This window comes from Amblyraja radiata, chromosome 9 (genome assembly GCF_010909765.2).
Source record: "Amblyraja radiata isolate CabotCenter1 chromosome 9, sAmbRad1.1.pri, whole genome shotgun sequence".
Taxonomy (NCBI): domain Eukaryota; kingdom Metazoa; phylum Chordata; class Chondrichthyes; order Rajiformes; family Rajidae; genus Amblyraja; species Amblyraja radiata.
The window spans coordinates 46,980,471-47,102,366 of record NC_045964.1 but is presented as its reverse complement, the minus strand read 5'-3'; the positions used below and the strand labels follow the sequence as shown (position 1 = coordinate 47,102,366).

General features: G+C 41.8%; 1 protein-coding gene across 2 annotated transcripts; it reads right to left on the bottom strand.

Moving 5' to 3' along the window:
- Window positions 1–4,393: 4,393 nt before the first annotated feature.
- Window positions 4,394–77,380, bottom strand: trim9 (tripartite motif containing 9). 2 transcript variants are annotated; one of them, XM_033027333.1, is made up of 11 exons: window positions 75,940–77,380; window positions 42,687–42,782; window positions 38,453–38,575; window positions 37,624–37,734; window positions 30,451–30,604; window positions 22,359–22,516; window positions 16,628–16,766; window positions 16,124–16,147; window positions 10,042–10,345; window positions 8,762–8,924; window positions 5,790–7,049 (listed from the first exon to the last, which is right to left on the bottom strand). In XM_033027333.1, exons 1-11 carry the CDS (start codon window positions 76,708–76,710, stop codon window positions 6,966–6,968), a joined length of 2,127 nt encoding a protein of 708 aa, XP_032883224.1. In that variant the 5' UTR covers window positions 76,711–77,380; the 3' UTR covers window positions 5,790–6,965. The 2 variants fall into 2 exon arrangements, with proteins under 2 accessions (XP_032883225.1, XP_032883224.1); XM_033027334.1 differs by lacking the exon at window positions 16,124–16,147 and having other exon boundaries at window positions 4,394–7,049.
- Between the last annotated feature and the right edge of the window lie 44,516 nt (window positions 77,381–121,896).

Here is a 121,896-nt window from a genome sequence, read left to right as displayed (position 1 = left end):
GCCCTTCAGGAGCTCTACCTGGATGCACTTCTCGCATTTGTAGCAGCCAGAGGCACCAGCGGTGTCCTTGACCTCCCACATACTGCAAGCATCGCACTGAATCAGCTTGCCTGACATCTCCTTCTTTCGTCTCTACCTCTCAAGCATATTGCGTGGTCTCCTCTCCGAAGACTCTCGAGCCAAAGACTCACACTTCCCTCACAAGGCCGCTCACTCACTGCCGCTCGCTAAGAGCCGTCTTGCTTAAATTGACTGATAAATTGCCTGATTTACCAATTTACAAACCAAATTCCTCAGTTTTCAACTGTTTTCCCGGCACGACTCACTTCTCTCCTCCCACTTGGGCTAGAGCCAATCAGTCGTATCTCTTGCTAAACTCCTGCTGCTGTTGCTCCCAAAACTACAGCAGTTCTGAGTAAAGTTTGCCTGTCCTTGGCCTCTACTTTAACTGTAAATGCTGTCTGTGGGCTGTACTTTGTGAGGGGCATAGTCATTCAATACAGTAGCAATCAAATTAAAGCATAAAAAGAAGTTTTATTTGACACCTAATTCACTTTCATATCTTCAGTATTAAAACAGTTATGGCCATTTTCATAATCGGAAATTAGCATCTTGTTCCCTATTGCTTTTCCATTGACTTAGTTAACACAAAAGCTGTGATTGAGGACAGTCAAAAGCCCATAACTTTCTTAAAAATTAAAAGAACTGAATGACATTTTCAGTTATTATAGATTGAAGCATTCTGAAACAAATATAAAACATCTTACTTGGATGACATGAAATTAAAGCATATAATTAGTTAATTACCTAATTGTAGCTAATTACAAAATTGACCGTTGTGACGGAAATAGTAATAAACACCCAGACTGCCTTGAAAATTCAAAAATGTGATATTCTCAAGATCAGAACTTTAATATTATTGTATTATATGCTGTAAGTCCGTAACAGATAGGTAAATAAATTACAATTTCAAGCAATAGACCAAGTCTTTATGGAGATAATCAGTTGCTAGCTGGTACATTTGCATATCATAATCAGAAGCATCATCATACTCCTCAGATTGTAACCAATAAGCAACTCTGTACACCTTGTTTTTCCTCAACGTTTCAATTTTGGCATTGTAAACTACGAGTTTTTGCTCTTCAAACCATACATGACATGCCTTTCTGCCCACTACTTTCCCATTTACAATGTCCTGTAGATTCCATTTCTTAAGAGAAGGATTTATTTTTTAAATAGCCTAAGTATCCAAATAACAAACTAATCCCATTCACACAAGAATTTACAATATAACATGATTTCTAAATCTCACTGTCATTAATTTATATCCCAGATGGAAGGAATTTAATGTTTAATTTCCATAAATTAATCTAGAAACATCCACCCAAAATATAATCAAATTATTGTTTTTTGCACAATACATGTGACTCAAACTATTGTGAATATTTAGTTTAAAAATAATGATCATGGAGAGAGAAGAACACAAAATATAGACAATTTAGACGGCTTATCTCCCAAAAAAATGGGCATTTTAATCATCTTGCTTCTGGAACGCGATCGATTGGAACGTTGCATTTGCGGTGAATTTGAACCCCATATCGGCAGGAAAAACACTGCCGGTTCGTATGGGCCCATCCCAAGAAGCAAGATTATATGTAAAATACACAACTTACACTTTGTTTCGTCCCGTTCTTGCGATCCGTCACGTTGTAGGCGTTGAGGGCGTTAGAAGTCACTTTTTATTTTAATCCAAATATTAAATTGTCCAGCGATTTTTTTTTTTTAAATATAGCGCGAATAGGAGGCGGATCGATTTTTCTGCAGCAGCTAGCAGCCCGAGGAGGTGCGCCTCCGATAGGCAGTACAAAACGCCATTTTAATCCCGCCCCCCCCCTCAAAGGCGCCAAAGTCACGCACATGGCCAGTGGCAGAACTGCAGCGCCGCTGAAGGTAAGTTTTGTAACATCGCTAAATACAGAATCGCCCTTCGACACCGCTCGCACGCCGACTAAGATACCCCATTTAAGCTGCTCCCAGATACGTAGCACCTATTTCTATAAACCTTTCCTATCCATGTAACAGACAAAATGTCATGTCTGTTTACCGCCTTTCAAAAAGGAATTTTGGTGGTCATTTTGGTTTTTCCTCTCCAATTACAATACTGAATACGCTATATTGGGATGAATACGGGAGTTGGTACATAAAATGAAGCACGGCTTGAGATTGAAGTAAAGAACAGGGTTCTTTAAAAACACGACGGTGCGAGGCATCGGATATGGCAGAATCATATGCGTGCTGGGGAGATACGAGTGAAGTCAGTTATTAGTCCGATAGAATACATTGGAAATGCCTCTGAAGGCAAATGGCAATATATCCAAAATACCATGGCCTAGTGGAAGATGAGGTAAATAATCTTGTTGTTGATGGGACTAGACATGAGATCATGGTGAATCTACGAGTGTGACAAAGTATGGGTGAGATTTCATCAAAGAATATAAAAAATCTTCAGGGCCATTTTAATCAGGTGCTATCAGGGATGGTTTGATGTAGTCAATCAGAGACCAGAGGAAACAGTTGATACATGCATGAACAGACTGAAGATACTCCCCAAAAGGTGTGTTTTCCATTCCTTTATGAATTAGGTACTGCAAGATCACTTGTTATGAGATGTGCTTTGGGTTTGAGTTTAATTTAAAACGGTACTGTAATGTAGATACTGCGTATTGAATAGCTGCTATTATGGAGATAATATTTAAAAATAAATAATTTTCATTCAGAGCATTCTGAAGTGCAAGCCATGGAAATGGTCCACAGAAATAGTAATGGCAGCATGCCATTAGCTTCACTGCAATGCACAGATGCTACAAGAGTGTTCAGCAAAAACTAGTGATCTAGTGGAAAAGGCAGAAAGTAGGAAGTCTTTCCAGAGATATTGTAAATCCTGCCTAACCAAATACTATTCAAAATGGCCCTTTGTTATCGTTATCACAGGTTGGGTATGTTGCATGTGAGTACATGTACCTGAAGAAATTAACTGTTGATGAAAACTGCCTAACCTATTGATGAACTGCCTAACCTGTTTCCCACAGATATCAAGGAGCAAGTGTCATGTAATTCCTGTTTCCCTCAGATATCAAGGAGCAAGAATTGGATAAGATGCTGGGTGTGGGAATATTGAACAATATTTGAACCTTGCATTCTATGCACTTTTATGTCTTCTCCAGTTATCACTTCCAGCCTTGCCTACTATCTCCACCCTCCCCTTCTCCCACCTGATTTATCTGCCAATTAATCTCTCCTTACTCGGATCCACCTATCAGTCACCAACTCTTGTCTCACCTCTTCCCCTCATCTCTTTCGAGAGTTAAATTTCCTCTATGTAGTTTTGCCTTAAAGAATATTCAAAGACTCTGACCCTAGAAGAAGAGACAAAGACTCATGATCCCCTTATAGTCCCTGCCAATGTGTAAATTCAGTGAAGTGGAACTTCTAAAGAATGTCCAAACAATGAGGCACAGCAGGCCATGCTGCCATGTCCCTCTTGCATGAAGGTTTCGTGCAAGGGCAGATCCCTATTTAGTTTCAGATTATGGAATATGCATAGACAATGACAAAGATTACAAGATGGACAAAATATTTCAACCTGATTGTTCAGAAAAATAAATTTTTGGACATGAACATTTTTTTAATTCAATCAAACATTCATAATTATTTTATATGTTTACGAAGGAACTGCAGATGCTGGAAAAATCGAAAGTAGACAAAAAATGCTGGAGAAACTCGGCGGGTGAGGCAGTATCTATGGAGAAAACGAGTAGGCAACGTTTTGGGTCGAGACCTTTCTTCAGACTGATGGGTCGAGACCCTTCTTCAGACTGAAGAAAGGTCTCGACCTGAAACGTTGCCTACTCCTTTTCTCTATAGATACTGCCTCACCCGCTGACTTTCTCCAGCATTTTTTGTCTACTTACAATTCTTTTATATAATCTTTTATGTTTATCTTATCAGCAAAAAACAAGCAGTTTTTCCAAAAGAGGTAAATTGAGAAGCAGTGTTATAATTTATAAAAGTTTATTGGAACAGCAAACAGGAGCAATTTCATCATCCATAACAGTAAGCAATGTAGCCAGTTTGCTGTATGGTCATGGGCTCATATTACAATATGCTACAAGTCTAGTAAGCTTGATAAAGTACTGATCAACTGTGAAAAATGAGAAATTTGTGGTCCAGCCAAAATACAGATTGTTGTTGACCAGCAACGGTATTAATGAATTATGAACTTTGACAAACCAGAAAAATATACTGGGAAGATAAATAATGAGATTATACAATTATGACATTAAGAATGAACAAATTGTTACATTCAAATAAGACCAAAACATTAGAGTTTCATGTTTTCTTTTTCCTTTTAATTACTGCTCTTTTTGAAGCTACAACCCCTTCATCTAAATTCCTGTTTGACGCGATTGGCACAAAAGGATTTTAGCAACTGAACTTTTCACGCCGTTGTTGCGATGGTCTGGAAATCCTTCTAAATGGATAACTAGCTGTTTACAATTCTAACATGCAGCATGCATATGTTATCAGCACTTCGATACAAGACCTTATTTAGAATCAAAATTAAGGTTCTGAAGGTTAAACAGTGTTGCATTGTCCTTTTAAAATAATGCCTGGTTGTTTGGATTACCAATCAGTTTTATATTCATGTTTGAATTGCTTAATAATTTTAAGAATTTGTACTTTCCTGAGCAGATGAGTTGCTAAACAGTTTGTTTTCTGAAAACAATTTGAGTGCCAATCAGCCAGCACTTTTAATACGTAACAATTTTTATGCTTTGTTGTACTAAGTACATGCTGGAGGAGCTGCACAATTTAGTCAGCTTTGAAAGTTCTGTTCCACTGTAGCCAAAATAGGTGTTTTAATACTGTAAACTTAAGTAGGAGAATGACCATGCTGAAGCTTGACCTGACCTGAGATTTAAATTATTTGAATGAATGAAAATCGAAATACATTAAATTTCTGTACATGAGGGTACGGTAATGGGAAGAAATGTCAAGTAATCTAACACTACAATGTGTATAAATCAGTCAACTTCCAAAATTCCGTTCCAATGGAACCTAAAAACTACATGTCCTCCCGTATGTCTGTAATTGGAACCAAATTTTGGAAATGGAGTGGGGGCCATGTGCTCTGTTATAGCACTACCAGTGAAAAATACATTTCTAGGCTTGTACTTTTAAATAATTAATGTATACATACTTAGATATCTATTAAATCATTTTAAAAGGTAGAAAATCCCAGTGATAAATAACTTCCAGAATAGGATTGAAAACTTGATTAACGAAGCTGAGAGAACTTAAGAAAAGCAGAACATGTTTCTGCGATGGTGAAATTTAAAATTTAATGCAGAGTCATGGAAAGTAAAAACGTTTGGATTGTAGAATTAGAGGCAAACTTAACTCTCACAATGTTAAATATAATCCAGGAACAATGAGTCTTGGCCGTTTATACATACGTCTATAAAGGCACCAGAATAAGATGATAAAATATCAAAACAAGCAGTATTGCTTGCCTTATAACAAAGGTACAGAATAATAAAAGCAGTTTACTACTCTTATCAACCACTTTTTTGGCTTCAGCTATGGCATTTGTGAAGAAGCCCTTGAAGGTGACAAGAAAGGTATATAAAAAAAAGCAATAGCATGCGACTTGAATCATGTTCATATTGTAAGGAAGTACCAATGTTCTATTTAAAACATGGAAAGATAAGGAGAAATACTTCCAAAAATAGTAGTGATTTTCAAAAATGTATTGGGTACATACTTGGGAAAAGTGTGGGAAAATACCAGTGGATTGGGAAAACTGGATCTCTTTCAAAGCCAGCATAAACCAATAAGACCGACAGTGTGATAATGATTCTATGATCATGCTTATCGCCTTGCATAATAATAAATGTATCCCATTTGTAATGGATATGTATTTTGTTAATCAAGACTTATCCTCATTCACTAGCCAAAGACCATATTCAGGCTACAGCACAATAGAAATTATGGGAGAAAAACTACACGTTTCACCCACTAGCCAAAGCATTTTAGTTTATTAAAAAAACAGATTTTTGAAGAATTGTACTTCCTAAAAACACCTTAAACCAATTCTGATTTTCTTTTATCTGCCCAGCCTAATAATGCGATTGTCAATGTTCCCATTTACTTGAGAACGTGTGTACTAAAATTTGAAGTTCATTCACGGAATAATCCAAATATAAACCAATTATTGGCCAATGTTTTACAAACTGTATATTCACATTCATTGATGTAATGATCCCACTAGGTTTGATATTGGAATATATAAGACTATTTTTAAAAGTTAGTGCTCAATATCCAATATAATAAAATCTGTGAGAATTTCCTGATAATTGGGCACCTGAAGCACTTAACATTGCAATCTGAGCAGGAATTTGAATGGCAGTAGACAGATTGCCCATTGATAATTCAAACAACTGTTTTGGAATGGTGTTATATATCTATTCAAAGGCAACAGGGCAGGATAAATCCTGAAGGTTAATAGCAACTGTGAATACCTTGCAACGTAACTGCTTGCAAATACAGCACTTTCAACAATTGCATTGCACGGCATTGTTCTTTTTCATTCTAATTAATGATAGTAGCTAAATTTGTGCACAGCAATTAAAGCAGCACAAAAAAAAAGACATTATATTACTTTAGGCTTCATCAAAGCTTTTACAATTTTAGTTAGCACACAAAGCGTCAAAGTAACCACATGTTCTGGTAATAATCATGTACGTCACAACTGTAGTGTAGTTAACTATTTTTGGTTTTCCTCCAGTCATTAAGCACCAACTAACAAACTTGTATCAAGAGATGTTGAATCCTTTAAGAATCTTAGCAGTGTACAGTATTGCTGTCACTTGGGTCCCAAGCAAGTTTTTGCATAATGGCCAGAATTAGGATGTGCATTGGTCTCTTGTTGCATTATTAGCAACAGCAGCACCATAGTGAGGAATTTTCAAACCAGTGTGGAGTGTTACCTAAGAGAGAATGACAACATGACTAATGAAGTACAATTTGTATTATTTTTGCTTGTCATTTAACAACCAGTACTAATAGTAAAAATTGCCATTAAGCAGTAGATGAGACACTTAGAACATACTTGTCCATAGCCAGGGACTATATCTAGAATTGGACAGCACAGGTACTGGCCCTTTGACCAACATTATGTCTGTACTAAACATGATGTCAAGTTAAATTAATCTCCTCTGTCTGCACATGATCCATACTTCCTCCACTCCCTGCCTATGTGTCTATCTAAAAGCCTCTTAATCGCTACTATCATATTCACCACCAACCCAGGCAGCATGTACCACGCACCCATCAGTCTGTCTCTGTCTCTGTCTGTCTTGGCCTGCACATCTGTAAACTCTGTCCCTCTTGATCTGTAAAGTGGAGGAGGAGGCAGTGATGCTATTATTTTCTGATCCATGCATTTACAGGTTTTTTTTTTCTCTTGGGCATAATACATAAAGCATAATGTGTCAAAAACATCATGGAATTTATAGAAATAACATTTTACATGAAATGCAACAACTAACTGGGACTGATAGTTCAAAACCACTCTAATTTAACACAACACTGGCAATGGAAATCAAAGAGATGGATGACTTACATCCCTACTGAATTGCCAGATTTGTGACTGTATTGTCCAGATTTGCATAGATTTAGAAACTTCAATAAACGGCAAATAAATTTAAAATGATAACTTATGCAGGTGTATGGTGGAGAGCATACTGATTGGTTGCATCAGGCCTGACACAGAAGCCCAGGACCGAAGGCTGCAGAAAGTAGGAAAACACTGCCCTGTCCATCATGAGTATTGAACTCCCCATCATCAAAGAGATCTACAGGAGGTCCTGCCTTAAAAAGGCAGTTAACATAATCAATGACCCACACCACCCCGGCCATGCTCTCATCCCGCTGCTACCATTCAGAAGGTACAAGAGCAAGAGCTGAGATCAAGTACAGCTTTTTCCCAGCAGCCGTTATTTTCATCTTACAGACCGATATATACCCTGCCACAAACCTGAGTGAAATAACAATGCTGTGACTGTAAAATTTATATATTCCAGCCATTCTTTTTCTTTGATTTGTTTAAAGATGCATATGTGCATGGACAACTTCCTCATTTTTTAAATATTTATTTTTAATGCATCCTGGATGGCTCACACAAGGCTGAAAATCATTGCACATCACTTAACAGCCTCGAGAAGCTGTAGTGATTGGCCTGCCTGGACCACTGTGATCTTTTTAGTGACAGCATTCCAACAGTCTCATTCTAGAGAGAGTTCCATGGTTTAGATCAAATGTTAATTGGCTGATTGAAAGATACAGCATGGAAACAGAATATTCGACCAAGTCCATGCAGACCATCGATCTCCTGTTCATACTGGTACTATGCTATCTTACTTTTGCACCCATTCTCTACACACCAGGGGCAATTTATCGCGGCCAACTAACCTACAAACCTGCCGTTCTTGGAATGTGGGAGAAAACCAGAGCACTCAGATGAAGCCCATGTGGTCACCCCACACAGACAGCACCTGACGTCAGGATTGAACCCGGGTCTCTGGCATTGTGAGGCAGCTGTTCTACTAGCTGTGTCACTGTAATGTCCGAATGGCCATACAATGAAGGAATGATATTTCCAAGTCAGGAAAACATTCATGAATGACACTAAGGAACACACCTGCACGTTTCTATTCAGGCTTACTGCTGGGAAAAAGAGGCCTTCCAAGCCTTCAAAGGCAACCGGTCCCTGTAGTTCATCGTTAATGGAAAAGGTAAGTGTTCGTTTGTTGAAGTCCAGCAACACTCCAACTGTGACTCCTTTGGCAATGCCTCCCTCAGTTCTGGGGGGGGGGGGAGGAGAGAAAAATACTTATTTTTCGGTGCAAAAAATTGATTTGCGCAATTCCACCTGTTTTGTACATTTTGGATTATACTGCATAGAATAAACAAGATCAAATTATTCAGTGTAAATCAAAAGCTGCTTCCCATTCTTATTAATTTCTTCCAGACTATCTCATTGTACCAAATACTTTAACATTTTTAACATTTAACATTTAAATCAATTCTCCTGCCCAAGTTGAACCATCTCCACTAGCTTGAAATCTTGTGCAGACATTACATGGATACTTATATAGCTGGTCAGGATAATTTTGAATTTTCAGTTAAAAAGAAAATAAACAAACATGTATCTCTGCTGCCTTTGATTCAAAATATTGTTGAAGGCAGGGATGAAGCAGTTTGGATGGTGCCTGTCAGTTAAAGGAAGTTCAAGTATTCTCTTTAAATTAGATAGCAGCAGCCCAAAACAATGTTCTATGTCCCCAATCTAGTTGCAGATTCTTATCTCAGTACATAATTCATTAATTCAGAGACTTTGAGATACCCACTGCAATATTGAGACTCTTTAGCAATGTATTTTCTTTCTGTAATGAATTCTGTAACTAACAAAATCTGTTGGGTTGAACACAATATACACAATTTTCAAGGAATTAACTGCAATGAGCTCACTGGTCTTTTCTAAACCTTTTACATTTTTATTTTATAGACAATAAACTCAATGTGATTTAAAAAAAAAAACCTGTGTGGAACTTCTTACTGAGTGCATTGAACTAATTAACCCTTTAATGCTGATTAAAATGAAAGTTCATGTATGTCATTAAAGAGGAAGCCTCATCCTTAGTGACTTACAAAGGACAGCCACAATGAATCAGGAGCCTCTTTTTGCTTAAAACAAGAAATTAAGTTAATTTATGCTGTTTTTTTCTATATAAATGAAATTGAATTAGCAGGATTAGAGAAATTCAATCTTGGTTAATACTGACTGATTCAGCAATCTCTGCATTTTAACTCTTGAAGGTTGAACTGAGTTGCTAACTGTTAGCTCAATAAATCTTCTACGAAACTTCTGAAATTAAGGCCAGCATTTACTGGTTTAATGATAATTGTTTTTTACTTTACCTGTTAGTGTGAGAGTTGTAATGCATAAACCAGCTTCGGTTATTATCAACATACATTGCCCAGGCCTTATCATCCTTTCCTAACATGACATCTTTCAAGACATCTAAACGAGCCACACCAAAAGCAGGGTCAGGATGATTGTCGTAGCGGTCAATATTCAGCTCCCAATAATGGATACCTCTGGAAAATCCGGTGTTTCCTAGTACTACCCTGTCATCATAGCTGTTGCAGGTAACAGTGAGGTTGCCATTAGAGAACAGAATGTCAGGGTGAGCTGAACCTGAATCAAAAGCAAACCAGGCAACTGAAAGAGAAAATAAAAACATGCTTACTATGAATATAACATAATTCAGAATCAGATCAGAAATCGTGATTCAAGATCCATAAAATTTTAAGAAGACTTGCAATCTCACATTTTTGAAAGGAAGTTAAAATTCACTGAGACTGTAGAACTCTACTAATGCTCTTTGACTTGTAGAAACAGGCAGATTACTAATGCCCATGAACATAGTATTGAAAGTACTTAGGGTAAATTATAGGCCATTTACAATTAATGATTTTTATCATGAATCGAAACAAACTGTTAGAAATATTCACCAGATCAGGCAAACCCACAATGAAAATGAACACCTGCCTAACCAAAGTATTTCTGAAATGTTAACTTTTCATTCAGATTTTCACCATCTGCAGTAATATTATTTTAAGGGTTTTTTTTTTTGTTCTAATGCCAATTTCTAATTTGCATTGAAGTTTAACCACAAATAATTTATCTTCCTGAAAGTTTAAAAATAAAATGACAAATATAACTTTATATACTGAGCAAAGTCAAGTAACTTTCTATTCATCGTTACTCAAAGATTATAAACCAGCTTTGCAGTTTTATGTCTCGGCTGAATAATTCCAACTGTTACTATCCCAAGTGTCGTGATCTCTTTTGGACTGACATCACAGGAAACTCGGGAAGATTCTATAATCTTCAAAATGGTTAGCAGTTAAAAAAACATATTTTAGATTTCTGGTAATTGAAAAATAAAGAAAACATGCATATACACGAAGAGTCACAACAATAATGTACTGTAACACTTGGTACACTTGAAGAACTGATTTCTTGGTATGGATAAAATATAATGGACACTACAAATTATAGAATCAAGCTTCATTGATCAACAGATTATAGTGCATTACAATAAAAGTCCAGTTTGAAAATACTTCAAAGTTCTTGTTTCCACCTTTTATGGTGGAGCTGGGCAAGTCTTGAACATTTAAATGCCTTGGTGTTTGCACTCAATGTTAGCAATCTTTCCATATATACCAGATCACTCAATGGAGGCTGTGGAATATCCTCCCCAAGTGTAGTTTGCAGCAGAAATTTGGCTGCATCTTACCTTTGCACCAGAAAGGAATAGACACCACAATAGTAACCAGTGGCTCTACAACTCAACCAATATCTATAAAGACCTGTGTCATTGCCCCAATGCTATTCTTAATCTTTCTTGCTGCAAAGTTGTAGTTTAACTCAACAAAACTCCCATGGAAGCAGAGCTAATTGGAAAATGTTCAACCTACAGTGACTACATTCCAGAACCACGGTCAACCGAAAATCAGCAGTTGAGCTGCATTATACAAATGACGCCAATCCTGTATATTGCTCAAGACTGAGCTCCAAAATATTGCGTACTGTTTTGCCAAAATATATGGCACGTTCAATACCCACGGGACCAAAGTCTCCACTGCACCGTGCAGTCTTTCAAAGAAACAAGTTTCGCAACAAAAATATTCCTGGAAAATATGCACCCATTGCCATTTATCAGGTATCCCTGGATCCATGTAGATGGATCAGGTCTAGCAGGTTCCCTTGCTGCTTGGATAAATGATGATCACTGGGACATAGTTGTGGCTTTATTTTCGATAAACAGCCCAAATGATTAAATTTAGTTCTAAAACTTGCTGTGGTAGGATCTATAGTCTTCTTACTCTGTTTTTTGCCCTAATACCTTATTGAGGAAATGTTCTTCCACTAATCAAAGGCAAACTTTTCTCGAATGTAACTTGCTGTGTAGCATTGATGATTTTAGAACACTGGGTACCAGGAATAAAAAAATCTGACATTCGCATGCTGAAATAATTTCCCACTTGGCAAAATAAGGGAATACCAAAAGGAAGACTGTTTTTTGAATAATTTTAATATGTCCTATCTTGACAGCAACAGAATGTCTGGCTGAAACACGATAGGATGTAATAATGTAAACCAAATAATTTCTGCAAGAGAAGAGAAACAAGGCAAAAATAGTTCAATTAAAGCATGGATATTCCTCTATTTTATCAATAATTTCAATAATTCCTTCAAAATACCTATAGTACTGAGAACATGCACTGCGGATGATCTCCGCAGAGGCACAGATGTGGCACTGGCTGTGGCAAAGCGATGGCAGAACGTCGTCTGACACGAGCGAACGAGCTGAGAACGATTTCCCTTACAGAATGAAACTTCTTTATTCCTGAAAGAATATCCTTTCTAGTTCTTCAATCAAATATCCACAATACTATCTCAGGCAGATATATCTATCATTACCCTTCCATATTTCATTCAAACCCTTCCATCCCTATCCTTTGACATTTCTCAAACAGGAAGGTATGAAGGAAAGGCTATCCTGACATTTGTAATCATAAATCTGAGGCATCACAACACGCTGTATACTGACTTACCTAAGGAACTGGATTCATGGTAGCATAACTGAGCTATTATTGGAATTCTGAGATAACCTTTTAAACTTTTGAATGATTTGTATTAGTTAAATATTGTTATAATTTCTAACTTTAAATCCTTTAGTAGTAAGGGAATAAGACTCGCTGGCAGTACTAATTTCTCTATTGCCAGCCTTCATAGGATAGTCTGGGAAACTGCATTTGACGTTGTGACCTGGCTCCCCAAATTACACTTGCAGCCGGACACAACATGCTTTCCTTTGAATGAATCTTATTGCCAAATGGACAAGCATCATTCAAGTATGGGCCTTTTATACTCAAAGCTGCATCTATTTACATAGGCCTTCATCTTGCACCTTGCAATGCCAAGTTCAGTCACCCGAGTCACCCTGGTTAAATGTAAGGAATTGAGGGATGAAAAACGTGAACAATAGAAGTCGGTAAAATTAAATAACTTGAGTCAGCATAAGCTGTAAAAATAGGATAGAAACTATTTTAATGGAATAAAATATTTTGATGACAAGAAAACTTAAGTTTTGTTTCATTGTTTTGTTCACTTTGAGTGTCATTGCAACAGCATGCTTCTTCTTTGGCTGTTGTCATAGTCTCCACAACCTTGTCATGCCGAGGAAATTAACCTGGATACACTCTTCTTCGTGATAGTTATGCCAAGATTTTGCATCAGCAATCCATAGAAATCATCCTGCTACTGGTTCAGAAAACCAGAGCTCTGAGGAATTGAAACAGTGCCTCAACAGAGTCAAAAAGTGGACTCCTCCTTACATGGATGTGAGATGAATAATGAGATGAGGGATGACGTGTAATGTTAATGCATGAGTCATTGGTATTGGGTAATGTGTGTGGTTGAGATGGAATAAGAACTAAGGTGGACACAAAACAGCAAGAATGCCAGAGAAAGAGCAGATGACAGAGACAGGGATGAGAGAGTTTTTCACTGAAAGTTTGATGAATGATATAGGTTTTAGGGGTATGAAGTTACCCTTTGTCTCTGTGGGAAACTTTCTGATTCCTAAGCCCTTCACAATCCTTCCTTACCAATGGCAGTTCTTCACAACCAACCAAACTCACTATCTCAGTAGGCAGAAGAAGACACTCAACAACAATGAAGATTTTTTTTTAATTTATTAATTTTTCATGATAGGCACATAACTGTCAAATCCAGCATTTATTGCCCATTCCTAATTGAGATTATGGCGAGCCAACTTCTTGATTTGCTGTAATCCTTCTGGTGAAAGTACATCATGCCATTAAGATGGGAGTTCCAGGATTTTGACTCATTGAAAATATTTCCAAGTCAGAAAGATTGTGAATTTTCTTAGTATCTGCTGCCCTTGCCCTTCTTAGTGGTAGGCGTCTTGTTTTGGTCAATACTGTAGGAGTGGACGTTGTGAGTAATTGTAATGCCATTTTGTAAGTGGTACTCGATGCATGGTTGGTACAAGGAATCAATATTTGGGGTGGTAGATGACAATCCAGTCAATAGCCTTGTCCTGGATGGCATCTGTTGTATTATTGGAGCTGCACTCATCTAAGTAAGTAGGGAGTATTCTGTTATACTTCTGCTTTGTGTCTTAGAGTTGGTGGGAAAACTGAGGTGTAAGGAAATGAGTTACTTACTGCATGGAATCCAGGCCCTGACCCACTATTTAAGTGGCTGGTGAGATTATGCCTCTGGCTAATGGTGAGCCATGATGTTAATATTTGCAATGGTAATGCAATTTCAATGTAGTGTGGTGGTTAGACTCCCTTGTCAAAGAAAGTAATTGACTGGTACTTATCTGACCATGTTCAAATGTTCTCTAGGTTGTGTGACATCATAAGATCATAAATGTTTGGAACATAATTAGGTCATTTGGTCCATCAAGTCTACTCTGCCATTCAATCATGGCTGATCAATCTCTCCCTCCTTACCCCATTCTCCTGCCTTCTCCCCATAACCTTTGACACCCCTACTAAGTTCCTTGAAAGTGGCAACACAGTAGTCAGGGGATGAAGTAGGTGTCTGAAACGCTTGCCTTCACCAGTCAGGGCTTGGGTCGTCATGTTACAACTGTACTAGTTGTTGGTGAGAACACATTCTGAGTATTTTGGGCAGTTCTGGCCACCCACTTTGAAGAAGTGATTAAGCTGGAAAGGGTGCTGGGGAGGGGGAACATTTATTTTTATGAACAGAGTAATGAGTGCTTGGAATGCACTGTCAAGAATGGTGGTGTGGTGGTGGAGGCAGATTCGATAATGGCATTTAAGAGACTTTTGAATAGGTATGTGGATATGGAGGGATAAAGATTTTGTGCAGGCAGATAAGAGTTGGCTTGGCATCATGTTCAGCACAGGTATCTTGTGTCGAAGGACCTGTTCTTGTGCTGTACTGTACTAAATTTTAAAAATTCATGAGTTGTAACCAGGACTGAAGGGCTTGAGTTAAACAGAAAGGCTGGACTTGCTGAGACCTTCCTCACTGGAGGTTCTAGTGTGATATATGGGCAAAACATTATCCATAACCTTTACAGTATTTCAGTATGTCAGAGAAAGTCAAGGTACTTGTGATGCATTGATAAATACAAAGATAGTAACGTAACAATATACAATTTATTGAAAAAGTTTGTGAAAGGTGATTTTTCTTAATTTTGTTCGGCATACAGCATCCTTTGTCATATTAACCCCACACCAACCTTAAACACAATTTCAAGGAATGTTGTCTACAATAACCCAAGAGGCTGCTGATGGCAAACTCGCTTATGAGAATATTCATATGTATTATTCACTGAATTATTCATGGAGTTGAACTTTTAGGTAGCTACACTTTCAAAGACTGGGTAGAACAATGGCAACTAAAATCACTGCTGAGCTTTCCATAAAAATCAATGCTGTTTATAAAGTACCCAGTGAATCATCAAGAGAACTCTCACTGGAAACATTCTCACTCTATTTTGTTTATATTATGACAAATCAACTATTCCCTCAATTTTAATCAGGAGGAAACTTTACTGTATGCCTACTACATAAACTGGATATTCTTTGTCTTCTATTTGCTGTGATATTAAATTATGGTGATATTGTAAGCCATCTGGCAATTGGGCTTGTGATGGTGAAGAAAAGTGTTTAGTGTAATCTGGGAAATTATTGAAAAATGCTGTTTTATGTTGCTAAGCACGTTGGAATGCCAGAAACGATAGTCTTTTAATTACACAGGTAGTTTATTTTTCTATACCACCAAAAATGACGAATTAACAATATTACCATGTCCTTTTGATATTTCATAGCTGCAAATATTACAAGTAGATAGCAGACAAACAAATAAGCAAGCAGTGACCAGGCCACTGAAGCAAGACAGTCATAATAGTAACTAACTTACACTGATTGTATGGACAGCTGATATCTGCAAAATACAATAAAGATTTCTTTTGAAAAAAGCCTTCCAGTGCTTGGCAAACAAATGCACCACTACACTTCATTTAGTTTCACAGAGTCTTTAAAACAATGCTGCAGTATTAAATGTCAATGGCACAATACAATAATTGTACAAAAATGTTTTGCCATACACTTGGTTTAGCTTGAAAGGTATTTAACATTTGTTTGTATATATATATATAATCTAAACAAAAGCTTTTTATAAATGACCAAAAGGCCAACTTTTCTTAAGGCCAAGGCATTAGCTTCTACAGTTAACAATCAATGAATGCGGGATGCTGCATATGACATTATTATCACACCCATACTTAGCACTAATTTGCTCCTTGTAGTGCTGCCTGAATATGTGACCTTTCTTTAAAAAATCAGCTATTTATATTTATTGATAGAAATCCAATAACTGGTAAATGTTTAAAATGTGTTTAAAGCATCTCTGTTGAATCCTCACCCTCTGAAGTCTGCAGTACAAGTGTCTTGCTGTATGGACCAACTCCTGCCTTGTTGAAAGCTTTCACTCGGGAGCTGTATGTACTGTTGAAATGTAGACCATCAACAGTGCACATTGTTTCTTTTCCAACATAGACCTCCTGTACGAGAAAAGCAGAAACAAAGTTAAAAAGATTAGCTTTGGTTGCACATCAATTTTTTGCCAGTGATGTTTAGTAAGTGGTCCAACTGAAAAATACTTTACAACTGCACTTTGATGTCCTGACTGAATTTTCCATCAATAGCTTCAACACTTGCAATTGACTTTTTTCCTCATGACTTAGCTATATTTGCTATATTCTAATATCCCCATTATTGCCAGCAGACTAATAAGATTATTTTTCAAATTCTGAAACAGACATGCTTTAATTAAAATTTTATATTTCCAATATACTGTAAGAAAAACCATTTGTTTGCAAGCATAATATACAATTTCCTTTGTCATTATGAGTTAAGCACAAACTTCATTGTACAAGTCATTAGGTTTTGTTTTATATGTATAAAACCCCAGTTAAAATCACATCCAATGAGTTCAAGATAGAAATCAAGATACACTTTATAGAAAGGAACACGGAACATTAGTTTTATGTTCTTATGTCCTTATGTTTTAAACCAATGTAGGAACAGAAATTACATAGGAATGGGGAGGGTAAAAGAATATAAATGCTCCTATCATGTAATTGTTATCTAATATAGATTCTACATTCAGATAGTTATGCTTTTTTTTGCCTTGCAAAGCAAAACTCTATATTCTACCTACAGAACTCTAATTCCTTTCTTATATTGATTTCTGTTGATTGATAAAATGAGCTGAAGGCTCTGAATGTGCACTGTTTCTTCAACCTGAGGATAATTTCACGATGGTACATGTGCACCAACAGCCAACTATTGTGTGCCGAGAGACCAACTTTGTGAAAAAATTTCAGAACAAATCAGTACTTGGTAAAAAGAAAATGTAATCACGTGATTTTGAATTATGTTTAATTTACATGATTTTGTAGAATGCTGATAGAATAAAATGGATTTTCAGCATATTCCTTTTGCCTAGGAATTTAAAAAAAAAAGGTAATTTAAATTCATTTTCAGTACTATATATTTATTTGCTGGAGTGGGCTCAGTGGGACAGGCAGCAGAGAAGGAATGGGTGACGTTTTGGGTCAAGACCCCTCTTCATACTGAGAGTCAGGGGAGAGAGAGTAGAGATATGGATGGGTAAGGTATGAAAACTACAAATGAAAGCAGATTATAGTAAGGAGATGTAGAATGGTTCATTGTTGGCCGAGGGGAAGATGATAATGATGCGAAATATGCGTTGGGCCTCACCCTGGCTGTGGAGGCCCAGGACAGAAAGGTCAGTATGGGAATGGGAGGGGGAGTTAAAGTGTTTAGCAACCCACAGATCACGTAGGCCTCGGCGGACTGAGCGGAGGTGTTCAGCTAAACAGTCGCCAAGCTTGCGCTTGGTCGCGGCGATATATATCACACTTGGAAAGCGGATATAGTAGATGAGGTTGGAGGAGGTGCAAGTGAACCTGTCTCACTTAAAAGGACTGTCGGGATCCTTGGATGGAGTAGATGAAGGAGGTATAGGGACAAGCGTTGCATCTCATGTGGTTGCAGGGGAAGGCACCTGGGGAGGGGATAAATTAGGTAGGAAGGGATGAGTTAACCATTAGGTGGGAAGGGATGAGTTAACCAGGGAGTTGCAGAGAAAACGGTCTGCGGAAAGGGGTGGGGATGGGAAGATGTGGCTAGTGGAGGTGGCGAAAATGTCAGCGGATTACGTGATGACAATGGGGACTCTGTCCCTGTTGCAACTTGGGGGAAGGAGAGCAAGAGCAGAGTTCATGAACCGAGGATATCCCCCAGCTCCACTCTTGCTCCCCCTTCCCCCCCATTTGAAAATATGCTTTTTTCCCCATTAGTATACTTAAATGGTACTACTAAATCAGCCTTCATGTTCATAGGATATCTTTCGTGTTTTTTGGAGAAATTGCAGAAATTAGTTGGCATCGGCAGTAAAAAAAGACATTCTAGCTAAGCCATGTTGTGCAACATGCATGTTACTTGTTTACACAAATCAAATTTACACCAATTGGTTATTTGCTAGTTTCATTAGAAAGTACAGGTCCACCATTGAATTTCCGGCAATTTGCTGCATGTGGCTGGAACTATAGAACTCTGGCCTGACCAGAGCTTGCAGTTCTGTTCCCATAGCCAACTTCCGCGGCCAATTGGCGGGTCGAATTCGCCCCCTCCGGCCCGGGCTCTGGAACTCCAGCCTGTCCAGTCAGCAGATCGGTTCCCATAGTTGACTTCCAAGGCCAACTTAGCGGGCCAGTATTCCATTCCTTCAGCGGCCTAGGAGGACCGTTCTGGTAGTGATTTCAAGGTAGTGATTGTGGGAGATTTCAATTTTCCACACATAGACTGGGAAACACATTCTGTAAATGGGCTGGATGGGTTGGAGTTTGTAAAATGTGTGCAGGATAGTTTTTTGCAGCAATACATAGAAGTACCTACTAGAGAAGGGGCGGTGCTGGACCTCCTGTTAGGAAATGAGACGGGTCAGGTGGCAGAGGTATGCGTTGGGGAACAGTTCGGGACCAGTGATCACAATACCATTAGTTTCAATATAATTATGGAGAGGGTCAGAACTGGACCTAGGGTTGAGATTTTTGATTGGAGAAAGGCTAACTTTGAGGAGATGCGAAAGGATTTATAAGGAGTAAATTGGGACATTTTGTTTTATGGGAAAGATGTGGAAGAGAAATGGAGTACATTTAAAGGTGAAATTTTAAGAGTACAGAATCTTTATGTCCCTGTTCGGTTGAAAGGAAATAGTAAAAATCGGAAAGAGCCATGGTTTTCAAGGGAAATTGGACACTTGGTACGGAAAAAGAGGGAGATCTACAATAATTATAGGCAGCATGGAGTAAATGAGGTGCTTGAGTATAAAGAATGTAAAAAGAATCTTAAGAAATAAATTAGAAAAGCTAAAAGAAGATATGAGGTTGCTTTGGCAAGTAAGGTGAAAGTAAACCCAAAGGGTTTCTACAGCTATATTAATAGCAAAAGGATAACGAGGGATAAAATTGGTCCATTAGAGAGTCAGAGTGGACAGCTATCTGCAGAGCCAAAAGAGATGGGGGAGATATTGAACAATTTATTTTCATCGGTATTCACCAAGGAGAAGGATATTGAATTATGTGAGGTAAGGGAAACAAGTAGAGTAGCTATGGAAACTATGAGATTCAAAGAAGAGGAAGTACTGACACTTTTGGGAAATATAAAAATGGATAAGTCTCCAGGTCCGGACAGGATATTCCCTAGGACATTGAGGGAAGTTAGTGTAGAAATAGCATGGGCTATGACAGAAATATTTCAAATGTCATTAGAAACGGGAATAGTGCCGGAGGATTGGCGTACTGCGCATGTTGTTCCATTGTTTAAAAAGGGATCTAAGAGTAGACCTGTTAGTTTGACGTCAGTGGTGGGCAAATTAATGGAAAGGATACTTAGAGATAATATATATAAGCATCTGGATAAACAGGGTCTGATTAGGAACAGTCAACATGGATTTGTGCCTGGAAGGTCATGTTTGACTAATCTTCTTGAATTTTTTGAAGAGGTTACTCGGGAAATTGATGAGGGTAAAGCAGTGGATGTTGTATATATGGACTTCAGTAAGGCCTTTGACAAGGTTCCTCATGGAAGGTTGGTTAAGAAGGTTCAATGGTTGGGTATTAATGGTGGAGTAGCAAGATGGATTCAACAGTGGCTGAATGGGAGATGCCAGAGAGTAATGGTGGATGGTTGTTTGTCAGGTTGGAGGCCAGTGACTAGTGGGGTGCCACAGGGATCTGTGTTGGGTCCACTGTTGTTTGTCATGTACATCAATGATCTGGATGATGGTGTGGTAAATTGGATTAGTAAGTATGCAGATGATACTAAGATAGGTGGGGTTGTGGATAATGAAGTAGATTTTCAAAGTCTACAGAGAGATTTATGCCAGTTGGAAGAGTGGACTGAAAGATGGCAGATGGAGTTTAATGCTGATAAGTGTGAGGTGCTACATCTTGGCAGGACAAATCAAAATAGGACGTACATGGTAAATAGTAGGGAATTGAAGAATGCAGGTGAACAGAGGGATCTGGGAATAACTGTGCACAGTTCCCTGAAAGTGGAATCTCATGTAGATAGGGTGGTAAAGAAAGCTTTTGGTGTGCTGGCCTTTATAAATCAGAGCATTGAGTATAGAAGTTGGGATGTAATGTTAAAATTGTACAAGGCATTGGTGAGGCCAATTCTGGAGTATGGGGTACAATTTTGGTCGCCTAATTATAGGAAGGATGTCAACAAAATAGAGAGAGTACAGTGGAGATTTGCTAGAATGTTGCCTGGGTTTCAGCAACTAAGTTACAGAGAAAGGTTGAACAAGTTAGGGCTTTATTCTTTGGAGCGCAGGAGGTTAAGGGGGGACTTGATAGAGGTCTTTAAAATGATGAGAGGGATAGACAGAGTTGACGTGGATAAGCTTTTCCCACTGAGAGTAGGGAAGATTCAAACAAGGGGACATGACTTGAGAATTAAGGGACACAAGTTTAGGGATAACATGAGGGGGAACTTCTTTACTCAGAGAGTGGTGGCTGTGTGGAATGAGCTTCCAGTGAAGGTGGTGGAGGCAGGTTCGTTTTTATCATTTAAAAATAAATTGGATAGTTATATGGACGGGAAAGGAATGGGGGGTTATGGTCTGAGCGCAGGTATATGTGACTAGGGGAGAATACGTGTTCGGCACGGGCTAGAAGGGTCGAGATGGCCTGTTTCCGTGCTGTAACTGTTATATGGTTATATGGTTACCTTTGGACTCCTCTCGGAGGCCGTGACCTCTGTTCGTCCAACAAAATGTTTAATCCAGAAAGGCTCTGGAACGAAGGTTGCCAGAAAATCGGTGGTGACTAACTAAATTTTGTCCGAATAATTTAGTAAATTTTAGCTCAACAATCTTAAACTTCATATAAATCTTAATGATGATGAAGAGAATACAATGAAATAAGTAACATAGGTAGTTCTGCTATAACATGATAGTTGTATTCCTAAAAAAAAAATGGTGTTCTAAAAAAACATAGTAAAGCCTTGTCAGTAGAGGAAAAGGGGTTAAAAATGAAGTTGTTTCTGATAGCAATATGTTTATATTTGTTACTGCAAACTAAAGGTCATATATTACATTGTTAAATAGAGTATCATTGTACGTCAGATGTGGTGGCCTTATCAATTTCAATGTCCACCCATGGTTAAAATGACAACTGTCTGCATGGAAACTTTTTTTTGTCCCATATAGTGTTTAAATCCAAGACAGCTTTTTTTCCTATATGTCAATTTCCAAAAGTAACTTTTGAGTGGTTCTCTGGTTCAATCAAAATCACCTTATAACCATTCAGCCCACGTAATACAAATAATGTTCCCTAATTTATCATGTGCATTATATTCAATTTGTATTATAACAGAACTACCCTGTGCAGCCATCATTCATTGCAAAAACTACTTGATCATTGGTTTCCGATCAAACATAATGCTTCTGTCATGTACTGAGATCTGATTTGTTAGGCACTTCTGTTTCCAACTAATCATATCACACACTTCCTTTTTCATATCTATTTCCTACCATATTTATTTTTCACAATACTCACTCTAAATTGGCCACCAATTCCATCATCCAGCTCCAGAATGTAGCCCTCCACTTGAACTAATGAAAGTGATGGTTGTTTCCAGGACAATGTAGCACTGTTGTTGCGCGTACCACATTCCTCCAATTGCAGGATTGGGGCTGATGGCACTGGAGAGGGAACTAAGCAGAAATTGTGTAATCTAGGAGACTACAGAAAATTATTCTCAACATGTCATCTCATGAAGTATCTGGATTTAGCCAGAGGGCCATTTGGCCTTCATTTAAGCCCACTTAGAATTTCAAAAACTAACTGCAAATCGGCTTTATTGTGATTGTTTCAATACATTTTGCAGGCTCAGTAATACCTATGCCATCCTAAATTTGTTTTGTGGAATGTGTGTATTTGGAAGTCATAATGACCTAATTATGACTGGTCTATGGCTCTCTGGTTAAGCCTTAAGTTTTCATTGTACAGTGCCCTCCATAATGTTTGGGACAAAGACCCATCATTTATTTATTTGCCTCTGTACTCCACAATTTGAGATTTGTAATAAAAAATCAAAAAAAATCACATGTGGTTAAAGTGCACATTGTCAGATTTTATTAAAGGCCATTTTTATACATTTTGGTTTCACCATGTAGAAATTACAGCTGTGTTTATAAATACTCCCCCCCCCCCCATTTCAGGGCACCATAATGTTTGGCTTCACAAGTCTTTGTAATTGCTCAGGTGTGTTTAATTGCCTCATTAATGCAGGTATAAGAGAGCGCTCAGCACAGAGTCTTTCCTCCAGTCTTTCCATCACCTTTGGAAACTTATTGTTGTTTATCAACATGAGGACCAAAGTTGTGCCAATGAAAGTCAAAGAAGCCATGATGAAACTAGGAAACAAGAATAAAACTGTTAGAGACATTAGCCAAACCTTAGGCTTACCAAAATCAACTGTTTGGAACATCATTAGGAAGAAAGAGAGCACTGGTGAGCTTGCTAATTGCAAAGGGACTGGCAGGCCAAGGACGATCTCCACAGCTGATGACAGAATAATTCTCTCTATAATAAAGAAAAATCCCCAAACACCTGTCCAACAGATCAGAAACACTTTTCAGGAGTCAGGTGTGGATTTCTCAATGACCACTGTCCGCAGAAGACTTCATAAACAGAAATACAGAGGCTACACTGCAAGATGCAAACCACTGGTTAGCCGCAAAAATAGGATGGCCAGGTTACAGTTTGCCAAGAAGTACTTAAAAATCAACCACAGTTCTGGAAAAGATCTTTTGGACAGATGAGACAAAGATTAATTTATATCAGAGTGATGGCAAGAGCAAAGTATGGAGGCGAAAAGGAACTGCTCAAGATCCAAAGCATACCACCTCATCTGTGAAACACAGTGGTGGGGGTGTTATGGCCTGGGCAAGTATGGCTGCTGAAGGTACTGGCTCACTTATCTTCATTGATGATACAACTGCTGATTGTAGTAGCATAATGAAATCTGAAGTGTATAGACACATCCTATCTGCTCAAGTTCAAACAAGTGCTTCAAAACTCATTGGCCGGCGGTCCATTCTCCAGCAAGACCATGATCCTAAACATACTGCTAAAGCAACAAAGGAGTTTTTCAAAGCTAATAAATGGTCAATTATTGAGTGGCCAAGTCAATCATACGATCTGAACCCAATATAGCATGCCTTTTATATGCTGAAGGGAAAACTGAAGGGGACTAGTCCCCAAAACACGCATAAACTAAAGATGGCTGCAATACAAGCCTGGCAGAGCATCACCAGAGAAGACACCCAGCAACTGGTGATGTCCATGAATCACAGAATTCAAGCAGTTATTGCATAGAAAGGATATGCAATAAAATACTAAACATGACTACTTTCATTTACATGACATTGCTGTGTCCCAAACATTACCGTTTGGGACACAATTTCAGTCCCCTGAAATTGGGGACTATGTATAAACACTGCTATAATTTCTACATGGTGAAACCAAAATGTATAAAAATGGCCTTTAATAAAATCTGACAGTGTGCACTTTAACCACATGCGATTTTTTTTCAATTTTTTATTACAAATCTCAAATTGTGGGGTACAGAGGCAAATAATTAAATGATGGGTCTTTGTCCCAAACATCATGGAGGGCACTGTATTATGTTGAAACAATTATAAATAGTTAAGAGGTTACCAATGCTATAAAATCCATACCATTTTATCTTTAAAACCTCTGTACTTAGTTGCAAGGTATAAATCAAACTGTTGCAATTAATTTATTTAAATGGAAATTATCATCATTTGTTTTTGAGATTACAACGAAGGAAAAAATAAGCATTTTAGTTGGAAAAGAAAGGTTTTTATTTAGCATTATTGGAAACTTCTAGACATTGAACATCAAAAGTGAAAACTGCAAAAGATGGCACAACATTCAAAATTATTTTGTTACTTCTCAGCAAGACACCTGCAGTCTGGCACTAATATATTAGGGGCCTTACACTCTATAAAATGAAGAGAAAATGGTTACCAACATAACGGGCATTAAAAACAAAGTCCACAAAGGAACCACGAATTCCAAAGTTGAACAGTTTATTTTAAAACAATGGTCTGAATTTAATTATTTATTTGGTCTCGTACAAGATGATGCTGACATCCAGAACATATTTTTCATACAATTTGGCTAAATGGTCACCTGTCAAAATTTCCAATACAGTATTTATTCCACCATGCACATATCATCGACTAATACAGGGGTCGGCAACCTTGTTCTGCATAGAGGCTGGGACGCATGTCTGTGATCAGATGGCGGGCCACAACTAACACGTGTACACATGGGTCCCGCTCCCATCCCGCCCCGGATGGCAGGTGTCAAATCACGTGTTCACAGAAGATAGACAAAAATGCTGATGAAACTTACTCAGCGGGTGAGGCAACCTCATGCAATCCTTGTATGTCTCACCCGCTGAGTTTCTCCAGCATTTTTGCCTACCTTTGATTTTTCCAGCATCTGCAGTTTTTTCTTAAACATGTTCACAGAAGGTGCGCGGCCGTGCCGGCGGATTTGCGCAGGATGCGGTACAGCCAGAGCTCGGCTGTGCTCGGGGCGGACGCTCGGCTGCACTCGGGGCGGGCGCTCGGAGGGCCGAATGATTACGGGGGGAAAATCCGCCTGCGGGCCGGATTATTTCGGGTTACGGACTGCATTCGGCCCGGGGGGCATAGGTTGCCAACCCCTGGACTAATACATTGATTCAGAGTCTTTAAATATAAATGCTATTTTCTAGATATTATTTTAAAAATTTTCATGGGAGAACAAGTGTATTGAAGATGAATGCCCTCAGAACAATTAAACTAATTTGTGTGACACTTTACATTTTAGTGGAGATTTTCTGAAAGAACTATTGGATAAAAGTAGTTCAACAATCATCAAAAAACCTCAATTCTGTGAATTGGGATACATCAGTTTTAAGAGTTGAATGGGTTGCACCCAGAGTTGTAAATTATATATTTAATATGTTAGAAAAGCCATTTGTCTTTGGTGAAAATGCAGGGAAAGGGTTTTATTTATTAAATTAGATCAATTTCCTTCAACAGAGAAATCAAAAAGTAATCTTTTCCACATAAATGATAAAGGGATTGTGAATCTGGATCAAATATTCTCCTGAATGCAGAACGTTCAATTTTTAGGTTTAAAGTCCATAACATAGATATGTCGCAATACTTACCTTCAGCGGCGCTGCAGTTCTGCCGCTGCCCATGTGCGCGACTTTGGCGCCTTTGAGAGGGGGACGGGTTTAAAACGCGATTTTTTCTAGGCTGTTGAAATCGATGTTGTTCAGCCTACTTAGTTGCTGACGAAAAATCGCTGCGAAATTCGTTCGCCGCAGGTATTTTTCAACTAAATTGGGTTATTTAATTGTTAGAGTAGATTAAAAATCATCCTCTAAAGCCGCGAACCCCGACAACGGGACGGATCTCATGTCGAGGACAATGCAAGGTAGGCTGTTTATTTTTACATTAAAAAGCGCTTCTTAAGATCCCTTTATACAGAATTTTATGTTGCGAGTAGCTGACTTGGGGGCCTATCTGAACCGGCAGTATCTTTCATGCTGACATGGGGTACAAATTCACCGCAATGGCAGCGTTCTAAACCAGCGTGTTCCACATAATCCCATTTAATGGCTGATTTAAATGGCCATTAATTTACAGCAATTGAACACTAAATCCCTTCCATTTGGCCTATAAATTAATGTCAATGAGATTTAAAAATCATATTTTATTGTGAATTCTTGTGTGAATGTTCTTTGGACACTTAGGCTATTTAAAAATGTTAATCTTTCGTTAAGCAATGGATAAATGTTTAGATCTAGTAATTGAATTTTGGAATTAGCTACAATTGGGTAACTAACTAATTATATGCTTTAATTTCAGGTCATCCAAGTAAGATTGTTTAATATTTGTTTCAGAATGCTTCAATCTATAATAACTGAACATTTCTTTCAGTTCTCTTAATTTTTAATAAAGTTATGGGCTTTAGACTGTCTTCGATCGCAGCTTTTGTGTTAAGTCAATGGAAAATCAATAGATGCTAATTTCCGAGTATGAAAATGGCCATAACTGTTTTAATACTGAAGATATGAAAGTGAATTAGGTGCCAAATTAAACTTCTTTTTATGCTTTATCTGATGGGATAAATTGCAGTCTTGATTTTTTAAATTTCAAAATTTTGTAACATTGCTACATAACACAGACTAAAAATCCTAAAATAATTATCAGCAAAAAGTGCAGTGCTTATCAATAGACTCTGATTGGATTTCAATTTTGGTGTAATATATATTAGCAAGCACATACTGGCCACATTTTCTTTATTACTCTTTACAATGTTAACTTAAAGTATACAAAAAATTGTACAATCTTCTAAATGGGCATGCAAAATTACAAACCTAAATATAGCTGTTCAGTTCACACCTATACATGTTAAATTCCTCCTGTAGGACAGGCGACTAGAATCATCATGATTATTGAAATAGTCATGCACATTGTTGCCATGCAGAAGGCATCTAAAGGGCCTGTCCCACTATGGCGACCTTATTGGCGAGTTTAGGAGAGTCTGCGCTCACCACAAGTTCGCAGCATGGTCGACACATGGTCGTAGATGGTCACTGGTAAGTCTCCTTCACGGCCGACAGGAGTTCACGCATAGTGATTACTACTCGTTGCCTCAGTTTGGTGGCGGAAAAATTTTCAACATGTTGAACATTTTTCTGCCAGCAAAAATTGGTCGGCATGGAGAAAATTGATACTTTTGAACTCGTAGTGCAGTGGTAGTGGGGTCGCCATGTCGTTGTAGGTAATCTCCTTTGCTGACCGGACATTTTAATTGGCTCATTAGGGGAAAAAAAACATAGGCACGAGTTTTCAGAACCAAGGAAAACCGACCGGTAATGTTAAATGCCCACTAAACGTCACAGCTGTGTATCTCCGGCTTATTAAAAGTTGTCTGTCTTCTCCCGTCTTCTCCCCCCTTCTCCCTCCTTCTCCCCCCCTTCTTTTAAAGGACTTACCGTACACTGTGCTATCCCTCTTTAACCTTCCTGTTCATCACGGTTATCACCTTGGCTTTGCACCGTGTGAATTTCAGACAGCGCTCCCCCGCTTTCCCTGGCCCCCGCCATTGCGATGTGTTTGTGTGTGTGTGTGTTCCGCGCTGACGGTTGATCGCTCGCGGTTTTTCAGGCGAGTGCCCCCGAGCTTGAAGGTCGCAGACAGTTTGCCGAAAAGTCGCATAAGTGGGACAGGCCCTTAACTGCAACCTTCACTCTTTCCCCCAAATCACAGCCTATCACCCCAGCTTAATCTTGCAAGTCTGATTTCTCTATCCAAGACCAAATCTACTTTATATCGACTAAAGCAGCTTTCTATGATCTATTGTTCTCTGAATGTTCATCTCATGCACCTGATGGCAGCTCGAGTGGAAATTTTCAGTATTTGCAAGTACTATCAAAGTACTTTTTGCAAGTAAAATCAAAATTGATGCAACAGCTGATTTTTGATCTGGTTAGCTCCTTTTAATTGAGGACACAGCAACAAGTTAGGTAAAGAGTGCATTAGACAAGATAAAAGACAAGGGTGTTTAATTGTCATACTGTATGTACTGACAATGAAACAATAAAATAGAACAATGAAACAAAGTAAGGAAGAATCAGATAAACAAAATGGTGATCTTGGTGACTGTTTCGAGTAAATCTACCAAATTTACACAGGGTTTGCGGCAGATGCACAATGTTGGAGTTCAACTTTCAAGGGAACTAATACTCATGTGTACATGCTAATTCATGGTGGGTTTCTTTAAACCCCATTAGTATTTGGGTTATTAATTCAATTTTTATTTATTATATATTGTTTGTGTATTGTGTTTATATGCTGCTGCAAGTAAGAATTGTATTGTTCCATTGTCAGTACATACAGTATGACAATTAAACTGGCACGGGTGACAATTAAACACCATTGTCTTTTATCTTGTCTAATGCACTCTGTATCTAACGTGTTGCTGTGTCCTCAATTAAAAGGAGCATATCAAAAATCAGCTTTTGCATCAACTTTTGATAGTACTTGCAAAAACCTATGAATTTTCATTGCTGGCGAAATACTAACCTTGAGAATAACATTTATTCCCAGTTGCCTTTGATAATTCCAACACACAGTATTGGAAAAAAAGACACAAAAAGTAAATCTGTAGGTCAGTCAACATCTCTGGAGAAAAATGGAAAGGTGACGTTTAGGGTCGGTACCCTTCTTCGAGTATTGCAAATGTTTTTCCTTAAGATTGCGTAATGATGTAGATTTTTTTTTAAATGGTGGGAATTTTCAAAATGGTCTCCATGATGGCAAAAACAAAGGGATAATTTATAGAAATTGACATAAAAAAAATTTAAATGGGAACTTTTACTATCTGATTATATAATAATTTGGATTGCTATAAAACCTATTTTAGCACCAAAAAGCCATAAAAAGGGTTTGAAAATAAAATTTCTAAAACTACATGCTATATCAAAATTATTCATTGTTACGCATTTGATTATTTTATATACTATTTCTAATAATTAGTGCACTCTTGTACAGTAGAAACCCCCATCCTGAAACGTATTATAACATCATAAAAACGTATTGCCAAATTCTGTTTAAAAAAAATGTTTAAAAACAATTGATGTTATGTTAGTGTTAACCATATTTCATTCATGATAATTTTTGACATATAGTTTGAGTTTTCCCATTCAAACAGTAATATTATCCTGCTCCTCTGCCAAGAAACGATAGTGATATTTAAGAGACTTTGGATAGGCAAATCGTAATGCAGGGCATGGTGGGATGCGGATTATATGCAGGCAAATAAGAGTTGGTTTTTGCATCATGTACGTCCCAGACACAGTGGGCAAAAGGGCCTATTCTTGTGCGGTGCTGTTCTAAGTAAGAAATTTCAAGTAATTGCTTTTAAGTCCGAGTTTTTATACAGCACGGAAACAGATCCAACAGCCTAACATATCCAACATGCCCCATCTAAGCTACTCCCATTTGCCAGCAGTTTGCCCATATCCCTCTAAATCCTTCCTAACCACGTACCTGTCCAAATGTGTTTTAAATGTTGTTATTGCACCTGCCTCAACTACTTCCTCTGGCACCTCGTTCCATATACCCATCACCCCCTGACTGAAAAAGTTGACCCTCAGCTTCCTATTAAATCTTCCTTTTTCAGCTTAAACTTTCTCCTCTGCTTCGTTGATATCTAAACCATATAGATTATTTTTATCATGTTGTTATTTTAAAGACTATTACTGACAACTGTTGCTATAACACTTAAATGGCAGAATATATCTCGAATATGTGAAAATTCAGAAACACACAAGATAGGCGATGGCTAATGCATATATTCTGGAGGTTTCTGACCAGAAACGTCACCTATTCCTTTCCTCCAGAGATGCTGCCTGACCCGCTGAATTACTCGAGCATTCTGTGTCTAGTTTCGGTATAAACCAGCATATGCAGTTTCTTCGTACACAAATATATTCTTAACTCTTTTTATACTCAATATTCAGGATATATTTCTGTACACTGTTTGTTACCTTTCATCTGCACAAAGTCCAGCTGTAAGATGGATTGCAAGAGTGGTGTGTTGTCCAGGGTTAAATCAAAGTCAGTGTTCAGGCGTGGTTGAAGTATGCCTTTTCCCCATTGTTCATCGATAAAGAGCACACGCCTTATCAAAGCATCTGAAATCTGAAAGTGATGCACGTTCAATTACACAAACAATCCTGGATTTCAAAATAACAACCCATGTAATTGCCTATGTCCTCATGAAATTGCCTTCAAGATGAACATTTTAGATATGGACAGCTTTTTGTCAATCTTTGGTTACTGAAGCCAATCTATTTACATTAGTCCAAAATTAAACACGTTAAAATATGAATCATGTTTAAAAAGAGATTTTTATTTTAATGGGAATACATCAATATATTTTAAATATCAATAAACATGTTATTTTCTTAGAAGACAATATCAAAGACAATAAGGCTCATTATGAAATCCGTAGTCATTACTAATGCATAGATAATTGAGCAAATGTCCAGCATATCCCCAATCTTGTTACATAGAAACATAGAAAAAGGTAGAATAATAGTTACGAGATCTTGCAAGGGGTGACATTGAAATAGGAGATGTGGAGTCAGTATGAATAGAACTAAGGAATTGTAAGGGTAAAAAGACCCTGATGGGACAAATCTACAGGTCCACAAACAGTAGCCTGGACATAGGGCGCAAGTTGAATCAGGAGTTAAAATTGGCGTGGCAAAAGTAATGCCGTGGTTGTTATGGGGGATTTCAACATGCAGGTAGACTGGGAAAATCAGGTTGGTACTGGAGCCCAAGAGAGGGACTTTGTAGAGTTCCTTCGTGATGGATTCTTAGAACAGCTTGTATTGGAGCCTACCAGGGAGAAGGCTATTCTGGATTTAGTGTTATGCAATGAACCGGATTTGATAAAGGACCTCGAGGTTAATGAGCCATTAAGAGGCAGTGACCATAACATGGTCAGGTTTAATCTACAATTGGAGAGGGAGAAGAGTAGATCGGAGGTGTCAGTGTTGCAGTTGAATAAAGGGGACTATGGGTGCTATGAGGGAGGAGCTGGCCAATGTTGACTGGAAAGATACACTAGCAGGGATGACAGTGGAACAAAAATGGCAGGTGTTTCTAGGAATAATACAGAAGGTGCAGGATCAGGTCATTCCTAGGAGGAAGAAAGATTCCAAGGGGAGAAAGGGACGACCATGGCTGACAAGGGACGTCAGGGACAGTATAAAAATTAAAGCGAAGAAGTATAACGTAGCAAAGATGAGCGGGAAGCAAGAGGATTGGGTAATGTTTAAAGAACAACGGAAGATAGCCAAAAAGATAATACAGGGAGAAAAGATGAGGTACGAAGGTAGGCTAGCCAAGGTAGGCTGGCCAGTCGCAGAGGCTGACGTCAGGAAATCCTTCAGAGAGGTGAACCCTCGAAAGCGCCTGGACCTGATGGTATACCCGGTCGTGTTCTAAAAACCTGTGCGGAACAACTGGCTGGAGTTTTTACGGACATTTTCAACCTCTCACTTCTGAGGTCTGAGGTCCCCCACCTGCTTTAAAAGGGAATCTTCCACTGGACCCATGGTGCTTCTGAGCCCGGAGGGAGGGCTTCAGAAGGAGGGATACCCATGTCAGTAGGAGGGGTCATCCTCAAGCCTTTTTGTCCATAGTTGGAGTCTGGTTTCTTCCCGTGATGTTATTAGGGGCTGGACATGGCTGAGAAAGCTTCTCCTGGACTTCAGCCGTTGGGCCGGGGGTACACGTCCGTAGAGGAGGTGGCGTTCATCACTGGTGGCCTTGGTCATCTCTACTCGGCTGGCGACTTCCCGTCTCACATCAGCAGGGGCAATGCCAGCGAGGAGGTGCAGGTTGTTTATGTTGGTGGGCTTCAAGCAGCCAGTGATTGAGCGGCAGGTGTTATTCAACGCTGGGTCTAATTTCTTGGCATGGGATGATCTCTCCCAAACAGGACACGCATACTCCGCAGAGGAGTAGCACAGGGCCAGAGCAGATCTTAATGTGTGTGCTGTGGCTCCCCATTTGGAGTTGGTCAGCTTCCGGAGGATGTTATTTCGGGAGTTAACTTTCAGTTTGGTGTTTTTGATGTGTTCCTTATAGGAGAGAGTGCGATCCAGTGTTACACCGAGTTATGCAGGGTTGGTGCAGTGCTCAAGAGGTGTTCCAGACCATGTGATGTTAAGGGGTCTGTTTGCTTCCCGGTCCCTGAGATGGAACGAGCAGGCTTGGGTCTTCGCAGGGTTTGCATGTAGGTGGTTGCGCTCGTAGTAGAGGTGTAGCTCATCTAGGGCTGAGGTGAGATTCGCTTCTACAGCTTCAAACATACTCTCTTGGGATGTTACACAGAGGTCGTCGGCGTAGATGAACCGCTCAGTGTTCTGGTCCATTGGCTGGTCATTGGTGTAGATGTTATATAGTAGTGGAGCCAGCACACTACCTTGAGGCAAGCCATTCCGTTGTCGTCGCCAGCGACTTTGCTTGTTGTTAAGGACAACATAGAAGCGCCTATCTTTCAGGAGGGCTCCGATGAGGTCCGTGAGTGCCAGGTCATTGGTATTCTCCAAGATCTTTTTTAGGAGGAGGCGGTGGTTCAGTGTCATACGCGGCAGACAGATCAACAAAGACGGCTCCTGTCACCAGTCCTTTCTGGAACCCGTCTTCAATGTGCTGTGTGAGATTCAGAAGTTGACTTGTTGTGGATTTGCCAGGTCGGAATCCAGCTTGTTGAGGGATGATGGCTGGTTCAGCGACTGGGGCAAGCCTGTTGAGGATCAGGCGCTCAAACAGCTTGTACGGGTGGCATAGCAGGGAGATTGGGCGGAAGCTCTTTGCATATGCTGGATCTTTACCGGGTTTTAGAAGAGCGATGATTTTGGTTTTCCTCCAGATCTTTGGGATGTTTCTTGTCAGCATGCAGTTGTTCATCAGCTCAAGGACCCACTTCCGTGTCAGAGGTCCAAACTGCTTGATCTCCTCTGTGAAAATATTGTCCAGGCCGATGGCTTTGCCAGTCTTGAGGGCTTTGATGCTGATATTGAGCTCTTCAAGGGAGAACGGCTCAGTAGGTCCGGTGTTTTGGGAGTGCTGAAGTCGGTCTGCCTTTGGTCTTGGCTGTTTGGTGGTGGATTTCCCGTTGAGCAGCAACTGATGCGCAACTTGGTTGGCCGTGGTGGTATACTGTTGATGTGTTGGTGTTGATGGGTCATTGCTGATTTTTCGGATGAGGCTCCATGCCTTTTTGTTGTTTTTTGCCATATCAGTTGTCTCCAGTAGAGTTTGCCATTTCCGTTGGCGGCATTCTGATAGGGAGGTCATGAGTCTCTCACCTACTTCCATGGTGCTTTCAGCAAAGGGGTCAGATTCGTAGAGCTGTTGGTATTGCTCATATCGTTCGCTGCTTGGAGTGTCAAGGTCGGGGATGTATTGAGTGCGGCAGCCTCTCGGGATGTTCTTCCGGGCTGCCTGGTGCACTAACTTGGTGAAGATTTGATAGTTTTTGGGGTCCGCTGGAAGGTGGGCGATCTTCCCTTCAAGATCTTCTTGGAAACCAGGCCAGTTCGCTTTCCCAAAGTTGAATCTTCTCTGGAAAGGAACTGTGGCTGGGGTAACTGCAGCATTGACTGTAAGGCCAATGGGGCGGTGTTGGGTTTTTGGCAGTGGCTTCAGTACCAGCTTCTTGCCCAATCCAGAGATGCTATGGCTGACAAACGCGATATCAGGGTTGTAGCCGGCTTTCCATTGCCTGCTATTAAAGGACTTTGGTTGTTTGGCATCATGGATCAGGTAGAGCTGGTTGGTTTCGGCCCATGCTTCCACTGCATCTCCATCAGCGTTGTTTCCGGCGTAACCCCATTGTGAGCTGTGGCTGTTGAAGTCTCCAATCACTACCCTTGGTTTCCCAGATGATGGTATTTCTGGCATCAGGAAAGGTGTGGGAGGTGGCTTGTAGACAGAGGTGATGGTAATTCCTCTGAGCTCAGCGGTTAGGAACTCAATGTTGTTTTCATCGCTCTTTGATGTTGATTCGATGGTTGTCCCGTTTTTTGCAAGCATGACGCTTCCATGTTTCTCATGTGGTCTTTCAATGAGGGTGGTCATGCCTTCCGCTCGAGAGCGGGGATGTTTGGGTCCGCGGTGAGTTTCTTGGAGGCAGAGAATATCACACTGATGCACTCTGCAGAGTTGGGCAACAAGTTCTTCTTTAGTTGCAGACAGTCTTTCAACATTTAGAGATATGATGGTCAAAGCCGGCCTTGGGGGCGGGTGTTGGCCTCTCTTTCTGTTCCGGGCTGATGGGCTACTGCCATTTGTTGGGCTTCTGGACATCATTTGTCTTTCGGCTTGGCTTCAAAGTGAAGCTTTGAAGTCCATATGGTGCCAGCACAATAACCTGGCCCTCAACACCAGCAAAACCAAGGAACTGATTGTGGACTTCGGAAGGAGTAGGATGCGGACCCACAGTCCCGTGTATACCGTGTATGGTTGAAAGGGTCAAGAGCTTCAAATTCCCGGGGGCGTGCACATTTCTGAAGATCTTTCCTGGTCCGAGAACACTAATGCAATTATCAAGAAAGCTCATCAGCGCCTCTACTTCCTGAGAAGATTACGGAGAGTCGGTTTATCAAGGAGGACTCTCTCTAACTTCTACAGGTGCACAGTAGAGAGCATGCTGACCGGTTGCATTGTGGCTTGGTTCGGCAACTTGAGCGCTCTGGAGAGGAAAAGACTACAAAAAGTAGTAAACACTGCCCAGTCCATCATCGGCTCTGACCTTCCTTCCATCGAGGGGATTTATCGCAGTCGCTGCCTCAAAAATGCGGCAGTATCATCAGAGACTCACACCATCCTGGCCACACACTCATCTCCCTGCTACCTTCAGGTAGAAGGTACAGGAGCCTGAAGACTGCAACAACCAGGTTCAGGAATAGCTACTTCCCCACAGCCATCAGGCTATTAAACCTGGCTCAGACAAAACTCTGATTATTGGTGTTATCTGCTATTTGCACTTTATCAGTTTATTTGTTCATGTGTGTATATATTTATATTGTGGTATATGGACACACTGATCTGTTTTGTAGTAAATGCCTACTATGTTCTGTGTGCTAAGCAAAGCAAGAATTTCATTGTCCTATCAGGGACACATGACAATAAACTCACTTGAACTTGAATATAAAGCAGGATAGTAAAATCTTCTTTAGGTATGTGAAGAGGAAAAAATTAGTTAAGACCAAAGTTGGACCCTTGAAGACCGAAAAAGGTGAATTTATTATGGGGAACAAGGAAATGGTAGATGAGTTGAACAGGTACTTTGGATCCGTCTTCACTAAGGAGGGCACAAACAATCTTCCTGATATAGTAGTGACCAGAGGATCTGGGGTGACGGAGGAACTGAAGGAAATCCACACTAGGCAGAAAATGGTGTTGGATGATACTGATGGGGCTGAAGTCTGATAAATCCCCAGGGCCTGATGGTCTGCATCCCAGGGTACTCAAGGAAGTGGCTCTAGAAATCATGGATGCATTGGTGATAATTTTCCAATGTTCTATCGACTCAGGATCAGTTCCTGTGGATTGGAGGATAGCTAATGTTATCCCACTTTTTAAGAAAGGCGGGAAGAGAGAAAACTGAATTATAGACCAGTTAGCCTAACATCGGTGGTGGGGAAGATGCTGGAGTCAATTATAAAAGATGAGATAGCCGAACATTTGGATAGCAGTAACAGGATCAGTCCGAGTCAGCATGGATTTACGAAGGGGAAATCATGCTTGACTAATCTTCTGGAATTCTTTGAAGATGTAACTCGGAAAATGGACAAGGGAGAGCCAGTGGATGTAGTGTACCTGGACTTTCAGAAAGCATTTCCCACATAGTTCCCGCATATGTTCCCACATAGGGGATTAATGGGCAAAGTTAGGGCACATGGTATTGGGGATAGAGTGCTGACATGGATAGAGAAGTGGTTGGCAGACAGGAAACAAAGAGTAGGGATTAACGGGTCCCTTTCAGAATGGCAGGCAGTGACTAGTGGGGTACCGCAAGGTTCGGTGCAGGGACCGCAGCTATTTATAATATACATCAATGATTTGGATGAAGGGATTCAAAGTAACATTAGCAAATTTGTAAATGACACAAAGCTGTGTGGCAGTGTGAACTGTGAGGAGGATGCTATGAGAATGCAGGGTGACTTGGACAGATTGGGGGAGTGGGCGGATGCATGGCAGATGAAGTTTAATGCGGATAAATGTGAGATTATCCACTTTGGTAGCAAAAACAGAAAGGCAGATTACTATCTAAATGCCGTCAAGTTGGGAAAAGGGGAAGTACAACGGGATCTGGGGGTCCTTGTTCATCAGTCTATGAAAGTAAGCATGCAGGTACAGCAGGCAGAGAAGAAAGCGAATGGCATGTTGGCCTATATAACAAGAGGAGTCGAGTATAGGAGCAAAGAGGTCCTTCTGCAGTTGTACAGGACCCTAGTGAGACCACACCTGGAGTATTGTGTGCAGTTTTGGTCCCCTAATTTGAGGAAGGACATTCTTGCTACTGAGGGAGTGCAGCGTAGGTTTACAAGGTTAATTCCCGGGATGGTGGGACTGTCATATGCTGAGAGAATGGAGCAGCTGGGCTTGTACACTCTGGAGTTTAGAAGGATGAGAGGGTATCTCATTGAAACATATAAGATTGTTAAGGGATTGGACACGCTAGAGGCAGGAAACATGTTCCCGATGTTGGGGGAGTCTAGAACCAGGGGCCACAGTTTAAGAATAAGGAGTAAGCCATTTAGAACGGAGACGAGGAAACACTTTTTCTCACAGAGAGTGGTGAGTCTGTGGAATTCTCTGCCTCAGAGGGCGGTGGAGGCCGGTTCTCTGGATGCTTTTGAGAGAGCTAGATAGGGCTCTTAAAAATAGCAGAGTCAGGGGATATGGGGAGAAGGCAGGAACGGGGTACGGATTCGGGATGATCAACCATGATCACATTGAATGGCGGTGCTGGCTCGAAGGGCCGAATGGCCTACTCCTGCACCTATTGCCTATTGCCTATTGAGATAAGATCTGAATCTTTGGTTGTTCCTCCAAGAAAATAACAGACAATTACGAACAATCATTTGCCAATTCAATCAAAAATACGTAAGTATGAACAGTTGCACACCAACCTGTAAGAAACCACTGGGATCATTCTCTTTAATTACTTCCAGGCAGTATTCCATCAGACCAGTTGTTTGGCGCAGCTTGACGGTGCAATGGCTGATTTGATCTCTGACCACCTGGAAGGAAAACAAGCAGAATACGAGGCTTTAAAAAAAAAAGTGTGAAGTGGCACTTGAAGGAATAATGCAACTTTCTAGGACTTTAGTTCGTCCACATTTGGAATATGGCATGCAATTCTCACTCAATGTCAGGAAGGATGTGAAGACTTTGGGACTGGTGCAGATGAGGTTTACCAAAATGATGCCTGGATTATGCGGTATTAGTTACAGGGATTAGTTCCAGTTACAAGTTTATTTTTACACAGAGGTGTGATGAGTGCCTGGAACATGCTCGTTATACAATGAGAAGGCACAACCTCCAACATTGATGCTAATAGAATCGGGAACCAGGAACTGCAATGGAGATGACAGATGGAAAGTGACAAGACCGCAGAGTAATTTGAAAACTAGGGTGAGAATTTTCAAAGAGGTGTCCATTAGCCAAGGATATTGAATTTACTTAATCTGCCAATCTATGATTAGAGGGCACAGTCTCGAGATAAGGATCTTCCATTTAAGAATGAGTAATCATTGCCTAGGTTGTGCTGGTGTATAACAAGCAGAATAAAATTTAGGTAGTAAAATGACACAGCAGTAAAAGTAACAAGATCACAAATTACATGATCCTACAAACTACATTGATGCAACAAAGTACAGCATGGTACTGCACACTGTAATGGTATAATAGGACGATGTATGAATGAAAAAGTTGGAATACCATATAAACCAGGCAAACCTTCAGTTTGTGCTCATGTTCTTTGGTCACTCGTGAAAGCAACTGTCCCTTCCTTCTGTTCAGAGCTTCGATGAGAGCATCACACTGAGCAACAAGGCAGGCTTCAAACTCTACGCTGTTCTCCTGGACATAGCAAATAAAGTAAATCATTCAGACAGTCAAATGGACTCAAATATAATAAGGCACCCAAAGATCAAATGATAAATAGATTGAAACAAGAGTTATGACATACCTAAGAAAATCATTACTGCCTAAAATATAAGAATCTCCTTAAGGCCCAAGCGTCATCATCCGACTATAATGGAAAAAGTGGCAAGATATAAGAGTACAACAAGTTGACAGATGGCCAAATAGTGAAAGATGCGAAGAGGCAACTGCAGGAGAAATAGTATTTAGACATGGAGAGAAGCCAACAGGGGAAGAAAGAATTAAACTAAAGAAACAGAGAAGAGACTGCACATGCCAGAACTTGGGGCAAAGAACATACTGCTGGAGGACTTCAGCAAGTTGAGCAGCATCTGTGGGTGGAGGTGGGAGAGTCTATATTTCTGTCTATATTTCTGATTGAGATCCTGCATCAGGACTGAGTGAAAAGAAAGATAATTAGTATAAAGAGGTGAAGCAGAGGGGTGAGACAGGGTCCAGGAGTTGATAAGTGGACCATAAGGAATGATGGGCTGAAGGAGTCAGATGTGAGGGTAAAAGTAGAGACAGAGGGTGGAGGGAAAGAAGCAGGGAAACTATGGCTACATGTGCTTGAATCTAATAGGCAAGGAAGATAATGAAGACAACTAAGAGAAAGATTATGGGTAGGTAGAAGATAGACACAAAAAGCTGGAGTAACTCAGCGGTACAGGCAGCATATCTGGAGAGAAGGTATGGGTGACGTTTCAGGTCGAGACCCTTCTAGATATGACAGGGAATCCAGTGGTTAAAGTGTCTGGAACTCAGAGGGGGAACGGGAACGAAATGGGTGATGGGAGTCCGTGGGAGACAGATAAGGAAACGAGAGTAAAAATGGGAAGACCAGAAATGATTCAGGAAAGAGTGAGCAAGGGGTAACATGAGATAAAGATTACTTGCAATTAGAAAATTCTATGTTAATACCATTAGGTTGTAGGTTAAGAGGAATATGAGGTGCTCTTCTAGTTTGCGTTGGGTCTCACACTGGCAGTGAAGTAGACTGAGTACAGAAAGTCTGTGCAGGAATGGGAAGGGGATTGAAATGGCATGCAACTGGGAGCTTGAAATGGTCACTATGGACAGAGTGCAGGTGCTCTGCAAATCACATTCCAGGTCTGTGCTTGATCTCACCGATGTAAAGGAGGCCACGACAAGAGCACTGAATACAGTTGACAAGGTTAGAGGATGTGCGGATAAATCTTTGCCTCATCTAGAAGGGTTGTTTAGGTCCCTAGATTGTGTTGTGGGCGGAGGTGTAGGGACAGGTGATGGACCCACTGTGGTTGGGGATGAAGTTCAGGGATGAGCAGACCACAGAGTCACACAGAGAGTGGTCCCTGGAGAAGGCAAAAAAAGGTTGTGGGATATCGCTGCAGGTTGTGGAAATGACAAAGGATGACATGCTGGATGCAGAGGACTTCAGAGAGAAAAGTGAGTACTCAGTGAACCCTATCTTTGTTGGGTTTGGCAGGGGGAGGTTTGAGACCGGAAGTTTGAGTAATGGGGAAAATGCAAGGGAGGGCTCCATCAACCACAGGAAAGGGTAAGTTACATGTCAAGTCAAGTCAAGTCACATTTATTTATATAGCACATTTAAAAAACAACTCTCGTTGACCAAAGTGCTTTACATTTGTTATAAGAATAGTATACACAAACAAGCTACATACATATATACAAATAGCCCTCGCTCAGAGGACGTCAGGAAAGGCTACGTTTTTAGTCTAGACTTAAAGGAATCGATGGAGGGGGCAGTTCTGATGGGGAGGGGGATGCTGTTCCACAGCCTAGGAGCTGCAACCGCAAAGGCGCGGTCGCCGCTGAGCTTATGCCTAGACCGCAGGACATTCAGCAACCTAAAGTCGGCCGATCTGAGGGACCTGGAGGTGGTGTAGTGAGAAGACTTTTAATGTAGATGGGTGCAAGCCCATTGAGGGCTTTGTAGACAAAGAGGAGGGTCTTGAAATTTATTCGGAACCGCACGGAGCCAGTGGAGAGAGGCCAGGATCGGGGTGATGTGGTCCCTTTTTCGGGTGCCCGTCAGGAGTCTCGCTGCGGCGTTTTGGACCAGTTGCAGGAGGGACAGGGAAGATTGGCTGATGCCAGTGTAAAGGGAGTTGCAGTAATCTAGGTGGGAGGAGATAAATGTATGGATGATCTTTTCGAGGTCATCAAACTGGAGGAATTGTTTTATTTTAGCTATCATCCGAAGCTGAAAGAAGCTAGCTTTTACCACGGCATTGACTTGTTTGTCAAATTTCAGTGCTGAGTCAAATATCACACCGAGGTTTTTGACTTGAGGTTTGAGTAGTGGGGTAAGGCTTCCAAGGCTATCTGCTATCATTTTGATTGAGTCCGAGGGGCCGAGAAGGATGACCTCAGACTTACTCTCATTTAGTTGGAGGAAGTTCTGGGCCATCCAGCACTTTATATCCTCGAGGCAGCGGGTAAGGTTAAGCAGATTTGATTGGTTTTTGGACATGTCTTGAAAAAGGAGGACATTTCAAGCGTTCTGGAATGGAAGGCTCATCTTCACAGCAGATGTATTGGAAACGGAGAATTTGGGGAAAGGGGTGACTTCCTTACATGAGACAAGGTGACCAGTGGTGAACCGTGGGATCACTGGGTTTTGTAGCAAATGTCCGAGGATAATTTGTCTTCTGAAATGGAGACCGAGATATCCAGAAACGGAGAGAAGCGTCAGAAATGGTCCAAGTGAATTTGAGAGCGGTGGAAGTTAGTAGCATAGGTGATAAATTAGACACGTTCTGCATGGGTGGAGTGGGCAGCACCAATACAGCCATCGAGATAATGGTGTAAGAGTTGGGTGTTATACAAGAGAGGTTTGGAACAAGGACTGTTCTACACAGCCAATGCTGGGACCCATGTGAATGCCCATGGGTACACCTTTCATTTGTAGTAAGAAAAAGGACATTAAAAGAGAAGTTGTTAAAGATAAGAACAAATTCTGCCTGATAACCATTCTACAATAACATGAAAAAAATGTGCACGTAAATAGAACTATAGTTCAATAATTTTGTGCTGTGTTTCAAAGTGGAATTACAATTATTAATTTGGTACAATGTGGAGTGGCGATTAGGAATGATTTTATAAATTGGTTCAAACGGTACAGGACTATTAAAAATGAAACAGATTCTACATTAAAATCAATATGAAATAATAGGTGAAATTAAATTTCAGGGACAGCACAGTTCAATCCTGACTATGTGTGCTCTCTATACGGAGTTTGTACATTCTCCATATGACTGCATGGGTTTCTCCGGGTGCTCTGGTTTCCTCCCACATTCCAAACAGGAGCAGATTTGTAGGTTAATTGACTTCTGTATATTGTCCCTAGTGTGTGGTGTGTACGGGTGATCACTGGTCGGCGCGAACGCGGCAGGCCAAAGGGCCTATTTCCACGCTTTAAACTAAACTTAAATCAAGGCGAAGTCTGTGTCTGCAAACATTGGAAGCTGTTTAGAACTTGTCAATCTCTCAGCAATGTCTTTGTAATATGCACTTGATTTCCCAAGGGCTTTAAAATGTGTTTTAAAATTAGTAGGATCCAACAAATGGGTCAGTATATAAATTGGAATGAAATCATACAGATACAGCATCGCAGAATTTATTTTGGACCAAAATTAAGTAACAATACATTTGGAATATTTGAAAAGTATATGTCACCCTAGGGATTAATTTGTTTGCCTTTTAAATTGAAGTGATATGTTTCCTAAAACTGAGTGGGTAATTTACCTGCTGTAGTGAAAAGCCTGGGAACAGAGGAATATATTTCATGCTGATCATCAACTATATTTAGCTTCGCATTCATATTTATCCTACCAGGAAAAGGACAACTTTGACCGATAGACAAAGCCACATCAAAACTAAAGCATATTTCCCTTCATTTACTTCCAAGAGCACTTTATATGGTAGTCGTATATTAATCAGCATTCCAAGGGGAGATAAAATGAACTAATAAACACGTAATCCACATTAGACAACAAACTTAACCGCAGCAGATAAGATTTTAATTAAACGGTAAAATTCATACCTGGATTTGCTGCACCATGTTCCTTAGTAGTGCCAAGAATTCTTTAGCTTCTTTTGCCTTCTCTGACAATCCATTCAATGCTTGAGAGAGCTGATTCTAAAAACACAAATGTACATGTTAAAAATACTTAATATTCAGCAGGATAGACTGATGCTAGTGCACATCTCGGACAACCAAGTTCAAGAGTAGCTGTACATGATCACAAATTCAAACTTAAATTGTCAAAATATTTTTCACTTTCTTAGCTGACATCTTATTCAATGGAAAACATCAGTGATTTAATTCTTCCAAAAAGACCAGTATTTTTTTTAATGTATTTAGACACTTTTATACCATCAAAGTCAAAATAATGCAAGATGTGTACTCCTGACTGTTATTCTAGAAAATTCATGCATGGTTGATTAATGGTGTGAGGTAGATTTTTTACCCCTATATCACCCAGTTCACACTTGTTCTTCAGGTGGGAAACGTGCTCACAATGCCTCACCTATCTGATACACTAATGCAGTCGTCTCAGAACTTCCTCTGAAATGGTCGAACAAGCTTTTCAAGGCCAATTATAGATGGAATACAAATGGCAGCCTATCCAGTTACATTCTGATCCCAAGAAAAAAAGGATTATGATTTTATGATTTTACTTTCATTCTGGTCAGAAAACAGAATGATACTGGTCTAGAGTATTGAAAAATAATTTTTGTTTCCAGAAACTATGGAAATTTAGATGACAAATGTAGTTAGTTAGCATTAATAAATTAAATGCTTTCATTTCATGCAGACACTGCATTCTTTATTACAAATGCCTACAGAATCTAGAATACAGTGCATTCAGAAAGTATTCAGACCCCTTCATTTTTTCCACATTTTGTAACGTTAGAGCCTTATTCTAAAATGAATTAAATTCATTTTTTTTATCATCAATCTACACACAATACCCCATAATAAAAAGCGAAAAACAGGTGTTTAGAAATGTTTGCAAAGTAATTAAAAAGAAATAACTGAAATATCACATTTACATAAGTATTCTGACCCTTTACTCAGTACTTTGTTGAGGCACCTTTGGCAGCAGTTACAGCCTCAAGTCTTCTTGGGTATGACGCTACAGCCTTGACACATCTGCATATGGGTAATTTCTCCCATTCTTCTCTGCAGATCCTCTCAAGCTCTGTCAGGTTAGAGTGTCGATGCGCAGCTATTTTCAGGTCCCTCCAGAGATGTTCGATCGGGTTCAAGTCCAGGCTCTGGCTGGGCCACTCAAGGACATTTACAGACTTGTCACAAAGCCACTCGTGCGTTGTCTTGGTTGTGTGCTTCGGGTCGTTGTCTTGTTGGAAGGTGAACCTCCGCCCCAGTCTGAGATCCAGAACACTTTGGAGCAGGTTTCATCAAGGATCTCTCTGTACTTTGCTCCATTCATCTTTTCCTCGATCCTGACTAGTCTCCCAGTTCCTGCCGCTGAAAAACATCCCCACGGCATGATGCTGCCACCACCATGCTTCATCGTAGGTATGGGTATTGGCCAGGTGATGAGCGGTGCCTGATTCCTCCAGGCATGACACTTGGCATTCAGGCCAAATAGTTAAATCTTGGTTTCATCAGACCAGAGAATCTTGTTTCACATGGTCTGAGAGTATTTTATGTGCCTTTTATCAAACTCCAAGCGGGCTGTCATGTACCTTTTACTGAGGAGTGGCTTCCGGCTGGCCACTCTACCATAAAGGCCTGATTGGTGGAGTGCTGCAGAGATAGTTGTCCTTCTGGAAGGTTTTCCCATCTCCACCGAGGAACTCTGGAGCTCTGTCAGAGTGACCATCGAGTTCTTGGTCGCCTCCCTGACCAAGGCCATTCTTCCCTGATTGCTGTTTCGCCGGGCGGCCAGCTCTATGAAGAGTCCTGGTGGTTCCAAAGCTCTTCCATTTAGGAATGACGGAGGTACTGTGCTGTTCGGGACCTGCAATGTCGCAGAAATTGTTTTTTACTGTTCCCCAGGTGTGTGTCTCGACACAATCCTGTCTCGGATGTCTGCGGACAATTCCTTCGTCTTCATGGCTCAATTTTCAGTGACATAGCAAAGGGTCTGAATACTAATGTAAATGTGATATTTCAGTTATTTATTTTTAATTACTTGGCAAAAATTTCTAAACACCTGTTTTCGCTTCTTCATTCGGGGGTATTGTGTGTAGATTGATGATTAAAAAATGTTTTAATCAATTTTAAAATAAGGCTGGAACGTAACAAAATGTGGAAAAAGTGAAGGTGTCTGGATATTTTCTGAATGCACTGTATGTCTTGGCCCAGGCCCCCAGGGTTCAAGCACCAAATTTAATTTTGCATCAGGGAGCCAATTTGAAAATTGTACTTCCCTTTCATAATACAATAGATACAATATTTTAAATTTCTCTTTTTAAGCTTATCAATTTTCTGATCACTTCAAAGTTTGTGCTCATTTCTGTTGTTCTGGTGTCTATGAATTAGTCATGCAAGAATACACCAAGTCAATATGGTTGATTACAACCAGAAGTATGAATTTAACAGGTCAAACAGCTAACAAAAACAACTGGAATTGATTGAACTCTCAATCTCATTGCATCTGTTCATTAGAGCATACGATCATGGTCAATAATGTTTTAGAAACTATTTATTGACAGATGTGGGCAACATTGGCAAAGCAGCATTTATAACCTATTTCAAATTGCCTTCAAGATTATGGTGAATGCTTTCAAGAACTACTGCAGTCAGTATTGTGAAAGAGCTTTAGTAGTACTGTTAGTGGAATTTTTTCAGGATTCAAACTCATTGTTATCAATTAAGGTCAAATATCTCCAATTAAAGGTGACGCTTTCCTGACTTTAATAGAGTAAAAGTGAAACACAATATTCTAATCGGGCTTGACAGGATAGATTTGGATGATGGTATTTCTCCTGATTTGTGTGTCTTGAAGCAGGGGTCACAGTTTCAAAGTCATGTGTTGGGCATTCAGGACTGAGTTAAGGAAGACCTTCTTTATTCACAGGCTTTGGAAGCCTCTTCCAAGTGGCTGTGGCTCAGTGAATAGATCCATACATTTTTGGATAGCAAGGGATTCTGGTGTTATTGCAGGAAAATGGCACAAAGGCAAATGATCAGTCATGATCCCACGAATTGATGGAGCAGGGTCGAAGGGCTGCTCCTGCTACTTACGTTAATAAGTCTTGACGGGGGAAGGGGGCACTGAAGAGCACAATCTCAGTAATGAGGACCGCACAGAGCTGATCAGGGCGAATGGCACTGCAATTGCTTTGACTTGGTTGAATGGAAGATGTAGAAGAACTCAGCAACGGATCTGAATGAATATGCAATGTTACCGACTTCATAAGGAAATAGAACATAGAGCAATGCAATACAGAAACAAGCCCCTTTCCCCGCAATGTCTGGGCTGAACATGATGCCAAGACCACTCTTATCTGCATGCACATAATCCATATCCAATCATTCCCTGCATATACATATGTTCATCCAAAAGTCTCTTAAATGCCACTATCGTGCCTGCCTCCACCACCACCATCAGCAGCCTCCACTCACAACCCTCTTTGTAAAAAACTTGCCCCACACATCTCCTTTAAATATTTCACCTCTCACCTCAAATCTATGCCTTTTATTTGATTTTTCCATTCTGAGAAAAAGGTTCTGTCTACGCTGTCTCCCCACAACCTCTGATGTTTCAGAGAAAGCAACTCAAGTGTAAATTGATGATAAAAAAAAATGAATTTAATCAATTTTGGAAAAGACTAACGTAACAAAATGTGAAAAAAGTGAAGAGATCTGAATACTTTCTGAATGCACTGTATGCTTCACATTCTAATGTCTTCCAATGATTTGGTGCCCAAAACTGGACTCAATATTCCAAATGCAGCCTAACCAAAGTCCCATAAAGCTGAATTATACTCAATGCCCCAACCAAGCATATGACTTTTTTTACCACTACTTGTGTTGCCACTTTCAGGGAGTTTTGGACTTGGACTCCTGTATCACTCTGTACATCAATGCTGTTAAGGTTCATTCTATTAATTGTACATTTTCCCCTTACATTTGACTTCCCAAAGTGCAACACTTCACACTTGCTCAGAATAAACTCCATTTGCCATTTTTCGACCCATTCTGTAGCTGATCCATATCCCACTGTATACTTTGACAACCTTCTTCAGTCCTGACCTCAACAATCTTGGTGTCATCTGTCATCTTAATCACATGCATCTTAATCTTCTGGATTAGCCTATCATGGGGGACTTTATCAAATGCCTTTCTAAAATCCACATGTTCAACATCCACCATCCAACCCTCATTGATCACCTTCGTCACCTCCTCAAAAAACAATAATGATTGTATCTCTGGTCTATTCACAATCATTTGTCTAATGATGAACAGGGTCATGCTATCTAATGCCACATGTTTATCAATAACCTGTTCACTAATAAGGCCAGGTGACCTATTTCTGTTCTACAAACTCCTTGTTTTGTGAATCCTGTTTTGGTTCTACCAAGGGAGCCAATAGTGTTTAATTGTCATATGTACCAACAACAGAACAATGACATTCTTACTTGCAACAGAACAAGACTGCAAACACAATGCACATAGATAAACAAAATAAACAAAATTTCAATAAACAAATAACCTATACTATTCTAGTGCAAAATAAATTGAAATATTTGGTGCAACCCAAAGATAATTCATAGTTGAAGTTAGTGTTGTGTCATGCAATGGCCAGGAAGTGAATGGGTAAGATCATCTCTGATCCCTCTCACCCTGGCCACAAACTCTTTGAATCACTTCCCTCTGGACTGTCAAAGCTGCCACAGGCAGTCATAAAAACAGCTTTTTTCCACGAGTAGTAGCTCTACTCAATAACCAAAAATCTGTAGCCATATTTTGCTCAGGTATTTTATTTAATTCACAGGTTTAATCGATAATGTTTTATTATTAATGTTTAATGTTTTATGTGTCATTCCTAACTGTCACTGTATGTCATGTTGTCACTTGCGGGCGGAGCACCAAGGCAATTTGTTTGTATGTGAATACTTGGCCGATAATTCATTCATTCATTCATTCACGTTCGAGAGCCTGATAATTGTTGGAAAGAAGCTATTATTGAACCTGGTGGTCATGGTGTTCAGATTCCTCAGTTTCAGTTCAGTTTATTATCATGTGTACCGAGGTACAGTGAAAAGCTTTTTGTTGCTTGCTAACCAGTCAGCAGAAAGACAATACATGATTACAATCGATCCATTTACAGTGTATATGTTGGCTAGAACTAGTGTGAATGCATGATCGATGATTTTGACTCAGTGAGCCCAAATACAGTGAAGTACATTTGCTCAAGGTTGTCTGTGATGACAGTGTCCTCAGTATGAGGCTGTGCTGGATCATCCGCTCTGCACACGTGAAAATGGCTGTGATACTTTGTTTCTGTCATTACCCACTGCATTTTTGCCATCATTGTAAGAGATGTGTATCCAGAATCTCATCCTCTATAGTTATAGTTATATCTCTCGACCAGATGTTGTAAATCTACCAAACTCTTACTGTCTCATTATGGGATAGTTTAATATTATCCATCAGACTGCTTCCACAGGCACAAGAAACTGCAAACGCTGGAATCTTGTTCAACACACAGTGCTGCAGGAACTCAGGAGGGACTGGACAGATGACGTTTCGGGTTGGGACTCTTCTTCAGATTCTTGCTTCCACAGTTTATCTTGCAGCTATTCTTCTGTTGTAGTTTCATCAGGCAAGCATTCTCTGTTTCAGTCACAGCTTCTTACATTCTATTACATTCCTTAGTGAAGTAAGGTTTGACATCTGATAGATAGAGGGATATGTTGGGCAATGGGATCACAAATTGGGATGAAATATAATTCTTCTTCTGCTGATTGTCCTTAGTGCATCTTGAAGACCCGGTTTTGAGCAGGCATATTTGTTCTGATTCTGTGACATTACTTATTTCCCTTTTCCTCTGCAGCTTGATCTCTCTCAAACATGACCATCAACTCTCTTTTCATCCATTTTGCAATTAACCTGTACAAAAGTGTAATTTTACCGTGAGAGGAAACCAGAGTATGCAGAAGAAACCCGAGTAGTCATTAAATGATTCTGCAAACTCTGCACAGACAGAACTAGAGTTAAGGATCAAACCTGAGCCAATGAAGCACTTCTTGATACATCAACGTGTCACTATTTGAGCAGAAGGGATTTAAAGCATACAGTGCCCTCCATAATGTTTGAGACAAAGACCCATCATTTATTTATTTGCCTCTGTACTCCACAATTTGAGATTTGTAATAGAAAAAAATCACATGTGGTTAGAGTGCACATTGTCAGATTTTAATAAAGGGTATTTTTATACATTTTGGTTTCACCATGTGGAAATTACAGCTGTGTTTATACATAGTCCCCCCATTTCAGGGCACCATAATGAAACCAAAATGTATAAAAATGGCACTTATTAAAATCTGACAATGTGCACTTTAACAACATGTGATTTTTTGTATTACAAATTTCAAAATGTGGAATACAGAGGCAACTAAATAAATTATGGGTCTTTGTCCCAAACATTATGGAGGGCACTGTATATGCACTGCATGTATCCACTGTTTGTTTAGTAGGCTGTACTTTCCTGTGCAATGTGCCATATTCAGAATGGATATGGTAGATTGTGCAGGGTTTGAGGACCAAAGGTGGATCCAGAATTAGTCGGTAGATGGTAATGTTGATTTTCATTTATTGCTAATTTAACACCAGCACTGCCATTTGACTTTCTTGACTCAGCCAACGTCACATGATAAGCTAAATTCTTGCAAACACAAACACTTCATCAACCTAATGTCTGAAAGGAATCAATTACTTGGAGCTGCAATCTAAAACTATTTTAAATTGTGATCATATTTTTTTTCAATCAGATTATCTCTCATACTTTATAGAGGCCGTCAGCATCCATAAAGACTCCTCACACCCTTGTAATGGACTGTTCGAACTCCTACCTTCCGGCAGACGTTACAAGGCCTTCTACGCCCGCATCTCCAGACTCAGGAACAGCTTCATCCCCAGAGCTATAGCTGCCCTGAACCGGTCCTGCTGAGTGCCCCCCACCCCCATGAACTGTCTCCCTCAGATGGTCACGTCGCAGACACATTTGCACTTTAGACTGTTTTGACTGTTTTACTGTTCTTTTTATAAACCATGTTCTCGGGGTATCTAAATCTAAATTTTATTAGTTGGTTAAGTTATGACATCGGATGGAAGCTGCATACCAAATCTCGTTGCACATATGTGCAATGACAATAAAAGATATTATTATTATTATTATTATTATTATTATTATTATTATGTGCTCCGTTGCTCATCTTAAGGCAATTCACTCATTCCAGGAATCAACGTAATTTTGAATTCTTCATGGTTTATTTTGTTTGAACAGAAGAACCCACCAAGTCTACCCTGACTCTCAGGTTATTCCCATCGGTCCCAATCTCCCTGTCAATTCCGTACACCCTAGTCTTTACAACTTAGCCAGATTCTCCAGCCACCCACCTCAATGTAATTTACTCCAGCCAATTATCCTAGCAGCTGTCTTTAGGATATGGGAGGAAAGTAGAGCTCAGGGGACAGACTCCACACAAACAACCCCACTGGTCAGTGTCAACCCCCAGCTGCTGAAGCCGTGTGGCAGCAGCACTAATTGCTGCACCATTGAGTATCACAAATAAAACCAATGAACCGTACTTGAATATTGCTAACTATTAACAGTACAACCGTTGCCTCACATCGCCAGTGACCTGGGTTCGATCCTGACCTTGGGTGTTCTCTGTGCGGAATTTGCACATTCTCCTTTGACTGCATGAATTTTCTTTGGGTTCTCTGGTTTCCTCCCACATCCCAAAGACTTGTGGGTTTGTAGATTCATTGGTGCAGGGAGTGGATACAAAAGTGGCATACATAGAACTAATGTGAATGGTGATCGATGATCAGCCTCATTCTTCCCCTCCCCTACCATAGATGAGGCTCTCACCAGGATCTCTTCTATACCCCGCAACACTGCTCTCTCTCCCCATCCCCCCACTCGGAACAAGGGCAGTGCCCCCCAGTCCTCACCTTTCACCCCACTAGTCGTCACATACAACAAATAGTCCTCCGTCATTTTTGCCACCTCCAACGTGACCCCACCACTCGCCACATCTTCCGATCTCCCACCCTGTCTGCTTTCCGCAAAGACCGCTCCCTCCGTAACTCCCTGGTCAATTCTTCCCTTCCCACCCGTACCACCCCCGCCCCGGGCACTTTCCCTTGCAACCGCAAGAGATGCTACACATGTCGCTTTACCTTCCCCCTCGACTCCATTCAAGGACCCAAGCAGTTGTTCCAGGTGCGACAGAGGTTTACCTGGATCTACTCCAACCTCATCTATTGCATCCGCTGCTCTAGATGTCAGCTGATCTACATCAGTGAGACCAAGCGTAGGCTTGGCGATCGTTTCGCCGAACACCTCCGCTCAGTCTGCATTAACCAACCTGATCTCCCTGTCGCTCAGCACTTCAACTCCCCATTCCGAATCCGACCTTTCTGTCCTTGGCCTCCTCCATTGCCAGAGTGAGCACCACCGGAAACTGGAGGAGCAGCACCTCATATTCCGCTTGGGCAGTCTTCTCCAATGGACCTCCAATTTCCGGTAGCCCTTGGTGTCTTCTCAGCTCTACCTCAGCCCTCTGGCTTATCCCTTTCTTCTTCCCGCCCCCCCAACCCCACCCCCCCCCTCCCCCACCCTGCATCAGTCTGAAGAAGGGTTTTGGCCCGAAACGTTGCCTATTTCCTTCGCTCCATAGATGCTGCCGCACCCGCTGAGTTTCTCCAGCAATTTTGTCGACCTATTTCCATATTGTGTCTTTCAATCAATAAATACCTCCAATGCAAGTACCTCCAATGCAAGTACCTCCCTCCTTAAATAATTTAAAATACAGAAAAATACCTTGGATGCAGCCTCACTAATGACCTGTATTACTGCAGGAAGACTGCTCTATCATTTACATTCCATCTCCCTTGCAACAAAACCACTATTGTATAGTTTAATGACAAATTAAAATATTCTGGAAATCAGGTTAAAAAATCAGATTCTATGTCAAAAATAAATTATACATGATGCCATTATGTTAAAAAGATTGATTCAATATCTGATGTTCATGAATGGGTCAAACTCACTTGACAGTTTTGTTATGCATTCATCCAGTTCCGATTCTGAAATCCAATAAGCATCGGACTTATCTTTAGTCAGATGTCTAAAGTGTTTAATTGCCATGACCAGAATAATGAAATTCTTACATACTGCAACTTGACAGGCCCATTAAGCACAATTAATCTTTACACAATATGATTCTTTTCAACAATCATGATTCATTTAAAATCGGAAGATAGCCAAACAGTTTTTGAGAAAAGAATCCTGAGTGGTTGCCTCCTGGAAATCCTGTTACTTAATTGTAAGAAAAGTAACATCATTTTCGAGGCTCAACAAACTGCAGACTTAAGAAGGGTCCTGACCCAAAACAGCGTAGTCTGTTCATTCCCTCCACAGATGCTGCCTAACCTGCTGAGTTCCTCCAGCACTTTGTGTTTTGCTAAAAGACTGTGTTAAACTTTGAGTTCTCTCTCCTCCCTATGGGGGGCACTATTGTAGACCTATTGTATATGAACGACTAACTGATGGGGAGAGTTTACATTTGAACACTTTGGCATGGGAGAGTTGTGTTCCTAAATGGCCTGTCCCACTTACGTGTCCTTGGCACGCAAATTACGCGACCTCGCGGTCGGGTCCTGCGAAGGTCAGGCGCGATTACATGCGTACGCACAGCCGTCTGGAGCGCGTGACGTCATTTGAAGATGGACACAAAGCTGGAGTAGCTGAGCAGGACCGGCAGCATCTCTGGAGAGAAGCAATGGGTGACGTTCGTGTTGAGACTCTTCTTCAGTCTGAAAAGAAGGGTCTTGACCCGAAACGTCACCCATTGCTTCTCTCCAGAGATGCTGCCGGTCCTGCTGAGTTACTCCTGCATTTTGTGTCTATCTTCAATTTTCTTGGCCCTGCTCTGCGTGTAGGAGTGGGGGCGGATCCGGACCGCAACGGCCGTGAGCCCCAGGCCGAGTTCGCGATCGTTTGCCTGCTTCTGCTGCTGTTGAAGGTGAGACGTTGCGTCGCGCCAGGGTCTTGTGCCTGTCCCACTTTGGCCGTCAGTTCCGCGACAGACCGTTGGCGCGCAAAGATTTTGTTCACTACAAAAATTTCGGAGCCCCGTGCGATGTCGCGCACAACTCCATACCCCTCCGCGCTTCTAAGTGGGACCGGCCCCACGCAGCCATACGATGCCCGTACGCCTCAACGCGACCACGAGGTTGCGTAATTTGCGTGCCAAGGACATGTAAGTGGGACAGGCCCTTAACTGTTTTATTTTCCATGAAAATCCTAACATTACAGAAATGCAAAATTCCTGAAACAATCCTAGGACAGCTTGAGAAAGAAAAAACATTTGCTCTTACATTTAACTGCAATAATTTAAACTGCAATTGAATTTATAATTTATAATTCAGTGTTTGTCTACATATTACAACTATCTTGTTCAAGCTGATACTTCCTGTCTTTTCTAGTACACAAGTAACATGTTTTGTTTTCTGATCCATATAAGTTCTACACGTAAGTTCTACTGAAATGGTAGTACACCTTTCCATTATACCAAGGAAACTGACTTTCCAGGTTATTTTGTCAAGAGAAAATGCAATTCTCATACAGAATGAAAAAGCCGTTAAATAGTTTGCAAAAGCTGACCGTGCAGATATGGTAGATCATAAACTGTCTTCACTTTTTATCATTATAATATTGTATTAAATTCTTAAATGCTCAACCTCCAAAAGCCAACATGACCATATATTTTCTCAATGTGTTCACATATCTACCAGAATTCTATCAAAGTCTCCAATAAAATAAAATATGATGCCACTGGACTGACAGTAGGATGTACATCATAGATTCATTAGCAAAGCCCTGAAAATTAAATTGGGTGGCGCAGTGGTAGAGTTGTTGCTTTAGCGGGTTCAATCCTGACTACGGATGCTGTCACATTCACCATGTGATGGTATCCTCCCGCATTCCAAAGACGTACAAGTTTGTAGTTAATAAGCTTCTGTAAAATTGCCCCTAATTGGGATAACTAATGTATGGGTGATCATTGGTCGGCACGGACTTGGTGAGCCAAAGGGCCTGTTTTCACACTCTATCTCTAAAACTAAAATGAATGGAAAATCAATTACAAGTTTAGCCTGGAGAGAGAAAGCTGAGTGGAGGGAGCAGCTGCTTTTCAGACTGGAAGAAAGTGCAGTTATATTCCCCGTGTTTTCTTCTAAAAACAATGGGGGGTTTTCTGCTGTGCAATATTTACCACAACTTGACTCTAAACATAAACGTCAACGTTTATAGGTGTCATGAAATTCAATGGAGGAAAAAAGAGGCATAGTCCAAAAGCTAATATCATTGCACTTTTTAAAGCACATGGACAGGTATCATCGGCTCGCAGACTATGGAATCAGTGTTGGAAGGTGGGATTAGGTAGGGAGCTCTTTTTAGATTGGCTTAGTGGATCAAATGGCCTCCTTCTGGGGCTTAAATGTTCGATGATTTAATTCTACTTCAAGAGAACAGATAAAATGAGCAACTACATGGCACAGGGAATTTGACCAAGAGTATTGTTGGGTGATAGGAAGAAATAATGGACGCAAAACATAAATGATATCAATTTAAAAGAGGCAGGTATGTAGGTATTAGAAGGTGCAGGAAAAGATGAAAAAGTTGTTTAAAAATATGGCAGCTTTGGCTTTGTAAAATACCGGAATAAGAGTACTAAGAAGATGATATAATGGTAAAAGTTGAAAATAATTATGAAAAAAACATTCAAATGTTAGGCCTGGTTCAGTTCTGAGTCTCTGAAAAGATGTGATAATGTGGAGGTGATTTACGAGAATGGTAACAGGGACAAGCACTCCATTCATGCAGAAAGAACAAAAGAAACTAGTGCTCTCTTGTGCAGATGGTTCAATAAGTCATTCCATGTCGAAAGTTAAAATTATAAATAGTTTAATGGAGTGAAAGGGTCAAAAGCAATTTCAATTAACAAAAGGATTGTTAATTGAAGGACACAAATTGTGGGTAAAGTATCCTTGCATAGATGGGGTGGTCTGAAGGGAATTGAGGAAATCAATTTAAACTAACTTTTAAAAAGACAAATGGATTAATACTTGAAGGGTGAGAATTTGCAGGACCATGGGGAATAAGCACTGGTACCCAACTAATTGACGTCAAAATGTCAATAATTAGCCAGGTTTGATTGCTTTGATTGCTGTCCCACTACTCGTTTGCTGGTAATTAACCCAAATTTGGTGATTTAACGTATATTGAACAGAATTCATCTCTTCACTGTTAGATGGACATCCAATGCTGGAATAAATCAGCGGGTCAGGCAGTATCTCTGGAGAAAATGGATCGGTTATGTTTCGGGTTGGGATCCTTCTTCAGAACGCTGAATACAGTCTGAAGAGAGGTCCTGGTCTGAAACGTCACCTATCCATTTCTCCAGAGATAGACACAAAGAGCTGGAGTAACTCAGCAGGACAGGCAGCATCTCTGGAGAGAAGGAATGGGTGTCGCTTCTCCATAGACGCTGCCCGACCCGCTGAGTCTCTCCAGCATTTTGTGTCTATTTTTGGTAAACCAACAACTGCAGTTCTTTATTATTATGTCTTCACTGTTACTGCCAACACTCGAGGGAGAGGTTGAGTAGGCTGGAACTATATTCCCTGGAGAGCAAGAGGATGAGGGGTGATCTTATAGAGGTGTATAAAACCATGAGAGGAATAGATCTGGTAGACACACAGAATCTCTTGCCCAGAGAAGGAAAACTAAAAACCAGATGGTATAGGTAAAGGTGAAGAGGGAAAGATTTTATAGGAATCTGAGTGATAACGCTTTCATACAAAGGGTGGTGGGTGTATGGAACAAGCAGCCAGATGAGATAGTTGAAGTAGGGACTATCGCAACATTTAAGAAACAATTGAAAAGGTACATGGATCGGATGAGTTTAGAGGGATATTGCCCAAATGCAGGCAAGTGGGGCTAGTGTAAATGGGACATGTTGGTCGGTGTGGGCAAGTTGCTATTTTAACGGTTAATTCATTAAAAGTGATGTCTGCACGAATGCCTTTTGAAAATCGGTACAAAAGATTACTTTTGGTAATCATCTATATAATTAAAAGTCTCATCTTGACCACTTCCTGTCTGCGCTGTATAATGATTTTAGAAAAAATGCTACCCTGTATCGCTGTGATTTTTGGCCATCTTACTCACTGTCCTCCTCCACTGAGCTAGCCCCGAGGATTTTTCCCATCGATGAAAAATAAAAAAGCTATTAGTGTTTCAAAAATGTTGAGATTCTCTCTCCTGTCAATCATGCCACGAAGGCCACGCCCCTTCTGGTGGGAGGTGGGGAGGGACTATAACACCCAGAAGTGTGGGCGTGGCTCAGTCTCTGCAAGATGGAGGAGGGAGAGGTCACGACTCGCTGTCTTTAGTGGCCTTGCACCCTGCTTGAAATGGTATGAAACTGCACTTGAATTTGGTGGCCTTGCACCCTGCTTGAAGTGGTAAGAAACTGCACTTGAATTTGGTGGCCTTGCACCCTGCTTGAAGTGGAATTTCAAGGAATAGCCGTGAGTCAACTGCTAGCCCACCAGCCATGAGTGTATGTGTGAGTGAGTGTGTATGAGGTGGAGGGTAGGGGTGGGTGTGGGTGTGGGTGTGGGTGTGTGTGTGCGTGTGTGTGCGTGTGTGTGCGTGTGTGTGTGCGTGTGCGTGTGTTGGAATAGGTGGAGAGGTGGAATTTTGCGTTGGTGTACCAGCCCTCCTGTGTGAAGCTGGGACCCAACGGCTCCCACTTAGTCTAGTATGCCATTAAAAGTGTTTGTTTAACTCTTCCTTTCAAGAAGCAGGTAGACAGAAAATATTAATAAGTCTCCCACTTATGGATTGCATTATTTTTTACTGTAGGAAGTATTTTAATCTTATTTCAAAAGATTACGCAATTAATTCAAAAACTGACTGTCAAAAAAGTAATTGACTTGAATAAATACGTAGAGTTGAATTCTACGCGGTAAAGTAGGCTGGACTAAGCACTTCGAAAACATCATTCACATGGTTTCCTGATAAACACTAAATAGGTGCAGGAGTAGGCTATTTGGCCCTTCATGCTAGCACTGCCATTCAATATGATCATGGCTGATCATCTAAAATCAGTACCCCATTCCTGCTTTCACCCCATATCCCTTGATTCCGTTAACCTGAAGAGCTATATCTAACTCTCTTGAAAACATCCAGTGAATTGGCCTCCACTGCCTTCTGTAGCAGAGAATTTTACAGATTCACAACTCTCTGGATGAAAACGTTTTTTCCTCATCTCAGTCCTAAATGGACTACCCCTTATTCTTAAACTGTGACCCCTGGTTCTGGACTCCCCCCAACATCGGGAACGTTTTTCCTATATCTAGCCTGTCCAATCCCTTAAGAATTTTATATGTTTCTATAAGATCCCTTCTCAATACAATACAATACAATTCAATTTATTGTCATTTGGACCCCTTGAGGTCCAAACGAAATGTCGTTTCTGTTTCTGCAGCCATACATTACAAAACAAAAAGACCCGAGACACAACACAGTTTACACAAACATCCATCACATCGTTGTGATGGAAGGCAAAAAAAACTTATCTCTCCACTGCACTCTCCCCCCCGATGTCAGAGTCAGAGTCAACGTCAAAGCCCCCGGCTGGCGATGGCGATTGTCCCGCGGCCATTAAAGCCACGCCGGGTGATGCAAGGTCGCGCACCGGGTCTTTGTGTTAGAGCCCCCGGATCATCCTTCTAAATTCCAGTGAATACAAGTCCAGTCCCAAATAATAATGGACATTCGGTTATCTCAAAGAATGAAGTGCTGGACATGCTCAGTAGGTTAGGCAGCATTTGTGGAGGGATTAGATAGACAATGCTTCAGGTCAGGACCTCTCAATCAATCTGAAGTAGAGTCCCAACCCGATCTGTCCATTCCCACTTGACCCTCTTAGTTTCTCCAGCGCTGTTTTGGTTCGGATCCCAGTAACTGGCAGTTTCTTATCTCTCCACTCTTTGTTTCATTTTTTTCTGCCTTCCATGAACTTTGTATGCAATTTTAACCACCTCAGATTATGCCTCGGAGCTTTAATTATTGAACATTATATCAAAGTGCAAGTAATTGGATTGTGCAGAATTATTTTTTAATTATTCAATAATTGGCACATCAGTATGAACCAAATTATTCTTCAATATATTACATTACAAATGCATGATCATGACTTTTAAGATTACAAAGTAATTTCTGCAACTGTAACCGAAGATAAATTGCTCCTTAATCTCACTTTGAGCTAACATAGAATACGTTACCTAAATCAGACTTCTCAATACTCATTACTCATCTTAGTCAATACTCATCTTACTTTGCATGAGTACCATGAATTGAATGCGTGTTTGTATTAAATTACATGAATCAACTCTATAAATTCCAACAAACTACACGATTGTCTAGCAGATAATTTTCTGGATACTTATCACATATTAGCATTTTAGTTCTTGAGATGCCATAATTTTAACCCGTGGAAAACTATTCTGCATTCTCATTCTGCTTTGGAATCCTTTTCACTGTTCATTTCCTATAGATAAACTTTTTTTTGTGTAGATCTGCAATGAAACGACAAATGCCACAAGGTTATTGTGCTACAGAGTACCACTGCTACCACAGAAACATCAGGATATATGATGAGTTAATGCATTGAAAGTGATGTCTGCTCGAGTTCCTTTTGTCAGCCCTTACAAGCAAGAGGTCCTCACTATTTCAAGAAACAGGTCACCCACAAAATAACAATTGAATTTCAAACAAAATTAAGAAAGCAATGCCCTATTAGACTGTTTCTCCGGTGGAGGAGGGGATGGAAAGATTGTTTGTAAAAAATAACTCGGATCAAAGGCTTGCTATAAATTACAACAAATCTCCAGCTTAACGGTCGAAACAGGCTTTTAAATTAAAAAAAATAAGCAAAAATAAATACAATATTAATCTACTTTAACTTTGAAATATCGAGCAGTTGCAAAAAAGTATATCTTACTGGTTTAGAAACCTTGCTTCATTCTCATTCTCTATGAAGTTTAGCTTGGGCCTGAAGCTGTAATTCTCACAACCTCCATCTGAACACAGTCTTGAATCTGTAGCATGTATTTTGGGATCAAGTCCTTTCTAATTTTAAGGCTTTGTGAAATAACAATCATGCCACTCATTGAGTCACCGCTGTAGCCAACGTTAGAAGTAGTTTTATGACAAAAACAATGCAAGAAAGCTATACCTTCAGCTTTCTCCTACTTCACTATTTATTTGCATTTGGCAATCACACAAGGAGAATTGAAACATCAAACACGATTCACAGCTGCAAAAAGAGGAGCTTTCATCCAAAGCTTGAATAAATATACACCTTCAGGCGACTCTGCTGTTATAACCAGTCATAGGAATTTCAACATGACTTTGCATTAATTTAGTGTCTGCTAAATATCAATATCCTTTGATTATTTTTTTTTAATCAAGGCTTGTTGACGATCTGACGTGTTACAAAGCTCAGAATTCAGACCACGTCAGAATCAGAAATACATTTATTGTGGATTTGGTATATTTATACAGCTCTTAAAAAAAAATCACAATATTTCTCAGCTAATTACCATAATTGTTTTTGAAATTTTGTTTTCATTGTAATGCAGCCAAACACGCATACATCAATTTCCTGCAAATGACAAGGTATACGACAAAATAATTGTGATATAGTTAACACAATTGTCATTCCAATCAAAGCCCAGCAAATAAACTGCAATCTATGTAAGTGGACACATGCATTAAATAACCTAATTTATATGTTGAAGTCTATGCCAATTAAAGTGTTTCCATGCATAGTAATGCCTCTCCTCATCTTGGATTTCCTTAAATCTAAATGTGCACTTTTTTAATGCATGAGCTTTTGGAAAGTAAACTACTACTCAAATTCATTAAATTCAGTAAATTAAAATGAAATATTATTCCAAATTGAAGTATTGTCAATTTCCTATTTAGCGCTCACATCCTCCTATCTAACCTTTAGTGATGGGATTGTCAACTGTCAGAAGGATTCAATATAAATCAATTTGTTATTTGAATGATTCACAAATCCAAGACTCTTTTTGTGGTCAACTCTAAAAAGATCATGTTCATAAAGTAAACATTGCAGATAGTCAATGAAACAAGAACCATTTTAAGTGATATAAATTCTATTATAAACAGTCATGTCTGTCTGATGCGGACCGTTCAGCTTCATTTTTAGAAAACAAAGGAACATTTCTTCACGGTTTGAATTTGATTCCAGTGATTAATGAAGTTCCCAGGGGCTCCATTTAAAATGAGGATTAACCAATGAATAATATCTTTAGTCTAAAATAGTGCCAAATAATTAATTTCCTTCAGCAGTAGTTTTCCTTCAATTTACACTTTCCTTTGGGCTTAATTATTTTAAAGATTATATATTACACTAATGATTTACTGACCATGAAATATTAATATTGCAACAAAATAGGCCTGCAAAGTACTTTAAAATCATGAAAACCCCTTATTAACAATGTCACACTGGCAAGAAACTAAGTTTGCATACAGTACAGGAGTCCAAGAGCAAAGAATCATGACATCTAATTAAAACTTATAAATTATAGCTCTTGATGGCCAGCAAGTTACACAGCGCATTCTATCTGATGAATGCGATGTGCGGGAAGGTCCTGTGATATATGCTCATAGTTTCCCTGCACAGCAGTCATGATTCTGTTTACGTGGGGTGGGTGGTGACAATGATGGAGAGGGTGGTACTGAAGAGGGTTACCAACCTTAGGCTATGTTATGGGGCAAAATAGGAGCTGCGTCAAACAAGGTTGCACGCAACTTTACACTCTCAGTTCAGATCCTATCTTATCAATTCTGTCAATCGTAAAAGCCCCGAGGCCAAACTAAATGTCTTTCCAAACATTGATTGAAGTCCTCAATTCACTTTTGTCAAACAACTCCATTACTGCAGATCAACCAAATATTCCAGTCACCACACTAGTCCATTTGACCTAGCACTAAACATTTATGCACTTGTGAATTTATCCCCTTAAAGTTTAAATGGTAATTCTGTCACTGGCCCTGGAAGCAGCAAAGCTTTTGTGCAGCAGGTGGTTCTGAATAAATAGGCGCTGATATTTAGACAAACAATTCAGATGAAACAAAATGGATCAGATCTTTTTTGAAAGTACCTGCACATTGCAATAATAAACTTTGGGTTTCATTGATGGCTTGGAATAAAACTTTCAAATGCAATCTTAAGTGAACTAGATAATTTCTTAAAATATGATAACGATTAAGGGGAGTGAAATTCGAGTGGCTAGCCGCATGGAATGAAAGCCCAGGATGGCTTACCATTTGCAACTATATTTTACTGATCTTTTGAAAATGCAGTACAGCTGCCGATGATTCTACACTTAATGGTAAACATTGCAGGTACTCAAAAATGTTGAAGTGAAAACATTAAAACAGTTGACCAGAATTAGGGAAAGCACTGCAAGATAGTCTGTGCTGATGTTATGTGTGGTTAGGGAAGAGGATGTCTGATAGGAATGCAAGTAAAGTGGATTGAGGATTAAAGATCTCCATCAAATATTTCTGGACCCTGCTTCCTTTCCCATGGTAATAAATATTAAAACCCCATCAGATAATTGTCCTTCAACACACACTCTCACATCAGCCCCCCCCCCCCCCCCCCCCCCCCCACACCCACAACCTTAACAACCAGATATCAAATTTCTGCATTGTAAAGATCTTTTTCATCAATTTAACGATTCTTTAAAATGTGCAGCACTCAAACATCAAGTTCTAGTTCTAAATGCAATGAATAAGGATTCCACTATTTTCAAGTGAAACTGAGGTCAAGAAATCTGATAACTTGACCAAATTACATATAGTTCATCATTCTTGAATTGCTTGCTACAAGATTTCTCAATTTTGATTGTGTTATCTTTTTATTCACCCAGTCCACTCAAGTGCACACATTATTACAAGATGGTTCCACAGCACATTTACTGCAAAGGTAATGGAGATGTACATAGATGTACATTCGACCCACCCTGTCCAAGCTGACAAGTTGGCATGCTGGGCTAGTCCCATTTGTCAATATTTAGACCATAGCCTTAGAAACAATAAAACCGGATGCACGTTTATTGCGAAGTCTCGTGACGAAACTACGTGAAGAACCCGCCAGCCCGCATGCACATCAATACGCCGTCGCGAGATACGGATGCCTTCGGAAATTCTCCGTCAGAGCTTTAACCGTGAAGGTAGAGTTGTTTTTTGCAGGAACGGTGCTTCTTGTTTCAACGCGGGTTTGATTTCCAATAGATGGACAAACAAAGAAACAAGAAGAAATGTGCTGCTGAAAATTCAGCGGGGAATGACGGTAACGAGCGAGGTTGATGGCCGTTGCTATCGAGCTCAGAGACGCTAACAGCGGGCTCGCAGATGCTGACAGTAGCGGCCTGCACAGCAACAACCGCTAAAGCTCCAAAAGGGAGCAGGTGGCCCACCCCGGTCTCGGAGTAGCTGGCAGGTGTGACCTGCACGGCAACCTCCGCTAAAGCCGGGCTCGGAGACGCTGGCAGATGTGGCCTGTACAACAACCTCCGCGAAAGCTCCAAAAGGAGCAGCTTAGCGACCCGGGCTTAGAGATGCTGGTAGGGTGGCCTGCACAGCAACCTCCACGAAAGCTCTGAAAAGGAGCAGCTTAACGACCCCGAGCTTGGAGATGCTGGCAGGGTGGCCTGCATAGCAACCTCTGCGAAAGCTCCGAAATGGAACAGCTTGGCGACCCGGGCTCAGAGAAGCTGGCAGGGTGGCCTGCACAGCAACCTCCGCTAAAACTCTGAAAAAGAGCAGCTTGTCAACCCCGGGTTCCGGGAAGACCAAGTCGGAACTGGCTGTCCAAAAGGACAATAATGGCCAGGGAGGCACTGCCTCAACATGTAAGGTTGAGGTTATCAGTCAACTCACAAGAGTGGGGATAACTGAGTGAGAGGCTGGTGATGGGGAGGTGCACTGCACTGATACAGGCAGTTCAATTCAGATATCTGAGGATCTCCTGCTCAGAGGCTGGGAGTTTGAGGATTCCCTCAACAAATGCATAATACCTTTCAGCTCATGACTAAAAAAGAGCTGCCAGCACTCGGGAACAAAATTTGCCATTCCCTCGGGGATAGGTGAACAGTAGAGGCAGAACTGGCAAGTAGTATTATATACTTGATTTCACACCAGCTGAATGAGGAGAACATGCTGGACAATGCTGAAAAGTATGTTAGTCCTGATAACTGCCAGACTCGTGATGTACCGAAGGTTAACATCACCATCTGGGACATTCTGATTGGCTAAACGAAATCTTAAGATTTAAAACTACAGCGAGTTCGGAGAGCTCTCACAAGAGGGATTTTGGTGTTTGCGAGGTCGGTGAATGGAACACAACGTTCTGAAGTGCAGCAGGACGCCTTAGCACTGCTGTGTAAGGATATCATCCCTAACAAGTTAGTGGCTGAAACCGCTATACGGAGGCGGGTTCTAGGCCTACACAACTAAGACAGAGCCAGAGGCCTTTTTAGGCGCAGATTATTAGCGCTTACCATGTAGACAGCGCGTGCCACACACTCAGTCTCAACCTCCAGCAGGCCACGATGTCAGAGCCAGAGGGAAGGGATCGAACAAAAATTAGTGTTAGCAGATGCTATCAATTAACCACCTAATCCCGTTGAGGTAGATTAGTATTATTCCTTCAGCTGCATGAAATGTACAGAGGATATTCAAGTCGGAGATATCTTGAGGCTGTTCAAAAGTAAGTGGGAAAAGATAGCCACTGGCCCTTTCACTTTAATCTGATGTTCTGTCTGACCAGTTTCCTCCACGGCAAGAAAAGCCCTAATTCCCATGCAAAGAGGAATAGAAAGCTATCCGAGTATAGGTAGTGACATTACACAAAAGGATATGATTGCGGAGATTGTCCATGAACAAGATGAATATATTTCCAATATCTTCACAAGGTCTAAGGAAGATGGAATATACCGAATCATTCTTGATTTGGCTAGTCTGAGCATGGGCTTGGAATGTAACCATTTTAGAATGGATTTTCATTCAGCAAAACTGGTGATTATTGAGGATTGCTTTATGGCCTCAATCGATCTCAAAGATGCATTATTTCTAGTACCAATACATGAGAGTCACAGGAAATAGTTGACACGCTCATCGTAGGAAAGATGATATATGAAACAGAGGTAGCTGTTTTAGCAACCTAGACACTCCTAGAAGATCTAGGATTTATTATTCATCCAGGAAAGCCCAGGCTTAAACCGACAAAAACTATTGCATATCTAAGCTTTGTCATAAACTCTTCAGATAAGTTGTGACCCTACCTACAGATAAGAAACAGAATTTTGGAGATGCATGCACAGTCTTACTTAAGAATGAGAAGTCTACTATACGACAGGTTGCGAGGGTCATGCATTATGGAAGCCTGAATCGTGAGAAGGTTCTTGCCCTAAAATTGAATGTGGGACATTTTGATAGATGTATGAGGCTGACAACAGAGTCGATATCCGAATTTCAGTGGGGGATTGAGCACACATGAGGGTACAGGGTTCATTGCACCGAGTAAGCCCGCAATCAGTGAGGGCTGGGGTGTAATGACACCTATACTAGTTGTGGTGGTAGGTGGAATGAGGATGAGTTGAGACATGGCCATAAAATATGGCATCAACTATTTGGAAATGCTAGCAGCATTCCAGGCATTGAGAACATATTGTGGGAATGACCATGATATGCAAATTAGGCTACAACGGGCCAATACAACAGCAGCAGCATATGTTAACCATATGGGAGCTGTAAGTCTCAAACATGTGATGCACTAGCAAAGTCCATTTGGGCACGGTATATAAGATGAAAATATGGGTGTCAGCTGTACATCTGCCATGTAGGTACAAAATTGAAGCAGACACCAGGTCAAGAAGTTCCTCATTCTGCCTTAAGACAAGGCAACAGGAATTATAGTAGTGCCAAATTCGCCTACTCAACCATGGTTTCCATTGTAAAAAGGTCTGCTGAAAGAAGCTCCAAACTTTGCTCAAAGACACAAACAGTGGTTAGTTTAACCTATCACTCATGCACCGCATCCACTGCATGATCGTATTGATTTATTAATTTGCAGGATTTAAAGAGACCCTTCGAGCTTATAGGACTATCCAGCAGGACAGTTGACATGATCAGTGCAGCTTGGCGAGAAGGCACAAGAAAGTAGTATGCTACCTACATAAAACAGGGGAAAAGTTTTGTGAAGAGATACATGTGAGCTAATTTAAAGCAAAAGTAGCAGAGTATTGGGGGTTTGTTTCAGTTTGGTTTTATGAGAAACTACTAAGTTATAGCGCAATTAACACTGCTCGCATTGCCTTATCATCGTATCTAGTGCTTGGAGTGGGGTAACAAACAATTGGCTCTCACCCACTGGTGACAATGTTTATGGAAGGTGTCTTTAATATGAACCCTCTAAAGCCTTGATGCATAGTGTGGAATGTGTAAGCAGTATTATCTTTTTTACGCAAATTGGCACCAGTTGCATCCCTAATGTTGGAGCAGCTACTCATAAGTTAGTCCTGCTTATGACACTTATTTCAGCATGAAGAGCTCAGTCTTTACGCAATCTCCGTCTGGATAACTCGGCCATATCTGACAAGAGGGTAGCATTTTGTGTGAATGAACTTATAAAGCAGAGCAGGCACAGTTGAGTGCAAGTTAGAGCTGGCAGCATACCCACCAGATCAGAGATTGTGGGTCTTTATTATGTGAAAAAGTATAGTGAGGTTACTAAGAACCTACGAGATGATGGAAAAGCTTTCTTCATAGTTATAAAAAAGACTCACAAGAGAGTGTCGGTGCAGACTATTTCATGATGGATAGAGTGTATGCTGTTGAACGTGGGAGTGAATACAGATAATTTCAAGTCACACTCTACCAGAGCTGCTGGCACATCGGCAGCCAATAGAATGGATGTTCCTCTTGATCACATTCTTGCAACAGCAGGATGGTCAGATGAACTCACTTTCGGAAGTTTATAATAAACCACTCAACAGATCTGGACGATTGCAGATAGAAATCTGGACAATGTTACATGAGCTGTTTGTCTGTAACTACAAGGCTAATGGGACTGTGGTCCAGTTAAAGGCGATGTACATTTATGTAAAGTTAGCATCATGTGTTAATAGCCTATGTCTTTTCTACCATTTATGGTTTATCTGTGTAGTGCGTTCACATACAGATTGGGTTACTGCATGAAACCTCAGAGCTTCAAAGGCTTCACGTAGTCTCATCACGAGACTTCAAAATAAAATAGAAAGATTAAACGAGAACTTACCGTTTGAAGCTTGATCTTTATTTTATGAGAAGTAGCAGTGAGAGACTACGTGCCCTCCACTCCAAACCCTGAATCTCATAAATTTTATTTGGTAAGTCAAAGGTTATTAATCTTTCTATAGCTTGATTCTGGTTCAAGTGGACTGTGGTTTCATACAGTGGCTCTGAAGATTGATGCGCATGCGGGCTGGCGGGTTCTTCACGTAGTCTCTCATTCCAACTTCTCATAAAATAAAGATCAAACTTCAAACGGTAAGTTCTTGTTTAATCTTTCTATTATGACATTAAAGACAAATGGATAGATACATTGATATATACACGAAAAGTTTAGAGGGATATGAATGAAAAGTGGGTAAATGGAACTAGCGTACATGCACAACTTGATTGGCATAGACCAGTTAAGTAGACGGGCTTGTTTCCATGTTGTATGACTATATTTCCAACCTCCTTAAACAAAAATAGCCACGCTTTCTCAACATCAACTACATAGCTGAAAACAATAGCACAATCAAATGCTACTTATCCTATGTGTAGGAAAGAACTACAAATGCTGGTTTAAATCGAAGGTAGACACAAAATGCTTGAGTAACTCAGCAGGACAGGCAACATCTCTGGAGAGAAGGAATGGGTGACATTTTGGGTCAAGACCCTTCTTCAGACTGATCACGGTGAGTCTCATTACTTATCCAATATTTACAAACTGGAATCCCTACGACTTAGCAGACAATAATAATGAATTTCCAAAATAGGAAGACATGAAACCAGTTACATTGTTGCAGAATTCTGGCAAATTTCAGGACTCCCCAAGTACATGACAGCAATTTATGCATTATATAATGAGACTCGCCGTGATTCAGTAAAACCCTTTTTCCATCAATGACAGTTGTGAACTATTTTCATTTTCCAGTGTATGACCAATTTTCAAAGTAAAGCAAGCATGACGTACTGTATGGTTCATTCCTTTTTGCATTCAAATGTGAACAACATCAATAACTTACAGTAACATTCAGAAACCATTGTAGGAAAAAGCATTATGTTATCTAGTATGTCTATAGCTACAAGAATCTAGGCTAAATGCTCCTCTTGCTATTGGAATTGGATTATTCTTGTCACATGTACCGAGATACAGTGAAAAGCTTTTGTTTGTGTGCTATCTAATCAAATCAGTTCCACAGCTGGTAGACCTGCTGCCATACAGCACCAGAAACAGGTTCAATCCTGACCTCAGGTGCTGACCGTCTGATGTTTGCACTTACTCCGTGTGGTGGTGTTGATTTCCTCCAGGTACTCTGGTTACCTTCCATATCCCAAGGGCATGCAGGTTTGCAGATGAATTGGCCTATGTATAGTGCCCAGAGTGTTTAGGGAGTGATTGCAAAAATGGGATAAGATAGAACTCATGTGAACAATCCGTGATCAGCAAGGGCCTGTTTCCATGCTGTATCTCTCCCTAAGCACACTATGGATGTGTACAATTAAGCCATACACAAGCTTAAACATTAAATTACAAAGCAAACCCTGTTGAGGGGTTTAACCCTGTTCAATGAAAAGGATCTCCTTTAAGTAAGCAGCTGAAGATTGACTGTTAAAAGCTAAAAGAAACCTGCAAGGTCCTGATTTGGGATGCTCCATGTCAAGGGAAGAAAAAGAAAATACAAAATACCCTCCCAGTGCATTGTTGCGTACATCACTCTGCCTTCTCTCTACTCTACAAACTAAATGCTGAGATGAAATTCTCCATACACCTATGATCCAAAGAATTGAATGGGTGGTGAGGGCATCCTGTTAGTTAATGAAGATAAATGGGGAAAGAACAAGAAGAAACACTGTAATTATTTCCCATGTTCCTTAAGCAGAAGAGTTGTTGTGAGAGATATAAGCAGATTATCACACAAACTGTCTCCATATGGCAATTTAAATTTAAACAACCGCTTTTCCAAATTACAAGCACAATCTAACATAATGCATATTGATGAATTTATGATTAAAAATATAAACACTAAAATGAGATAAAGATACAGGATGAAAACAGACTCTTTGCCTCACCAAGCCTATGCTGACCATCAACTAACCATTTACTCAAATCCAACTTTATTCTCTCCTTCAGTGCCTTTTTTATTCTCTCCATATTATTATCAATTCCTCCCAGATTTAGGGTTATGGGGGAGAATGCAGGAATGGGGTATTGATTGTGGATGATCAGCCATGATCACAGTGAATGGCGGTGCTGGCTCAAATCTTTACGTTTCTAATCTTCCAGTAGATATCCATGTGTTGGGTGTCTACATGTTTTCGTTATCTGGAGTAGGTCATTCGGCCCTTCGAGCTAGCACTGTCATTCACTGTGATCATTGCTGATCATCCACAAGCAGTACCCCGTTCCTGCCTTCTCCCCGTATCCCATGACTCCGCTGTCTTTAAGAGCTCAATCTAACTCTCTCTTGAAAGCATCCAGAAAAGATTGGCCTCCACGGCCTTCTGAGGCAGAGAATTCCACAGATTCACAACTCTGGGTGAAAATGTTTTTCCTTATCTCCGTTCTAATGACCTACCCCTTATTCTTAAACTGTGGCCCCTGGTTCTGGACTCTCCCATCATTGGGAACATGTTTCCTGCCTCTAGTGTGTCCAATCCCTTAATAATGTTATATGTTTCAATTAGATCCCCTCTCATCGTTTTAAATTCCAGTGTATACAAGCCCAGTCGCTCCATTCTCTCAACATATGACAGTCCCGCCTCCCCAGGAATTAACCTTGTGAATCTACGCTGCACTCCCTCATAGCAAGAATGTCCTTCCTTAAATTTGGTGACCAAAACTGCACACAATACACCAGGTGTGGTCTCACCAGGGCCCTGTACAACTGCAGAAGGATCTCTCTTTGCTCCAAAAGGTGAAACAGGGCTTTCTGTCTCTCCCTTCTGGGGAATGCGACTTTTTTGTCGTATCCCCCTTCTCTTCCCCCGTCTGCGCTGAGGCCTAATGGCGGAGCTGGCAGCCTCCAACCTGTGACCGACCTCGAGGATCCGGAGGTAGAGCCAGCCAGGACTCACCAACGCGAGACTGGCCGTCTTCAAGCTGTGGCGACGTCCGGGCAGAGGCACGACTCGGCACTCCCATGGGGGCAGCCCGGTGCGGGGCTGAGACGCTGCCGTGTGGGTGGCCTGGCTACCGGCTGGAAGGCGCTCCGGTGAGGGCGGACCGGCTCCCGGCTAGAAGGCGCTCCCGTGGGGGCAGCCCGGTGCGGGGATACGACGCTGCCGTGTGGGCGGCCCGGTGCGGGGCGGAGACGGTGCTCCGGTGGCTGATGGTGGCGTTCTGGCGGCGGCGACCTGGATCCGGGGCTCGGCCGCGGGCCAGTGGGTGACAACGTCGGGGGCTCGCATGTCACAGGTTGGTGCCTGTTTTCCGGAGCTCCCGTTGCAACAGCTGCGTCCGCTGGACTGGAGGGCGGCAGCTTCGACCACCCCCGGGCCGCGGAGCTTGAACCGCGGGACTGATACCATCGCCCGGTGGGGTATCGCCTCGGCGCAGAGGGAGAAGAGACAGTAACTCTAAGACTTTTGCCTCCATCACAGTGAGGAGGTGTTTGGTGAACTCACTGTGGTGGATGTTAATTTGTGTTTATTGTGTGTTGTTATTATTACATGTATGGCTGCAGGCAACAGCATTTCGTTCAGACCGAAAGGTCTGAATGACAATAAAGGAAATCTAATCTAATCTAAAACTCAACTCTTGTTATGAAGGCCAAAACGCCATTAGCTTTCTTCACTGCCTGCTGTACCCCCAGATCTCGTTGTACTTCCCCTTTTCCCAATTTAACACCATTCAGATAATAATCTGCATTCCTGTTATTTCCACCAAAGTGGATAACCTCACATTTATCCACATTAAACTGCAGCTGCCATGCATCTGCCCACTTACCCAACCTGTCCAAGTCACCCAGCATCTTCATAGCATCCTCCTCACAGTTCACACTGCGACCCAGCTTTGTGTCATCTGCAAATTTGCTAATGTTACTTTTAATCCCTTCATCTAAATTATTAATGTATATTGTAAATAGCTGCAGTCCCAGCACCGAGCCTTGCGGTACCCCACTAGTCACTGCCTGCCATTCTGAAAGGGACCCGTTAATCCCTACTATTTGTTTGCTGTCTGCCAACCAAATTTCTATCCATGTCACTACCCTACCCCCAATGCCATGTGCTCTAATTTTGCCCACTAATCTTCTATGTGGGACCTTATCAAAGGCTTTACTGAAAGTCCATGTACACTACATCCACTGGCTCTTGTTATTTTCCTAGAAGAGCCAGAAGACTAATCTGCAACCATATGCCTTTGCATCACTCAGTGTATTGTCTATGATAATTATCCCTGCAAGTTCAATCTATAAGACAAAGCTGCATCTTCAGAACTGTAACCACACAACAGCTTTCCAGCATATTAATCGACATTCCCACGGTCCATGTGCAACATCTCAAAGCTGTACTTGTACAATCTAAAAGCTGTTTAGATGAGGTGGCCAGACAATTTACTGTCATGGGCAAGTCCCCAGACATCAGGTCAAGCAGATGTCCTGTTATATATCTGTTGCAATGACACTGCTGGAATTTGGTCTTTAATGCTAAACAAATTCTATACATTGTATTCAATCAAGGAAACAGATTAAAAGGCATTATGCCCAAGTTTCTCTGTCACTACATAAGCAAATAGCTATGCTAGCCTGCATTAGAGACAATTAAAATGTTTTGAACGTTTCAGAAAAAAATATATCAATGTTGGCATCGGTATTTGCAATAATACTAAATGTGTTAAAAACAATTATAAGCATCATCTCCACGAATATCAGCCATTTGATCACATTTTAGATAGCATATTTTCAATTATATATTTTACATGTCCACTATAACCAGTTTGTTAAACAACATGAATGACACATTACAGATCGTTCTGGACTTCCAGTAAAATGCTCACAGCTGTTAGACAGAAGGATGCCGTCTTAAAAATCTATTCATGGCAATGGCTGCCAGTAACTGCCTATAGATTTATTTTACACCATGCACAAATGCAGCTGGTCTCGTTATAATTAGCATCATTAATGAAATAGCTGTCGAGCTTTAACAATGCAGTGATGCATTGAAACTGAATATAAACCAAGAGTGAAGCAAAAATACCCCGTATAGAAACCAAAATAAATACTTGTCTGAAATTGGAAATATTTAGCAAACCCTGCTTATGTTTCATGGTCCACATAATAGATATGAAATGAATAGCGATAGAAGACTAATGGAATGAAAGTAACCTCCATAAAGTACCAATAATGAAGACAATGGGTGTCTCGTCTCATTAGCTTACAGCTGATGGCTTTGAACAATATGGGTCGGAGGCTGCAGCGGGGGTTGGGAAAGCAGAGCCACATTTGCTTAGCTGTGCTCCAAACATATGTTGATAACAACAAGGAGAAAATAGAGGCCATCTGCTACATTGAATGATGGAGATGCTAAGAAATTTCTGTTAAAAAAATGGCTATGGCAATTCAATGGAATATTTTTTTCTGAAGGAGAACATAAAAAGTAAACCTCTGAAACCAGCCATTGCCAATCAAGGTCACGGAATACCGATAATAGAGTTTATAGAGCATCTCAACCACAGCAATAAATGTGAAGCTGTTTGTGATTTGCTAATGAGAGTAAAAATAGTTAATACATTTCCTGCAAAGTTACAAATGTTAGATGATCAGCTGTCCAAATAAGCATGCTGTCTTTGTAAAGTGGTAACAACATTCTGAACACAAAATCTCCAATAAATGACTTCCTATTAGATTGATTTAAATTAACTTAAACATACAGTAAAATATGTACTTAAATTTGGCTCTGATGAATTGGATGGGAAATGCTCCTATATTCTTTGAAGTAGTACTTTGGGATTTTGAATATCCATCAGAGCAAAGGGGGACATTGTGTTAATATTTCCACAGTGCTGCACCAGGATTTTGTACTTGTATCTCCAACAAAGGATGGTTCCAAATTCTCCTTTCTCCAGTGGAAGTGTTACCAATGGAACCATGGATGACACCTTTTTCAACAGCAAGATGCTCTCAACATATTCACTCTCCTCATTAATCAGATCGTGGCACCTTTACAATTGGTTTCTATTAAGTAAATTAAAATTGCAGTTTCAGCAAAACATTCCCAAGAACAATATGATTGCACTTGGGAAGGTGCAGTGGAGAATATAGTAGGAAAGATCATATATAATAATAATAATAATAAATTTTATTTACGGGCGCCTTTCAAGAGTCTCAAGGACACCTTACAAAAATTGAGCATGTAGAGGAAAAACATGTAAGGGGAATGAAATAAATAGTAGAGACATGACTAGTACACAAAGTAAAGACAGAATTCAATACAAAACACAGTATGAGGCAATTAATGCAGATGAAAAGGGACGGGGACGTGGGGCTAAGGATAGGCAGAGGTGAAGAGATGGGTCTTGAGGCGGGACTGGAAGATGGGGAGGGACACGGAATTGCGGATCAGTTGGGGGAGGGAGCTCCAGAGCCTGGGAGCTGCCCTGGAGAAGGCTCTGTCCCCAAAACTGCGGAGGTTGGACTTGTGGATGGAGAGGAGACCGGCTGATGTGGATCTGAGGGACCGTGAGGGTTGATAGGGGGAGAGGAGGTCAGTGAGATATGGGAGGGCCAGATGGTGGAGGGCTTTGTAGGTGAGGACCAGGATTTTGTAGGTGATCCGGTGGGAGATGGAAAGCCAGTGAAGTTTTTTGAGGACTGGAGTGATGTGTTGCCGGGATTTGGTGTGGATGATGAGTCGGGCGGCTGCGTTCTGGACCAGTTGGAGTTGGTTGATGTAGGTGGAGCTGATGCCAAGGAGAAGTGAGTTGCAATAGTCCAGTCGGGAGGAGATGAAGGCATGGATGAGTCTTTCAGCAACAGGCGGTGTGAGAGAGGGTCTGAGTTTGGCGATGTTGCGGAGATGAAAGAAGGAGGTTTTAATGGCATGGCGGATGTGAGGCTCAAGGGAGAGGGTGGAATCAAAGATCACGCCAAGGTTGCGGGCCTGGGGAGATGGGGAGACAGTGGTGCCGTCGATGGTGAGAGTGGGGTTATTGATTTTGCTGAGTGTGGCTTTGGAGCCTATGAGGAGGAATTCTGTCTTATCGCTGTTGAGTTTGAGGAAATTATGCTGCATCCAGGTTTTTATAGCTGACAAACAGGAGTTGATATGGGAGAGGGGGGGGGGGTTGTGGGGGGATTTGGTGCCAAGGTAAATCTGGGTGTCATCAGCGTAACAGTGGAAGTCCAGATTGAAGTGGCGGAGTATCTGACCAAGGGGGAGGATGTAGATGATGAAGAGGAGGGGGCAGAGTACGGAGCCTTGGGGAACGCCTTGAGTGACTGCGGCTGTAGCAGAGGTGTGATTGTGGAGAGAGATGAAGTGGGATCTGTTGGAAAGGTAGGAACGGAGCCAGCTGAGTGCAGAGCCTTCAATGCCGAGGTCTTTGAGTCTGGTGAGCAGGATGTTATGGTTCACTGTATCGAAGGCTGCGCTCAGGTCGAGGAGGATGTTGAGGGAACCAGTGTCAGCAGAGGTGAGGAGGTCGTTGAGGACTTTGAGGAGAGCAGTTTCTGTGCTATGGAGGGGGCGAAAGCCAGATTGGAGGGGTTCAAGTAGGTTATACGCAAGGAGGTGGGAGTGAAGTTGCGACGCAACGATACGCTCCAGGGTTTTTGAAAGAAAGGGGAGGTTTGAGATTGGGCGGTAGTTAATGAGAGAGGAGGGATCAAGACCAGGTTTCTTTAAGATTGGTGTAACGGCAGCAGTTTTGAAATATATGTGTGGGTTGTTTGCGGAACAGCGGGGACTGAGGCGTATTTAATAGCCATGTAGAAAGATATGGGACCCAGGTAGAGTAAATGGGCGAGACCTATTTTCTTTCATAACATATGGTCTGTTACCCCATAGTGATCAGGTCAACATCATGGGCTATTAATCTAAAGTTATTGAAAGACTGTTTGGATGGGAGATAAAGCATATTTTTCTATCTAGACGTTGATAGAGTCTGTAATGCAGTGCATAAAAGGGTTGCAGACGCAGAGATGCTCACAGTTTTTGAAGGGTACATGAATGTGTTTTCAAAGAGCTGTACCTGCAGATTACGGACCTAGTACTAGAAACCACCATGAGGCTGGATAGCTTATTTCCACTGGTTCATTAACCTCCACCTGTGTTATTTATTTTCTGTAACTATGATTTTACCACAAGGTTCCAACAATTTTATCCCTGCAATCACATCTCTTTATTTTTCTCATGTTCCCTGCAATCCAGATACACGGAGGATCCTGCAGCATAAAACAGCTGGCACACCTACATCAAATCTTAAGCATTCTATTGAAAGACTGACAACAAAGCTGTCCCCAGAAGACGCTAAAAGGCAGGATATATAACTGGATGCATCAAAAAGAATTCATGCCAACAAGCCATTTGAAATTCATATAAAGTAAAGTAGCTTCTACTGTGATAAGTTTGACTAGCAACTGCATACTGTTAACCTTTGCATGTGGATTTGAAAAATAAATATTTAGAAACAGCAAAATCTTTCTAATTAACCTGCTGCTGCTTGATTCCAAACAGTAAAACAGTCACGTAACAATAAATGCGATATTCCCATTCTGCATTGGAAAAAGACAGCCGACGGGGACAAATTATCTAACGCTCACACTGCACAATCCTAAATATTTTAGATAAGATATACGAATAGGAAGGATTTAGAGGGCTATGCGCCAAATAGGACTAGCTCAGTATTCCATCTTGGTCAACATGCCAGCAAGTTATGTGAATTAAATGTAACTTTGTGTCAGTTTAATTGCTGGTCATAGGGCACAGGACCAGGCTCTTCAGCTCAAGTTGCCAAGGCCGTCTAATATCCCCTATCTAAGCTAGCCCTATCTGCCCACGATTGGCCCATGTCCCTCAAAACCTTTCCTATCTATGTACCGGTCGTAACAAGATCATTTCACTCCAGGGGAAGCATTGAGATGGATTAAACAATTTATCCTTCAAACATTCTTGATAGTAATTTTAAAATATATGTTTTAAAACGTTTCTTCATTTCAGCTTTCAGCTCTAGAATAGTAAACAGCTTATGTGCTGTATAACAAGTAGAACCACACGCAGTGCCTCCATGTTGAATTGTTCACAGTAGATTAGGATATACTGGAGATGGGGGTGAATGGAGATGTATTAGTCCATTCTGAATAGCTACGGTGGCAGGCAAGATGCCTTGCTAACCTACCCTGTGACGATAGAATACTGGAGGTGGGGGGATGGGGGCGGTGCAGTCAATTTTGGACAATTACGAAACCAGGCCAGAGGGTCGACTTGCACAGTTAAAATGCTACTGGAGGGAAGGGTGATTGGAGATGTCTTGGTCAATACTGAACACACCAGTGTGGCAGGTCAGATGTTTAGCTTGTGGTTAGGATACTGGAGGGGAGAGGGAATGGAGGTCAACCCAAAACCTCTGATGCTCACATTGTGAGGTTAGGATACTGGAGGGAGGGGAGGGAGGTCAACGCTGCACAACCACTGCGACAGCCCAGGGACCGTCCAGGCGCTCACCTTGTGCAGCTTCCACATGGCCCCGAGCGCTTTCACCTCGTGGCTGTCGTGCTTGCCCTCCTCCAGACACTGGTAGCAGACGGGCGCCTTGCAGTGGACGCAGTACATGCTGTGGTTCTCCAGCTCGTGGTCGGTGCAGGTGGAGATCTTGCGGGGGCTGAGGCGCCTGCAGATGCGGCCCTGGGCGGGCGGCAGCAGGCGGTGCTTGAGCAGAGGCCCGCGGGGAGGGTGGCAGCGCAGGCGGCATGCCTCGCAGTAGAAGACATCGCACTGCTCGCACATGACAGTGGCCTCCCGGGGTGCCTTCTCGCACAGTTGGCAGCGGAGGGCCACAGCCCGGCCCTGCTGGTAGCGGTCGATGATGCCCTCCAGCACACGGTTGCGGGGGAAGCCGCGAAGCCCCCGCTCGTCCAGGATCAGGCTGCGGTGGCACTGCGGGCATGTGATGCACGAGTTGCGGGCGGCCAGCGGCGGTGGGAAAACCCGCACCCCGTTCGGGGACCTCTGGCACGGCGTGGCGGGCGCGCTGGTGAAGCCGGCGTATGAGCCGTAGCCGCTGTCCGCCTCGCTGTAAAGGCTCATCTTGTCCAGGTCCAGGTAGTCGTAGTCGGCAGCCGAGGCTCGGCTCTGCGGGGACTCGGCCTCGGGCGTCTGCACCAGGATGTTGCGGGCGCAGGCCAGGCACAGGTTGTGCGAGCAGGGCAGGATGATGGGCTCCCGGAATAGAGCCCCGCACACCGGGCATTTCAGCTCTTCCTCCATCTCCTCCATTGGGGGTAGCTGCAAGCCCGGCGGCGGGGCGCGCCGCTCCCTCGGCTCACCAATGTTGCAAGATTCTGCGCCGCAAGCCAGCAACGCACGGCGCTCCCTCGCCTCACTAATGTTGTAACCTTCAGAGATGGACGCCAGCGATGGACGGCGCTCCCTTGGCTCGCCAATGCTGCAATCTTCAGCAATGCACGCGAGCGAAGCACACCGCTGTCTGAAGTCAGCAACGTTGCAACCTTCAGCGCTGCCCCCCAGCGACGCGCAGCGGTCCCTCAACTCAGCAATGCTGCAACCTTCGGCGATGCACGCCAACGATGCACACCGCTGTCTGAAGTCAGCAATGCTCCAAGTTTCTGCGCTGCAAGCCAGCGATGCACGCCGATCCTTCGGTTCGCCAATGTTGCAAGCGTCTGTGATGCACACCAGCGATGCACGGCGCTGCAGGGCGCCGCGCTCCTTCAACTCAGCAATATTGCAATCTTCGCCAATGCACGCCAGCGATGCACGCCTCTCCCTTAATTCAGCAATGTTGCAAGCTTCTGCGCTGCACTCCAGCGATGCACGGCGCTGCCTGAACTCAGCAATGTTGCAAGCTTCTGCGCTGCACCCCAGCGAAGAGAGCGGCACCCTGAACTCAGCAATGTTGCAAGCTTCTGCGCTGCACCCCAGCGAAGAGAGCGGCACCCTGAACTCAGCAATGTTGCAAGCTTATGTGATGCTAGCCTCTCTCTGAACTCGGGAAAATTGCACGTTTCGGCAATACAAGTCTCTCCCTGAACTAGGCAAGCTCTAGGCGGCACACCAGCAATGCAAGTGGCTCCCTGAACGCAGCAGTGTTGCAAGCTCCAGCGCTGCACACCAAAGATATATTTGCAGCACACTAGCGATCGCAAGCTGCTGTAATTCTTTGCTGTAGATCGCGTTAAAGCCATCACCCACCGTCCCGCCCATCACCGCTCCCATTGGCCATCGTGCCCAAGCCAAATCGCAGCCCGTCTTCTGATTGCTGCGTCGGGCTGTCCATCGCCCAAGGACAATAATCGGCTACAAAAGAGAACTGGGAGAATAAGAAGAATAATATGTTACATAAAGAGCCTGCGGTCCAGGAAACCATGGAGAATGTGCAAGAGGTTTCCCACAGCTGTTCGAATCTACGTATTGTTGGACCCCCCCCCCCCCTTTGAGGTCCTTTAGCTTCATAAATAATCGACGTTGCCCGCAGTTTAATAAAATGTGCTAAACTGAATATTCCACATATTCCGATATTTCCATGCCCCTTGCAGAATTTTCATCAAGGGAATGGTAATATTCTGGAAAAAAAACGCGTGCAATGTCGATCATTGCACGACATTGCATCATATTTAGGCAAATGGTTCTGAAGATTGGAGACACGAATCAGCAGCAAAACACAAAGTGCTGAAGGAACTCAGCCGGTCAGGCAGAATCTGGAGGAATGGACAGGCGATGCTTCGAGTCGGGACCCTTCAGACTGATTTTTGTAGAGATTGATAACGTGGGCATCAACGTATCAACTAGGACCGCCATATACAGCTTGATTGTCAACTTTTTAAACCCACACCTCATGTGTCTGCTTTTCAACTAAAAATAAAGACCTTTGGAGTAATTTTAAGTTGTCCGCTAGATTATTAAAAGGGCAAGATATCTGCGTTTCAAGCTGAGATGCCCCGTTTCAAACACTCGCAGCGCAGACGATTTGTTTAATGCCAAAAATAATAATTGAACGACAGATTTGATTTTTTTAAATATAACTTTAAAATACATCGTCTTTAGCAACATGATCACTGAATTATATTGATTATTACAGTATGTATTTATCTAGGTGTTATTGCGTTTATGCGCCGGTTAGGTTGCAGCACGGAAGAATTTCATTGGAGCCACAAGGAACTGCAGATGCTGGAATCTTGAGCAATACACAAAGTGCTGGAGGAACTCAGCGGGTAAATCAGCGTATGCGGAGGGAATGGACAACGAAGTTTCGGGTCAGGACCCTAATGTAAAATTTCATCGTTCAGTGGCCGGTACATATGATAATGGAAAACTTTTGTCTCTGGAGTTTATTTTCACCAAGACTAGATTTCCCCCCCGCTTTTTGGAGGTACGAGGAAATATTTTGGTGTGAAAATCTTACTTGACATTTAGTGTTCTTCTGACTATTTTAGCAGAGTTGATGGGGTTCAACAAAAGAGTGAAGAGCGTAAGTCAAGATGAACGTTCTGGAGACCTGCTCCCTGGGTGTTCTGCTGTATCCAGTGAGCAGGTTGTGTGTGAAGATAGATGTAATAATGGGTAGGCCATTTTGGATTGAGTCGAGGAAAATCATTTCCAGCCAGAAAGTTGTAAATCTGTGGAATAAACGAGTTCGGTATTCCGACTGCACATGCCCAGGTCATAGCTAATTTGTGATAAACAGCTGAGCTGCTGCATGCATACAAACCTACACAGGACAGACCTAGTCAGGATCGACCCCGGGTCTCCGGCGCTGCAAGCGCTGTTGAATTGCTACTGGAGTTAGATAATGTAGAACAAATGCGAATGGGTGATCTCACTAGTGTCCCTCTATTTAATTCAATTCAATTCAATTCAGTTTTATTTGTCATATGTAGGTTAACACAGGGTCAACGGTACAATGAGAGTATTTGAGTATAAGAGCAGGGAGGTTCTACTGCAGTTGTACAGGGTCTTGGTCAGACCAAACCTGGAGTATTGCGTACAGTTTTGGTCTCCTAATCTGAGGAAAGACATTCTTGCCATAGAGGGAGTACAGAGAAGGTTCACCAGACTGATTCCTGGGATGGCAGGACTTTCATATGAAGAAAGACTGGATAGACTCGGCTTGTTCTCACTAGAATTTAGAAAATTGAGGGGGGATCTTATAGAAACGTACAAAATTCTTAAGGGGTTGGACAGGCTAGATGCAGGAAGATTATTCCTGATGTTGGAGAAGTCCAGAACTAGGGGTCACAGCTTAAGGATAAGAGGGAAGTCTTTTAGGACCGAGATGAGAAAATCATTTTTTACACAGAGAGTGGTGAATCTGTGGAATTCTCTGCCACAGAAGGTAGTTGAGGCCAGTTCATTGGCTATATTTAAGAGGGAGTTCGATGTGGCCCTTGTGGCTAAAGGGATCTGGGGGTATGGAGAGAAGGCAGGGATGGGATACTGAGTTGGATGATCAGCCATGATCATATTGAATGGCGGTGCAGGCTCGAAGCACCTATTTTCTATGTTTCTATGAAATGTGTTTGACAAGACAACGGGTCACCTCAGCAATAATATTACAATGATAAAATAGGATAAAATGACATTGGTAAGGTAAAAAGACAATAATAAAATAATCAACATATATGATGTGTTTATGAGTTCAGAAGCCTGATGGCCTGATGGTAAAAACTGTTCTTAAGTCTGGTGGTACGTGCAGCCATGCTCCTGTATCGTCTGCCTGATGGTAACAAGGAGAACAGTCTGCGTGCTGGGTGGCTGTGGTCCTTGATGATACTGTGTGCCTTCCACAGGCACCCCCGGTAGAAAATGTCCTGAATGGCCGGGAGACAGTTGCCAGTGATGTGCTGTGCCGCCTTCACCACTCTCTGTAGTGATTTGCGGCTGTGGGCAGAACAGTTCCCGTACCAGACTGTGATGCAGCCCGTCAGCAGGCACTCGATGGTGCATCTGTAGAAGTTTGTGAGGATGCTGGCGTTCATGCCAAACTTCCTCAGTCTTCTCAGGAAGTCGCAGTCTTCTCATGCCAAACTTCCTTAGTCTTCCCCTCCCGAGTGTCCCATTCCTGTCCGGGGGGAGGCTAGAGATGTCCGGGGTGACTGGACACCGGCTTTAAGCCAACGCTAACTCCAGCTCAACTCTGCTACAACTCCCGAGGAACCCGTTCCCCGATGGGCCAGGGACCATCAGCTGCACCTCTCGCCTTATCCAGTGGCTCTCGGTTTATCCCCTCGGTGCCGGCAAAAGCCGAGCACCAGTCATCAACGGGGATACACACAAACAGCTGCAGTAACTCAGCGGGTTAGACAACATCTCTGGAGAAGGGTCTGAACAAAGATAATAGAGGAGCGTTCCTCTATATTCTTTGGGTCTGAACCCGAAACGTCACCTATTCCTTTTCTTCAAAGATGCTGCCTGTCCCGCTGAGTTACTCCAGCACATTGTGTCGGTGTAAACCAGCATCTGCAGTTCCTTCCCACAGAGCGACGCCTGTCCGCAGGTAAAGGCGAGGCTGGGGCTAGGTCAGGGGGCGGCGGGGAGGGGGAGGAGCGGGACCGGGGCAAGCACGAGGCTGCAGCCTCGGCCTCTTCCTCCCCCGGTTCCAGGCCACTCAGCCCGTCCCCCCGACAGCCCCCCGACTTAAGTACAACTTCATCGCCGATGTGGTGGAGAAAATGGGCCGGTGGTGGTTTACATCGAGATCCTGGGGAGGTGAGGAGGGAGAGTGTGGAAGGAGGGGGGGATAGAGGGAGAGGAGGCGGGGAGAGAGATGGGGAGAAAGATAGGGAGTGAGGAACTCGCCTTTGCGGCTTCACTGCAAGTCCCGGACACCCCGTCCCCGCAAGAATTCCCGGGCGCTAGGACAATCCCTCGACAATCCCTCCACCCTCCCCCCCCCCCCCCCACCCCATCCCCCTGCTCCAGACTGGAGGGAGGGACTGGGAGACATTGCCCACCTCTGCAATCAATGCGCAAACACCGGCACTCCCCGGGGAATGTTAAACTAAACACATCTGTGAGCAAAACACAAACCGCCCTTCTCTCTCCCTCACCTCTCACCGTCTCTCCAGCGGTCCAGTCTCTCCCCCCGTCTCCCACTCGCATCTGCCCCCTCTCTCTCCCTATTACACCCTGCTCTCCCGCTACCTGGCACCCCCGTTTGCTTTTTTTTCGCGAATGACCTTTGACAAATCCCATGATTCCTTGCGTTTTTCGGAATACCGAACTCGCTTATTCTCTGTCACAGAAGGCAGTGGAGGCTAATTCACTGGATGTATTCAAGAGAGAGTTAGATATAGCTCTTCGGGGTAACGGAATCATGGGATATGGGGAGAAAGCAGGAACGGGGTACCGATTCTGGATTCATTGAATGGCAGTGCTGGCTCTAAGGGCTGTGTCGCCTACTCCTGCTTTTCTTTGTTTCTATGATAGACGCAAATTGCTGGAGTAACTCAGCGGGAAAGACAGCATCTCTGGAGAGAAGGAATGGGTGGCATTTCGGGTCGAGACCCTTCTTCAGACTGTGTGTGTAGGTTGCGAGGCCGGGTGAACTGTTGTGACTTTGCCTTTTTCAATTATTTTTACTCATATGTCTGAGGCTTTATTATTTCCAAGAATGTAACCGAGAATAAACCGACGCCAGGATAAGAGAGGGTTAGTGCAATTAGAGAGGAACGAGAGAGAAACGACATTGTGAATCAATTGTTCCATTCAGTACTCACATCATGTAGAGAGGTCACTTGAGAGCATTATCATTTGACTCCCTTGTTGTATTGCTGGGGCACACATTTTTCACTATTTAACTTTTTAATGCTTCCACAATTAGTTTTTTTTAAAGCACCTCAGCAGTTAAGTGTTGCTGCTGCGATTGTCAAAGTAGATCTGGTGAAATGTAAAGCTGGAGAGAGGAATATGGGTGAAGGGGACAGAGGGGCTCAAAGGGAAATGGGTATTCAAGGATGGGAGATGAGTGTGCATATCATATGTACAGATCCAATAATATATATCTATGGTTTGAATAACAACTGATCCATGCATGTGAGAACTGCACAAAATACATGCATTGTGGATTTCTACATAATAAGTGAACTTGTTTAATCGGACTACATGGGATAATCACATGGCAGCGAAAACAGTGTAATCCTTCAAACAAGATTTCAAAATGTGCATAAATCCTATCCCTGAAATACTCTTCAATAACTTCCAACCATGTGCATAAGGCTCATTGACCTTTAGTTACCTGAATTAATCCTGCTGCTCTTCTTAAACAGAACAGTCACCCTGATTGTTTGCCTTGGCATGTTATTCCACGAGTGACATAGATGTTGCTGCACCCGCTGAGTTTCCCCAGCAATTTTGTGTACCTAAGATGAAACAATATGTCACTCGTGGAATAACATGCCAAGGCAAACAATCAGGGTGACTGTTCTGTTTAAGAAGAGCAGCAGGAGTAATTCAGGTAACTAAAGGTCAATGAGCCTTATGCACATGGTTGGAAGTTATTGAAGAGTATTTCAGGGATAGGATTTATGCACATTTTGAAAGACAGTGACAGATCGGGGATAGTCAGCATGACTTGATTTGACGGAAATCCTGCCTCACAAAACTCAATGAGTTTTCTAAGGGGAAGCTGCGAAGATTGATGAAGGCTGGGCAGTAGACATTGTATATATGGCACTTGACAAGGTACTGCATGGTAGGTGGATCAGAAGGTTAATGCACATGAAATCCAGGGTAAAATGGCTCATTGGATCTAATCTGTGACTGGTAGTGGACCGCATGGATTAATGCCGTTGTTTGTGATATAAATTAACAATTTGAATGTGAATACAGGAAAAGGTGTGGATTACATGAAAATCGATGGTGTTGTGCAAGGAAGATTGTCCAAGGGCAACAGCAGATTAGAGATCAGTTGGAAAGTTGGACAGAGCATTGGCAGATGGAATTTAATTCTGACAACTGCAAGATGGTGCATTTCAGGAAATTAAATAGTGGTAAGGACAGATGCCTGAAACACGCTGTCAGGGGTGGTGGTTGAGGAAGATACGATAGTGGCATTTAAGAGATCTTTGAACAAGCACATTGATTTGCAGTGAATGGAGGAATGTGGATTATTGTATGTGCAAGCAGATAAGAGTTGATCTTGGCATCATGTTTGGCACAGACACTGGGCCGAAGAGCTTGTATTGTGCTGTACTGTTTTATATTCAATGTTCTATGTATAATGCAGCAATAGGCCGTTCTATCATTTGCCTTCTTTGAACATGACACACCAGGATGATTTACCACATTGTCCAGTATGCTGGGCAACTTGGCTGGGAATGGTTGAAGTGCCTGGTCCTATGTACTACAGCTGGTGTGTTGTCTAGTCCCACAGCCCTTGCTGCTTGTTGTGCTCTCTGCCAGCTCTACTGATCATATGGTGAGAATCACACTGGCTGAGAATGGTGGGGATCTCAGGGGGAGAAAATGAGTCATCCGTCTGACACTCCTGGCTTAATCATAGATTCCTTACTTTCTACCACCCTATCCCTTCTCAGCAACTTAAAATTGAATGTTCTCACCTCTGATAAATGGCCATTGAGGCAGAAATATTAATCCAACCTTTCACTTCACGGACACTGCCTGACCTGCTGAATATTTCCAAAATTTTCTATTTTTATTTCCGATTTTCAACATATGCTGTTTGTCTTTGCTTTTGGAAGATTGACATTTTATTGCTTAAATATAGAAGTGACAGCTTTGAAAATGAATTACATTTCAACCTCAGACACAGATTTCAATATGTATTATCTCTTTCTGCTGTAAGACAACTGTGTGCACCTGTTCCCTCGTTGGTTCAATGACAAATTACTTCACAAGATTCTCCCAGTTGCATTCTATGAACTTATTCTCCATGTTACTCAAACCAATTTTATTTATCCCGTCTATATGAAAATTAAAGTCACTGACGATTGTTGCATTGCACTCACCGTTTCAGTTCTTAATATTACTTAATTCTCTGCTTAATATTGCTGCTGCCTTTCGGGAGACGAGAACTCCTGTGCCTGATGTTTATTGCTCCCCTGTTATCTCAGCAACCCATACCAACTCCAATACACTATCTTGTACATCAAAATCATTCTCATTACTGTCCCAATGTCAAGCCAGTCCTTTCTTTTCTCTTTTGCCAGCCCTTTCTAAATATCAACTACGCTGGAATGTTAATTCCCAACAATACTAACATTGAAACACCATCTTAATAACAAGAAGAGAAAGATTATTTGTTTCTCCCAATTATGTTAGATTATGTTTTGTAAGGCAAGATTCCAGAGTCAAGACAAGAATATTTAATTGTCATATGTACCGGTAAAGAATAATAAAAATCTTACTTGCTGCAGTGTAAATACAATAACACACAGATAAATATATCATAATCAATAATACCGTAAATTGATAATCAGTAGTGCCAGGTAATCATAATAGACAAAACCAACGTCTGTAGTGCAACCAAAGGCATAGTCCATAAAAGATAATTGTTACTAAGGTGTAATGTTCACACGTCTGATGGTTGCTGGGAAGAAGCTGTTCTTGAACTTGGTGGTCTCGGTTTACAGGCTCCTGCACCATCTTCCAGATGGTAGTAGTGAAATGGGCGCATGGCCATAATAGTGAGGGACTTTGATGATATTGATAGCCTTTTTGTGACAGCGCCTCCTGTAAATCCCTTTGATGGTGGTTAGGTCAGAACTGGACAGTGTCTACCTCTCTGCAGTTTCCATCATTCCTAGGCGTTTGAGTTACCAAACCAGGCCGTGATGCAACCAGTCAGTCTCTATTGTATACTCAAATTAAATGCCATTGTATTTTTCAGAAAACTATTTTCCTCTACTACTTAGCTACTCCCACACAGTAATTTCTCAACTGTACCTGAAGCAAATTACACTTCTGTATCACACAAGCTATCATCAAAATGTCTGAGAAATGTCATTATTCCAGAATGTTCATTGGCACCATGACAACTGTATCCATTTGCATCTAATGACCTTTATGAAGTCCAGCTTTTTTATATTTTTCATCATTATGTAGTGGATAAGGTACATATGGGATGTTCTAAGTGTTATGGCTCTTATAATCAATATGAGTTTTATTTTGGGCAATAAATTAGAAGGAATTAACTTACACTTCAAGGCCCCAAATTACCCATTAATTAATTAACTTTTGTAGGAAACCAACTCAAGTTGGGAATTACTCCAATGTAAAAGCATTCCAATTTTCAATTCCATCACTACTTCCAGAACCCCTACCCCAGCTTTGCGCCCTCCCCTCACCCCCCCCCCCCCTCCCCCCACACACACACACACACCTCTTGAACCTACCTCACACAGTCACTAAATGTGTTAGTTGTGGGATGTGCTGTTACAAGCTTCACAACCTCAGTGGAAAAGAATCCCAGTAGGGTTCGCACAATCTAAACGCGAAAATGTTACGGCAGAGCATTTCAATGGATTAGTGCCCACACTTCTTCATAGAGCTGTACAGCACAGAAATAATTAAAAGCCTAATCTTGACCACTTCCTGTTTGCGCTTTATATTGATTTTAGAAAAAACGCTACCATGTACGGCTGTGATTTTTGGCCATCTTACTCAGAATCCCCCTCCACTCATCAGGTGCTGAAGATTTTTCCCCGATGAAAAATAAAAGAGTTATTAGTGTTTAAAAAATGTTGAGATTCTCTCTCCTGTCAATCACGCCATGAAGGGGAACTCTGAGTAAGATGGCGAAAAATCACAGCTGTAAGTGGCAGCATTTTTTCTAAAATCAATATACAGAACAACAGGAAGTGGTCAAGAGCAGCCTTTTAGTAATAATATTTAGTAAGATGAAGAAGCAGCTATGTGGGACAACAATTAAAATAATTAATGCTACAATTGAAGATATGTAGTCATGGAGACATACAGCATGGAAACAGGCCCGTCGGCCTAACTTCAGACCAAGATGGCCCATCTCCACTAGTCCCATCTGCTCGTGTTTGGTCCATATCTATCTATCTATCTATCTATCTATCTATCTATCTATCTATCTATCTATCTATCTATCTATCTATCTATCTATCTATCTATCTATCTATCTATCTATCATACTAAAACTCTCATCTTGTTTGTGTGTATGTATATGTAGGTGTGTGTCATCTGGGCACAAACTGCTTGATTCTCATTTGCTTACAAACGCTAGGCCACAGCCTTCCCATTTTCACACATTCTACTCACATTTTTCACATCTACAGCCAGGGCCAGGTCGAGCACGAGAACCAGGCCGAGTTGGGTGTTTTCAAAGCTTTTCCAGCAAGAATCAATTATTCTTATCTAGTCTGAGATTTCTTGTTGGTCTGTGTGCTTTTTTTCTCTCTGTTTAATTACAGCTATGCAGCGTTTCACAATATAAAAATGCAAGAAGAGCGAGTATTTTAATAATGATTCTAAGTTGAGGAAAATCTATTGCCTGCTATTAATCCAACCACATTGAAGTGACAGCTAAGAAAACATGTTTACTTCCTCAGGAGAATAGGGAACTTTGGCATGTCTTGAACAATTCTTACCAATTTCTACAATGCATGGTAGAAAGCGTCCTATTGGGCTGCATCATTCCCTCTTCTCCCCGATCCTTCGGATGCCCTTGCTATTATCAAATTCTTGACTAACCTCCCATAAAATAGGCATGTATTCCCATTCTCGCAATCTACCTTGTTGCATCCTTTGCAGTTTAATTTTAGCTGTATATTCTGCACTCAGTTTCATTTTTCTTTCAACATCCTGTTGTGCTCATGTATGGCTTGACTGATCTCATGTATGGTATGATTTGACTGGACAGCTTGCAAAACAAAGCTTTTCACTGTGTCTTGGGACATATGACAATGATAAACCAATACGAATTTGGCTTCACAAAGTTGTTTATTTTTTCCTCTTCAAAACATCTCCTTTAAACATTTCTTCATCCTTTCTTTCCTGTCCATCCAGTTCTAGTCTCTTTCCCTGAATTAGTCACAAAGTCTCTGTGTCTTGTCTATAATGTGTTCAAAATTCTATTGTTGATTATATTTTATAAGGTTGTGCAAAGCTCATCAGATTTTACTGTTATTCATTTTTTTAGACTGAAGCACTCAATAGAGGTAATTAGAGTCATATAGCATGGAGACAGGCTCTTTTGCCAAATGGTCTATACCAACCAAAATGCCCCATCCAAGCTGGTCCCATTCACTCACGTCAGGCCCATATCCGCCTAGACATAAAACATGGAACATAGAACAGTACAGCAAAGGAACAGGACCTTCGGTCCACAATGCCTGTACTGAACATGACATCAAACTAATCTCATCTCCCTGCACATGATCCATATCCCTTCATGCCCATATGCTGATCTAAATGCCACTTAAATGGCATTATTGTATCTGTCCACACCACCAACCCTGGCCGTGGGCTCAAGACACGCACCCTCTATGTAAAAAAACGTGCCCCACATGTCTCCTTTAAACCTTTCCCCTTTCACCTTAAAGTTATGCCCACTTGCCTTTGACATTTCCACCTAGGAAATGTCTACAATATCTATATAATTTTATATTCTTCAATGGCCCTATGGCTTCCAATGCTCCAGAGAAAACAATCCAAGTTTGTCAATTCTCTCCTTATAGCTAATACCCTCTAATTTAGCCCGCATTATGTTAAAGGGTCCTTACCCAAAAGTTCTCCAAAGATGCTGCCTGACTCCAGCACTTTGTGTCTATTAGTATTTTATTGTACTCTCTCCAAAGCCTCCACATCCTTCCTGCAATGGGCCGACCACAATTGTAAACAATACTCCAAATGTGGATGAATAAAGTTCTATCGTATCGTGGCCGAACCAAAGTCCCATAAAGTTATATCACCGCATTACCTCCTGATTCTTACAATAGGAATTGCAGGTGCTAGTTTATTAAAAAAAACACAAAATTGCTTTATTAACTCAGTGGGTCAGGATCTGAAGAAAGGTCCCAACACAAAACATTGCCCATCCATATTCTCCAGGGATACTGCCTGACCCCCTGTGTTACTCCAGCACTTTGTATCTTTTCTTATACTCAATGACTTGACCAAGGAAGCATACCATAGGCCCCCTTTAGCATTCTATCTACTTGTGTTGCCACTTTCAGGGAGCTTTCAATTTGGACCCTAGATCCCTCTGTACAACAATGCTGTTCAGGGTTTTGCCATTAACTGTGTACTTTCGCCATATATTTTGCCATTTGATCGGAATTCTGTGTGAGGTGTTGCAATTCTCCCAAATTGCAACACCTCACACTTGCTCAGATAATACTTTATCTGCCATTTCTCTGCCCATTTCTTTAGCTGATCTATATTCTGCTGAATAGTTTGATAGCCTTCCTCACAGACTGCAACCCCAGCAATGTTGGTGTCATTTGAAAATGACTTATGATATACATTTATATCCGTCTCAATTATCACAAATAACAGAGGTCCCAGTACAGATCCCTGCAGAACTCTGACACAGATATCCACGCTTAATAACGCCCTTCCACCACAGCCCTTGGTCTTCTATTAGTAAGCCAGTTTTGAATCCATACAACCGTCAGTGTGAATGCAGTGCATCTTAATTTCTGGATAAGACTATCATGGGGGATTTCATCCTTACTAAATGCCTTACTAAAATCCATGTAGACAACATTCACCACCCAACCATCATCGATCACCATTGTCACCTCCTTTAAAAACCCATTCAAATTAGTAAAACGTGTTCAATGCTGTGCTGACTGTCCCTAAGTAGACCATTCCCTTCCAAATGGGAGTAAATACTATTCTGAAGAATCCTTTCCAATAACATCTGATGGTTGCTGGGATGAAGCTGTTCTTGAACTTGGTGGTCTCGGTTTACAGGCTCCTGCACCATCTTCCAGATGGTAGTAGTGAAATGGGCGCATGGCCATAATAGTGAGGGACTTTGATGATATTGATAGCCTTTTTGTGACAGCGCCTCCTGTAAATCCCTTTGATGGTGGCGAGGTCAGAACCTGTGGTGGACTGGACAGTGTCTCCCTCTCTGCAGTTTCCATCATTCCTAGGCGTTTGAGTTACCAAACTAGGCCGTGATGCAACCAGCCAGTCTCTACTGTATACTCAAATTAAATGCCATTGTATTTTTCAGAAAACTATTTTCCTCTACTACTTAGCTACTCCCACACAGTAATTTCTCAACTGTACCTGAAGCAAATTACACTTCTGTATCACACAAGCTATCATCAAAATGTCTGAGAAATGTCATTATTCCAGAATGTTCATTGGCACCGTGACAACTGTATCCATTTGCATCTAATGACCTTTATGAAGTCCAGCTTTTTTATATTTTTCATCATTATGTAGTGGATAAGGTACATATGGGATGTTCTAAGTGTTATGTCTCTTATAATCAATATGAGTTTTATTTTGGGCAATAAATTAGAAGGAATTAACTTACACTTCAAGGCCCCAAATTACCCATTAATTAATTAACTTTTGTAGGAAACCAACTCAAGTTGGGAATTACTCCAATGTAAAAGCATTCAAATTTTCAATTCCATCACTACTTCCAGAACCCCTACCCCAGCTTTGCGCCCTCCCCCCCCCCCCCCCCCCCCCCCTCCCCCCACACACACACACACACACACCTCTTGAACCTACCTCACACAGTCACTAAATGTGTTAGTTGTGGGATGTGCTGTTACAAGCTTCACAACCTCAGTGGAAAAGAATCCCAGTAGGGTTCGCACAATCTAAACGCGAAAATGTTACGGCAGAGCATTTCAATGGATTAGTGCCCACACTTCTTCATAGAGCTGTACAGCACAGAAATAATTAAAAGCCTAATCTTGACCACTTCCTGTTTGCGCTTTATATTGATTTTAGAAAAAACGCTACCATGTACGGCTGTGATTTTTGGCCATCTTACTCAGAATCCCCCTCCACTCATCAGGTGCCGAGGATTTTTCCCCGATGAAAAATAAAAGAGTGTTTAAAAAATGTTGAGATTCTCTCTCCTGTCAATCACGCCATGAAGGGGAACTCTGAGTAAGATGGCGAAAAATCACAGCTGTAAGTGGCAGCATTTTTTCTAAAATCAATATACAGAACAACAGGAAGTGGTCAAGAGCAGACTTTTAGTAATAATATTTAGTAAGATGAAGAAGCAGCTATGTGGGACAACAATTAAAATAATTAATGCGACAATTGAAGATGTGATCAAGCTTTTCCCTTTGAGAATAGGGAAGATTCAAACAAGAGGACATGACTTCAGAATTAAGGGACAGAAGTTTAGGGGTAACATGAGGGGGAACTTCTTTACTCAGAGAGTGGTAGTGGTGTGGAATGAGCTTCCAGTGGAAGTGGTGGCGGCAGGTTCGTTGGTATCATTTAAAAATAAATTGGATAGGCATATGGATGAGAAGGGAATGGAGGGTTATGGTATGAGTGCAGGCAGGTGGGACTAAGGGAAAAAAGTGTTCGGCACGGACTTGTAGGGCCGAGATGGCCTGTTTCCGTGCTGTAATTGTTATATGGTTATATGTTATAAGATATGTAGTCATGGAGACATACAGCATGGAAACAGGCCCGTCGGCCTAACTTCAGACCAAGATGGCCCATCTCCACTAGTCCCATCTGCTCGTGTTTGGTCCATGTCTATCTATCTATCTATCTATCTATCTATCTATCTATCTATCTATCTATCTATCTATCTATCTATCATACTAAAACTCATCTTGTTTGTGTGTATGTATATGTAGGTGTGTGTCATCTGGGCACAAACTGCTTGATTCTCATTTGCTTACAAACGCTAGGCCACAGCCTTCCCATTTTCACACATTCTACTCACATTTTTCACATCTACAGCCAGGGCCAGGTCGAGCACGAGAACCAGGCCGAGTTGGGTGTTTTCAAAGCTTTTCCAGCAAGAATCAATTATTCTTATCTAGTCTGAGATTTCTTGTTGGTCTGTGTGCTTTTTTTCTCTCTGTTTAATTACAGCTATGCAGCGTTTCACAATATAAAAATACAAGAAGAGCGAGTATTTTAATAATGATTCTAAGTTGAGGAAAATCTATTGCCTGCTATTAATCCAACCACATTGAAGTGACAGCTAAGAAAACATGTTTACTTCCTCAGGAGAATAGGGAACTTTGGCATGTCTTGAACAATTCTTACCAATTTCTACAATGCATGGTAGAAAGCGTCCTATTGGGCTGCATCATTCCCTCTTCTCCCGCTCCTTCGGATGCCCTTGCTATTATCAAATTCTTGACTCCCATAAAATAGGCATGTATTCCCATTCTCCCAATCTACCTTGTTGCATCCTTTGCAGTTTAATTTTAGCTGTATATTCTGAACTCAGTTTCATTTTTCTTTCTGCACATCCTGTTGTGCTCATGTATGGCTTGACTGATCTCATGTATGGTATGATTTGACTGGACAGCTTGCAAAACAAAGCTTTTCACTGTGTCTTGGGACATATGACAATGGTAAACCAATACGAATTTGGCTTCACAAAGTTGTTTATTTTTTCCTCTTAAAAAACATCTCCTTTAAACATTTCTTCATCCTTTCTTTCCTGTCCATCCAGTTCTAGTCTCTTTCCCTGAATTAGTCACAAAGTCTCTGTGTCTTGTCTATAATGTGTTCAAAATTCTATTGTTGATTATATTTTATAAGGTTGTGCAAAGCTCATCAGATTTTACTGTTATTCATTTTTTTAGACTGAAGCACTCAATAGAGGTAATTAGAGTCATATAGCATGGAGACAGGCTCTTTTGCCAAATGGTCTATACCAACCAAAATGCCCCATCCAAGCTGGTCCCATTCACTCATGTCAGGCCCATATCCGCTTAGACATAAAACATGGAACATAGAACAGTACAGCAAAAGAACAGGACCTTCGGTCCACCATGCCTGTACTGAACATGACATCAAACTAATCTCATCTCCCTGCACATGATCCATATCCCTTCATGCCATATGCTGATCTAAATGCCACTTAAATGGCATTATTGTATCTGTCCACACCACCAACCCTGGCCGTGGGCTCAAGACACGCACCCTCTATGTAAAAAAACGTGCCCCACATGTCTCCTTTAAACCTTTCCCCTTTCACCTTAAAGTTATGCCCGCTTGCCTTTGACATTTCCACCTAGGAAATGTCTACAATATCTATATAATTTTATATTCTTCAATGGCCCTATGGCTTCCAATGCTCCAGAGAAAACAATCCAAGTTTGTCAATTCTCTCCTTATAGCTAATACCCTCTAATTTAGCCCGCATTATGTTAAAGGGTCCTTACCCAAAAGTTCTCCAAAGATGCTGCCTGACTCCAGCACTTTGTGTCTATTAGTATTTTATTGTACTCTCTCCAAAGCCTCCACATCCTTCCTGCAATGGGCCGACCACAATTGTAAACAATACTCCAAATGTGGATGAATAAAGTTCTATCGTATCGTGGCCGAACCAAAGTCCCATAAAGTTATATCACCGCATTACCTCCTGATTCTTACACTCAATGTAAACACAAGGAATTGCAGGCGCTAGTTTATTAAAAAAAACACTAAATTGCTTTATTAACTCAGTGGGTCAGGATCTGAAGAAAGGTCCCAACTCAAAACATTGCCCATCCATATTCTCCAGGGATAATGCCTGACCCCCTGTGTTACTCCAGCACTTTGTATCTTTTCTTATACTCAATGACTTGACCAAGGAAGTATACCATAGGCCCCCTTTAGCACTCTATCTACTTGTGTTGCCACTTTCAGGGAGCTTTCAATTTGGACCCTAGATCCCTCTGTACAACAATGCTGTTCAGGGTTTTGCCATTAACTGTGTACTTTCGCCAAATATTTTGCCATTTGATTGGAATTCTGTGTGAGGTGTTGCAATTCTCCCAAATTGCAACACCTCACACTTGCTCAGATAATACTTTATCTGCCATTTCTCTGCCCATTTCTTTAGCTGATCTATATTCTGCTGAATAGTTTGATAGCCTTCCTCACAGACTGCAACCCCAGCAATGTTGGTGTCATTTGAAAATGACTTACGATATACATTTATATCCGTCTCAATTATCACAAATAACAGAGGTCCCAGTACAGATCCCTGCAGAACTCTGACACAGATATCCACGCTTAATAACGCCCTTCCACCACAGCCCTTGGTCTTCTATTAGTAAGCCAGTTTTGAATCCATACAACCGTCAGTGTGAATGCAGTGCATCTTAATTTCTGGATAAGACTATCATGGGGGATTTCATCCTTACTAAATGCCTTACTAAAATCCATGTAGACAACATTCACCACCCAACCATCATCGATCACCATTGTCACCTCCTTTAAAAACCCATTCAAATTAGTAAAACGTGTTCAATGCTGTGCTGACTGTCCCTAAGTAGACCATTCCCTTCCAAATGGGAGTAAATACTATTCTGAAGAATCCTCTCCAATAACATCCCGACCACTGATGTGAGGCTCACCACCCTATAATTCCTGGATTCTTTCCACTTCTCTTCTTAAACAAATAAACGTTAGAACTCTCCAATCTTCCGGCACCTCACCTGTGGCCAAAGATTGTCATCAAAGCTCCACAATCTCCTCTCTTGCCTCTCTTCATAAACTGGGATAGAACCCACCACGGCCTGAGGATTTATCCACCTTAATGCTCTTCAAGATCCCCAACACCTCCTTGTTCTTAATATCAAACTGCCCTTGCATATTAGTATTCTCCACACTGATCACACTGTACTCCATGTCCTTCTCCTTGGTGAATACTGATGCAAAGCACTCGTTTAGTACCTTGCCTATATCCTCTGACTTCAAGCATAAATTCCCTCCTTTCCTATTTGTGTACCTGGCCCAATGGCTTTTAAATGTGGTTATTGTACTTTCCTCAATTAATTCTCACATTTTTTTCATCCATATGTGTTTATGTTTTATTTTCTCTTTTCATTTTGCCCTACCACCTGCTGTAATATCTTCCAATTATGACAAAAGACCCTCCCTTCAAAAGTCAATTTACTGTTCTCTTTTTCCTTTTTACGCTAATTGATCAAGGATCATTTTCTGTTTTGCCTAGAAGTTAAAGCCCCTATCATCATTACTGCAAGGAATATTTTTCAGATACACTTTTATCACAGGAACTATCATACTGGATTTATTCTTCAATGCTAGGGAGGTTCTGTCTGCTGTTGTGCTCCTGGCAACCCTTTTTCCCGATTTCTCCGTCTAATTAACCGAGAGGGCACAGTGTGATATAAATGGGAGTTCAAGATCTCCTTTCACTCAGTTAAAGAATACCAGAGAAAAATGAAGCATCAGCCCGGCACCTTGTTAAAGCTATGTTTCTTTGCAGAATCCCATAAACACTCACGCCACTGTAATTTGTAGTTCAGTCAGGCAGTCATGCACCACCACATAGATACGAGCAGTAAGCATGTCTGTAATAGCCAATCGACAGAACAAGCTGTGTGGCACATCTCAAATGATTCCGTGAAGTGCTGATTTTATATTGCCTTGTACCTCCGAGAGTTGGAACTGCAAGCCATGAATATTTGCACAGAGTAACTCGATTGACTTGAATCTCAATTCCTCTTCAGTTCCTGGTGATCATGTAAAAATGTTTATCTTAGCCCTTCTTTGCTGATTTATGGGTTTTATTGGTTATATTATGAGCACTACTTAGCTCAGCTTTATCAGTTTACCTTCTGTGGGTGTTCAGGCAATGCTTATTTAACAATATCAACCATCTTGATGATGCTGTCATGAAAAACAACTTTAACTATTTTATAGTTGCCAGCTGTTAAATCATGAGCATGTTTCAAAAACATTGTTGTCCTGCATGATGTGCCACATCTCTGAATCCTCTGTTTAATTTTTGAAAGCCAAATAAATCACCTTTGGCTGACTTTGGCTCTAAACCACAGAAATGTTATGTTATTATTCTCAAACATGGCATCATAATGAGAAGAACTGGTGCCCTCCATAGTTAAGAGCATACACTATCTAAGCAAATAATAACACAAAGTAGGTATTGTCATATGAACAACATAGATATTAACATGATAAAAACAGATGTCGCAGAGAATGGAAACAGGTACATCAGCCCAACCCATCACACTGACCAGGTTGCCCCACCTAAGCTAGTCCCATTTGCTCACATTTGGCCCAGTGGAGGCCAGAGTATCCCATAGGGGAGGCCAGGGTGTCACACAGGTTTTCATTACTTTAAGCAAAACTTACCATAGGTGTCATTTGAGTGTAATATATTTGACTGTTGAGTATAGAAGTGTGAAAAGAAGCTGAGAGAATGGAGCGGCTGGGCTTGCACACTCTCGAGTTTAGAAGGATGAGAGGTGATCTCATTGAAACATATAAGATTGTTAAGGGTTTGGACATGCTAGAGGCAGGAAACATGTTCCCAATGTTGGGGGAGTCCAGAACCAGAGGCCACAGTTTAAGAATAAGGATTAAGCCATTTAGAACGGAGATGAGGAAACACTTTTTCTCACAGAGAGTTGTGAGTCTGTGAAATTCTCTGCCTCAGAGGGCGGTGGAGGCAGGTTCTCTGGATGCTTTCAAGAGAGCTAGATAGGGCTCTTAAAACTAGCGGAGTCAGGTTAATGGGGAGAAGGCAGGAACAGGGTACTGATTGGGGATGATCAACCATGATCACATTAAATGGCGGTGCTGGCTCGAATGGATGAATGGCCTACTCCTGCACCTATTGTCTATTGAAAATGCAAACTGCAAAATATTGTCTATTGAAATGCAGATTCAGGGATAATTTCCACCCCAAATGTTATCAGGCAACTGAACCACCCCACCAACATATAGAGAACGATCCTGAGCAACTACAGGTATCTACCTCATTGGAGATCCTCAGACTATCTTTGATCAGACTTTACTGTACCTAAACAATATTCATGTTATGCCCTTCATCATGTATCTGAATTGTAATCATGTATTGTCTATCTGCTGACTGGTTAGCACGCAACAAACGCTTTTCACTGTACCTCAGCACACGTGACAATAAAGTTAACTCAAACTCAATTTGTTATCTGTTACACTTCTCTTCAGGACAGATTATTAAGTTATCGGTCATCCTTCCCTTTGGGAATTGAAGATATAAAAAGAGGACTCAGCCAATGAGGTCTCTTGGTCTGCTGCATCATTCATTATGATAATGGCTGGTCCTGTACCTCAGCTCTACTTTATTACCCCATTCTTGTATTGTCTGGCTTCTTTAGCTTTCAAAATGTAATCAATCACATCCTTGAATATACTCACTTACTGGACAGTTCCCCCAATGTAGAGGATTCCAAAACATTTACCAGCTTGTACAGAAATAAATGTCCCCTCATCTCAGTCTTAGACAGTCTGCCCCATGTTTTGAAATTGTGCCCCGTGGTTCAAATTTGAAGGATCAGTTTGCTGCTCTGGTCTTGGCCCCAGTTCAGTACAAATGCTGTCCAGGGTTGCCAGTGTTTCCTGACAGGCCAGCGCTGTCCATGGTGCTGGTTTTCAGCAACTCCTGGCCTGTCTGTCGGTAACAGGGATCAAAGCTGAATTTAGGGAGAAAGCATCATCACATTTCCCAACGATCCTGGGACTTGTGGAAAAACAAATGATTGCAAGCAGTCGTAACTTGGGGGGCACTTTTTCTCTCACTCTTTCTGGGGTCGGCTGGAACAGCCTTGGTTTTAAAGTGAAGGTGATAAGGTGCAGGTGATTTAATCCAATCCCAGCTAATTGGATGCAGCTGTTGCTCCTCTAGCCTTCCTGGGTGCCGGTATTTTCCTGCAGGCAGGCACTGTTCATGGTGCTGGTCTTGAGTTTCGCCTGGCCTGTCTGCAGTTAATGGGGATCGGAGCGGCATTTAGGCAGGATGCATCATTGCAGTCTGTACCAAATCAATTCCTCTCAGAGTCTTTATTGCCTTGACATGAGCAGCTCCCATTCTTCTTCAATCCAGTGCACATTGAGCAATTTTATTTGCTTTGCCATCTCAGGACAAACCCTTCATTCCCCTGATCACTCCAAAGCATCACAATGCACTGAATCAAGGCCTATTCTTCTTTGAGTAAAGAGACCAAAACCACAGTGCAGAAGTAAAAGTGCGACAGGGCGGCGCAGAGGTAGAGTTGCTACCTTCTGGCATTTGCAGCACCACAGACCCAGGTTCAATCCCGACTACGGGTGCTGTCTGTATGGAGTTTGTACATTCTCCCCGTGACTCGCGTGGGTTTTCTCCAAGATCTTCAGTGTCCTCTAACACTGCAAAGACGTACAGGTATGTAGGTAAATTGGCTTGGTATGCCTAAATTGTCCCTAGTGTGCTTAGGATTGTGTTAATGTGCAGAGATCACTGGTCGGTGCGGACTTAGTAGGCTGAAGGGCCTGTTTCCGCGCTGTATCTCTAAAACTAAAACCCACACAGAGGATGGTAGGTATGTGGAGCAAGCTGCCAGAGGAGGTGGTTGAGGCAGATACAAATAACAACATTTAAAAGACAGGTTTTGTGGAATATGAGCCAAACATGGACATAAGGGACTAGCTCCTCTTATACCAACAACTCAATAGTCGTAGTTTAAAAAATAGTGTTTGCTATTCTTGTTATCAAAATCTACAAGGTGAAACTTTTAAACACATCATAGAGTCACAGAGCCATGAAAACAGGGTATTCGGTCTACTCTTTTCATGCCGACCAAGTTGGTATACTGGGCTAATTACACTCGCCTGCATTTGGCCATATCCCATTTAAACCCTTCCAATCCATATATCTCTCCAAATTTCTATTTAAAGTCGTAATTCTATCTGCTTCTACCTGGCAGCTCGTTTCAGATACAGTCTACTCCCTGAGTGATAAAATTGCCCCTGAGATCCCTCAAGTCAAGTCAAGTCAACTTTATTTGTCACATACACATGCAAGATGTGCAGTGAAATGAAAGTGGCAATGCCTGCGGATTGTGCAAAAACTACAGAACAGAATAGAACAGAATCAGTATTTACGTTAGAAAATATTTTTAAAGACACAACACAACAGTAAATTAGTCTCTGGAGAGATAAGAGTTTACAGTCCTGATGACCTCTGGGAAGAAACTCCATCTCATCCTCTCTGTTTTCACAGCAAGACAGCGGAGGCGCTTGCCTGACTGTAGCAGCTGAAACAGTCCGTTGCTGGGGTGGTAGGGGTCCCCCATAATATTGCTGGCTCTGGATCTGCACCTCCTGGTGTATAGGTCCTGCAGGGGGGCGTGTGTAGTTCCCATAGTGCGTTCGGCCAAACGCACTACTCTCTGCAGAGCCTTCCTGTCCTGGGCAGAGCTGTTCCCAAACCTTTTTGAGATGTCACTGGACAAGATGCTTTCTACAGCCCCAGAGTAGAAGCACTGAAGGATCCTCAGAGAGACTCTGAATTTCCTCAGCTGTCTGAGGTGGTAAAGGCGATGCCTTGCCTTACTCACCAGTGCGGCAGTGTGTGTTGTCCATGTCAGATCCTCTGTGATGTGGACTCCCAGGTATTTAAAGCAGCTCACCCTATCCACAGTAGTCCCATTCATTTCCAGTGGCGTGTACGTCCTCAGATGTTGTGCCCTTCTAAAGTCCCCAATGTCTGTAGGGGGCGCTCCTCTGTGTGCAGCCATGTCAGCAGCGCGTCAGTTTTTCCAGCTTTTTTAAATTTTTTAGTATGTTTTAAAGTGTGTATTTTGTGTTTCTCGGTGTGTTTTGTGTGGGGGGTGATGTGGGGGGGTAAGGGGGAAACCGCTTCGGTCGCCTCCTCCATGGAGAGGCGACTTTTTCCAGGTCGCCTCCCCCGTGGCCTAACATCAAGGATCGACGCGGCCTTTCCCGGAGGCGCGCCCGGGGCTTCAGCGGCGGGCGCAGCGTGGACTCTCGGCGTGGAGCGGGCGAGCCCTCGCTGGGGCTCGCTGGAGGCGCGGTCTGAAGCCGCGGTCTGCAGAGCTCCAGCTGGTGCAGCGTCTACAGCCCGGGATCCCTCGTGGGGGACCCGGGGGAAGAAGAAGCCATCACTGCCGGCCCACGGCCAACTTCTACCGCGGGGCCGGCATGGACTTACTATCACCCCTGGAGGGGAGCTTCGACCGCCGGCCCTGCAGTCTACGGTGCTTCTGGCTGCGGCGAAGACTTTAAATCTCGACCGCCGGCATGCGGCCTACAACAATCTAAAGCCGCGGTCTCCGGTGAGGAAGAGCCGATCCTGGACTGACTGGACTCTGGTCCTGCACACGGGGGGGAAATGGAGGAGGACTGGCCAAATTTTTGTGCCTTCCACCACAGTGATGAATGCTGTGGTGGATGTTTGTGTTACAGTTTTATTGTGTGTTCTTTATTATTGTACTGCTGCTGACAACCCAAATTTCCACCAACCCTGGTTGTGTGGCAATAAATTATATATATATATATATCTATCTATCTATCTATCTATCTATCTATCTATCTATCTATCTATCTATCTATCTATCTATCTATCTATCTATCTATCTATCTATCTATCTATCTATCTATCTATCTATCTATCTATCTATCTATCCATCTATCTATCTATCTATCTATCCATCTATCCATCTATCCATCTATCCATCTATCCATCTATCCATCTATCCCTTAGTTTTTGTGACATTCAAGAGGAGGCCCTTGTCCTGACACCAGAGTGCCAGATCAGCCACCTCCTCCCGGTAGGCCTTCTCACTGTTATCGGAGATCAGGCCCACCACCACATTGTCATCAGCAATCTTGATGATGGAGTTGGAGCTGAACCTGACCACACAGTCATGTGTGCAGAGAGTACAGTAGGGGGCTAAGGATGCAACCCTAAGGGGATCCTGTATTCAGGGTGAGGGGGTTGGATATATGTCTCCCCATCTTGACCACCTGGGGCCTTACGGTGAGAAAGTCCAGGACCCAGGCACACAGGGGAGTTAAGCCCCAGTTTCAGCAGCTTCTCAGCAAGTCTGGTGGGGACTATCATATTGAAAGCTGAACTGGTCAACGAACAGCATCCTCACATAGCCCTCCTTCTGGCTGTGAAGGTGAGAGAGAGCGGTGTACAGAACCTCGGAGACAGCATCATCTGTGAATAATAGACAATAGACAATAGGTGCAGGAGTAGGCCATTCGGCCCTTCGAGCCAGCACTGCCATTCAATGTGATCATGGCTGATCGCCCCCAAACAGTACCCCGTTCCTGCGTTCTCCCCATATCCCCTGACTCGCTATATTTAAGAGCCCTATCTAGCTCTCTCTTGAAAGCATCCAGAGAACCTGCTTCCACTGCCCTCTGAGGCAGAGAATTCCACAGACTCACATCTCTCTGTGAGAAAAAGTGTTTCCTCGTCTCAGTTCTAAATGGCTTACCCCTTATTCTTAAACTGTAGCCCCTGGTTCTGTACTCCCCCAACATCGGGAACATGTTTCCTGCCTCTAGCGTGTCCAAACCCTTAACAATCTTATATGTTTCAATAAGATACCCTCTCATCCTTCTAAACTCCAGAGTGTACAAGCCAAGCCACTTCATTCTCTCAGCATATGACAGTCCTACCATACCGGGAATTAACCTTATAAACCTACGCTGCACTCCCTCAATAGCAAGAATGTCCTTACTCAAATTAGGGGACCAAAACTGCACACAATACTCCAGGTGTGGTCTCACTAGGGCTCTGTACAACTGCAGAAGTTCGGACGGTATGTGAACTGCAGCAGGTCCATGTTGCGAGGGAGGAAGGCGCAGATGTGGTTCTTGATCAGCATCTCGAAGCATTTCTTGACCACTGAGGTGAGGGCCACCGGCCGATTGTCATTCAAGCAAGCTGGAGAGGCATTCTTTGGCACTGGTACAATGGTGGATCTTTTGAAGCAGGCAGGGTCCACGGACTTGGCCAGGGAGAGGTTAAATATTGTGGTGAGCACTGGAGCAAGCTGAGTAGCACAAGACTTTAGTACTCACCCAGATATACCATCTGGGCCTACAGCTTTCCTCGTGTTCACACGCATCAGAGCCCTCCTCAAGTCATGCTCGGTCACCGAGAATATGTGCACATCCCCAGCGAAGGACCTCCCTCCAGCCTCGCCAGCCAGCGCGCTGGCGGTGGTGTTTTTAGACGGCGAGCTATGGGTGATGTTGCCCGTCTCGAATCGTGCGTAGAAGGAGTTCAGGTCATCCGCTAGCGAGATGCCGGAACTTCCGGTTGAAGGGGGGCCTGCTCCGGTTGTTAGTTATAGTCCGTAGCCCCTGCCAAAGGCGTCTGGTGTCCTGCTGCTCCATCTGCGACTCCATCCTGTCCCTGTCCCTACTTTTTTCGTCCATCACCACCCTTCACAGTCGGTAGGATTCTGCCTTGTAGTTGTCCATATTGCCGGATGCCAGGCCCGAGTTGTAGGCAGCAGTGCGAACATTCAAGGCAATGCGAATAGACCTGTCCACCCAGGGATTTTGATTAGGAAAGATGCTAACCATTACCGTGGGGATGATATTATTGGCTATTGCTGTAATGAAGTCCGTGACCACTTCCGCAAACTCACTGACGTCTCTGGAACATGCTTGGAACATATTCCAGTCAACATCGCTCAGTGCATCTTGCAGCACGGCCTCTGAATGGTCAGACCACCGTTTTACATCCCTCGTCACTGCCGCTTCCGGTACTATCCATTGTTTATACTCCGGCAGCAGGAAAATGGCAGCGTGGTCAGATTTTCCAAAAGGAGGGAGAGAAACGGCCTTGTAGCCTTTCCTGAACGGTGTGTAGCAGTGGTCCAAAGTTCTTTCCCCCCTGGTGACACACGTGATGTGTTGGCAGAAGTTAGACATGACCTTTTTGAGATTTGCCTTATTAAAATCTCCAGCCACCACCATAGCCGCATCCAGGTTCCTGTTTTGGTGTCGAAATAACACAGCGTGTAGGGCCGATAGTGCCACATCGGTGTTCACATGCGGTGGAATGTAGACGGCTGTGATGATCACTGAGCTGAACACCCGAGGAAGGTAGAATGGATGGCATGGGATAGTCAGATGCTCCAGGTCTGGCGTGCAGCAACGAGAGAGCATCTTAATATTCCTAGGGTTGCACCAGTTATTGTTGGTCATGAAGCAGACTCCTCCACTGGATTCTTCCATTCTGTCCGCACGGAAAACAGTGAAGGACCTGGTTGGGCAGATTACCTGATCCGGCACCAGCGGGGTCAGCCATGTCTCGGTCAGACAGAAGATGTTGCAGTCTCTTATGTCCCGCTGGAATCTGATCCTCACCCTGAGGTCATAAATCTCTCCCCTCTCACGTGCCTCTGCCCTGCAGTTTTAGAATCCTCTACCCTGGGCAGAAGGCTATGAGTGTTCACTTCCATCCATACCCCTCATGATCTTGTAGGGTTACCTCTGAACTTCCCAGGCTTCAAGGAAAAGTCCCAGCCTATCCAACCTCTCCCTATAACTCAAGTCTGCAAGTCCAGGTAACAGTCTGTTAAATCTTTTAACCCATCTTTCTTTAAAAACCTATAGCCGTGATCACCATGTTCTTGCTTTTTCCCAGCTGCCGTTACCAATTCCTACACACTTCAATGTCTCATGCAGTATATATTTTTCTGACCCATTTTCTAAACCGACCAGTGTGGGTGTAATTGGATTGTTGCTTGGCAATGGATTGAGTGAATAACAGTGTTTGCTGGTATATTGGCTTGGCCAGTTACTTTGGAGCCTAAGAAGCCAGAATATATTCAGAGTGAAATTCTTCCTGACCATGTAGACCACACCTTGTGCATGAGGGATTTCTACCTCATGGTAATTTTCCATGCATTTTTCTTGCTGCAACCAATAATTCATGAGCATGGAATCCAAGTTGCAGTTCTATATAGTCGACACAAGTTTCATATACCTCTGTAAAAAGATGATCAGCTTAGGTCACTTAAGTCCAGCTTGAATCCCAAAGCAAAAGGCACTAAGGTGAGTGTGGCACTGGCAGCCATGGGTGTAGAGTTTAGGTTTAGGTCACATCTGTTGTAACCTTCCTTGTAAATCAAAGCATCTTCGGCAAATGCTTCCCTGAACGTGGTTCCACAAGTAGATAAAATGGTGAAGAAGGCTTTTAACACATTGGACCATCAGTCAGGGTACTGAGTGTAGAAGTCGGGAAGTTATGGTACAGTTGTACAAGATGTTAGCAAGGCCGCACTTGGAGTATTGTGTTCAGTTCTGGCCACCCATATGTAGGAAAGATGCCATTAAACTGGAAGGAGAACAGAAAAGATTTATGAGGGTGTTGCCAGGGCCTGGGCTATTGGCGGGGATGCCCTGGAGCTTTAAGGTCGCAGGAGGCTGTTATTGAGGTGTATAAAATCATGAGGGGAATAGATAGGGTGAACGCACAGGGACTTTTATCCAGGGTAAGGGAAACAAGAACACAAGATTTAAGGTGAGAGGGGAAAGATTTAATAGGAACTTGAGGGGCAACTTTTTTCATTCAGATGTTGGTAGGTATATGGAACGAGCTGCCAGAGTAAGTAATTGAGTCAGGTATTATGACAACATTTAAAGGGCACTTGGACAGGTACATGAATAGGAAAGGTGTATAGTGATCTGGGCCAAGCACGGGCAAGTGTGGCTAGCTTGGTTGGGGCATTTTCTTCAAAAAATACCAGAGCTCTAGGATCTAAAACAAAAAAAACCTAACCATTAAAAAATTAAAATAATTAACAAATTGACTTGGACGGTGTTTATTTGTTCAGATAAAGTCAAACATGAATCTTGCTTACTTGGTTTGTAAAGACACTCATTTAGACTGCTCAGTCTCTTCTCTTAAAACAGGCCACAAATGTATCAATCTCTGCTTTGAACGACTTGCTTTGTGTTACTATAGTTACTGAAACCAAATACGGATAATATATCTTAAAATCTCCAAATCATTTTCTGCAGTCTTCACCTCAAACGTGTTTTCCAAACTAAATTGCTTATTCTTTTCCAAGTTTGTTCCAGTTCAAGTTACATTTATTGTCACATGCACCAATTGGTACAGTGAGATTTGAGTTACCATACAGCCATACAAATAAAAAGAACACAATACACGATAGAGTTTAACATGAACATCCCCCACAGCAGAATCAACGTTTCCCACTGTGAGGGAAGGCATTAAAGTTTAGTCATCTTCCTCTTTGTTCGCCCGTGGTCAGGGCCTTTGAACCCTTCGCAATCGCCGCTACGGACGGCCCGATGTTCAGGCCCTCTCGCCGGGATGATCGGAACTCCGATGTCGGAACGGATCGGAACACACTCGCAGTTTGGAGTTTCCTAATCGGCTGCTTTCTCCCGGAGACCGAGGCTTCCGAAGTCCACAGGCCGAGCTGGTCGGAGATTCAACACTGGCGACCCCCGGCAAGGGGTCCCAGACCTCCGCGATGTTAAAGTCAGCGCCGCCTGCGGCTAGAACCTCCGCAGACCACAGCTCCACGGTGTTAATCAGCAGGCCCAAGGCATCAGTAAGGCATCGTCCCGCTACACAATGGTAATTCAGTGCTGTGCCGCTGCTGAAGCTCTGGCCGGTCTCTGGCAGGATAGGCCGTGCCAATCCAGTTGGTAGATGTGAGGGGGGGGGATGAAGATGCAACCCGGAGAAAAGACGCATCTCCGTCCAGGTAAGTGACTGGGAAATGGTTCCCCCCTATCCCCCACCCCCTCCCCCCCACCACCTACCATATAAAAAAGACAAAGAAACCATTAAAACATAATTTTAGACACACTAAAAATAACAAAAATAGTGAAAGGACGGACAGCTGCTGGCGAGGCTGCCACACTTGATGGCGCCACCCTTTGGGAATCCGTTTGACCTCTTATAACATGGCGAATTATAGATATTTTAATAATATTTTAATTCAGCATGATGTCAAGATTCAGGTAAGACAAGAATTAACTGGACAACATTAATTAGAAAAATGGAAGATTAGCATTTATACCACACACATCCCATTTCTGTTTGGATGCCTCAAAGTGTTTCACAGCCAAAAAAATAGTAGGAAACATGGCAACTAACTTGCATACAGTAAGTTTCCACAAATGGCAATGTGACAATGACAAGATAAGATATTTTTTGTGATTTGATTGGCAGATCAATATTGGCGAGAACGATAGAGGTAACACTCCTGCTTTGAAATATTAAAGCTGTACAGCACAGAAACAGGCCCTTCAACCCACTCAGTCCATGCCGATCAAGTTGCCACACTTGGTTGTCCCATTTGCCAGCATTTGGCCCATAGCCCTTTGTACTCGTCCTATCAATATATACTAGACTAAGTGGGACACGTTGGGTTCAAGTCACACGGGAGGCCTGGTCCCCCAATGCAACCCATTCCCCAACGCAATATTCCACCACTCACCCATAGCCCGCAACTGCGCAGGTGCGGCTCATTTTCCCTCATCCCGAGCACTCCCCTTCCTCTTCATGTGTGGGAGGGGTGGAGGGGAGGGAAGTGGGGTGTGTGGCGGGGGGAGGGGTGTGGGGCGGGAGGGGAGGAGGGGTGTGTGTGGACGGGTAAGTGTAGGGGGGAGGACGGTGTGGGGGTGGGGGGGGGGTGTATGTGGGCAGGAGGGGTGTGGGAGGGGGGAGTGTGGGGGTGGGGGTGTGTGTGGGGGGGGGTGTGGGCAGGGTGTGTATGTGTGTGGGGGGGAGTGTGTGTGTGTGTGGTGGAGGTGTGTGCGGGCAGAGGGGTTGTTTGAGGGAGGGGTGTGTGAGCGGGGGGGGTGTGGGGAGGTTGTGGGGGAGGGGGGTTGTGGTGGAGGGGGGGGTTGTGGGGGCAGGAGGGTGTGAGTGGCGGGGTGTGTGGGGGGGCTGGGTGGGTGTGTGAGGGGAGGGGGGTTGTGGGGGTGGAAGTTGTGTGGATGGGCGGTGTGGGCGGTGGGGTGTGTGGGGAGGGTGTATGGAGGTATTGTATGTTGGGGGGTATGTGTGGGGGGGTTGTGTGGGTGTGTGTGTGTGGGGAAGCGGTTTGTGGGGAGGTGTGTGGGGGTGGTGTGTGTGGGGGGTGTGTGTGGGCGGGGAGTGTCTGGGAGTGTATGTGGGGGGGGGTGTGGAGGTAGTGTGTATGGGCAGGGGCGCTTGTGGGGGGGAGGGGTGTGTGGGCGAGGGGGGTGTGTGGGGCGAGAGGGGTGTGTGGGCGGGGGGGGAGTGAGTGGTCCCCCCACACAACCCCCCCTCCCCTCACACACCCACCCAGTCGACCCATATGCCATTATCTTTCTTCACTGCATGCCTACTTTCAGTGGCTGATGTACAAGTACACCCGTTGAACCTCCACTTTTCCTAATCTGACACCATCCAGATAATAATATGCCTTCCTGTTCTTGCCACCAAAGAGGATACCCTCACATTTATCCACATTATACTGCATCTGCCATACATCTGTCCACTCACCCAAGTCACCCTGCAGCCTCATAGCATCCTCATCACAGCTCACACTGTCACCCAGCTTTGTGTCATCCACAAACTTGGAGATGTCATATTAATTCCCTCGTCTAAATCGTTAATATATATTGTAAATAACTGGGGTCCCAGCACTGAGCTTTGTGGCACCCCACTAGTCACTGCCTGCCATTCTGAAAAGGACCCGTTAACTCCTACTCTTTGCATCCTGTCTGCTAACCAGTTCTCTATTCATGTCAATACCCTACCCCCAATGCCATGTGCTCTAATTTTGCACACTAATCTCTTGTGTGGGACCTTGTCAAAGGCTTTTTGAAAGTCCAGATACGCCACATCCACTGACTCTCCCTTATCGATTCTACTTGTTACATCCTGAAAAAATTCCAGGAGATTGGTCAAGCATAATTTCCCTTTCATAAATCCATGCTGACTTTGACTGATCCTGTCGCCTTCCAAGTGCACTGCTGTAACATCTTTAACAATAGACTCAAACATCTTCCCCACTACCAATGTAAGGGGCCTGTCCCACTTACGCTTCTTTTTCGGCGACTCGTCATAGGTCGCCGAAAATTTTCAACATGTTGAAAATTCAGTGGCGACCAGAAAGACGCTACGACTCTTTGGGTGACTAGAAGACTACTCTCGACCATACAGGCGACACCCTGGCGACATGTTGCGGGGTGAAGCCTGCATGGTCGTGAGTAGGCGCACAAAGAGTCATACCTTCTTCTGGTCGACGCTGGTTTTTCAACATGTTGAACATTTTCGGAGACCTGTAACGACCGATGACGGGTGCCGGCAGTCGCCGAAAAAGTCGCGTAAGTGGGACAGGCCCTTTAGGCTAACTGGTCTATAATTCCCCGTTTTCTCTTTCCCTATTTTCTTAAAATGTGGGGTTACATTGGCTACCCTCCAGTCCATAGGAACTGATCCAGAATCGAGAGAACATTGAAAAATGATCACCAATGCATCCACAAAATAGCTTCCTGTGGCAATCATTCCAAATATATTTTATGTTGCTTGTACCTTTCTGTGAAAGGTGAAATGGGAAAGATTTAATCGAATCCTGAGGGGAAACTCTTTCACACACAGAGGGTGGTGGGTATATGGAATGATCTGCCAGAGGGGGCGGTTGAGGCAGGTACTTCAACAACATTTAAAATACATATGGACAGTTACATGTGTAGGAAGGATATGGAGGGGTATGGGCCAAAGGTGACAAGATAAGATATTTTTTGTGATTTGATTGGCAGGCGAAGGGAAATTAAAAATGTCCCCCACCCTCCCGTCTCCCCCAGCTAGTGATGTGATGGACGCGCGGGTCTGGACCAATCGCTGGCACGTCTTGCCCCCCCCGGTGACATCATGACCGTTATTTGGGTTTACGGCGATGCGACCGTTCGGTTAGTTGACTTTTTGGCGATCCGCCCTTTCGGTGAGTTGGCTTTTCGGCGTCATTTCCGTTCGGTTAGTTGGCTTTTCGGCGATCCGCCCTTTCGGTTAGTTGGCTTTTCGACCTTGAGCCCTTTCGGTTATTTGGCTTTTTGACGTTGTTTCCGTTCGGTTATTTGGCTTCCACTCCTTCGCTTCGGCATCTCCTCCTTCGACGCCACGTCCACACACAAAGTATTTTATTGATATTATAAGTTAACACTGGCTCATTTGAGAAAACTACGCCACTTTGACAAAGCAAATGGCAGATGACAGCGTAGTGTTTAACGTCAACTAAATTCCAGACCTTTATATTTGATTCAAGAGTCAAGAGACAAGGATGCTAAGCTAGCTCGATGAGTGAATAAGGTGATTATAACAATCTCAAGTATGATGAGTGTTTAATTGTCATATGTAGCAGTAATAGGACAATTACATGCTTACTTACTGAAGCTTTTACAGGCCCATTAGCACTAAAACACACAAATAACTATACAACATTCAATAAAATAGTTAATAATTATATCATAATAGTGCAAAACCGAAGTCTGTAGTCTGTGACCAAAGCAAAGTCCACAGTAGATCATGGACTGAGGTTAGTATTGTGGTTAGTGACTGATGGTTGCTGGGAAGATGCTGTTCTTGAATCTGGAGGTGACGGTTCGTAATTATGGGGAAAATTTAGGGTCTTATTGAACTGATGCCTCCTTTTCTCAGCTGAAAAAGCTAACGTCACTGTCCATAACCACTGCTTCGGGTAACCATTTTCAAATGTCATATCGAATCTTAATGCGTTGTGACGGATATTTAAGATTTATATTTTTAGACACACTTTTAACAATGTTTTCTTTAAATATTAAAGAGTTTGAATCTTTAGTTTTTATGAAAAATCATTGACTTAGGCAGTCAACTCGTTCCTCTGATACTCCTTAACCTGCTGGGCATTAATGACATAGCCTATTTTAATTCCAGATTTCTATCCTCTGCAGTTATTTAGTTTTGCACCAGCCCTGATATTCCACTTTTATGAGGAGATTTTATGAGTGGTGATGTGAATCAAGTCTTCATTTTGTGAACACAAACAATTTATTCAAGTAGTGTGGAGTAAACGGTCTGGTAAGAGGTTAGTAATAACTGGGATTCAACTGCGGGCTGCCTATTCTACAGATTAAGTGGCTCAGTATTGCATAGTTAAGTAGCATGGATGTTCTTGTATGTTCTTGTATAAGCCAGAGAAAATAATTCTTAAGAATTATGTAAGCAGTCATTAATGCCATTTGTGATATTTTAATACTGAAGATGGACTGTTTTCTTTCAGTTTTTTGAGGCTCCCTGCACTGACAACTGACCTTCCTTCTAACCCATAATCCCAGTATGCAAATCCAGTTCTACTATAAATTATACCAATTCTGCCCTTATCTCCTCAACGACCCACTTGCACAATGAAATGATTTTAAATCTAAAAAATGCCATCAGGGCGTAGATTAATGTATGCATCTATAAGTGGATTCAGAATCTATCTATATTACTAAAAGTCTGATCTTGACCACTTTTGGCCCACTGTGGTGTGATTTCCGAGAGAACGCCGCCACTTACAGCCGTCATTTTTGGCCACCTCGCTCAGAGCCCACGTCCGCCTTCCTGGACCAGAGGATTTTTCCCATCGATGACAAATCAGAGAGTCATTAATGGTTTTTAAAAATTCACCATTCTCTCTGCTGCCCCTGCTGGAGGGCGGGGGAGGGACTATAAAACCAGGAAGTGATGTGCCTCACTCAGTCTCTGTAAGATGGAGGAAGCCAGAGGGTCATGTCTCTCTGAGCCCTGAATAATACTGAGCACATGTCTACTCAACTGTGAGTCCCCTTAATGTGGTTTGAAAATGAAAATATGGTTGGTTTGAAGTAAAAAGGCATCTTGCAAATGGTGGTTTGGGTGCTTTGGCTTGAAGTTAAAAGGCATTCCTGCAAATGGTGGTTCGGGTGCTTTGGCGAAGTTAAAAGGCACTCCTGCAAATGGTGGTTTGGGTGCTTTGGCTTGAAGTAAAAAGGCATCTTGCAAATGGTGGTTTGGGTGCTTTGGCTTGAAGTTAAAAGGCACTCCTGCAAATGGTGGTTTTGGTGCTCTGGGTAACTTCCTGTTTGCACTGTATATTGATTTTAGATAAAACGCTACCACTTACAGTTGTGATTTTTGGCCATCTTACTCAGTCCCCCTCGGCTCAGCAGGTGCAGAGAATTATTCCCTTCAATGAAAAATAAAAGTGTTATTAGTGTTTAAAAAATGTTGAGAATCTCTCTCCTGTCACACGCCATGAAGGCCACACCTTTTCTGGTGGGAGGGGGAGGGGTTATAAAACCCAGAAGTGTGTGTGTGGCTCAGTCTCTGCATGATGTGGGAGGGAGAGGTCACGACTCTGTCTGAGCTGAACACACTGAATGTCTACTGAACTGTAAGTTTGGTGTTTTATGGTGGTTTTATGGTGGTTTCACCCTGCATGAAATGGTATGAAGCTGCATTTGAATTTGGTGGCCTTGCACCTTGCTTGAAATGGAATGAAACTGCACTTGAATTTGGTGGCCTTGCACCCTGCCTGAAGTGGTATGAAACTGCACTTGAATTTGGTGGCCTTGGATCCAGCTTGAAGTGGCTGGAAACTGCACTTGAATTTGGTGGCCTTGCACCCTGCTCAAAGTGGTAAAAAACTGCACTTGAATTTGGTGGCCTTGCACCCTGCTTGAAATGGTAGGAAAATGGATTTGAATTTGGTGGCCTTGCACTCTGCTTAAAATGGAATTTTAAGGAATTTTAAGGAATAGCCTTGAGTCAACTGCCAGCCCACCGTGAGTGAGCTGCCAGCAGATCAGGCTTGAGGGATTGAGCTGCCACCCCAATAAAAAATACCAGCGCTCCAGAAAGCCCCCCCACTGGCCACCAATATTGGAATTGGTGGAGAGGTGGAATATTGCGTCGGGGGACCAGCCCTCCCGTGTGAACATGGGACCCAAAGGGGTCCCACCTAGTCTAGTTATATACTATAAGCAGGCATTCGCAGGACCACCACAGAAAAGCAGCAAATGTTGGACCCATCACTAAAACATATACAGCATTGGTAAATGCATGATTAAGCAGGTGTTTGGGATCAAGGACAATACATCTCCACTCAGGCATTGTCTGCTTTGTGGCTAGAAGCCATTGTGGGTATGGGCAGACTTGGCTGAAAGCTGACGAGTTGGTGGTTTGGAAGATGGTGCTCTCCTTCTGATGCAAGGCTTCTGTGCACCCTTGATACTCGGATTCATAATTCTTCATCCCATCAAAAAAAAGGTTGCAATAGGGACCTCGGGCTTAGGTTTGCACTAATACTGTTTCATTTTAATTCATTTAATTTTCTTTTGCTTATCTATGAATACTGTGTTTACAGACCTGTTACGCTGCTGCAAGTATGAATTTCATTGCTCCATACATATTTTGGTACGGATGATAATTAAACATTCTTGACTCTTGACTCTTCAGTCCCCATGGCCATAGATTCCCTGCAGACAGCGAGGGTGTTACATTTCTTCAAGGAAGCCGGGAGCACAATCTTTAAATCTGCCTGTATTGCAATGTCTTTCCATGTCAGTCTTCAGAATAAAATATCTGTTTTGGAAGGTCATTTTCAACTAAAGAATAACCAGTTTTTGAGTTGAAAATACTGTATCCCTGACAATATCTCCGCTTGAACCATAATACCTGTATCTCATTAGATGAGCTGCAATATCCAGAGGAATCTTGCGTTTGTGTACACTCAGAGGTCAAGCCCCAAGCCATGATCCCACTTTCACTGAACATTTGAGATTACATAAGCATGTTCCAGGAAGCATGGTTTTAGACAAGCTGCCATGGTGCAATAGTGAAAAAAAACTGAAAATGTTTAAAATACTTACAGGTGAGACAGCATTTGTGAAGGAAGATGGAGTTTGTGTTTCAGGGGTTAATTGCCCTTCATGATCAGCCATTAGTGTGTGCAGCAAATGAACAGGCATTCGTAGGTGTATGATAAAGTATTTTTAGGAGCAGTGTTATGTAAGCAAGTAGCAGTATTAATAGATGCAGTATTATATCAGCAGGTGATGTTAAGATTGGTGTTATATAAACATGTACTTTTAGTTTAACGAAGTATTTGCAATAATATTTTTTAACTTTTGCCATATGGCAAAAGACGAAAACATAGAAAATGTTGTACCTTAAATGTGTTTGAACAATGTGTAGAGCTTCGTTTCTAGATTCTTGTGAGAAAATTTGACATTTCAGTGAAAATATGTGAATGTTATAACTGCTGCTTGGATACTGCATCAACTCAAATTATCACAGCAGCTCGTGCTTACTGTACATTTGAAACAAAGATGATAAGTGGGTGAATTTAAACAACACCCAGCATTTCACTCCCTCTGCTTGAAACCCATGTTGAGCCAAGCCTGCTGATAGTGGAGGAAGGTAGTCATAGTTCATCTTGAGATTGAAATTCAGAATTAATGGCACCAAAATGGTTTAGATTTTAGTTTAGAGTTTAGCATGGAAACAAGCCCATCAGCTCTCCGAGTCCACACTGACCATTGATCACCTGCTCACATTAGTTCTATGCTATCCCACTTTCACATCTATTCGTTACACATTAAGCCAATTTATTAAGGCCAATTAATCTACAAACCCACACATCTTTGGGATGTGAGAGGAAACAGGAGCACCCGGAGGAAACCCACTCAGTCAAAGATAGAACATGCAAACTCCATACAGGCAGCAGCCGAGGTGAGGATCAAACCCATTTCTCTGGTGCTGTGGGGCAGCAGCTCTACCAGCTGGACCACTGTGTCGCTCTCTGTTGCCACTGAGATCTGTGAAGTTCTGTGATCTCGAATATAAGCTTGCATGTGTGTCTCGACTACCTTGTACATTGAGATTACAAGGATGTTGCAAGGTCTTGAGGGCTTGAGCGAGAGGGAGAGATTGGGCAGACTGTATTCCTTAGAGCGTAGGAGGATGAACGGTGATCTTATGGAGGTGTACAAGATTATGATGGGAATAGATAGGGTAGATGCAGAATCTTTCACCCAGAGTAGGGGAATCAAGAGCCAGAGGACAGAAGTTTAAGGAGAGAGGGAAAAGATATCAAAAGAATCTGAGGGGCAACTTTTTCACATGGAGGGTGGTATGTATATGGAATGAGCTGCTGGAGAAGGTAGTTGAGGCAGAAACTGAAGTGCCTTCAGGTAGGCTGCAGGTGGTTGACCCCGGGACACAAGATGGCCTACGCAGAGAAGAGAGAGGTGACGGTTTGCAGGCCGATCCGGTCGTGAGCGACGGAGTGAATAGGTAGCCACTCCGGTAGGCCGAACACCCGGGAATCTGAACGCGATAAATTGGCATCACACATGACTGCACCGGCTTTATTATATGCAAAATGAATGTCACTGTTTAATGTTTAATTGCATATGTGGCAATAAATATCCATACAACCACTACCGTCTTTGCATCGTAAGTTCATGTAACGGTCACACTCATCAATAACTGCAGGAGCGCCACTTGCATTTCAATACGTTATTTTAATCATTGGCTTTCAATATTATAGCAACTGGGCTGTTAAGTGCAAAGACTGCAACGTGACAATAGGGAACATTGTGTTGAAACCAATTACTTCAGTTTCATCATGGCTTTGGACAGGAAAGCCCAACAAGAATGTTCTGTGAACCTTATAATTGAACTTCTCACTCTTGATCCACAAACAGCATTCCAGTAATCCTGCACTGTTTCAATGCCAAAAAAAAATGTAGAGCTATTCCTATGCCTCCACATATTGCAACCATCTGAATTTAACATTCTAAGCCCTGGGTATCCCTCTGATTAAATTGCTCGGCAATCTTTACAAAGCCAATTCTTTAGGTGCAAGGTCAAGTGTCAAGAGTGTTTAATTGTCAAATTAAATTCTGACTTGCTGCAGCTTTACAGGCCCGTAAATACAATAACACACAAATAACTATAGAATAATCAATAATGCAATAAATTAATAACTACGATACTGCGACTGGCAATAAATTAACTACCTTAATACTCGGTAATCAGACTACCCTAATTCTGGTTAGTCTGTAGGTGGGATTCCTGATGGTACCTGTCATGCACAAGGTGAAATTGTGTAGGATATGCCTGATCCATTATCTGATTTTATCTTGAAATGGTAAAGAAGTTTCCACACACAGGAGGATACCGAGTCAAACGTTGAAGCAGCCTGCCATTTGACTTAGTCTTTTTAGGTTAGGCAGAGGTTCACTTGCACCTCCTCCAACCTCATTACTGTATCCGTAGTTCAAGATGTGGACATATACATCGGTAAGACGAAATGTAGACTGGGCAATCATTTCGCTGAACACCTTCGCTCAGTCCGCCTGGACCTACCTGATCTCCCGGTTGCTAAACACTTTAATTCTCCTTCCCATTCCCATACTGACCTTTCTGTCCTAGGTCTCCTCTATTGTCAGAGTGTGGCTAAACGCAAATTGGAGGAGCAGCATCTCATATTTCGCTTAGGTAATTTATAGCCCAGCAGTATGAATATTGAAGGTACACAAAATTGCTGGAGAAACTCAGCGGGTGCAGCAGCATCTATGGAGCGAAGGAAATAGGCGACGTTTCGGGCCGAAACCCTTCTTCAGACTGAACAGTATGAATATTGATTTCTCTAACTTCAAGAAACCCCAACATTCCCTCTCTCTCCATCCGTCCCCCACTCAAGTTGCACCAGCTTCTCGTTTTCACCCAACAGCTAACAATGGCCTGTTTCCTTTATCATTGCTGCTATTTGCATCTTTCATTTGTTGTTCTTCATCTCTCTACGTCATCGTCTATACCTCTCGTTTCCATTTCCCCTGACTAATCTGGAGAAGGGTCTCGACCCGAAAGGTCACCCATTCCTTCTCTCCAGAGATGCTGCCTGTCCCGCTGAGTTACTCCAGCTTTGTGTCTTACTTGTGCCCCTTGACTTGGTCAAGTGTTTGGACCACGCAGTGATCAACTATGGGAAAGAAAGGGATAGTCAGTCTATTCATGTAATTGCATCAGTAATCAATCCTCCTGCTTTGGAATTGGAAAACCAATTTCCTGGTTTTATCCTGAAACATTCAGCACAGACATGATGGGCTGAAGGATCTCTTCCTGTGCTCTATTATTCCATATTAATATTACCGTTTAGATCAACTACTGTCAATAAAAACTTCAACTTCTATCACATCCTGTTAATGATACAATGGTCAGTGAATCTTAGCAAAACAATAGATGTAAATTAGGCCTGGTAAAAGAAAGATCAATTGACTGCCCTCCAGCTATTTTGCATGATCACAATTTGTGCACAATTATATAGCAGTTCTGTCATTAGTTGAATCGTCAAGGACACTGATGAATCAGTTGGAGACGTGTGGGGTATTTAGATTCAAATAATGAAACAATTTGGATAAAATTTAGCATCAATAATGGTAAACATGAAACTACCGTACTGACATAAGAGAGAAACAAGGAACTGTACATGTTTGAACCTTGAGCAAAACACAAAGTGCTGGAGGAACTCAGCAGGGGTTTCTCAAGCATTTAGTGTTTGATACTGACATAAAAATCCACCTGGTTGTCTGAGGCGTTTATTAGAAGAACCTCAAGAGTCAAGTGTGTTTAATTGTACTGACAACAGAACAATTAAATTCTTATTTGCTGCAGATTAACAGGCCCATTAACATACCATAAATGTGTCATAATCATTAATGCAATAAATTAATAACCGTAACACTACAGAATCATAATAGAGCAATACCAGGACAATTATTTTGCACAGGGGATGGTGGGTACCTGGAACACACTGCCAGGGATGGTGGTTATGCAGAAATGATTGTGGTGTTTAAGAGGCTTTTGGATAGGCATGTCGATATGTAGGAATGGAGGTACATGGATTATGCGCAGGCAGAGGAGATAAGTTTAACTTGGCATCATGTTCAGACAGATGTAGTGGGCTGAAGAGCAGGGCCTATACCTGTGCTGTACTGATTTATGTTCTGGTACAAGTTGCGACTGAGGGCATGCATGCAAGAGGAGATGGAACAAGGAAGGTATAGTAGCAGCTGTCATAACGTGCTCTTGTTTTTTTCTCAATTAAATATTTCAACCATTTATTCTTACTTTTGATACTTAGAAATATTTTGTGCCTTCATAATTATTGGTGACATTTCAATGGAATATTTTAGAGATGTTGTCCATTTCTGTTGGTTTTCAGAAGGTTAGCCATTCATGTTCTGCAATCTAAGTGAAGTGGAATGCTCAGCCTGAACCTCAGTGGGAGCCAGCATTGATACTGTACTGTTGGGTCAAATGGAAGAAGGTTTTCCATTTGAGATTTAGTTTATCTATGAATTGAAGACATAATCATTATTTATTACCATTCCTGTTCTCTTAACCTTTCACTGCAATGATTTAATGTAGAACAGAACATAGAACTGTACAGTGTTTGTAGGAAAGAAATGCAGATGTTGGTTTAAATCGAAGATAAACACAAAATGCTGGAGTAACTCAGTGGGCCAGGCAGCATCTCTGGACATCAGCCTGAAGATGTCACCCATTCCCTCTCTCCAGAGATGCTTTGATATATTTTTTTATTAAAGGTAATCAATTACAATGCTTCAAACAACTTTATATCAAATTAATTCAATTTGCATTAAGTAAAACACTAGTAATACTTATCTACTATTTTTTTAGAAATAATGATAGAGAAAGAATAGAACAGTTATAAATCATTAAGAGAGTGATTAAATAATAATTTGATTATATATAAGAAAGAAAAGAGAAACGAAAAAAAAAAAAAAAAAAGTGATAGTATCAATAAAGACATATATGTTAATTCCAATATAAAAATGAATTATTCTCACCAAATCCCGCAGGGTGCACGCCGAGCTGTGTTGCCAAGAACAGCTACTTCTCTAAATACTGTATATATGGAGACCATATCTGTTCAAAAGAATTATACTTGTCCAATAGGACAAATCTAATTCTTTCCAGATGTAACGTCTCCATCATCTCTGTTGCCCACATTTTGGTTGTGGGGGATAATGTTCCCTTCCAAAATTTCAATATGATTTTTTTCCCAATTATCAAACAGTAATCAAAGAAATTTCTTTGATTTACTGTAAGTGATAGATGTAAATCCGGAATTCCAAATATTATTAGCTTTGGGTTAGGGTCCAATTTAACTTTGATGACTTCAGAAATAACTTTAAAAATTTCTGTCCAGTAATAATTCAATTTAGGACATGTAACGAAACTATGTATTAAATTTGCCTCTGCTTTCTTGCACTTATCACAAATAGCGGAGAGATTCGGAAAAATACTATTTAATTTAGTTTTCGAATAATGTAACCTATATAATACTTTAAATTGTATCAGTATATGTCTGGCGTTTAATGAACACCGGTGTATTCGTTGTAGACTTTCTTCCCAGTTTTCTTTTGTTATAGCCAATCCTTTTCATTTTCCCATGCTTGACGATATATTTCCGTTATTGGATTCTCCTTATCCAAAATGATGTTATATATATAGGCTATTAATTTTTCTGTATTTGGATGTAAATTAAACAGTTCGTCTAACAATCCTGCTTCTTTATTTTTATAATCTTGTGTATTGGATTTAATATAATCTCTAATTTGTAAATACCTAAACAAATGTTGTGGAGACAATCCATAAATATCTTGTAACTCCTGGAATAAAAGAAATTTTCCTTTTCTATAAAGGTGTTCTATCCTTGTAATTCCTAAATCATCCCATTGTTTAAACCCCCCATCTAATATAGCAGGTTTAAACGATGGATTATTCATAATTGGTAATCTAAATGAGAGATTATCCAAATGTAGAGTCTTAACTATTTGTTTCCAAATACGTCTATTATTATATATTATTAGGTTGTCTTTATAATATTTTTTTTGTACTTCCGTTGGTGCAAAAATTATCGAACCTACATTGAAAGGTAGACAGTCTTCCTTTTCTATATTTAACCATGTCGGTTCATGATCCATATTTACCCACCAGAAATTCATATTCTTAATCTGAACAGCCCAGAAATAATATAAAAAGTTTGGAAGTGCTAATCCTCCATTTATCTTAGCTTTGCATAGATGTTTTTTATTTATTCTGTGATTTTTATAATCCCAAATAAAACTATTGACAATATTATCAATTTTTTTTAAAAAAAGTTTTCGGAAGAAAAAAAGGAATAGCCTGAAACAAATATAACAACTGCGGTAGCAATACCATCTTTATGGCACTTATTCTACCAATCATGGATATAGGAAGTGTTTTCCAATATAAAATATTTTTTCTAAGTTTATCTAATAGTTGAGGGTAGTTGGATTTTATTAATGAGTTATGAGTTTTAGTTACGTTAATCCCTAAATATTTAAGTTTGTCTGTAACTACTTTTAATGGGTATTGTTGTAATGTATTTAGATTTATTCCTGTTATTGGCATAATCTCGCTTTTATCCCAATTAATCCTATACCCAGAAAATGCACCAAACTTAGTTATAATGTTTAGCAGGTTGGGAATACTAATTTCCGGTTTTGTAATATAAATCAAAACATCATCTGCATATAAAGAAATTTTATTAATTGTTGTATCAGTATTATAGCCATATATTTCAGGTTCAGATCTAATTTTTTCCGCCAATGGTTCTATCACCAATGCGAACAATAAGGGTGATAACGGACATCCCTGTCTGCATCCCCTAGAGAGTTTGAATTTGGCTGATAAAATTTGGTTAGTCAAAATTCTTGCCATAGGATTCGAGTATAAAATTCTTACCCATTTACAAAATCTATCCCCCAATTGAAACTTTTCCATTATATTAAATAAATACATCCATTCCACCTGATCAAACGCTTTTTCTGCATCTAGTGATATAACCGCTAGTTCCGTATCTCGTATTCTTTTTGAATATATAATATTAAACAAACGTCTGAGATTATGGGATGAGTAACGTTTTGGGATAAAACCTGTTTGATCATAATGTATTAATTTAGAGATCACTAAACTTAATCTCCTAGATAAGACCTTAGTTAATATTTTTTGGTCTGTATTTAAAAGGGCAATCGCTCTATATGATCCAGGATCTTCCAAATCCTTATCTACTTTAGGGATGAGTGTAATTGTGGATTCATTTAAAGATTCTGGTAATTTTCCTTGGTCATATGCATATCTATACATTATTTGTAATCTTGGGGAAATCAGATCTTGAAATCTTTTATAAAATTCTGCACTCAGGCCATCTGGGCCCGCTGCTTTTCCGTTCTTTAGCGAACTAATTGATTCTATAATGTCTTTTACTGTTATTTCAGCATTTAACAATTCTCTACCTTCCTGATCTAAGCTATTGATTTGACATTCTTGTAAAAATATTTCCATACTATCTGTTTGTCCTGTTAGTTTTGACGAATAAAGATTTTTATAATATTGTAAAAATCTATCATTAATATCTTTTGGAGTAATTAATATATTTCCATACTCAGATCTAATTCCGTGTATCATCTTCTCATCTTCTAATTTTCTAAGCTGTCGTGCTAGTAATTTTTGTGGCTTATCTCCAAATTCAAAATACACTTGCTTAGTTTGTTGAAAAAGTTTAATCACTTGATTAGAATATATTTTATTTAATCTATATTTTACTGATGCAATTTTATTACTTAACTCTTTGGAAGGCTGTTTTATATTTTCATTATCTAGACGATTTATCTCATTTTCTAAATTTTGTTCTATTTTTCGATTTTCTTTATTGAGATGTGCTTGTGCGGATATTATTGCGCCACGCATGAATGCCTTAAATGTGTCCCAAAATAGTGATGGAGAAGTTTCAGGATTATCATTAGTTTCAAAAAATAATTTAATCTGATCCATCACATATTTACAACAGTCATTGTCCTTTAATATCTGAGGGTTAAATCTCCAGGTAGTAGTTTTATTAGATATATCTTTTAATTTTATCTTAAATGTTAATGGCGCATGATCCGAGATGATAATATTATGATATTTTGCATCATACGTAAAAGGAAGTAATTTAGAATCTATTAAAAAATAATCTATCCTCGAATAGGTTCCATGTACGGGCGAGAAAAAATAATATTCTCTTCCGGATGGATTATCTAACCTCCAGATGTCTTTAATATTAGATGTATTGATAAAAGCATTTATGAATTTACTTGATTTCGAGGCAGCTTTCCTTTTTGCAGATGATCTATCTAGATAGTTATCTAAAGTACAATTTAAATCACCTCCAATTATTAAATTGTGTTGAGTGGATATAGGAATATTATTAAATATTTTCTTAAAAAATAATGGATTATCAAAATTAGGGGCATATATCTATCTATTAATATATAAAACTCTCGCCCAAAATTCCGAAACGGAACTCCGTCCGGCTGTCACATTTCTTCCATTGATTCCCTGCAACTCCGAAACTGGACGCAGAATCGCCGACATCTTTTCCATTTCGGTAGAGATTTCACTTTTCTTTCTAAGTATCCGTTCCTCATTACATTTCGACGTGTTTAAGTGTACGTTTTTAATCAAATCCTAACCCCCCCCCCCCCCCCAATATTTCAAAACTAAACTGGCTTCACACCCACAGAACCTTCACCAGCCCCAGCCCCTGCTGAGCGTTCCATCGTGTGATGTCACAATGCCCAATCTTCACATATGTCCAATCGGAATGGATTCATTTACATATGCCTATGCAGGAGCCCCAGCCAATGGTGAACGTTCCATCGTGTGATGTCACAATGCCCAGTGCTCATAGACATCGTTGCCATAGTGACAGTACAGAGAGTCAGATGTGGGCCGAGGAGCCTTCAAGACAACATGAGATGTTCCCATATTGTGTGAAAATATTTACGTCATTCACCCCTGAACCTCGATAAGAACACCACCTGCACATCTTAATTAAATTAGAGAAAAACGGAAAAGAGGTCGGGCATTTACACTTTTAAGGCTCTGTGTGTGTCGAAGCTTCGTGTGTGTGATGCCGCACAGCTAACCCCCCCACCACCCCCCCCACGCGTTGCCGAGACGGACCCGACTTCGACGACTTCAAGATACGATATTTTAAGACGGCAGGGACCCGACTTCGACGACCAAATCTCCCCTGGGGGCTACAGGTAGGGAACGGTCTTTATGCACTTTTCCAACTCTGTGTGTGGGGGTGGTTTGTGTGTGTGAGGCGCCCGCCCCCCACCCCCCCCCCCCAGTGGGGGCTACGGGTAGGGAACGGCTGCGTTGGGGGATCAGACCCAACGGGTTTGCCATTGGTCGTCGTGTTTAAGTGCACGTTTTTAATCAAATCCTAACCCACCCCCCCCCCCCCAATATTTCACAACTAAACTGGCTTCTCACCCATAGAAGCAGCACCAGCCCCAGCCCCTGGTGAACGTTCCATCGTGTGATGTCACAATGCCCAATGTTCAAATACATCGTTGCCATAGAGGGAGTACAGAGAAGGTTCACCAGACTGA

What these genes read in the sequence shown, in the direction of transcription:
- trim9 (XM_033027333.1), bottom strand. Translation starts at nt 76,710, where the DNA reads ATGGAGGAGATGGAGGAAGAGCTGAAATGCCCGGTGTGCGGGGCTCTA. An exon ending in AACATGAGCACAAACTGAAG is followed by an intron (nt 37,735 to 38,452) that starts GTTTGCCTGGTT and finishes TTTTCCTTCCAG; the next exon opens with GTGGTCAGAGATCAAATCAG. An exon ending in ATCCCAGTGGTTTCTTACAG is followed by an intron (nt 30,605 to 37,623) that starts GTTGGTGTGCAA and finishes CATCACTTTCAG; the next exon opens with ATTTCAGATGCTTTGATAAG.